At 32.8% G+C, this 144,179-nt stretch overlaps 3 protein-coding genes and 1 long non-coding RNA gene across 8 annotated transcripts; 1 reads left to right on the top strand and 3 right to left on the bottom strand.

Annotated features, from left to right (window-relative positions):
- The first annotated feature begins 44,168 nt into the window (after positions 1–44,168).
- Positions 44,169–45,452, top strand: LOC139858756 (uncharacterized). Of its 2 annotated transcripts, XM_071847593.1 has the most exons (3): positions 44,169–44,307; positions 44,429–45,006; positions 45,286–45,452. In XM_071847593.1, exons 1-3 carry the CDS (start codon positions 44,248–44,250, stop codon positions 45,287–45,289), a joined length of 642 nt encoding a protein of 213 aa, XP_071703694.1. In that variant the 5' UTR covers positions 44,169–44,247; the 3' UTR covers positions 45,290–45,452. The 2 variants fall into 2 exon arrangements, with proteins under 2 accessions (XP_071703694.1, XP_071703693.1); XM_071847592.1 differs by lacking the exon at positions 45,286–45,452 and having other exon boundaries at positions 44,429–45,178.
- Positions 45,453–45,934: 482 nt separating this feature from the next.
- LOC139860554 (zinc finger BED domain-containing protein DAYSLEEPER-like) lies at positions 45,935–95,480 on the bottom strand. The gene is made up of 3 exons (XM_071849304.1): positions 95,029–95,480; positions 46,150–46,325; positions 45,935–46,035 (listed from the first exon to the last, which is right to left on the bottom strand). Exons 1-3 carry the CDS (start codon positions 95,478–95,480, stop codon positions 45,935–45,937), a joined length of 729 nt encoding a protein of 242 aa, XP_071705405.1.
- Positions 95,481–97,587: 2,107 nt separating this feature from the next.
- Positions 97,588–101,355, bottom strand: LOC139858052 (uncharacterized). 2 transcript variants are annotated; one of them, XR_011762799.1, is made up of 5 exons: positions 101,202–101,355; positions 99,973–100,801; positions 99,761–99,820; positions 98,197–98,278; positions 97,588–97,715 (listed from the first exon to the last, which is right to left on the bottom strand). It is a non-coding gene; the product is annotated as an uncharacterized lncRNA (long non-coding RNA). The 2 variants fall into 2 exon arrangements; XR_011762798.1 differs by lacking the exon at positions 101,202–101,355 and having other exon boundaries at positions 99,973–101,136.
- Positions 101,356–110,931: 9,576 nt separating this feature from the next.
- Positions 110,932–116,003, bottom strand: LOC139857899 (uncharacterized). 3 transcript variants are annotated; one of them, XR_011762724.1, is made up of 9 exons: positions 115,632–116,002; positions 112,835–112,894; positions 112,673–112,755; positions 112,520–112,584; positions 112,392–112,425; positions 112,187–112,257; positions 111,949–112,082; positions 111,450–111,652; positions 110,932–111,236 (listed from the first exon to the last, which is right to left on the bottom strand). XR_011762724.1 is itself a non-coding variant. In XM_071846750.1 (8 exons), exons 1-7 carry the CDS (start codon positions 115,921–115,923, stop codon positions 111,992–111,994), a joined length of 696 nt encoding a protein of 231 aa, XP_071702851.1. In that variant the 5' UTR covers positions 115,924–116,002; the 3' UTR covers positions 111,280–111,652; positions 111,949–111,991. The 3 variants fall into 3 exon arrangements, 2 of the variants coding, with proteins under 2 accessions (XP_071702851.1, XP_071702852.1); XM_071846750.1 differs by lacking the exon at positions 110,932–111,236 and having other exon boundaries at positions 111,280–111,652; XM_071846751.1 differs by lacking the exons at positions 110,932–111,236; positions 111,450–111,652 and having other exon boundaries at positions 111,814–112,082; positions 115,632–116,003.
- Between the last annotated feature and the right edge of the window lie 28,176 nt (positions 116,004–144,179).

Genomic DNA, 144,179 nt, shown 5'->3' with positions numbered 1-144,179 from the left:
TTCTTATATTAACTTAATATAACCTCATAATAAATATAAATAAGTATTGTTAGAGTTAAGTTAGAAAGATTAGATTAGTTTTTCAAACAAGCTTGGTGTTCACCAAAACAAGTTCTAGTTTTTATAATTATTATAAGTATAATAAGATAGCAACTATACAAGGAATTGAACAAGGATTTTGAGAAGTATTTTACCTTGATTATGAAGAGGAAAGTTGCTGAGATTAAAGTATGATATGAGAGCATTCAAGTGTGTGTTTTTAGTTTAAGAAAATGTGGAGTAAAAATGAGTTAAAATGGTCCTTATTTATAAGCTTATAATTTTGGCTTTTAGTGAAGATATCTAAGATAAGTTAAATTGTATTAAGTCATGCATGATATATTAAATTGATTAGGTCATGGATGACATATTACACAAATAATTTCAGATTTCTATTGGTATATACCAATAGTAAATACTTCTAGAAGCTGTGTATAATACTGGTAAAAATACCGTATAAATGCGAGTAGAATTCTTTGAGGAAATTGAACGGAAATACGAGTATAGCTATCCTTTATATGTATTGGTATATTATAAAGTGTATTCAATACTGGTAAGGATGTATTTACACTCGTAATACATTATATGTAAATACATTTTAACATAAGATAATTACGTCGTTTAAATAGTAATATATATATTGTTTGAAAACTCTTTAAATTAGTAGTATGAAAATATATATATATATAATACTTTGTTAATATACTTAATGAGATATTTAATTATCATATTTTCAAGTTAAATATATATAAATACATATATATACACAATAATTAAACAATTAAATCAAGTTATGATGTTCGTGAATCGTCGGAATAAAAGGGTGACCAAAAGCTTGTGTAAAACTCTTTTCGGAGGTTCAAGACTTATTAAAATTCATTGCTTATCAAGTCGGAATAATTAAATCATGTAAATAGTATAATCAAGTAGTTGGAAAAATTCGGGTCGTTACCGCATACAAAATATTTTTTAAAATAAGCTCCAAACCACTTGGAAGCTTCAAAACAAAGTCTCCTTGAGCTTTCACTTGCACCCTTGCTCCATTTCCCATGAAGAGACTTGTTGTTCCCGCATCTTGATTACTTCTTTTGAACCCCTGCAAAGAATTGCATATATGAGTTCCACATCCTGTGTCTAATACCCATGTATTAGAAGAAGTAATACTAAGCTCAATATATACCATATATACATTACCTGAGGTTTGCCCTGTATCCCTCTTTTCTTTCAACTCCTTCAGGTAGATCGGGCAGTTGCATTTCCAGTGACCCATTTCACCGCAACCAAAGCACGGATCTTCTTTGGGGTTTGCTTTACCAGCAACCTTTTACTTCTTGTTATTATTGGTTGGGGTAACCATCTTCCCCTTTCCCTTGTCCTGGCCTTAGTAGGCGGGTCCTTTCCTCTTAGCCACCTTTGGCTTAGAAGTGTTATTATTTTTTGACCCGCCTTCATTGATCATAAACACGGGTGAAGCCCTTTTACCCATGCTTGCTTCGGCCGTCTTAAGCATGGCATGTAATTCGCCAATGCTCTTATCCCAACCATTCATATTGTAATTCAATACGAATGTGTCAAACCTTTTTGATAAAGAATTAAGGATAAGGTCCGTGGCTAATTCATTAGACACGTTGCAATTTAGACGGTTCGCTCGATCAATTAGGCTTTTCATCTTAAGGACATAAGATGAAACGGATTGGGAGTCGTCCATCCGACATGCATGAAGCGCTCGAACCATTTCGAAGCATTCGACACGAGCTTATTGAAGGAATATCTCCTTCAATTGTGTGATCATGTCTTATGCACTATGATGCTCGAAGTATTTTTGGAGTTCGGGTATCATAGTCCTAAGCATAAGGCAAGCGACTTGCACCGAATCGGTGCAATACTTATCCCAATAAGCCATGCCTTCCGTATCATCCTCGTCGGGTTGATCGGGAATGGGGTCTTCCAACACATACGCCCTATCCTCAAGTTTTAGGACAATTCTTAGATTGCGAAAACAATCCATGAAATTCGTATGGTTGAGTTTTTCCTTTTCGAGGATTGACCTCAACGATAGGTTGTTAAAGTTGATAGGTGCATTTGGAATGTTGTTGTTGTTATTGGCGGTCATCTACAAAATTTAACAAAGTTGTTTAAGTATCAATTTTAATTTAACAATCAATACCCTTTAAATCCAATTGATATTTATTAAATTTTAGAATCCAACGGTAAATCAAATTTCGGTTAGGTGACCTTTATCCCGTCATTTGATTTAGCTAGGTAGTCATTATATGACAATTACAATCCTTTTGCAACTTCTAAGTTATGGGATTATGCAATCCTTTTGCATGGCATATTTATCCCATCAACGCCCATTTGTTCCTCATGCTTCGGTGACCCTAAGTTCATGATTCCCAAATCAAGTCGTCATACTTGTGTAAACGTGTAAATTTAACATACAAGTGGTTAGGTGACCTTTATCCCACAAGTGTGCGAAATTCACCTTAATCATATTAGCTTGCTCATAACGGTTAGGTGACCTTTATCCCATTATGAGTTCCCTAATATTTTTAAGTGTCACACAAAAGGATGGCGTTTAACTTGTTTGCCTTGTTAATAAGGGATTTTAAGTTTTCATTATTTCTAGTTTAAGAAAACTTTTATGCCATACACCAACATGCATTTAGTGTATGGTACATATGAAAAACTATTTTCATGTCTTGTAATTAAGCTAATTACTTGATATAAACCATTTTATATATATAATCCTATTGATGTTCTTAATAACCGTTTATTAATGTCCTTTTAGCCATTTTTAATTTAACCATTTAAATTGTCGTTTTGCATGTCGTTAATAATGTCTAATTTAACCAATTAAATTGTCATTTTGCTTGTTTTTAACATGTGATTTACTTGTAGCAACCAAACATATAAACACAATAAACAACCATGCATGCAAAACAAATATGTTCATAATCAAGCCATTTTGGTAGACATTTGTTTAGCTGAAAACAAATGCCACCGGTTAAGGGGTTATAACACAAAGTAGGAGATTTTAAAATCTCCCACTTAATCTTGCATCCAAATGCTTCTTCTTGTGTTCTTTCAAGTCTTCATCTTGTATCTTCATTTTTACAAAAAATATATCCTAATACATTTTTCTCTAAAAAATGAAATACAACCTAATCTATTTTACATGTCAAATATAAAATAAATTACATAACCAAATGAATAAATATTACAAACCAATTGAATAAATATTATTACAAACCAAATGAATGAATAATAAATTAACCAAGCATTCAACCAAACACAAGGCCAAGGCTTAGATTGTGAACATTTACATACAACTAAAATATGAAAAAATGGAAGCACCCAAAACCCATTTTGGGTCTCCAAAATTTCGGCCAAACTAAGAACCTACCCAAACCCAAAAATTTTTGCATTCTACTATAATGCATGTTCATAAAATGCAAAAATATAGTGGTTTAATAGATCATCTCGAAGCATATTTCAACAACTTCGACTCTAGATACCATTGTTGGGATTTAACAAGTTCCATAATGTTTAAAACATTTTAAGAATCAAATTAAAGCGGAAGCATGTAATTACCATTTTAGAACATTGTATATTTTTAGCCAATTAAAGTTAAATCCCAATTAGGATCAAGTTATGAAATATACTTACAACCTACAAGCAAGAAAAGAGATTATACCTACTCCAAGCTTGTTGATAAGTGATGAAGATGATGATGATGAATGGAGCTCCAAAAGTATGAAACCTCAAGTAGTTATACCCCAAACTTGTGCACCAACACCCTAGCTTTGGTTAGGATTTAATTACACTTGAATATTAGCTTACAAAATCAATTCAAGAACCCTTTTCTTGCTTCAAAACTCACGGCCAGAATCAGCTATTTTGGAGGTTTTTTTGTGCAGTTTTTGAAATATAATTGCATGTGTGTGTTTCTCAAAGAGTCATGTTACTTGTATATGGAAATGGGAAAACATGGGTCAAGGAATCTAAACCTAGAGCATGTGTATCTCATTCCCTATGCCACTTCCCCATTTGTTTTATAAAATTAGTTTTATATAAGTTAAATTTTATAAAACTCTTTTATAAAACTTCCATATACATTTGTTATGTACATTTATATATATAAAACCAAGTTTTTATAAAATGTAACATAACAAAGTAAATTATTTAACCTATAAATAATTAAACTCTTATTATATAAATTATTCCATAATTTATATATACACATCAATTAATATTTTAGAAAACCATTTTTCTTAAAGTTCAAGTGTCGCGTATTTAATCAACGATTCAATCGCTAAGATCAAATACGAATAAGGTGTCGGTAAGTTTGTTATTGGGTATGACCCAACTTGGATCAAAGCATATTAGCCACGTTAATTTAATATGTCTCTCGGGCATACGAAATACCTTCAATATTGACAAGAGTACAAGTCGCGGAACGCAAAGTACAAGATATCTAAGCGTACGAAAAGACGTTCGAAAATCCGAAACCGAGACATGAACCAACTATCAACGCGTGACTCAACGGAGCTAAAATTATAAGTCAACTATGCATAAGAATATAATATAATATATAATTAATTATATATATATATATATTATAAAATTCAGCAGCCCAAGTTTAACTCAATTTGATGAGCTAGAATCCGAAGCTCTGCACTCGCGGAGCTGTAAGGCACAAAAGTACCGCACTCGCGGAGCTGTACAGTTCAAAGTGGGCCTATAAAAGCTCACGTATTCTGCTCGAATTTTGCATCCTTTTTCACTCAATCTCTTTATCTGTATACGATATATATATTTATATTTATAATATTAAAGTTTAATTTAATATTAATAATAATTTGGGTTATTGTAAGAAATGTTTTACGGGTTTTAAAGTCGGAACTCTGTCCGTGCGATGCTACGAAATTAATAATCACTGTAAGCTATGTTCTTCCTTTTTAAATTAATGTCTCGTAACTAAGTTATTATTATGCTTATTTGAGCCGAAGTAATCGTGATGTTGGGCTAAATATTAAGACGGGGTTATTGGATTTTGTACCATAATTCGGGTTTGGATAAAAGACCGACACTTGTGAACATTGGACTATTGACTATTAATAGGTAGGGGGTATTGTCTAATTGAATGACAACTCATTGGAACCTGAACCTATCTTCAAATTAGTTAATCTAATAATTATTAAATTGATTACGAATGTCCTATTTAGTGACATTTATACGACATCGTTTACAATCATTTAATTAATCAATTGAATTGGGTAATTGATTATTCATTATTGCCAAGTGAATAAATTAATGTATCATGGACTAATTTAAATAGGGGTGGATTACATACAAGGATAATTGGTATAATTGTTAACAAAGTATTAAAACCTTGGATTACATGCAGTCGATAACCTGGTGTAATTATTAACAAAGTATTAAAACCTTGTTACAATCGAATCCCTAATTAGTTGGAATATTTGACTTTGGGAATAAGGTTAATTTAACGAGCATATTATAATTATGACCGATGGACTATTATGGGCAAAACCCAGATAGGTATCAAATAAGCCAGGACAAAGGACAATTAACCTAGAGTAATAAATTAAAATCAAAACGTCAAAAATCATGATTACGGAAGTTTAAATAAGCATAATTATTTTATTGTATTTCTCATCGTACTTTCATTTACAGTCATTTTATTATTCGCAATTTTATATTTCTGTGACGACCCGAAAATTTGCGATCAAATTTAAACTTCAATCTTAATATAAATTCGACATGATAAGCAAAGTTTATTAGATTGAATTTTAGAATTATTGAACTATTTCATGAAAGCATTTAACCCTTGACTATTCCCGATGATTCAAGAACAAGTGTTTGTAAATATATATATATATATATATATATATATATATATATATATATATATAATAAATTGAAATTATAAGATATAAGGTTAATAAACTAAATCTTAATACAAATTAAAATATAATTGTTATATTACTTTCATTAATATCAATATCTATATTACTAATATAAAATATATTATATAAATAAAGAAAATAGAACATATAACTTGTTATTACTAGTATTATTATTAGATATTATCATTATAGATTATGATTATTTAGTCTTTAATAATAATACCATTATTAATATCATTAATATTATTATAGCCACTATTAATAGGAAATAATATAATCTATTATTTTTTTATTTTATTCAGGTATAATATTAGTATTCCTATTATTATTATTATTAGTATATCTAGTATTATTATTACCTTTAACATTAACAATAATCATTTTTATATTCATCATAAAAATAAATACAAAATATTATTATTATATCATTATTATTAATAATAGTATTATTATCATTTTATTGTTATTAATTACTAGTAATAATATAGTTATTATTGGTATTATTATTATTATTATTATTATTAATATTATTAATATTATTATTATTATTATTATTATTATTATAATTATGATTATTATTATTATTTATATTAATATATTTATTATTAATATCTAGTATGTACAATTTAAAAGCAGAAAATTACAAAATTTGTTACAACTCTTTATCTGGTCGATTCAATTTATCTGATGGATTAATTCGCTGATTCCTTTACAGTACAAATCAGAATCAAACACCAGGAATAAGCCAAAATCTGTTTGATTTCACTATCAGATGAATGTAAAAGAGTAATAATTATTCGAAGTTGTTTTGGGTCACTATTTGTTGTTATCTTCCTGTTTGCTGAAGAAATTTGAAAACGAATATTTCCCTACTATAAAACAAATCGATTATTTACATACTGTAATCAAATTCATTTGATTGTTCACCCTCAATTCATCGTTGATCACCAACCTCGCCACCACCTTACTTAAACGCGATCAATCATCGAATGTTAACTGCTCTTGTTCCCTATTATTTATCGTTGAACACCAAACCAAACCAAGCTCCAACACATAATGCTGTCTTTGTTGCTGTTCCAAATGCTATCTTCACACCCACACCATAATAAACCACCATCATCATGTAATTATATTTTTCTTTCGGTTACATGCTTCTATCTGTCCGAGGACAATCCCCACGACACCACCTACTTGAGTGTTGATGTGAACCCTCTTGTTTTGTAGTTCGAAAGACTAAAACCCATAACACCACCTTACTTAACAATTACTGCAAATGCGTTTTTTTTCCTGTTACACTCGTTCTTTTCTGTATCAGATTTCGCATAAAGAACGACACATGGTATTAGATGAGCGTGAAAGTGATGGGTTCCTGCACAATGTTTTCAATCGACAATCCTATTGTTTCAACTTTCTTTATATGAACAAATAAGAGCTACTACATGTTAAAACTTCTCTTCTAAATTCTACAATGAAAGATGAGAGTAGGTTATTTTGGTATTAGATTTTAATATAATTAGCAAAGAGGAAGATAATTTATGATATTCCTTTCTTTTGATTGTTAGTTGGCCGACAACCAAAACACAAGTAAACCTCACACCCACTAATTAGTTGTTAAAGGTATATAATTTGTATTATTACTTTACTACGACTGTGGCAAAAGAACCCGTCCCCTTTTGCACTTCATTTACGAGTATGAGTTTTATTAAAATGGATTGGATTAGATTATTAGTGGACTGAATACTTCCATCTGCTATTGGGCCGTATTAGTTGTTTATTAGATTAGATTCTTGGACTTGTTAAAGGGTTGCTGAATGGGCTGCTATGTTCTGTTGTTTTCTTGGGCCGAGAAATAGATTGAAATTTCTGTTGGGCCAAGTTAAAAACTCAAGTTGCTCAACTAATTACTGTTAGGCTGCTGCCACTTCGTATGTATTATTTTTTTTTAAAACGATACAATATAAGATGGAAGTGATAAAAAAAGAGGATACATGAAGAATCGATGATGATGATGTTGTATGATGGGATGATGATTAGGATCGTGATCTTATGTAGGATAGGAAATGAAGATGATGATGATTTTATGTGAACTATGAAAAAGAAGGGAACAGATTCATTTGAGTTTAAATGATTTAAGGTAGTGGTTAAAACAGAAATGGAAAGCCGATGGAATGGTTAAGGAGTATTTTGGGTTAGCGGGACGTCGCGGGTTCAAACCTGGACTTGGGCATTTTTTGTTAGGATTACTCCATTGAGGTAGTTATTTATTTATTTACTTATCATTATTATTCTTATCATTATCATTATTATCATTATTATTAAAATTAATATTTTTAGGATCATTATTATTATTTTATCATTATTATTATTAGTATTAACATTATTATTAATATCTTTATCATTTTTAGTATTATTACTATCATTATTAATACTTTTATCATTATTATTATTACAACTATATTATTTTTATTATCAATATTACTATTAATATTATTATTATAAAAGTTAGTTATATTTAATAAAACTACATTTTTTTATTATTTATTTAAAGTATATAAAGTAAATATATTTAAGTTAATAATGAAACACATGAATTACTAAAACTAACAGTTATATTAATAATAATATGTAAAGTTATTCGACTTCAATTATATGTGTTAATATATATATAAATGATATAGGTTCGTGAATCTGAGGCCAACCCTACATTTGTTAAATGTCGTCATATGTATTTTTACTACAAAATACAGTATGGTGAGTTTCATTTGCTCCCTTTTTAATTGTTTTTGCAATATATATTTTTGGGCTGAGAATACATGCGCTGCTTTTTTGTTTGACGAAATAGACATAAGTACTTAAAATATATTCTACACTGAGTTGTACCACCTTGCATATCTTCCCTAATAGCTTGGTAACTAATATTTACATGTAAGGACATGTAAGCGCGAATCCTATGGATAGATCTATCGGGTTTGACAACCCCAATCGGGCTAGTCGCCCTAGTATCGTAAACGGTTGCATAGTACTTCGTTTTACTACACTTGCGAGTGTAGGGAGATTTCATAATAAAGGGAATATGCCACATTAATAGTTAAGTATGGTTACCGAAGCGCTCAACAACTTATAGAATACTTTTATACACTTGCGAGTGTATATATATTTATAAACGGAAATCTTGTGGTCTATTAATATACTGAAATGATTGTTATGATAAACCTATGAACTCATCAACCTTTTGGTTGACACTTTTAAGCATGTTTATTCTCAGGTATGAAAGAAATCTTCCGCTGTGCATTTGCTCATATTAGAGATATTACTTGGAGTCGTACATGGAATATTTAGGTCAATACCTCGCAATGGGACCAGATGATGACTTCGTCCAGGTGGATTAGGACGGTTCTTCACAGTTGGTATCAGAGCGGTGGTCTTAGCGAACCAGGTCTTGCATTAATGTGTCTAACTGATAGTTGTTTAGATACATTAGTGAGTCTGGACTTCGACTGTGTCTGCATGTCAAAAGTTTTGCTTATCATTTCGTGTCGAAAATTACCTACTTATCATCCTTAGGAAATTACCTGCTTATCATTCTTAGTCTAGACACATCTTACTGCATTGATTGCATGAATAGTGTATAGACAAAATTCATATCTTAGCGTATCTGCTAATTCATACCTTAGCGTACCTGTTACTGTAAACTTTGCCTGACATATTTCGTAAATTCCTCCGTAATCTACGAAATCTTTTGTTCTATATATACGGATATTCTATGTACTTAGAATACCAGTCGATAGCCGAAAATCATTTCATATCGAAAAATCCTTTATTCAATCGTACGAAATGAAACTCGCCACTATTTCAAGTTCTTCGGATTCCGACAGCTATTCCGATATGGAGTTTCACCTAAGCTCCGAAAGTAGTGTCACCAGAATGAATCAACCAATCATCCATCCCCAATTCATCTGATGAGTTCGTAGTCGACTTAATCAATGGAGACGAGAAGAAGGTGATTCCTTCCACCCATAAATATGCTCACTTGGCGAAGTACCTGAAGCACTCACCGAAGAACCTGTTCGAAACACCATTTTCACCCTCATTTCCCGAATATCTCGTCATGATTATATACTATCTCAAATTCAAAACCTTATTCATTCGCTTGTTCCGAACTGACAATCATCCTGGAGTAATGGAAGAAGTCAACGAGCTTCACGCTCGAGTAATCAATTTGAAGAATATGATGCAAAATTTACCAGCATCAGCAACATCACCGGCATCAACAGTACCACCATCATCAACACCAACAGTACCAGTACCACCAATAAAAACATCAGCATCTTACATCTCAACATTACAATCTGTATCTCGAGCATCAACGTCGTACACACCATAGATACCAAGGATGTACTAATAAGAATCAACGATGAAGTATTGATTCATAAATTCATTGGAGAAACATTCTGTAGCGATTATGTAATATCTAAAGTCTGAGAGATTATTTAATCTAGTTCCAACAGAAAAAGCAAATGAGATTAATATCATATTAACTCATTAAATTCATGATCACATCTGAAGAAAATATATATGTAAGTATATTTTCATAAAGATTGTAATTAAAAATTCTTTTGTACAAACCGTTAATGGTGAAAATATTTTAACGGGTAGGTAATACCCGAGGAAATATTTAGCTTTCATATTAACATGTTATACTGTACAATCTTCCAACCTGATTCAACAGTCAGTTACTATTCTATTTACATCCACAGAGATGCGAATTCATTCACCACGGAATAACTATTTTCATTCAATTTCATATTTGGATTTTAATTTACCAGAATCCAACAAGTGGCATAATGAAGAAAACATTGGACAAAATAAAATTTGTTAGAAACAAACAAATTAACTATGAGAAATTTTGTTAAGAATCCACGCTAACTGTTCCTAGCTAACTGATTACATTTTATTTATCGCAATTTAATTATCGCAATTTATATTCTCGCAATTTCAATTATCGTCATTTAATTTCTGTTATTTATTTTACGCACTTTAAAAATCGGGACACGTATACAAGATTTTGACATATCATATCGACGCATCTATATATATTATTTAGAATAACCATAGACACTCTATATGTAGTAATGCTTGAGTTAGCTATACAGGGTTGAGGTTGATTCTTAAATAATATATATACTATGAGTTGTGATCGAGTCTGAGACATATACACGGGTCACGATACGTATTAATTAATTCGAATATTATATATTAAACTATATATGAATTATTGAATTACTAATTGTGGACTACCAATATTGGACAATTAAAATAAATTAAAATATTGATTATAACATATGAAACTAAATAATTCTTCAAGTTTGCCACTTGATTTCATCTTAAACCTCATTTGTATCTTGGCGATTACAATATGCGTTCAAACCTTTCATGATTCTTGAAAACACCTCAATTGAGAGGATGAATCAACCGCACTTCACCTACGGAAGAAAGGATTGATGCCTATAGTTATGTACCTGTAAAACTCTCGAAAATTGAGTAAACGTTTAACACATAGCTGTGCTATTTCCCATAGCGTTATTATTACCCAAAATAACTTTGCAATTCCTTTCCAATGTAGCCAATTTTGTCACAGCTTCAACAAATCGATTTCAACTTTTCATTCGAATAAACTTTATTATAACCTTGATATATAAGTTTGCCTTTCGTCATCGTTACCGGAGAACCTTTTATATTCCACCATATTAGCAGTAAACGTACCAGCAACATCAGTATTCTCTGGTGTAAGTTCTCCGACAAATCACTATACATATTCATTGAAATCCTATCAAATGCTCATCCGCACCTTGTAACGAGAATTGCCTTACTAATTACTGGGAATCAGCAGATCTGTATTTTAAATCTCGCAATGTTTCTACATCAACAGTTATATGTATACATATAACGTATATCTCTTAGAATTATGATCTTCCATTCTGAAAATTCTGAAAAGCACACAGCCTAAGAATCAATACATTGAATTTTGAGAAAGCTGATAAAGCAGCTAAAACTGATGATGACTTTAACAGTTAAAAGTTTGATGATAAAGGTTAGAGTGTTGAAAAAGCTCAAAGATTTTGATACTGAAAAATGAATTGAGCAAATCATGAAGGAGACTCTGAAAAAATCACAAGGACTAAACTTGTACATAAAGAATCCTGATGATTCTGTTCTGATGAAATCTTTAACGAATACCTTGCTCCTGACTCTACACTTTTACGGACAAATCTTCATCATCCTCTATTGATATTATAAATTCTAAGATATCATCGTATCTTTCTTTATAAACATCCTCCATATTTCTGAAGATATTTTCATAACTATTCTTATCTGAAATCATTTATCTCCTCGCGTTATCTGTATTACATCATAAAGGAAACTGTTTAGTTTCTAAATTCTGAAACCTTTGAGTTTGAAGTATGAATGTTTTGAAGTAGTGTTGGGAACTGAAACATGAGTTAGTATAATATAATGACACTTGATCAACATGATTATATTACAGTAAGTCATGCTGAGTTTCTAGATGGAACGTGATGATTCACAGATTATAACAGCATCATGTACCATGTTACACGACTCTTACATTCTATCTAATCTATAACCATATCAAGAACACATTTTCTTGATAGTTCTATCTTCTCCGTGATGTCTGGTAATTTAACAAACCAGATCGTTCTAATACAATTTCTTTCTTAGAACATCAGCCATGTTCATTCGAAACACCATACCTACGAATTCTGAACCATTATTCGCTTGACTTAAAGCCGGGAGTGAAAGAATAGAAGGTATGAGCTGTGAAAATAAAGGAAATGAAGAGGGTGGATTTATAGTGAAATATTCGACAGAACAATCAAAACAGATCATCGCATTTAACAAAGAGGATTCTAATTTCCTTAATTTCCGAATAATCAAATCTTATCACGAAAATTTTCTCCAAATCCCTTGAACTCCAGAAATCAACCATGACTACTTCAAAAGTTAAGACGAATCTTTACTTTTCCTATTTCAATCTTTTGTGATAGCTTCATTCGTACTCTTCGAGTAATCGAATTGTTTTATCCCTATATTCTCAATGATGATAAAACTCTATTTATCAACTCATATTCGTCATGAAAATATTTTTATTGTTAACCATGACCACCTCACTCAAATTTCAGGACGCAATTTCTTTAACGGGTAGGTACTGTGACGACCCGAAAATTTGTGATCAAATTTAAACTTTAATCTTAATATAAATTCGACATGATAAGCAAAGTTTATTAGATTGAATTTTAGAATTATTGAACTATTTCATGAAAGCATTTAACCCTTGACTATTCCCGATGATTCACGAACAAGTGTTTGTAAATAATATATATATATATATATATATATATATATATATATATATATATATATATATATATATATATATATATATATATATATATATAATAAATTGAAATTATAAGATATAAGGTTAATAAACTAAATCTTAATACAAATTAAAATATAATTGTTATATTACTTTCATTAATATCAATATCTATATTACTAATATAAAATATATTATATAAATAAAGAAAATATAACATATAACTTGTTATTACTAGTATTATTATTAGATATTATCATTATAGATTATGATTATTTAGTCTTTAATAATAATATCATTATTAATGTCATTAATATTATTATAGCCACTACTAATAGGAAATAATATAATCTATTATTTTTTTTATTTTATTCAGTTATAATATTAGTATTCCTATTATTATTATTATTATTATTATTATTATTATTATTATTATTATTATTATTATTAGTATATCTAGTATTATTATTACCTTTAACATTTACAATAATCATTTTTATATTCATCATAAAAATAAATACAAAATATTATTATTATATCATTATTATTAATAATAGTATTATTATCATTTTATTATTATTAATTACTAGTAATAATATAGTTATTATTGGTATTATTATTATTATTATTATTATTATTATTATTATTATTATTATTTATATTAATATATTTATTATTAATATCTATTATGTACAATTTAAAAGCAGAAAATTACAAAATTTGTTACAACTCTTTATCCGGTCGATTCAATTTATCTGATGGATTAATTCGCTGATTCCTTTACAGTACAAATCAGAATCAAACACCAGGAACAAGCCAAAATCTGTTTGATTTCACTATCAGATGAATGTAAAAGAGTAATAATTATTCGAAGTTGTTTTTGGTCACTATCTGTTGTTATCTTCCTGTTTGCTGAAAAAATTTGAAAACGAATCTTTCCCTGCTATAAAACAAATCGATTATTTACATACTGTAATCAAATTCATTTGATTGTCCACCCTCAATTCATCGTTGATCACCAACCTCACCACCACCTTACTTAAACGCGATCAATCATCGAATGTTAACTACTCTTGTTCCCTATTATTTATCGTTGAACACCAAACCAAACCAAGCTCCAACACATAATGCTGTCTTTGTTGCTATTCCGAATGCCACCTTCACACCCACACCACAATAAACCACCATCATCATGTAATTATATTTTTCTTTCAGTTACATGCTTTTATCTGTCCGAGGACAAGCCCCACGACACCACCCACTTGAGTGTTGTTGTGAACCCTCTTGTTTTGTAGTTCGAAAGACTAAAACCCATAACATCACCTTACTTAACAGCTGCTGCAAATGCATTTTTTTCTGTTGCACTCTTTCTTTTCTGTATCAGATTTTGCATAAAGAATGACACATGGTATTAGATGAGGGTGAAAGTGATGGGTTACTGCACAATGTTTTCGGTCGACAATCCTATTGTTTCCACTTTCTTTATATGAACAAACAAGAGCTACTACATGTTAAAACTTCTCTTCTGAATTCTACAATGAAAGATGAGAGTAGGTTGTTTTGGTATTAGATTGTAATATAATTAGCAAAGAGGAAGATAATTTATGATATTCCTTTCTTTTGATTGTTAGTTGGCCGACAACCAAAACACAAGTAAACCCCACACCCACTAATTAGTTGTTAAAGTTATATAATTTGTATTATTACTTTACTACGACTATGGCAAAAGAACCCGTCCCCTTTTGCACTTCATTTACGAGTATGAGTTTTATTAAAATGGATTGGATTAGATTATTAGTGGACTGAATACTTCCATCTGCTATTAGGCCGTATTAGTTGTTTATTGGATTAGATTCTTGGACTTGTTAAAGGGTTGCTGAATGGGCTGCTATGTTCTGTTGTTTTCTTGTGCCGAGATATAGATTGAAATTTCTGTTGGGCCAAGTTAAAAACCCAAGTTGCTCAACTAATTACTGTTAGGCTGCTGCTACTTCGTATGTATTATTTTTTTTAAACGATACAATATAAGATGGAAGTGATAAAAAAAAAAGAGGATACATGAAGAATCGATGATGATGATGTTGTATGATGGGATGATGATTAGGATCGCGATCTTATGTAGGATAGGAAATGAAGATGATGATGATTTTATGTGAACTATGAAAAAGAAGGGAACAGATTCATCTGAGTTTAAACGATTTAAGGTAGTGGTTAAAATAGAAATGGAATGCTGATGGAATGGTTAAGGAGTATTTTAGGTTAGCGGGACGTCGCAGGTTTAAACCTGGACTTGGGCATTTTTTGTTAGGATTACTCCATTGAGGTAGTTATTTATTTATTTACTTATCATTATTATTCTTATCATTATCATTATTATCATTATTATTAAAATTAATATTTTTAGGATCATTATTATTATTTTATCATTATTATTATTAGTATTAACATTATTATTAATATCTTTATCATTTTTAGTATTATTACTATCATTGTTATTACTTTTATCATTATTATTATTACAACTATATTATTTTTATTATCAATATTACTATTAATATTATTATTATAAAAGTTAGTTATATTTAATAAAACTACATTTTTTTATTATTTATTTAAAGTATATAAAGTAAATATATTTAAGTTAATAATGAAACACATGAATTACTAAAACTAACAGTTATATTAATAATCATATGTAAAGTTATTCGACTTCAATTATATGGGTTAATATATATATATATATAAATGATATAGGTTCGTGAATCCGAGGCCAACCCTACATTTGTTAAATGTTGTCATATGTATTTTTACTACAAAATACAGCATGGTGAGTTTCATTTGCTCCCTTTTTAATTGCTTTTGCAATATATATTTTTGGGCTGAGAATACATGCGCTGCTTTTTTGTTTGACGAAATAGACATAAGTACTTAAAATATATTCTACGTTGAGTTGTATCACCTTGCATATCTTCCCTAATAGCTTGGTAACTAATATTTACATGTAAGGACATGTAAGCGCGAATCCTATGGATAGATCTATCGGGTTTGACAACCCCAATCGGGCTAGTCGCCCTAGTATCGTAAACGGTTGCATAGTACTTCGTTTTACTACACTTGCGAGTGTAGGGAGATTTCATAATAAAGGGAATATGCCACATTAATAGTTAAGTATGGTTACCGAAGCGCTCAACAACTTATAGAATACTTTTATACACTTGCGAGTGTATATATATTTATAAACGGAAATCTTGTGGTCTATTAATATACTGAAATGATTGTTATAATAAATCTATGAACTCACCAACTTTTTGGTTGACACTTTTAAGCATGTTTATTCTCAGGTATGAAAGAAATCTTCCGCTGTGCATTTGCTCATATTAGAGATATTACTTGGAGTCGTACATGGCATATTTAGGTCAATACCTCGCAATGGGACCAGATGTTGATGACTTCGTCCAGGTGGATTAGGACGGGTCTTCACAATTTCGTCATTTAATTATTGTTATTTATTTTACGCATTTTAATTATTGTCATTTATCCTTACGTTTAAAATATAAAATCGACAAACCGGTCATTAAACGGTAAAACCCCCTTTTATAATATTACTACCTATATATAATTATATATATTTTGTAAAAATATAGTACGTAATCACTAGCTCCCTGTGGAACGAACCGGACTTACTAAAAACTACACTACTCTATGATTAGGTACACTGTCTATAGTGTTGTAGCAAGGTTTAGGTATATTCCATCCGTAAATAAATAATAAAACTTGTGTAATATTTCGTCGTATTTCGTAGTAAACAATAATAGTATTTCGTATACACCGCTGCACACATCAAGTTTTTGGCGCCGCTGCCGGGGAGCGGTAAAACGCTATATTTTAAAAAAATATATATTAAAAATAATAATAATAATATAAAAAAAAGAAAAAAAAATATTTTTTTAAGAGTTTGTTTAATATATATATATATATAATTAAAAAGTATTTTTAGTTTTATTTCTAATTTTTAAAATATAATTTATTTTATTAAAAAAAATGAACCTGCACGAATTTGGCCTGCACGAAATCTGAATCTGCAAACTCCGCAATCGCGGAGACTTTTGGGCATCAAGCATCTGCACTCGCGGAGTTGTCTGACACCTGCAACCTTGTATGCATTAATTGCTTATTAGGGTTTTAATAATTTAATTAATTATTATTAACCTAATTAGGTTTTGATTTATTTAATTAGTATTTAGTTTTTAGTTTTAATTTATAATTAGTAATATTAAGTTTTAATATTATTATTAATTATATAAATTAATACTTTTATAAAATAATAATATAAAAATAATATTTTTATAAAAATAAGTAATTTTATCATTTTTTTTGTTTCTTTTTATAAATTTTATATTTTTATCGTTTATTCGTAATTTGTATATTTTTCGTTCGTAATTAGTTTAAAGATTAGTTTTTGCCGTAGTTAATTTATATTTCTAGATTCTTAGGATTTGCCGTAAAATCCCTTAAGTGCTTTTTCTTTAGATTAAGATTTAGGCGCTTTAGATTTTTACGACGTTGCTTATCGCTTTAATATTTAATAGATTTTAGTGCCTATTATGCTATTGCCGTTTTGGATATAGAATTCCTTTTAAGCTTTAATTCCTTTAGACGCAACTTTTAAAATTTAGTTTTTAGACTTTTAAGTTTCGACGCTTTACTTTCTTATTATTATTTTTTGATTTTTTATTTTTCGACGTTTTTCAACGCACTCTTTTTCTTCCTCTTATTTCTCGACGCTCTAGTTTTTAGGACATAGATTTTATCTTCAAAATTTCGACGAAAAATTATTTTAAGCGGTTAAATTGATAGACATCCAAAATTTTCTGGTTCGCAGTAATAGTTGGATTTGTTAGTGGCGAGTTGTGGGCTTCCGATTTAAAGGGTCCTGGCTACCTGCTGCATCTATTGGCTATTCGAAACGTTGGCAAAATCAGAAAAGTCTATTAATTTGATAACTTATATAAAAAGAATTTTATTTTTATAACTAATAGGATATTCAGTGAATGCACCGAGCAAAACGTTCACCACCTTTCATACGTTCACCACCTGTAACTCGATCAAGACATCTAGCCAATATTGTCGCCGTTGATTTTTCTTTAGAATCATCATCAAGTCGACCAAGTATTCCAATTCAAATTTTTGATAATTTATTTTTTGAACCCGACCTCACAATTGAGAACCCGGAGGATATTCAAGGACAATTCCAAGATCCTGAACCAATAATCATTCCTCCTGAACCACAAATCGTTAAATCAGAATCTTCTAGTGATTCGTATTCAACAAATTCAAATATGGAAATAACGGAACCTCTAAGTATGGAAGACCGAATGAGAGCCACACGCACGGGTCAAGGTCACGCCATTATTAAGCCAGACATTAATGCGCCAGATTATAAAATCAAAGGACAAATCCTACACATGGTAACTAATCAATGCCAATATAGTGGTACGCCAAAAGAAGATCCAAATGAACATCTTCGAACCTTTAATAGGATCTGTACTCTATTCAAAATCAGAGAAGTTGAGGATGAACAGATCTATCTCATGTTGTTTCCCTGGACTTTAAAGGGAGAAGCCAAAGATTGGTTAGAATCGTTACCTGAAGGGGCAATTGACACATGGGATGTTTTAGTTGACAAATTTCTTAAAAGATTCTTTCCGGCATCTAAAGCCGTGAGACTTCAAGGAGAAATTGTTACGTTCGCGCAAAAGCCAAATGAAACTTTATATGAAGCGTGGACAAGATTTGGAAAGTTGTTGAGAGGATGTCCTCAGCACGGTTTAGACACTTATCAAATAGTACAAATATTCTACCAAGGTGTCGATGTTGCTACACGAAAAGACATCGACACAGCAGCTGGTGGTTCCATTATGAAGAAAACCGCAACCGAAGCTCACAAAATCATTGATAACACAGCCTCCCACTCACATGAGTGGCACCAGGAAAAAGATATTTTTCGTTCGAGCCGATTCTAGCCATGACTTTGATTCCGTTTCCACAAAGATAGATGCTTTCGAGAGACGAATGGAAAAGATGACTAAAGATATTCACGCAATACGAATCAGTTGTGAGCAATGCGGTGGACCACACTTAACGAAAGATTGTCACATTGAGCAAACGATGGAACAACGTGAGAATGTTTCCTACATGAACCAAAGGCCGGGAAATAATTATCAAAATAATTATCAACCGCCAAGGCCAAACTTTAATCGAAATCAAAACATTCTTTACAATCCAAATGGACCCACCAATAACTCGTATAACCAACAAGGTCCGAATAACCAACCAACTCAAAACAACACTTTCAATCAACAAAGACCTGGCTTGTATAAACCACCACAACAAACCAAAGAGAAAAAGCCAAATCTGGAAGACATGATGGCAAAGCTAATGGAATCTCAAACACAATTTATTACATCTCAATCCCAAACAAATGATAGGTTTGATCAGTCATTAAGAACTCAACAAGCTTCCATTTAGAATCTAGAAAAACACGTAGGTACTCTTGCTAGCTTGATGAGTAAGAGGGAACAAGGAAAGCTACCGAGTGATACTGAAGTAAATCCTCGGAATGAGAATGTTAATATGGTATCAACGAATTCTGAAAAACCAGCATCAGAAGATGGGAAGGTTTTCGATGTGAGTAACAATGAAGAAGTTACGCCACCACCACTACCCGAGTATGTAAAGCCAGTAGTGGCACCATACAGACCACCCATCTCGTTTCCAAGAAAAGGAGTTGAGTATGAGCAAGTAATAGGTAATAAAGTTTGTGATGCCTTTGGAAAGAAGAAAAAGAATAAGAAAGTGCAAGAAACAAAAACCATAGAAGTAAACCCGGTGAAGACAGTTCCACTAAAACTTCCACCAAGGTTGGGTGATCCGGGTGAATTTATTGTTCCTTGTCTACTTAGTGATTATGTCATGTATGATGCACTAGCAGATTTAGGTGCGAGTGTGAGTGTTATGCCCCTTTCATTATATAAGAGATTAGGAGTAGGTGAGTTAAGTCCAACAAAAATGAGTGTTCGACTCTTTGATCAAACCATTAGGCACCCAGTTGGAATCGCTGACAACCTACCCGTTCAAGTGGGTAATTTAACCTTTTTAGTCGAATTTATTGTCATTGACATAGAAGAGGACTCAAACATTCCTCTAATTTTAGGTCGACCATTCTTAGCGTCCACCGGGGTGTTATTTGATGTAAGAAAGGGTAGAATGACACTTAGCGATGGTGACAAATCGGTCACCTTTGTGATTCGAAAGTCTAAATCTCCACCAACCAAAACCGTTGAACCAATAAAAATGATCGATGAGAAGCATATTGTTTTACCAACTCCAACGGTAGTGCTTAGCAATAATAAAATGCCTAAGTGTGGGGAAAATGAAGTAACACCTAATGATGACCTGATAACAAAGAACCCCGTTGTTGATACGAAATTAAATGACCTCGTTATTAACAGTTCAATGAAGAAACTTATTAAACAGATTCGCGATGCTAGAACCAAGAGAAACTTTAAGTTATGTAACCGATTAGTATCCAATATATCGCCTAAAGAAAAGGCGAAACTAGTTAAATTTGTGGATATTACACAAGAATCCGACCAATGGCTTAAAGCAAAAGTCACAGATATGCAAGTTGATTATGGTCTAAGAGAAATTGACGATGAAGTTAATCACAATTTCGACACCACAGCTACCTAAGTGTGGGGAGATTCAAATGTTCTAAAAAGAAAATGATGTCTAAAGTTAGTTGTTCCGTTCTCGTGTAGTTCCGAGAATGGAATCCGATTGGTCTTTTCCACTAGCAGACACTAAAGAACTAGTTTTCTCCCTTCATTCTGAATTTTTGTTTTATAGGTTTTGTATGAAATTAATATGCTTTTTAAATTTAAGTTTTGTGTGAATTTAAAAACAAAATTTACTTTATTTCATTAAGTTTAAAAATTGACTTCTAAAATTTGTCGTGAGTTAAACACTAGATCATAGAATCGAAATTGCTTTACCCAAAGAAGAGGCGAAAAATTTTGTTATCATTATTTTTAATATTACTGATCTAAAGTATGCAAAAAAAAAAAATTTAAAAAACCCGAAAATCTTTTTTTTAAAACACTCGCTTTAAAATGACAAATTTTAATTATTCATTTAAATTTTTTTAATAAATAAAGGTTTTATAAAAAAAAATATATGTATATATATGTATGTAGTTTATCTCATGTAAAACAGGGTAAAACAGCGCACTTTCAGAGACTGGCATTAAGTTCAGCAAAGACTACTAATTTTGACGATAAGACGCAAAACATATGTGAAATTACAACAAAAGGAATGAACGATGAGGCGCGCCATCTATCATTCGACGAGCTTAGTAATTACAAACTGAGTATTTTTAATCACTTTTCTACACTAATCACCCTCATGAATTTATAATTATAGTCTGATTTCTTTCAAATGAGGACATTGCAAGATCTCAAATGTGGGAAAGGGTTATAAATTCTCTCGGGTTTACACTTGATTTAATTGCCAAATTTTGTGAAAAATTTGAAAATTTTGAAAAAATTTCAACTAAATGAATTTAAAATTATGTTTATACATATTTATGAACGATGAAACTAGGTGATAATACCGAAATTATTGTTACCTCGGAGAGAACATAAATTGAGAAATAACCCAAAATGCTTGAATTCATTTAAAATGGAATAAACGAGAATAAAAAGGCAAAGAAAAGAATAAATAAAAGCTAAGTGTGGAAAGAATTCACCAAGTTCTTTAAAACATATATCACATATTTTGTACAAGATTATTGCAGGTACTTTTGTTTTGGACGATACTAATCAGTTTTACCCGATTTACTGTAATATATTTGAAAGAAAGATAGATCTACACGATGAATCAATTCCATCATTAAAAGGAAGTAAAGTCTTCCGAAAAACCCACGCACTTCTTGATTTAGGTCAGGAAGTTGTCGTCCAGACCAGCTGTAGGTTGACGAAAAATCTTAAAAAGTCATCTCTAAAATCAGCAGGAAATCCACGGACCTTAGCATCAAACAGGGTCGCCAAGTGGTTAGACTTATCCTAACCATGAGAGGATCTGTCTCGTAAAATAGGGAGGGCGCCGTGCAAATTAGCATGATAAAACTAATGAATCAGACCCCCGGAAAGGATAATCTCCTTAAAGATAAAAAATAAGCTTTTAAGACTGATATTACTCAATCCTTGAGATTGACCTTAAAGATTGAGAATTACAAACTCATGGAATTCGATGATATCTAAACTCGAGCTTGAACGAGAAAATATTTTGATCAAATTAAAAACGATTTGTTTTCTGAAAACCTATTTTCAATGCGTTCATTACCATTGAACGTAAAATCCTAAAAATTCACCAAAATTCATTAGGTCACCTGAACCAAATCGGGTGTCAACCGTAAGAACGGTGGTTGCATAGCATGGTCGAAGACAGGACCTTGTGCCAGACCAAAAAATTATAGGGTGATCTTTACTATTGCTCCTACAAAGGATAGTAATTGCATCCGACACGTTTTTGACCATGATCATCTGCATGTCATTAGATATTGCCTTAACAGTTGCTTGTTCATCGCTTTTCTTTACAACCGGACGGTAGTTTACCGAAAGTTAATATACGGAGCAAGTATACTGGACGTGTTGCTTTCCTAATACAAGGTTAGCAAGTGGGTGACACAAAATTACAAGTTTTGAGCTAAAATTTTTAAATCTGAAACCCACAAAACCCACAAAAATAATTTACGAACACCGGTGAAGAGTTATTCCAGAAAACTTATCTAGGGTAAAAGCTAAAATGAATTTTCAAAAGATCAAATATTTTCATAAAGATCCAATTTCCTTAAAGGATCTAAATTTTTATAGTCATGTGGGACTGTAAACCACATCGTTACTATCATTGTGTATACCGCCGTATCAAAATCACTGATGTATAAAGTGTGAAAATAAAAAAGTGATTCGAGTGAAGTGTGATTTTAATTTCAAGTTCTGTATTGCTTGAGGACAAACAACGTTCAAGTGTGGGGATATTTGATAGTGCTCCAAATGAACATATATTTAGTATCAATATCCTACCAATATGTAAAGCTTTTAGTTGCAATTGTTCTATTTTTATGTAATATTCATTTAAATAAATAAGTGCGAAGACAAAAGATAAAAACGACGATTTGAAGACGCAAATGACCAAAAAGCTCAAATGTACAAGTTACAATCCAAGTGGTTCCAATTATTGATAATTAACGTCTAAATATTGACAAGAGTACAAGTCGCAGAACGCAAAGTACAAGATATCTAAGCGTACGAAAAGACGTTCGAAAATCCAGAACCGAGACATGAACCAACTATCAACGCGCGACTCAACGGAGCTAAAATTACAACTCAACTATGCACAAGAATATAATATAATATATAATTATATATATATATATATATATATATATATATATATATATATATATATATATATATATATATATATATATATATATATTATAAAATTCAGCAGCCCACGTTTAACTCAATTTAATGAGCTGGAATCCGAAGCTCCGCACTCGTGGAGCTGTAAGGCACAAAAGTACCGCACTCGCGGAGCTGTACAGTTCAAAGTGGGCCTATAAAAGCTCACGCATTCTGCTCGAATTCTGCATCCTTTTTCACTCAATCTCTCTATCTATATACAATATATATATTTATATTTATAATATTAAAGTTTAATTTAATATTAATAATAATTTGGGTTATTGTAAGAAATGTTTTACGGGTTTTAAAGTCGGAACTCTGTCCGTGAGACGCTACGAAATTAATAATCACTGTAAGCTATGTTCTTCCTTTTTAAATTAATGTCTCATAACTAAGTTATTATTATTCTTATTTGAGCCGAAGTAATCGTGATGTTGGGCTAAATATTAAGACGGGGTTATTGGATTTTGTACCATAATTCGGGTTTGGACAAAAGACCGACACTTGTAAACATTAGACTATTGACTATTAATAGGTAGGGGGTATTGTCCAATTGAATGACAACTCATTGGAACCTGTCGAACCTATCATCAAATTAGTTAATCTAATAATTATTAAATTGATTACGAATGTCCTATTTAGTGACGTTTATACGACATCGTTTACAATCATTTAATTAATCAACTGGATTGGGTAATTGATTATTCATTATGGCCAAGTGAATAAATTAATGTATCATGGACTAATTAAAACAGGGGTGGATTACATACAATGATAATTGGTGTAATTATTAACAAAGTATTAAAACCTTGGATTACACGCAGTCGATAACCTGGTGTAATTATTAACAAAGTATTAAAACCTTGTTACAGTTCGAATCCCTAATTAGTTGGAATATTTGACTTCGGGAATAAGGTTAATTTGACGAGCATATTATAATTATGACCGATGGACTATTATGGGCAAAACCCAGATAGGTATCAAATAAGCCAGGACAAAGGACAATTAACCCAGAGTAATAAATTAAAATCAAAATGTCAAACATCATGATTACGGAAGTTTAAATAAGCATCATTCTTTTATTGTATTTCTCATCGTACTTTCATTTACTGTCATTTTATTATTCGTAATTTTATATTTCGTCATTTAATTATTGTATTTATTTTACGCATTTTAATTATTGTCATTTATCTTTACGCTTAAAATATAAAATCGACAAACCGGTCATTAAACGGTAAAACCCCCCTTTTATAATATTACTACCTATATATAATTATATATATTTTGTAAAAATATTGTTCTATAAAAATATAGTACGTAATCACTAGCTCCCTGTGGAACGAACCGGACTTACTAAAAACTACACTACTCTACGATTAGGTACACTGCCTATAGTGTTGTAGCAAGGTTTTGGTATATTCCATCCGTAAATAAATAATAAAACTTGTGTAATATTTCGTTGTATTTCGTAGTAAACAATAATAGTATTTCGTATACACCGCTGCACACATCACTAGGTTTAGAAGTAGATGTAGAAGCGGCATAGGGGTGAAAACGGTGACACATCTCAAGTGACTGGTTATCATAGCGAAAACTCTTACAATATGGGTTGTTGCCTCGAGCAGGTCCTTTCGGTATCTTATGGTGGCCTCTCAGTCCGTAGGAGTTAACATATTCAGGATCAACAAAAGGTGACTGAGAACGAGTAGGCGATTCGGGTAAGTTAGGTTCAGATTCGGTTTCGGGTTCCGTGTCCTCCTCGGGGTCTTCCTCCGGTTCTTCCTCTTCGGACTACCTTCTGGGTTCAGATTCGGTATCATCCGCATACTCGAGTATCGTATTCCCTTGTGCTTGCACGGTTTCCTCGGATTCCGTGTTGGAGTCGATAAGAATGACAGGATTGGAAGAAGTCATCTAGCACTCAAAGAAAGTACAAAGTTAGTTCATCTAGTAATCATGTCATCATAGAAATCAAGTAAAATAATAGATAACGTAACTAGGGTTCATGTAACTTAACAAGTCAATGGTTACAGTCTAGACTCAATAGATGTCCTAACGTTGACTCTCTAATGCAGCCTAGTCCTAGGTAACCGATTTGCTCTGATACCAAATGTAATACCCCGTCAGAATTCACTAATGGAATATTAACTCCTGGTCCCACAGTTAGCGGTCACGCCCTCTATATGAGACATTTCTGAAAAGTATTCGCATTAATTATCAAAGTAAAGCCATTTAGTAAAGAAAATGTAACTGGAAAACGTTTGACATAAATGACTAATGTATATGAACCCAAAACATCTTGAAAGAAAACAGTTTAAATGCGAATAGTTGTTCTTAAAATGTAAATGATAAAACATGTTGGACGCCGTCCAGTTGTAGCAGCAAACAGCATAATAACTTCAGTTAAGCGGAAGCACTACCTCTATGAACTTGAGATAAAACATGCAAAACGTCAACAAAAAACGTTGAGTGAATCTACAGGTTTGGTAAATCATTTCGTAAGTTATGCCACAAGATTTTCTTGGAAAACATCATAGAAAAAGTATACATTATCATGAGCACTTGATTATAAAGCTTTAACCAGGGCCGGCCCTGGGCATAGGCGGGATGGGCGACCGCCCAGGGCATCAAGTTTGTAGGGGCATCATCGCGCATCGACTTCTGAAAATTTTATGATGTGAAAAAAATTAGTATTAGACGATCTAATTCGATTTTAAGTTATTTTATGATAGTAAAATATATTAGATCTTGAAGTTATAATGAAAGGATTAATTTTCTTTGCGTAGTAGAAAATTTCATTGAGTTGCAGGTATGAGATTTTGGGGTAGATGAGATTTTGGGGAAGACAAACTGTACACTTTTTTTATTATGTTTACTTTCTTACCTCTAGTTTGTAGAACTAACACTTCAGTCCTCTAACTTTTGTTATTGGTAACCCACTGTTATTGGTGTTTAATCATATTAGTCCTCCATAGCATAGTGCTCCGTATTACTCGTATATCAATTTAATATCCTACGGAGTTTATTTTAAGTACTGCATATTTTTTGACTCTATACAATTGTTTTCTTGCTATTTTATACAACAATCATTTTGATTTTCAAAAATCTAAAGTTGCTAATAAATGCTTCTAATGTAACGGCATATATATTAGAGCTGTTATTTTTATCATCTAGATTTTGACATTTCATTGATTAAAATAAAAATTAGTGTAAGTTTTAAATATTAGTGTCAGTTTTATTGATTAATTTTTAAAAAATTAGTCGGGGGCATCATCCAATCATCTCGCCCAGGGTAGCATAAAAGCTAGGACCGGCCCTGGCTTTAACCTTTACGAAGGCCAAGCCAACGTCTTTAGTTTACCCTATCATAGAGCTACACCGATCAAGTGTACGAGTAACAACAAAATAAGCACCAGTTATGTTGCGGTGAGGTTTGTCAAACCTAACGATATCATCCCTATAAGTAGAGCTTACAAAGTAACTAATATAATCAAGCTAAGGGATTTTTGATCTGAGCTAATATGTATAGTTGTTTAAGTTACTTGTGCCTAATATGTAAAATATTTATAAAAAGCATGCATCTCATCCCTGTAAAAACGTAGTAGGGACTGTAAACTCACCTTAGCAAAAGCACTTGTAATTATCTTAGCAAAACGTACGGTTGTCGAACAATCTCGACTGAACAACGCAACCTAAACATGTAAATCATCTTAAGTATACACTTATAGGTCATACCATATCAACCCATAGTGTACGCAAAGTCCTAGTGCTCAGACTGCTCAGACTGACTCAACGAACAAGTAAAAGTCAACTAATCCAAGCAAGTCAACCAAAGTCAAACCAAAAGTCAACTCGGTCAAAGTGGTCAACTAAAGTCAAACATCTCAGTAGGTCATGCAAACATGGTCAACATGTCAAACCTAGGTCAAATATCATTTTACAACTCATAGTTAAGCAAATTGCACTTTTTCATTTTAAAGCATGCCTTCGAAAAACGTACATTGTAGAAAGATTCATCTATAACTCATAGCACATAACTCATTAAATTATGAACAACTTCAGATCATAATTACACTTAAAATTGATTCCAAAAAGTCCAGCCAAAGCCTCATACAATATATAAAAGTTCAATATCAGAAAGGGTCTATTCATAGTTCGTTACAGCAATTTCTGCCCGCGCGTCAGTTTTATATATTTCTCAAAAAAAATAGAAAATAGATTTTGATGAACAACTAATTGGAGTCATCTCAAAACATCTCAAAGTTTTAGTGATAAAATAATCAGAAACATTACTTTAGTCAATTTGTACAGTTTTGCAAACCTTTACAGACTCATCAGTTTTTAATCATCAACTAGACACATCACTTAGACGAGCATATATCTCATGGCAAATCAGGTTTTTCCAAGTTCGCATACAAATAAAAAATGTCAAGGAATACTTTAACTAACATATTCCAGAAGATCAAAGTCTCAATCAACTCCTAGTTCACTCTAGCAATTTTTATGTAACTTTGAAAACCAATTCAGCTCACTTTAAAAATCAAATCTTCGTTTTGACATAACGGGAGCATTACATAACCTTTTGACGTAAATCTTTAGTCCAAATTGAGTAACTTTTCACAAGGAATACAGTAGTATACTTTATATAAACTAAAACACAAAGTATGCAACTCAGAAAATTTGGATTACGCACAAAACCTAGTCAAATCTTCGATTAAACATATCTTAAGCTACGATAACGAAATCACGCAAAATCGGAGTCTAAAATTAATAAATTTTCGATATATTTCTATTTAAACATAATACAGGTTTAGTCCTCATGTCAATTTTATCAGATCAACAAGAAACAAATTCGTTTTTCATGTAAACAACGTTAATTACGCAATCAAACGATAAATAACAACACAAGACACCATTAATTGAGCACTAGACTCTAATACACTATGTAATTGAATAAAATTCAGATTTATAAAAACTAGGGTTTGTAATCATACCTTAAGAAAACAATTAACTTATACAATCGCGTAGAGAACGATCAAGAGAGCAACTTTGATGCACAAGACTTTGTTAAATTCCAAGCTTTGATGGTGGTTTTGTGGTGGCGAAGGGCGACGACGTAAAGGGGGGAGGGGAGAGAAAATAATCGGTCAAAAAAAATAAAGGGGAGTGAGGGTTTCAAGCCTAATGCTTATTATTTATAGTTAGGGCCTTCATTTGAGAAACCTAATGACCCAACTAACATGTTACAGTCCAAAACAACAAACAAGGAGTCCACTAGAGGGGGGGGGGGGGGGGGGGGGGGGTTGTGGTTTCGGCCGATGGCCCATCTAGGGGGTCATTGGGCTCGTTTTGCTTAATTGCTTGTACGCGCGTGGTCCGTTTCGAATGCCGTTAACCGTACCGGGTCTCCGGAACGTTAACTGGTCGTTGAAACGCAATCATCGAGTTTAATTCATTAAAAAAAAAATAATAATAAGTTTTTCTTAAAGTTAATAATTATTGAAAATAATTATTTCGTCGTTTTTCTGAGTTCCGTAAACTGAAAAGCTTTCTAGGCGATTAACTTAATCGTAACGTTTTCTAGTTATTTCACTTTCCGAAATAAATTCATAAATTAATATAACCTATTAATTCAAGAATCTCTCTAATACGCATATATTTAATTCTATTAAACATACAAGTCTAAGTAACCACCGTGAAACACTTAACGGACAAGTAACGAAAGTAAACGTAAAAAGTCGGGTTGTTACAATTATCAAAATTAATGCTTCGTGGATTGGGGAAAAAACTAGTACTTACTGTGTAAGGTTTCCTTTTCAGCCTATTCGAGGATTACATGTAATTCTAGTCGAATGTAGGCAATTAAGCAGTGCCATCCGGATTAAAGTCGTGTTTTCTGAACTTTAATTCTTTTATTTTGATTTGCCTTCAACGACTATAAGTTTATTCTTGAAATTAACTACTTCATTTTAAAAACCCAAGTATGGTGACCCTTAAACTTTCTAAGTTAGCTCCAAACATATTTTGATAATAAAAAGTGCTCACAGTATGGACGTTGCTTAACATGACTCCGGTACAACATAACTTGTGTTTGTGCTGGTTAGACTAGCATGCACACCCACATTATCTACTATGGGAAGGAAGTTAAATGCATAAAACTGCCATGCGGGCTGACATAGGCCACTCCGCCAAGTTATAACGAACATCATATGCTGTTTGTGTGTATTTGTGAGTCTAGTTTGTGTCTATATGGATATTGAGATATTTATAATAGTGAAGTTCTTTACATATAGCTATTCTTTTCTGATTTTTGACGGAAATAATCGTAATGGTATTGTTTATCGTATTTCGTAAACATCATCGAGGAAGATTGAAAGGAATATCTTCTCGACAGAACACTATTTGTTTTGGTGAATGCGCTCTTCATGCACTTGATGCCACATGACTTGCTTCTTCATTCGTTAACATCAAAAGGGAGTGTATTAAAGAGAATGAAATTGAATGGTAGTTTAGGTATGATATCTGCTTTGACTGATGTATGTGAATGAGAATGAGCCTGTGAAACGGATTCACCGCCGTATGGCTGACCGACGATTACTAGTGATTCCGTCTTCATGCAGGCGAGTTACAGCCTGCAATCCGAACTGAGGACGGGTTTTTGAAATTAGCTCGTCAACCTGTTTCTATTTATCTAGCGCATAAGAAGATTGTTGACTCGTTGTAATATTATGGTTGTCATAAAGTTCACTGCTTTTTACTCTCCCGAATAAAATGTAAATGAAAATAGAGGCAAATTAAGAAAAAAAATGTTAACATCCCCTAAGTTAGGGTGTGTTTGATTACTTTTTTTGGAAAGACAAACTCACACACCCACATAACACTAACACGAATATATACACCTCAAGATTGTAAGGGTGACCTCGATACTGCTAAGTCATTGACTCTTTTTAATTGATGATTTATGTAGCACCGAATGATGAATCATTCAATATTTGGCGCGTTTATTTCTGACTTCTTAGTGACATATGATGGTGAATAGTTCAACATTCAGTGTTGAATCATTGAGAGTTGAAATATTTTCTTAATCATTAAGCACATAAATTTCATGTAATATTTACTTTAAATTAAAAAGAACATTTATTAAACAACTATAATATTTTTTATGTTCACTTAAAAGATTAATAAGATTATCTTACATCATTCACATTATTTAAAATGATTATTAAACGAATTATTGTCATTTTGAATTAAATTCATTCAACACTTTGAATCATTCAAATTATAAATTATTCAATACTTATACATTTAATTTTATCAAAAACACCTATAATTATGATAGACTTTACTACTGACTAAAGGGTTACGCTTATCGTTTTTTTAAATAATATTTAGTAGTTACTTTTTTTAAACCGCTGATTATCCAAAGAAATTCGGCTTTATTTTTTAGTCAACAGCACGCGTCGATATATTGGCGTCTTGACTGCCGTTTAGGGCCTACATTGAATTCCATGTATGATTTTAAAACCCATGAAAATTTTATTTTACTATTTTAAAAAATATATATATATACTTATTGACCGGAGGTCCACTCGGAAGCAATCTCATTATCCGTTGAATAAGAAGAGGGATGCATTTCTCTACTTATGAGAGTGTTTCACTCTGGGTATCTCGCCTCCCCAATACACCACTCATACCACTCACGTGATATTTGATTTTCTTCTTGTTGTTGTTGTATGGCAAAGAAACTTAACAACTTTATTTATTCATTTCGGTGAATATGGATAAATGGATCTACCAAAGAGCGGGTGGTTAGTCGCCTCTGACAATCGAATTCTTTTGATACGTGATTATAGTGTAATTAATTTATAAAGAAAAGATGCTAAATATCATTTTCAACAAAGATAATAAACATGATACCCTGCTTCTTAAGCTATAATGTAAATTTTTATTTTTATTTTCTAACTTTTAACTATATTTTCATGTTCATATAATTCAAATATTATTAGCAACCAGGGCCGGCCCTAGGGTAGGGCCACATGGGCGACCACATCCGGGCATCACATTTTAAAGGGCATCAAATCTGGAGTTCTGAGTTTTTTTAAGTGCAGTTGAGTTTTTTTTTGTAAGTTCATCGGAGAAATTTTATGGAGGAAGGGAGAGGAAGAAAGAAAAGTCAAAATTTGAAAAGAGAAAAAATCGTTTGTTCCTTAATATTGTAAGCTTTTTTTCATTTGTCAGATATGTTAATTTTATTAAAATCCAATATATTTTACAAAAGATATAGCGTATTGTACAATCATGTATGAATTTTGAAATTCTAGTCTAGCAATAGAGGTGCCATAATAATGTGAATTCATAAAATAAGTTTACTGATTTCTTAATATAATACTCCATAGTACTACTTGATTTTTATATTTTTTTTAATTTAATTATTTCTATAAGGAACAAAAGTCCTTTTTTGAAAGTCCCATTTTATCGGTGTGTCACAGACAAATTTTAGTATAGTATAAAATTGAATCTTTTTAAGATGTCAATTTTTGAGAAAATGTTTAAGAATAAAAATGTAAAGTTTATTGTCTTTTTTGAAGATAGACAATTATTTTGAAACAAAAGAAAAAATAGAATTACAGACACATATTTCGGAATAGATCAAGTAATAGTCTAATAATTTAGACACATGTTACATTACTTGATATTTTTCTTTTATAATTTACGCATTAATTAAATCATGTATGAAAAAGAAAAAGATACTTTAAAATTTTAACTAGACTCGAAATCATCACTTTTATCGTAGTTTATCTCTTCAAATGGCCACACTAAATTTGTTTACAAAAAAATTAACGTGAAAATGAGTTATATAAGTCGATTAGCTTTCGAACACTTGTTTATAAATAGAGTAGGGGGCATTATTTGATCGATTCGCCCCGGGCAACAGAACACATAGGACCGGCCAACCTTCATTGATCAAAATCCCAAAGACCTGCCACTGAAACAAGTAGAATTCTTGTAGAGTCAAATAGATCTTCTGGAAACAGAGGATTCCAAGTTGAGAAGAGTCTTGCAATTGCTTTTCCAACCAACAAACAAACACAAATTAACTTTGAATTCCAAATAAACCAACATACGGAGTATTATTCATTTTTACTTTCGCTTTCATAATCCAATATTTCCAGCACCTTCCTTTCCTTTAGCGTATGAATTAGTTAATCGGTTAAGGAAATGCAAAGTAGCCCCACATCGGAAACTGATAGAAAGAAATGTATGTATATAAGCTTATGGGAACCTCACTCTATCACCAATTGTTTTTAGAGTAATGTGAAACTCATGAGTAATGAGCTTATATGTTGTACATGTCGATGGACCTATAATAATCTTGCGCGGTATTAAAGTCTTCAATTTATATTCATTTTTACTTTCAGCTATTTATTTTTTAAATAACTTTATTTATTTATTATTCAATCAATTAAATTATTTATTTTTCAAATAAATTTATCAAACTTATCAAATTTATTTCTCTCGGCCGATAAGTATCGTAATATCGTATTACTCGTTTTTTTTTTTTTTTTTTTTTTTTTTTTTTTTTTTTTTTTTTTTTTTTTGTATTTGACGTCGACATGTGCCCTTACGTAAGACATAGACACTCATCTCTCTATTATCAAATTATCAAATTATCAAAATTTCTAATTATAATAATAATAATAATTAATAATTAATTAATATATTAATATTAATATTAATAATATAATGTAGCAGGTAAAATGGTCCACGAAATGACGTTGACTTACCCCACACGGATTCCATCAAATCTATGGCCAAATATTCCTATCTTCTTCCTGGTTTTCTACAAAAGAAAGTACATTGCGTTTCAAGTTGCTTTTCAAACGTGCCAAAAATATACAAATCGTCAGCTTCAGTCGTTTAGCGTTAAGTATTTTTTTTTGAACAGCGATTGGGATCAACCGAGGGGGACTAAACCACCCGTTGCGATCATCTACCATTTCGGCTATGCGGATGCAGCGATAATAACCACGCCCCCATCGTTGCCCGGGAGGAAACTTTAAAACCGATCCAAGGGCACGGTCAAGAGATCTATATCCCAACTAGAGTTATTAACGACAGTCGAATTAAAGAGTTAAATTTGTTAATCCTCGAACTCCTCTATCGCATTCAAGTCAATATTTATAATTAGGTGAATACTTACTTTGTAACAACCCGCAACTGCTACCGATTTGAAAAATAAATTGCTTTTGTAGGATCGTTTTAGGTCCACCAACATGCCATGCATATAAGCTCATAAGTCCCTCTTTTCTCTACAACCAATTGGTGATAGAGGGAGGTTCCCATAAGCTTATATATGCACATTTGTTTCTTTCATTTTTCGATGTGGGACACAATGAATCGATTAGCTCCAACAATCACCCCCTTAATCGATTCATTCCAAGCTACTTCCACGGACACGTTCAATACCATCTCGACTCTTTCCAGACACCCGACCTCCTCCTTGGTCACGTCCATAGTCATCTCGGTTTGAACTTCCATTACCATTCTGCACCGTCCACAAATCTAGGCTATAACCAGGCTCGGATACCATTTGTAGGATCAAGGTCCATAACAAATCAATAATTAAAGTACGAACAAAAAATAAATGTTTATTTGGTATGAAAATAAGAAAAGAAGCAAAATAAGCATGGGACTACATTGTGAATACTTCTCCATTTCACAAACTTGTTCCAAGAGCCTTTTACAGCGCCCAAAAAAACAAGCCGAACACGCTATCACGTTTTCTTTTACCTCCACATGTTAGTCTCTTATCACGAACAAGTTTTTGACAATTTCTCAACACCCATTACAACTTCAACTATCATGATCAAACTGCTCCAAGAAACTCTTCACACCACCCAAGAAAACAAACCCTGGCCACAGGCTATCACAATTTCTTGTCCCCGGTCTAGTTTCTTCTCACGAGCACACGACCTAGTTGAATACCACCGGTCTAGTTTCTTCACAAGAACCAAAATGATCTAGTTGAAGCCGCTCCCTAGCTCTTGATACCATTTGTAGGATCGTTTTAGGTCCACCAACATGTCATGCATATAAGCTCATGAGTCCCTCTTTTCTCTACAACCAATTGGTGATAGAGGAAGGTTCCCATATAGTTATATATGCACATTTGTTTCTTTCATTTTTCGATGTGGAACACAATGAATCGATTAGCTCCAATAGCTTTAGAGGTGAACGTGAATCTTCCTTTACATAAGCATCAAATGGCTTACACTCGTCTAACACAATCATCAAAAACACTACACATGTATGCCATGCACCATTATACACTAATTTTAGAATTCATAATTATGAATACAAGATATGAAATAAGGTTCGAGTTATCTACAAAACTTCGATCAAATGAAGCAATTGTAGCAGCTCCGATCCTATTAGTTTTGCACTATTTAACATCTTGTGTTGATAATTATCCTCACACTTTTAATTTTCACTTATAATTTGATTACTTAGGACCTACGTCTTGGATCATATATAACTAACTCCTGAAGTTCTCATGATTATATTTCTTTCTCATCAAGTTTAGTTGCACTAAAGTAAATACAACAATTGTAACTTTAAAAAGCACAATTTAATTTGATACATATTATAAATGTTGGAAAATAAGAAATTACTTTTATTGTATACTCAGAAAAGTATAATTAATTTGGTTTGAGATGTTTACCACCCCTAACGGTATCACAGAGACTATCAAATTTAAAGTTGTGAGTTCGAGTTCTGTTGTGGATAAAAATGGTTTATGTTTAGTGTTAATAATTTGTTTTTAAATGTAAGAATATAATTAGAATTATGTTCTACATACTCAAAGATGTATAATTAATATGTTTTGTTATATTTTTTGTTATATCTCCTTCAAACGGACTCGGATTTAGTTGATTTAAAAGCTCAAACGCTCGGACTCAAAGGATTACGAATTTCATTTTGATTGTTACGTGAAATCAAGAGCCACGGGCTCCGAAGAAGCCTTTCCTCTCGGTGATATCACCAACATACTTAAGATTAACATTATTCACTATAATTATTTGGTATCTCTATCGTGTGTGTGTGTGTATATATATATATATATATATATATATATATATATATATATATATATATATATATATATATATATATATATATATATATGTAACGACCCGGTTTTTTTGACTTGCTTTTGTGCTTTGTGCTTTTGCGAAACTGCGTATTTGTGCGTACTGTGCTATTTTATACTCTGGAATCTTACTACAAGTGGATTACTTTCATTTATATGTTAAAACGTGCCTTTAAGTACGTAGGATACTTAACTTGATCACCGGATGCCTTTATGACTGTTAGTGTCACTTGACGTTTCGAACAAACTGCGTACTGCGTACACGTTTAACTTTTGTCGTAATCGGAATATTATGACTACGAAATATTAATTGTTATTTTATAATAACAATTACTTGGGTTTTTGGATGCTTAATTACGCTTAGTAATTTACTTATGCTTACTAGTTAGTCTTGTTGGACTTTCTACCTTGTTGGACTTTAGCCCACCCTACACTAGTTAGTGGACTATTTAATTAGCCCAATTATAAGTAACTAGTGACCCATTAATATGTAAGACAAATGCCCATTTATTAGAGGGAACATGCTAGCATTTATGTCAAGTATTATCCTTAATGTTGCATGGGATCCTAACATAAGCACCAACTTTAGACAATCATTAACCAAAAAGAAAACTTTGTCCCCCTTGTTCCCCCCTCAAATTCATGGCCACAACACCCCCCACCCTCCCCTCATTCACCAATAAATACTAGCCTTATTACATCCATTTTACACTTGCTTTCATTTGTAATTTACACACACTCACTCTCTAATTCTCTCTCTAGTTCTTCTCTCTCTAAAAGTGTAAGTATTTTGAACTTCTCTTCTTCTTCTCCTTCTCATCATCACGAATTCATCATCATCATCATCATGGGTCTAGCTTTTTAGGTTTTGATCTTAATTACATCTTGTAGATTCAAACATGGATTTGAATCCTTCAAGAACATGGAAGATTCAAGCTTTCTAGCTTTGAATCTTCACCTACTTTGTAGATCTATATTTTTTTACTTTAAATCTTGTTATTTTGTTATAAAGATTCAAACTTGTGTTTGTAATCTTCATATAACTTAAAGATCCAAGCTTTATGCTTCAAGATTTTCAAGAACAACCAAGATGCAAGCTTTCTAGCTTGAATCTTCATATCTTTTGTTGGATCTAAGTTTCCTAACTTATGATCTCATTATTTTGTTATAAAGATCAAAACTTGTGTTTATGAAGATCCTAACTTATGATCTCATTATTTTGTTATAAAGATCAAAACTTGTGTTTATGGTCTTTATATAACTTAAAGATATAAGCTTTATGCTTCAAGTTCTTCAAGAACACTAAAGGTTCAAGCTTTCTAGCTTTGTGACCTTATAACTTGTGTGAAAGGGATCCAAGCTCTCTAGCTTAGGGTTCCATCACTTCATTTGACTTATATTATGTTCATACTTGCTTGATTGAAGTAAAGTTTGTAGCTTTAGTTGTAAATGTAACTTGTAATTGTGTTAAGACTAAGGATATGATGTAACCTTGGTTCATCATCCATCTAAGACTCTTAAATGAGTTGTGTTCTTACTTGGTCTTAACATATTGTGTGTTGATGGTAGAATCTTAGTCAAGGTGATGCTAACCCATCAACGAGTTGTACACTTGAAGCTACAAGCATCAAGGATGAGAACCGTGATGAGCATCAAGCACTAAGAACCCCACCGGAGCACCTTCCTTACTATTTTTGGGATCTAATCAGGCTCCTAGGCTACTGGAAAAGTTGATTTTCAGATATCCTGTTTCGAGTAGATAACTTTCCGTTTAAGACTCGTCTCAATCCGAGTTACGGTTTGGGATTTATGGCCTTTTCAAAATCACTACACCCTTGTAACGTTGTGCTGAAAATTCGGACCTACTCGCACTTAAACCGTCGCCATGGTCAAACGAAGACGAGTTAGGTTCTGAAAATTGGTCAGCGGTTAGTGGACTCATATATGGAGCCATATCCACTGACTACGCGTCTTTTCGTTTTGTATAGAGGTCGTAGAAGCTGACCGAAGTCAGCCTATTGTTTCGATCTCTATTCTTGTCAAACTTACTTAGCTTTTATGATGATGAATGATGATGATGATGATGATGACACTTAAACTTAATTTATTCACTTTTACACTTATTGGGACAACATACTGACCTAGTGACCTTTGACTTAGGTTGACAACCTTTCGGACCGACTTACTACTTGCATACTTTCATTATCGACTTTACCGCTCTTATCACTGTGAGTTATAGCATCCCTTTTTACTTTAACTATTTCGGGACTGAGAATACATGCGCTTTTGACGTTTTACTTACTAGTCACGAGTACTTAAACTTTATATATGTGTGGGTTATACAACGGCATAAACTTTCCCCTTAGCTCGGTAATGTTTAGTCATTGGTTTTTGAACCGGTGAACGCGAATCTTAGATATGGATCCATAGGGTTTGACATCCCCACTCGGGCTAGTCGCGCTAGCATTTAACGGGTGTTTAATACTTCGTAAACATACACACTCGCCAAGTGTACTTTTAGGGGGTTATAAACGTTAAGTTAGTTACCAAGTGCCCACGGATGAGCATATACTTTATCATACTGATTTGAATTACTGATTTAAACTGCTGATTGAAGCACTGAAATCTCGTGGCCTACATTACATTACTGATTACAAACAAACTATAGCTCACCAACATTCGTGTTGACTTTTTAAGCATGTATTTCTTAGGTGCTTAGACATTGTTGCTTCCGCTGTTAGACTTGCTGTCTTGGTGTTATAGACTTGCTGTTACGGACCTGCTGTGTTAGATATTCCGCTGCATAATCTTAGAGATGTCTCAATCATGGAACTTTTTCTTTTGCATTCGTAGTTTATGTTATTTTCAAATAGTGACTTTGTAACGACATTTGTGTCACATTATCTTTTGTAAACGCTATATTTTTATGAATGCAACTGGTTTTCAAACAGCATGTAGTATTTAACCGTGTAAAGATCATGTTGTTGACGAATCGTACACGATGGTTTTGTACGGGTGTCACAATATATATATATATATATATATATATATATATATATATATATATATATATATATATATATATATATATATATATATATATATATATATATATACATATATATATATATATATATTTCCTTTCCTCTCGGTGATATCACCAACATACTTAAAATTAACATTATTCACTATAATTATTTGGTATCTCTAACTAATATTTCATATTCGGCCCCTCCAAAACATCTATTCCAGCTACGCCACTGAATTTAGGTAGTTGCTTTCATGTTAGATCGGTCACATTTGACCTTTAAAATACCTTGCGTTGTAGATTATGTGGTAGTGACTTGTCTCTCTTAGCGAGAGGTCAGGAGTTCGACTCTCGTGGGGTGGAGCATTGCACACAATGTTGCCCCTTTAACCTTGAATTCCACCCAAAGATGCCTTTCGCACATTGTGTTGCGGGGCAGTTGGGGGGGGGGGGGGGGGGTTTACCGCCAATGCCCTTTGAATTGAGCCGGATTTTTCTCCTGGAGAGTAGTTGGGGGCGAGTTATGCAACTGTGGAAGATGAACGAGTGAGTGATTAAGTCCTTGTGATTGATATCGTACTACTGTTTAAAAAAACATTGGACCTCTGAAATATCTGAAGTTTTTGTTATTTGTACTTGTTAGCTTAATTAAGATTGATAATTTCCACATTAGGTTCAATTATGATTCTTGAACAATAAGTGAACTATAGTTAATTTTAATTGATTGTTTTTGTTTTATTTTTACTATGAGGCAATGCCCGTGCGTTGCATCACTTTCTCAAATTTTACTATTTTAAAATTCGTGTTCCGAATGATTAGAGTCATGGCGGGAGTTGGTTGAAAATATATTAACCTTGAAGTGAAAGTTGATGTGAGTCTCATTATGCAAGTAGTCAAGTAGAATTTTGTGTATATGTTTAGTTTGTCATTATGGAAATCTGCACATTCGGGTCATATGTACTACCCATGAAACTATATATAAACAAAAGTTTACTAAAGGTGGTTAAATGAGTTAACCAATGATGCCAAAATACATTATAAGACTTACATATTGTAATACGATTCATAATATTAAAACATATATTACCTTTACAATTTACCATTAAATTTTGAAGGTCTCCCTTTAAGACTTCATATGTGACAATAAGTAGATACATAATAATTGGAGTACATAAAAAAACTTCTAAATATACACATGAACCGTTACGTATTACTACACCACACAATATAAAACTCGTGAATATAATTAAATTGGAGGTTCATAACATTGGATAACAATTGATATAAAATTAACAATTATTTATTAACTATTATAATAAAAATATGTAACACCATCAAGAGTAGTAAATCTTATAAACTTTTCAATAATTGTTATATTTTTATTTTCCTTAATTTAACTGTAGTTATAAACATTCATTCATAATTAGTAAAATTTATATGTCATAAATTATATGATTAGTTTGAATTTTTTCATTTTTCTTATCATAATTTTATCATAAATTTAAAATTAAGCTATGACATAAATAATAACAGTAGTTTCAAACTTTTTATTTTTCATATTTACATTGATAGATATTGTTGCATATATATATATATATATATATATATATATATATATATATATATATATATATATATATATATATATATATATATATATATATATATATATATATATATATATATATATATATATATATATAAATGAAAATTAATTAAATAAACATGATCTATACATTTACATTGATAAAGAACATTACACCTATAATAATTATACTTATATAAATTATAACTAAAATGTAATAATAATAATAAAAATAATAATTATTAATATCAATCACAATTGTAATCATATTCCTAATTATAATTATGAATTATAGTCATAATAATTATATATATATATATATATATATATATATATATATATATATATATATATATATATATATATATATATATATATATATATATATATATATTTGGATATATATCATTTCTTCTTCTTTCTATCTTAAAAAAAATCGCGAAAACATCATTAGTAATATGATGTGCTTTTTTGTATGATGCTATGGAAAAATAGAACGAAGATGACATATTTATAGGCTAAAAAAATAACTTACGTTACTTAGAAGATGAAGGGTTTATATATTTATTAATAACTAATTACTTAAATTTTATTTATGACGTTTTTATTTAATATGGTCTTTAATTTTTTTTACTTTTTACCACAATAATTTTTAACCTTTTTTACCGTCTTTTAAATTAAATGGGTAAATTCTATGAGTTAATCGTATTTAATACACCATACTTATGATTTTAGGACTCAATTACTATAGATATAGATATATATAAATATAGATAGATAGATTATTAATATTAATAAATCAAAGATATAACACATGAACATCACTCGCAAGATGCAATATGGGCTCTCTACACAGACACTTCAAACCAGTGTCGTAACTAGGATTTTTTTCACGGGGGCAAATGTTGAAGGTTTTTGAGCAAAATTTGAAGGTTTTAGGGCAAAATTTGAAAGTTTTGGGGCAAAATATGTAGATTTTGAGCAAAAAAAAAAAAAATTTCACTGGAGCAAAGTCGAAAAACTCAAAAATTTTACACTGAAAAAAAAATTCACTGAGAGCTGGCGCCCCCTTTGCCTCCAAGTAGTTTCGCCAATGCTTCAAACCAAAACACTAAACTAAATTAACCATTACATAAGTGCCAAAAAACATCCAGATCACGAAAACCATTAACAGCAGCAGCTAGCTACCTTCAATTAATTGATTGTGTTCTTGATGCATGTATGATTTTGCATTCTAATATTACTTCAAATTCATTTTATAGAAAATTCGTTTAGGATCTTTTATTTTAGAAAATTTGCATTTCTAAATAAATCTAGTTTAGGAAAAAATTTAATGAAAATTGATACGATTTAATAAATGACTTTTGCTATGCAATTTAGCCCTAAATGAATTTTTTATGAACTTTTTTTTTTGGCAAAAAACAAAAACTTTATAACAATTCTTAATCTCGAAAAGAGAAAAAGAAAAACAAGATACAACAAGAAGTTCGAACGAGACTCGAAAGCAGAAAACTACCCCAACAACATAACCCTTATTAAGAATTCAAGACATTTAAATTTGATTTGTACATTTGAAATAACTGCCTATATTCTAGAAATAACTACCTAAAATAAATAAAATGTACCATCATTTTTTGCACAATTTTTTTTTTTTAGAGACAACCCTAAGGTTGTCATCAGGGGCGAAGATGGTATGGGGCAGGGGGCGGGCGCCCCCGGTGGATTTTTTTTTTCAGTGTAAAAATTTTGGGTTTTTCGACTTTGCCCCCGGTGGATTGTTTTTTTTGCCCCCAAACCTACATATTTTGCCCCAAAACCTTCAAATTTTGCCCCAAATTCTCCAACTTTTGCCCCAAAATCTTCAAATTTTGCCCCAAAATCTCCAACTTTTGCCCAAAAATCTTCAAATTTTGTCCAAAAAAATTGCTACGGTTAAAAAAAATTTTTTTGCCCCCGGTGAAAAAAATCCTAGTTTCGCCTCTGGTTGTCATTAGATTTTTTAATATTTTATTTATAATTTAATTTCCTGTAGTATGTTCATTTATGTGAATCACAATGTGATGTGATTGATATACGAGTGCTCTTAAAAGAACTTATTATATACTCCGTATGTTAATGTTATATAATAATAATAAATCTCGACCTTGCAAGAAGGGGGATGATTCTCACACACACTTTTTTGATCCTCACACACAAATTGAGTATTATTAGAAGAGTAAAAGGTTAAAATAGGTGTGTGAGGATCAAAAAAATGTGTGTGAGAATCATCCCCTTGCAAGAAACATATTCAATCTCTGCCATTAGTTTATCATTATCTTTATATATTTACTGGAGTACTAGATAAAAAAGTTGGGTACAGTTGTATTTGACTTTATAATATGAAAGTTAATAAAAGAAATTAGCTGAGTTACGTAATATTGTATTTATTAAGTATTATTCTTATTATTTACAGACAAAAGTTATGAATAGCACTAGCGTCATTTTCGATTTTTCACTCTTTTTTTTATTTCAACTAAATTTCATTTTACCAACAAAAGCCCCCACATTTTTTTGAAAACTTCAAATCGACCCCCAAACAGAAGGGTAAAGTGTCAAATAACCATTTTCATAAAAAATCTTAAATAAACTCCACCCAAATATTCAACGGGTCATATCTTCTCGCTCGCAACGAGTTAAATTTTTCCGACACCATCGTTAAACTCGAAATAATTTTAGGAACACAATGTCACTAGCTATACGCAAAACGGACGCTTTTTAAAAAACACTAAATATTTGGGGTACTTTTCATACACGTTCATTTTGCGTTAAATTTTTAAAAGTCGACAATTTCATAGCGAAACGCGGAGATGCACATATATTGTTAATTTAAAATAACATTTAAATCTCTCACGGGTTATACCTTTTAGTTCGACTCGAGTTGCGCTTCAACGACATCATCGTTAGCCACAAAATATTTTTATCAAACGCAATAAAATACATTAAAAATCGAACCCCCGGCGCGAAGCGAGGGTTCAATAACTAGTTATTACTATTATATTATTTAAAGTAACGAAATGGAATTTGGTTTTAGTGGTAAATGCTACTGTTTCCTACGACCACTTCATGTTTAAATTTAAAAACATTAAAAAATATTTGATGTTTGTCAATGTGTTGAAAGATATTTGTATATTTGATGCATGTATAATATCTTTTTTTAACGCATGTATAATTATATAATAATATACTCCATCTGTCTCAAATCTATTGTCCCAAGACAAAAAAATACGCAGTTTTAGAAAAATCCACTAACTTCATTCTCTACCAATAATATATCTTCTCTCCAGATTAACCTCTTTTGATTGGTTGAAAAGGAATCTGGACAATTAATTTAAAACATCCCAAATAGATTAATGGACAATAGATTTAGGACGGAGGGAGTATGTATATATATATATATATATATATATATATATATATATTGACTTAAATGAAATATAAATAACCGAACAAAGCAACAATTTTTGCATATGAGAAATAGATACCCCACACTCAACCCTGAAATAAATAAATACAAACAATCCCAGAAGATAAAGTTGATCGGAATATTCTGAATATGAAGCTTGTTTGGTCACCGGAAATTGCAGCGAAAGCTTTCATGGACACCGTTAAATCCGTAACTACTTAATTCCTTTTATACTAATAATAGCATATCTAGTATCATTTCATATTATGTATACATTAAATTGTATCAATTCAACCAGGTCTCTAATTTATTTATGTTCTTGCTTACAAAGTGTGAGCTTTATGAAGGATCAAGCGTGGCGGAGTTAATATCGGCGATGGCAGCCGGTTGGAACGCAAAACTGATCGTTGAAACATGGTCACGTGGTGGTGTGACAACAACAAGCATTGGTCTCGCAATAGCAACTTCTCACACGTGCGGAAGACACGTGTGCATAGTTCCCGATCAGGATTCGAAAAAAGAGTACACCGCCGCCATGGAAAAGGCGGGAATGTCGCCGGAAGTTATAGTCGGAGAACCGGAGGATGCGGTGAAGGAAATGGTAGTTGATTTCTTGGTGGTTGATTCTCGGAGAAATAATTTCGGTCGGATTGTTAAAGCGGCAAAATTCGGCAACCGTGGGGCGGTGGTGGTTATCAAGAATGCAAGTTTGAAGGTGGCGGAGTTGGGGAGTTTGTTTGACGGTGGTTCACGGCGGATTGTGAGGTCGGTTTTCTTGCCGGTGGGGAAAGGTTTAGATATTGCTCACGTGGCGGCGGGTGAAGTCGGGTCGGGTTCGGATAAAGTGAAAAATAGTAGGTGGATCAGGCGGGTTGATAGGCAATCTGGTGAAGAATTTGTGATCCGAAAGTAATATGGTTTTTCAATTTTTTTGTGGGTTAAAATTAGACCTGGCAAACGAGTCGAGATGGGTCGGGTTGGGTCAAAGATCAAATGGGTTTGGGTCGAAACGGGTCATGGGTCGAAACGGGTCGAAATTAAAATGGGTCAAACGGGTTGGGTCAGACCCGGGTCGGGTTGGGTCAAGACCCGGGTCGGTTGGGTCGAGCTAGTAATTTTTTTTTTTTTTGCTTTGTATTTTTTGATATTACATCCTTGATATTGTTTTTTTCTTTTCTTTTTGTCTAGATAATTTCTCAACAAGTGGTATAACAAGCGAGTGATCCATCTTGAGTTTAGAAACACAAGTGGGAGTATTAATATTAGGAATCTCACTGACAATTAGTTGTTCCCATTCTTTTGTTATACGTTCTGTTATTTTATCTTGTTTATTTTGTAATGAAAATAAATAAATTGAGCAACATAATCACATTTCAGATAGACATAAGCACATTTCAGATAGACGCAAGGGACGTGCTACTTATTTTGTAATGAAAATAAATTTGAGTTTACAATCAAGGTTAATTTCGCATAAATTTATTACTATGATTTATCACTCGTGTTTTGTAATTCCTTCTAAGTTTTATAACAATGGCTTACGACTATCAACAAGGTTTGAGGAAATACTCTACGACTATATGACTCTTCATCCTAATTCAGAGGATTATCGACCAAAGATATCTTAACACTCCAAAACGCTCCAATATATTGAGAAACTAACTAGGAAATCATGAAAAAAACATTAATAAAAACAATACCACATTGATAGTCCACATTACAATAAGCATATAGGTAATCCAAGTCTAGTAATGAAAACATACTTCTAAGACATGCTTAGATCCATCAAAACTCCAAAACAAACAACTTTTACTTGTAAAAAACAAAGCCGGTTAACAATTTAACATTGATATATGTTACTTTCAAGAGTTGGGATGAGCGCTTCTATATCTTCTATTAGTTGTTCTTCATCCACTCCATCTTCATCCGAGTCATCTTCGTCTACACATTAAAAAAAACATATCAAAGTCTAATAGAAACATAAACCTTAAATAATTTAAATATAAAAAGATATTGAATATTAATGGAATAAAAATATGAAATAGTGTAGACTACCATCTAAATCGAACAACCAATCGCGAGTGCATAACAAAGCCTCGGCATTTTTCGACAATAATGAACTTCTACATTTACTTATTATTTGACCCCCAATGCTAAAAGATGACTCGGAGGCAACTGTAGTAATCGGGATGCTCAATATATCACGAGCCATAAGCGCTAATTGGGGATACCTGTAGCGACCCCGACAAATCGTCAATTGACGGCTCCGTCTACTTAGGTCCCATTACATGGTCATAAGTCTTTAAGACAAAGTTTGACCGAAAATATGTCGCATTCATTTCATAAGTGTGGATGTTTCAAAGTTTACAAAAGTAGTTTCCATAACTAGTACATAACGATGTTTAAAGTACGAATGAAACACGTGCGACACAGTTTAAAGTAGTCAAAAGACGCTCCACATATGCAAGTATACTCGACATCCAAAGCAAGTATCAAAAAGAACGAGCGGAAGCATGTATCACCTAATGTTCAAGGACCTGAGAAAAACATAGAAATCTGTCAACGAAAACGTTGGTGAAATCATAGGTTTAAGTAAGTGAGTGAGTAAAAGTAAGTCGAACCACAAGATTTGCATCATAGATAAATAGTAATACATTCTAAAAGTTAATATTCACAAGCACCCAATTATCAAAGCTTAACGTTTCCATCATTAGTACCCCATCACAATAGTGTTAGAACATACACCGTTTTCCGAAAATATATTTCATCCGAATAACGGTAGCGAACCGTCCGAATGAGGGTTTGTCAAACCCATATGGCCATATAACATAAGTTCTCGCTTACACCGTCAAGTGTAACTAATGATAATCGAATTGAGGATTTTCGTTCTAAACTCGTATGTAGAATGTTTGTTTTCGTGTACTTGTGTTCACTTAGTTAAAAGAAGCGTTTATGTTTTCTCATCCCAAAAGTAAGTTCAAAGGAGTAAAAAGTGGGACTATGATCTCACCTTGAGCGCAAGAGTAAATAAGTACTTCGACAAGTAACGTGTGCAAAGAACAATGCTAGTCTTGACCTAAACAAATAGGTTGTATCAATATTGATAATCATGTTTGATCAAAGAAGTTCAATTAGTCCTATGGCTCGTTAAGACTTGATTATGTAGCATGTGAATCAAATTGTCAAGTTTCATGCAAGATACAAGTATAGAAAACAAGTTAGGAAGGTTGCATAATCATTTGGTTAAGTTTGACAAAAAGTCAAACTGTGGTCGGGTCAAAGTCAACGAAAAAGTCAACATGTTCGGGTCGGGTCCCGAACTATTTTTCTGTGCTAATTATTCATATATAAGCATGTTAGAACAAGTTGCATGTGAATTGGAGGTCCGTAGCATGCCAAACATTTTCCGTATATTGGACATGGAGGTCAGAAACTGGACACGGCTTATGCCGCGCCGCGGCCCCAAATTGTCGCGCCGCGACAATACACGGGAGCTGGTACCTGGCCAGTTTCAGTTTTTCTAAGTCCAAACCAAAATCTTTTCATGCACAAAACACAAACCGTAACCACTTAGAACTCGCACCTTATATCGTTGGAAAGCTCTTTTAACAAGGAATACAACTAAACACGTTTCACCAACCGAAAGCATTATTTGCAAAAACTGACTTTTCAAATCAAAAGATCAATCAATGCACACATTTAATGCTTCAAATTTTATAGGTGCACATTTATGATTTGAGCATTTAATGAATACATACAACACGCCGTTTTGTAGATAATCAAGCATACAATACAACCAAATACTTACCAACAATAATTAATGGCATTCAATTCATCAAATATTCATTTCAAGCTTATCAAACCCTAACTCAAATTCACCAAATTCACTAATCAAGTTTATGGAGCTTTCTCAAGCAACCTACACGTCAAATTGAAGCTAGTGATACTAGGAACACATTTAATACATGCATTTATAACATTTAACAATATTCAAGCAACCAAATCGCCAAATCAAACACACCAAAGTTCATATTCAAGCTAGTTACTTCAAATAACGAAATCGAGCATATAAATCATATAATCATGTTAGACTTGAGCCATAGACACTAATTAACAACTTTATAACTTAAAAATATCAAGAACACAAAATCTAGTGATTTTAGAAAGTTACCCAATTGTAATGAAATCGGTATGGAATCGAAGAGTAAGTTGCAAGGATTCCAAATATGTAATTTGTTTTGCAAGACACCCGCTAGCTTGGATTTAGATGATGATTCTTTGTTTGAAGATTTAAGAGAAAAATGGAAAGTATAGAAAGAAAAGGAAAATGAAATGGAAAAGAAAGAGAAGGTGGGTTGACTAGTCAAATGCTAGTCACCACTTTGGCACTTTGGCGAAACTAGTCCCTCGAGTTCGGTTGCGGGTGCGTGCATTACCTAAACGAGATATTTTTAAAACGCGTTTTAACGAGGGATGTCATAAACAAATAAGGGAATTTAAATAGTTAAACGGAAAAGTAAACGGAAAAAGGCGGGATGTTACATTACCTACTCCTTAAAAGAAATTTCGTCCCGAAATTTAAGTAGGTGTAGTAGTCGTTGTTTCTTCCTCGAATTTTGAGTTTCCGGAATCGGGAATAAGTGAGGGTATTTCTTTTGCATTTGATCTTGCCTTTCCCAAGTAAACTCGGGTCCCCTTTTGGCATTCCAACGGACTTTAACAATCGGAATTCGGCTTTGTTTCAATGTCTTGACGGAGGTGTCCACAATTTCAACCGGTTCCTCCACAAAATGAAGTTTGTCATAAATAGTAAGTTCCTCGAGAGGGATGACGATATCGGGTTCGGCAAGACACTTTTTCAAGTTAGATACATGGAAGGTAGGATGAACGGAGTTCAATTGAGGTGGAAGATCTAAACGATAAGCAACGGTTCCAATACGCTCCAAGATTTCGAAAGGACCAATATACCGCGGATTTAATTTCCCACATTTTCCAAAACGAATGACACATTTCCAAGGTGCGACTTTTAACATTACGCGGTCACCGACTTGAAATTCAAGGTCGTTGCGTCTTTTGTCGGTATAGCACTTTTGACGACTCCGGGCCGTCCGAAGTCTATCTCAGATTTGTACGATCTTCTCGGTGGTTTCGTGAATGAGTTCGGGTCCGGTGATTTGCACGTCGCCTACCTCAGCCCAACAAAGAGGTGAACGACATTTTCGGCCGTATAGCGCTTCAAAAGGTGCGTCCTTAATACTCGCGTGATAACTATTGTTGTAAGAGAACTCGGCGAGAGGTAAGTGCTTGTCCCAAGCTTTTCCAAAATCAACCACGCAAGCTCGTAACATGTCCTCCAAGGTTTGAATTGTGCGTTTGCTTTGTCCATCGGTTTGAGGATGATATGCGGTGCTCATGTCTAAACGCGTTCCCAACGCTTCTTGCAAGGTACGCCAAAATCTAGAAACAAAACGGCCATCTCGGTCGAAGATAATCGATAAAGGTACACCGTGTCGGGATACGATCTCCTTGATGTAAAGTTGTGCAAGTTTCTCCATTTTGTCCGTTTCTTTCATGGCAAGGAAGTGTGCGGATTTGGTGAGACGGTCAACAATAACCCAAATAGTATCATAACAGCCCGACGTTTTTGGTAGCTTGGTGATAAAATCCATCGTTATCCTTTCCCACTTCCATTGCGGGATTTCGGGTTGTTGAAGTAACCCGGACGGTCTTTGGTGTTCGGCTTTGACTTTAGAGCAAGTTAAACACTTGGCAACGTAAGTAGCAACATCCTTTTTAATGTTCGGCCACCAATATTGTTGTTTAAGGTCGTGGTACATCTTATTGGCACCGGGGTGAATCGAATATCGTGACTTATGGGCTTCATCTAAAATAAGGTTCCGTAGGTCCCCATATCTAGGCACCCAAATCCTTCCGGCGAAATATCAGAGTCCGGTCTCCCTAATTTCGAATCGAGAGACGAGAATGTTCAAAAGCTCGTGTGAAACGTTTTCATCCTTGAGAGCCTCATCTTGGGCTACCCGAATTTGGCTATTAAGGTTTGTGTGGATGGTGATGTTTAAGGCTCGGACACGAAGAGGCACCGCTCTTTCTTTTCGACTTAAGGCGTCGGCTACTACATTTGCCTTTCCGGGATGGTAACGAAGCTTGCAATCGTAATAGTTTAAGGTTTCAATCCACCTTCGTTGTCTCATGTTTAGTTGCTTTTGATCGAAGATGTGTTGGAGACTTTTGTGATCGGTAAAGATAGTACTCTTGGTTCCATAAAGATAGTGTTTCCACATTTTAAGTGCAAAGACAACGGCTTCGAGTTCGAGATCATGTGTCGTGTAGCTTCGTTCATGAATTTTGAGTTGTCGAGAAGCATAAGAAATGACTTTCGTTCGTTGCATCAACACACACCCAAAACCATGTTTCGAGGCATCGCAATACAGAACAAAATCATCGTTGCCATCGGGAAGTGACAAGATAGGAGCGGTGGTTAGCTTCGTTTTCAAGATTTGAAATGCGGATTCTTGTTCGGTTGCCCAAACGAATTTTCTTCCCTTATGAGTTAACGCGGTTAGAGGACGAGCGACCAAAGAGAAATCTTTGATGAATCTACGATAGTATCCGGCGAGACCCAAGAATTGACGAATGTGAGTAGGAGTAATAGGAGTCTCCCATTTACTAATGGCTTAGATTTTTGATGGATCGACTTTAATACCTTGGTCACTTACAACATGACCAAGAAATTGAACTTCCTTCAACCAAAATTCACACTTGGAGAATTTGGCATAGAGTCGTTCTTGTCTTAAAAGTTCAAGCACAAATCGGAGGTGTTCCTCGTGTTCTTCTTCGCTTTTAGAATAGACCAAAATATCATCGATGAACACGATAACGAATTTGTCGAGGTACGGTTTGCACACGCGGTTCATAAGATCCATGAACACCGCCGGTGCGTTAGTGAGACCAAATGGCATTACAAGGAATTCATAACTACCATAGTGAGTCCGGAAAGCAGTTTTGGAGACATCTTCCCCCTTAACCCTTAGTTGATGATAACCCGAACGGAGATCGATTTTTGAATATACACAAGAACCTTGTAGTTGATCAAAGAGGTCATCGATGCGAGGAAGAGGATATCGGTTCTTAACCGTCAATTTGTTTAGTTCACGATAATCAATGCACATTCGTAGGGATCCATCTTTCTTCTTAACGAATAAAATCGGAGCGCCCCATGGTGAATGGCTAGGTTGGATAAAACCACGGTCAAGTAGTTCTTGAATTTGACTTTGCAATTCTTGCAATTCGGATGGAGCGAGTCTATATGGTGCACGTGCTACGGGTGCGGCTCCCGGAATAAGATCGATTTGAAATTCTACCGGTCGATGAGGTGGAAGACCCGGTAATTCGTCGGGAAATACATCGGAAAAGTCACTAACAATTGGCACATCATCGATGCATTTTTCATCGGCTTCGACTTTCTTAACGTGAGCAAGGATCGCGAAACAACCCTTACGGAGTAATTTTCTAACTTTAAGGCACGAAACGAGATGGAGTCCGGTGCAATTCTTGTCGCCATAGACAATCAATGGTTCACCATTCTCGATAGGAATTCGGTTTGCGTGAAGATCGCAAAGAATGTGAGATTTATTTTTGACCATCCAATTCATACCTATTATTACATCAAAACTCATTAGTTCCATGGGTATCAAGTCAATTTCAAATTCATTACCCAAAATGTTTAACGTACACCCCCGGTAATATATGTCGGCACTTAACAGTTTTCCTTCGGCCACTTCGATGGAATAAGTAGTATCTAAGGGGTGTGGTGGAGTGCAAAGAGTAGGAGCCAAAGTCTTGGACACGAAACATTTATCGGCACCCGAATCGAATAAGCAAGTAACATAAGAGTTGTTGAGAAGAAACGTACCTGTGACTAGTTCATTGTCATCTCGGGCTTCCTCGGTGTTAATGTTGAAGGCTCGGCCGCGTGTGTTGGGGTTGGCTTTCTTCTTCGGGCATTCGTTCCTATAATGGCCCGTTTGGTCACATTCATAACAAGTGACCGTCTTTGGAGGATTGGGCCCCTTTCGAGCGACGGGAGCGGCGCTTGTGCAATTGTTGGCCTTGTGACCAACTCTTTGGCATCGGTGACAAATTAGCTTGCCACATTCACCCGAGTGGTGCTTGTGACATTTGTTGCAAAAAGGTTGAGTTCCGGCATAACCTTTCTTGCCGTCATTGGTGAAAGGCTTTTTGGTGAAGGTGTTGTTGTTGTAGTTGCTTGATGGAGTGGCTTCCCATTTCCTTTTGTTGCCACCCGATTTGTCCTCGGCCTTAGGATCCGGCACTACGATTTCATCAACCGTTTCGATCAATTGGCGGGCCATGTTCAAAGCGGCTTGATGATTAGCGGGTTTGGAGGACATCACACCTTGTTTGATGCTCTTTGGAAGACTATCCATATAGAGTTCAACCCTTTGAGATTCGGGGTTCACGAGATTAGGACACATCAAGGATAATTCGGCGAAATGTTGATTATAAGCTTTGAGATCTTTCCCGACCGCCTTTAAAGCTCTTAGCTCTTGTTCGAGCTTTCGGGTTTCTTCGCGAGGGAAATATTCAACAATCATCTTTTCCCTTAAATCGGCCCAAGAGAGGGCATGAGCTTCATCGGTACCCACCGATTGAACATAGGTGTTCCACCACGTGAGGGCGACACCGGCGAAAGTGTGAGTGGAGTATTTGACCTTGTCTTGGTCCCGACAATCGCTTATGCTAAAGACGGCCTCCGTTTGTTCGAACCATCGAGTAAGAGTAACCGATCCCCCGATTCCATCATAAGTGTGAGGTTTACACCCCATAAAAGCCTTGTAGGAGCACCCTTCTCTAGAGTTACCGGCTCCTTGGTTGTTGTAGTTGTGGTTGTTGTTATTGTTGTTGTTGGAGGAGTGGCCAGCCATGGCCTCCTCTACGGCGGTGGCCACCATTCGTTGTAGTGCTTGTTCGGGAGTTTCATGGCGTGGCACGCGACGAGGAGGCATTGTTCCTTCAAAAAAAAAGAATACCGTTGGTTAGTATTCTAAATAATACTAACCGTGATATGTGTAACATGCCGCCTTTTTCCGTTTACTTTTCCGTTATACTATTTTAAATTCCGTTATGTATTTATAACATCATCCGTTAATACGCGTTTTAAAATATCTCATTTAGGTAATTCACGCACCCGAATGAAACTAGAGGGACCATTGTTGCCAAGAGAACAAAGAGGTGACTAGGTCAACTAGTCAACCCTTCACTCTCATCCATTCATTAATTCCCTTTTCTTTTTCCATTTTCTTCACTACTTTCTTATTTTCTCTCAAAACACCATTTCAAAGAATCATCATCTAAATCCAAGCTAGCGGGTGTCTTGCAAAACAAATTACATATTTGGAATCCTTGCAACTTCCTCTTCGATTCCATACCAATTTCATCAAGTTTGGGTAACTTTCTAAAATCACTAGATTTTGTGTTCTTGATGTTTTTAACTTATAAGTTGTTAATTAGTGTCTATGGCTCAGGTCTAGCATGAATATATGATTTATATGTTCGATTTCGTTATTTGAAGTAACTAGCTTGAATATGAACTTTGATGTCTTTGATTTGGTGATTTGGTTGTTTGAATGTTGTTAAATGTTATAAATGCATGTATTAAATGTGTTGCTAACATCACTAGCTTCAACTTGATGTGTAGGTTGCTTGACAACACACCATAAACTTGATTAGTGATTTTGGTAAATTTGAGTTAGGGTTTGATAAGCTTGAAATGAATATTTGATGCATTGAATGCCATGAATTATTGTTAGTAAGTAGTTAGTTGTATTGTATGCTCGATTACCTACAAAATGGCGTGTTGTATGTATGCATTAAATGCCTGAATCATAAATGTGCACTTATCAAATTTGAGTATTAAATGTGTGCATTGATTGATCATTTGATTTGAAAAGTCGGTTATTGCAAATAATGTTTTCGGTGGGTGAAATGTGCTTAGTTGTCTTCCTTGTCAAAAGAGCTTTCCAACGATATAAGGTGCGAGTCATAAGTGTTTACGGTTTGTGATTTGTGTTCGTTCGAAGTTCAGAAAAAGACTTGAACAATTGAAACTGACCAGGTACCAGCACTCGTTAAATGCCGCGGCTCGGCAGCCTTGGGTCGCTGCGCGACCTAAGGCGTGTTCAGGTTCTGACCTACATGTCAATTATATGAAAAATGTTTGGCACCCTATGGACCTCCGATTCACATGAGACTTGTTCTAACATGCTTATATATGAATAAAAACCTCAGAAAAATAGTTCGGGACCCGACCCGAACGCGTTGACTTTTCGTTGACTTTGACCGACCAAAGTTTGACTTTTTGTCAAACTTAACCAAATGATTACGCAATCTTTCTAACATGATTCTATAATAGAATCTTGCATGAAACTTGGTAATTTGATTCACATACTACATAATCGAGTCGTATTGAGCCATAGGACTAATTGAACATCTTTAACCAATCGTGACTATCGTTATTGATACAACCTATTTGTTTAGGTCAAGACTAGCATTGTTCTTTGCACACGTTACTTGTCGAAGTATTTAATTACTCTTGCGCTCAAGGTGAGATCATAGTCCCACTTTTTATTCTTTTGAACTTACTTTTGGGATGAGAAAACATAAACGCTTCTTTTAACTAAGAGAACACAAGTACATGAAAACAAACATTCTACATACAAGTTAGAACAAAATCCTCAATTCGATTATCATTAGTTACACTTGTAGGGTGTAAGTGTAGGCGTGAACTTATGTTGTATGGCCATATGGGTTTGACAAACCCTCATTCGGACGGTTCGCTACCGTTATTCGGATGAAATATATTTTTGGGAAACAGTGTATGTTCTAACACTATTGTGATGGGGTACTATGGAAGGAAACGTTAAGCCTTGATAATTGGGTGCTCGTGAATATTAACTTTTAGAATGTATTACTATTTATCAATGATGCAAATCTTGTGGTTCGACTTACTTTTACTCACTTACTTACTTAAACCTATGATTTCACCAACGTTTTCGTTGACAGATTTCTATGTTTTTCTCAAGTCCTTGAACATTAGGTGATACATGCTTCTGCTCATTCTTTTGATACTTGCTTTAGATGTCGAGTATACTTGCATATGTGGAGCGTCTTTTGACTACTTTAAACTGTGTTGCACGTGTTTCATTTGTACTTTAAACATCGTTATGTACTAGTTATGGAAACTACTTTTGTAAACTTTGAAACATCCACACTTATGAAATGAATGCGACATATTTTCAGTCAAACTTTGTCTTAAAGACTTATGACCATGTAATGGGACCTACGTAGACGGCGCCGTCAAACATGATTTGGTCGGGTCGCTACAGATGGTATCAGAGCCTTTGGTTGTAGGGATTTAGAGTTCATTGGTGTCAACCCCGAGTCATAGGGTACATTGGTGAGTCTAGACTACAACCGGCATATAGACTTGAAGTAGGAATTACTTGACTACTTGTGCATTATACTCGAACTCTTCTATCATATCTAATTCTTATTCAATCTTAATCTCACGTTACTCGATTTAATTGACGCGCCACCTTGACTATATGAAATAGTGTCGAATGCACATATGAATTAGGGTAATATAATTTCCGGGATTATATTACGGTGACTCATATGAACATTCCGACATTATGACATAAAGAATTTAAGGCGAGTCAAGGAAAATTTTCTCTCTATCTTTATTCTATATCACGGTTAGTATTATTTAGAATACTAACCAACGGTATTCTTGTGTTTTGAAGGAACAATGCCTCCTCGTCGCGTGCCACGTCATGAGACTCCCGAACAAGCTCTACAACGAATGATAGCCACCGTCGTAGAGGCGGCCATGGCCGATCACTCCACCAACAACAATAACAATAACAATAACAACAACCAAGGGGCCGGTAACTCTAGCAAAGGGTGCTCCTACAAGGCTTTTATGGGGTGCAAACCTCACACTTATGATGGAACCGGTGAAAGGACCCGTTCATATACATTATAAACGATTCACAATAGTTGATTACATTGCGAGGTATTTGACCTCTATATGATACATTTTACAAACATTGCATTCATTTTTAAAAGACAATCTTTCTTTACATCAAAAATTGACAGGTATGCATACCATTTCATAATATCCACTATCCAACTATAAATTGATTTAATAATAATCTTTGATGAACTCAATGACTCGAATGCAACGTTCTTCGAAATATGCTATGAAAGACTCCAAGTAATATCTTTAAAATGAGCAAATGCACAGCGGAAGATTTCTTTAACACCTGAGAATAAACATGATTTAAAGTGTCAACCAAAAGGTTGGTGAGTTCATTAGTTTATCATAATCATTTATTTCCATCATTTTAATAGACCACAAGAATTTCATTTCCAGTTCTCATAAATATACGTCCCATGCATAGAGACAAAAAATAATCATTCATATGGTGAACACCTGGTAACCGACATTAACTAGATACATATAAGAATATCCCCTATCATTCCGGGATCCTCCTTCGGATATGATATAATTTCGAAGTACTAAAGCATCCGGTACTTTGGATGGAGTTTGTTAGGCCCAATAGATCTATCTTTAGGATTCGCGTCAATTAGGGTGTCTGTTCCCTAATTCTTAGATTACCAGACTTAATAAAAAGGGGCATATTCGATTTCGATAATTCAACCATAGAATGTAGTTTCACGTACTTGTGTCTATTTTGTAAATCATTTATAAAACCTGCATGTATTCTCATCCCAAAAATATATATTGCAAAAGCAATTAAAAAGGGAGCAAATGAAATTCACCATACTGTATTTCGTAGTAAAAATACATATAACGTCATTGAACAAGTGCAAGGTTGGCCTCGGATTCACGAACCTAAATTAATTATATATATTTATGTGTTGGTCAATATTTGTCTAACAAATTAGGTCAAGTCATAGTGTACCACAATCCTAATGCTCGAGACTAATATGCAAAAGTCAACAAAAGTAAATTTGACTCAAAATAATTTTCAAAAATCTATACATGATTAATATATAGTTTAAATATCGTCGTTTTATATTTTTAAATATTTTTAAAAGATTTATTATAGTAAATAATATAATTTATTTATTAATAAATAAAATTTTATATTATATTTATATAATAAAATATACTTTTATATATATTAAGTAATAAAATTTATAGGGTTCATTTAATATTATAAAGATAATATGATAGGTATTATTAAAGTAAGTTATTACACGTAGTAAAATATGTTTGTATCAAATATTTATTTGATAAAATAATATCTATAATGATAGTAAGTAAAAGTTGTATAATTTTGTAATAATAATTATTATTATAAAAATATCAATATTTATAATTACTAAGATGACATTATGATAAAACGATAATTCTAATTATGATAACTTTAATATTTACGATAATTTTTAATATTATCTTTAAAATAATAATTCTATTTGAAATAAAAATAATAATGATATTTTATAGTAACAATGACATTTCTATTAAAATGATAATTTTTGTTAAAATGATAGTTTTAATACTAACGATAATTTTAATAATAATAGTAATGATAAAAATAATAAGAACGATAATTTTATCTAAATCAATATCTTATAATATTTTAATTTCATCATGATACTCTTACCCATTATTTCCTAATCGTTTCGTTTAATTGCTTTTAATCGTCTTTTATATCATGTTCGTAATAATGATAATAATAGTAATCAAAATAATTAGGTGTTACAAATATTTGTTTTAGTTACACTAATATTAATAATGATAGTTACTATAACATTATTAACGATAATACTAATAATTATCTTAATGATAATATAGTAATAATAATATTAACAATAACAATAACCATTTTTAAATAATGATATATATATTAATAATGATAATAATAATAATAATACCAATAATAATAATAATAATAATTGGATAATAATAATAATACTAATTATAACTTTAACGATAATAACGATAGTAATAATAAAAAAAATAACAATTTTTTTTTAATGATAAATTCTTTTATTGATAAAGATAATAATAATAATAATAATAATAATAATAATAAGATAAAACTGGAACGACGATAATAACGACGATAATAATAATAATCATTTTTAATGATAATACAAAAATTCGATGGACTATAACTTCAAATCCGTTCATCGAAATCATTCGATATCTAAATGAAAAGTTCTTAATTTTTCGCTAGCTTTCCAACAACATGCATATCTTATACCTTATCTTAGTCGCATATATAACTAATTCAGGATTCAACATAACCTAACTAAAGGCAATATCAAAAGTACAAACATGCATAATCCTATATACTCGAGCACTAGTCAGGGATACACTATTAGTATGTAAAAGTTAAATTATGAGTACTCACGTATCAATATTGAGATTCAATATTGCAGGAAAGGTACGTAGACGCAACGGAGATGATAAATACTATATTGACCTCACGAGCATACCCATGAACCATACCCAATCACCTCTATAGCTATAACCCATAATTTCCTTAATCCAATCCCACTCGAAAAACAATTTCGAAATCACTCGGACAGTACTCTGACGTAATATTTTATGTATACTAATAATATCTTGAAATAATATGGAGTAAATATATATATGTAAATCGATTGAGAGAGTTTAGAGAAAAATATTTTCAAGTTTCTATGAAATAATGAAACCTATTGAATTCTATTTATAATAGATTTTTGAATTATTAAAGTGAATTATTAAAGTATGAATTATTAAAGTGAATTATTAAAGTTTGAATTATTAAAGTGAATTATTAAAGTATGAATTATTAAAGTGAATTATTAAAGTATAAATTATTAAAGTTAAAGTAAAGTAAAAATAAAGTAAAGGTAAAGTTTAAGTATAGTAAAAGTATAAAACTATGTACGTATAATACGTGTATAAATATATATAATATTAATTTAAATCGTTATATATATTTAATAAAATAAAATATAAATATCGTTATCTTTATCATACTGGTTAAGTAATGAGTTGTCAAAAGTGGTTCTAGATATTTATAAAAGTTATATACGTTTTAATAATAAAGTTCTTTTTAAACTGAAAGCGTTTTTGTACGTTTGAAACTAAATTAAATAAATATAATAATTTTGTTTTCCAAAACCAAATATATTTTTAAGAATCATTTTGTTTAAAGGTTAAAATAATGGAATTCGTTATATCATAAAATGTTTTAGAAAAGTAGAATCATATATATTCATAATAGGTTTCAAGTTTTTAAATTACAGTTTGTTGGTGAAGCATGGGATAAAGTTCAAAGGTTAAATAAACGTATGAAATCATCTTAATAAAAAATGTCGAGTTACATAACTTGTCGATATCCAACATCTAAGTTATTTACACTTCACGTTCTTACTTATAAATCACTTTACCATTTTTCGAATGTTGTCAAAAAGAATAGATTTCTTAAATCACAGTGGACCTCATAACATAGACCCGTAATCATATCATAATGTATCTGATAAATCAATCATTTGATATTATCTTCTAATTCCATCGATAAACATATTGAAACAAATACGTTCATGTAAAGTATTATACGTTTAATACTTTATTAATATTCTCAAGTTATAATATATATATATACATATATATACATATTTATTTATATATAACGGTTCGTGAATCGTCGGAATTTGGTTGAGGTTATAATGAATGTATGAACACAATTTAAAATTCTTGAGATTTAACTTAACAAACTTTGCTTATCATGTCGGAATAATATAAAGATAAAGTTTAAATTTGGTTGGAAATTTTCGAGTTGTCACAGTACCTACCCGTTAAAGAAATTTCGTCCCGAAATTTGAGTGGAAAGGCCGTGAATGATAATAAGTATGTTTTCATAATGCATACAGGCTGAAAATTAGAGTTTTATCATCAACGAATAATTTGGATAAACAATCCATTTATATGAAGAGTACGAATGAAGCTAACATAGAAGAGTGAAATGAGTAAGTGTAGATTCATCTTATCATTTGATGTAGATATGATTGATTTCCAGATTTCAAGGGATTTGAAGAAAATCTTTGTAATAAGATTTGATTCTCCGGTAACAAAAGGAATTAAGATCCGCTTTAAATGCGATCGTCCATTTTAATTGTTCTGTCAGAGATTTTCTTATAAATTCTCCTCCTTCGTTTTCTTACAACTCACACCTTCTGTTGATGCATTTTATGCAAGTCCCTAGACATCTACCCAGGTCCATTGCAGGTACAATAGTTTACAGGCCACCATGATCATTCGTTATTATCCTATCCGTGTTTGTATGTGGTTACAGCAACTGCAGGAACGAGATTTGGATGTTTGACTATGTTAGACTTAGTCAGACGTCCGAGTGAAGCCTCACTCGTACGGCTGATAGGCTCATACGCACGGTTGATACTGAGCTAAGTCACAGTTACAACCTAAATGAGAAGACACGAGTGAGTGATCACCCGTACGGCTGATGAAGCCAACTCGTATGTGTGATGGATGAATCGTACGGGTGAGTCAACAGCAGGGGTATATAAAGTCTTATGTTCTTCATTTTAGGTTAAGCCTCTCATTTGTTACACACACTCAGATCTGGTGAGCTCCTCCGATTCTCTCTCAACCCAAATCACCCAGGTGGTGAATAATAGCTCTAGGTGTTGATCTAATCACACTTGATTTAGTTATGGTATGACTAAATTAATCCCAAAAAGCTTAACCTATTTACTAGAGGGTTTGATTCACTTATTCCGTCATTGTGTGAGTTAAATCTGTTGATTTCTAAGTTCCTAGTCATGTTTCATCACCTTCTATTCTTTCCCCCTCAACTCATATTTTAAAGTGTTTATCAATATGCTCCATCCAGTTCTGATTCTCGATATACTTATAACTTTCATATCGATCATTTTTCTTTTTCATCTACCGCCGGAAGAATCTATTTACTTCTACTATACTCTTGGGTTTATAGTGTTTCTAGTTCTTTCGTATCTTTATATTGCTATATGCATCGATATATATGGTTTATAATTTTTGGTTTGTCGTTGGGCTTTATATCTTCCCTTATATTTCAAAGTCTCTGTTTCTATCTTCTATAATCATTGTCATCCACAGTTAATGCTCTCTTTTATTTACTGCAATTTATACCCCAATTTCTATTTCGGAGTTTTGTCCTTTCGTTTCTTCTTCTTGCGATTAAGCACCGCTTGTAATGGTCCAGAATTCACAGATATGAATTTCGGAATGAACATTGTTAATGTTCTAGGAAGAAAATTGTGATGGCACGATCTTGACTTGTCAAATTACTAGAATACCTTGGAAAAGGCCGAATCATCAAGAAATATTTTCTTGATATTTTAGAGGTTAAATAGAATACAAGAGTTGTATAACATGGCACATTATGATGTTATGATCTGTGAATCATCACGTTCCATTTAGAAACTCAGCATGAATTACTGTAATATAATCACGTTGATCAAGTGTCATTATATTATACTAACTCATGCTTCAGTTTCCAACACTACTTCAAAAACATTCATATTTTAAACTCAAAGGTTTACAGAGTATAGGAACTAAACAGTTTCCTTTTTGATGTAATACAGATAGCGCAAAGAGATAAATGATTCCAGATAAGAATAGTTATGGAAATATCTTCAGAAATATGAAGGATATTTATAATGAAAGATACGATGATATCTTAGAATTTCTAATATCAGAGGATGATGAAGAATATTGTCTGTAAGGGTTTAGTGTCAGGAGCAAGGTATTCGTTAATGACTTCAGCAGACACTGAATCATTTGGATTCTTTGAAGGCAGGTTCAGTCTTTGTGATTTGTCCACAGCCTCCTTCATACTTTGCTCAATCCGTTTTCCAGTTCCAAAACTTCTCTATTTCTGAGCTTTGTTAATACACTAATCTTTATCATCAAACTTTTTACTGCTAAGGTCGTTTACAGTTTTTGTTGCTTCATCAGCATTTCGAGAACTAGTTCGCGGTTCAGAGTGTTTTTCAGAAACTTCACATTCGAAGTATGTAAGCCTTGGAAATAGACGTTATGTATAACTGTTGGCGTCAACATGCTGTGAGATTTCAAAATACTGATTGCTAATTCCCAATGATTCGTATGGCAATTCTCGTTACAAGAGGCAGATGAGTAAATGATGAGGTTTCGATAAATATAAAGATTCTTCGGAATGCCCAAGATCAGTGAAGTTGTTGGTAAGTTTATTGCTAATGTGGTGGAATATGAAAGGTTCTCCGGTAACAAAAGGGTAATCACATATATCAAAATTATGATAAGGCTACTCCGAATGAAAAAATCGAAGTTGTCTTGCTGGAGCAGTGATATAATTTGCTACTTTGTAAAGGAATTGCAAGGTTATTTTGGCTAATAAATGCCAAAAGATCTGACACAGATATGTGTTGAATTATGACTTTGGTTTCGAGAGCTTTTTAAGTACATAATTGTGGGTAATATGTGGTTGGATCATCATCTCGATTGCTCATTATTTGAAGTGTCTTCAGAGATTTTCGAAGGGTTTGAACACAGATTGTAATCGTTTGTATACATTTGATGTTCTAACACACTTTTGAAGTCAAAGTATAGCTTTGAAAGATGTAGGAATCTAAAAGTGATGGTACCGGTTATATCTCGAATTGAATTCTGAGATTTTAAAATCAGAATATGTAATTGGGTTTGAATGAGTATGGTTGTTTTGATTTCTATGAAAGAATGTATATTATTGTGAAAGTAGGAAGTATAATTGATAATTTACTTAATCTGATTCGAAGAATGTAACATATTAATTGTGAATTTATATATATCTCTCAGGTATTACCTACCCGTTAAAAAAATTTCACAATTAATATTTTGTACATAAGAATTTTATTACAGTCTTTATGAAAATATATATGTATATATTCTCCTCAGATGTAACATAGATTTTAATGAGTTAATACTAAATTAAACTCATTCGATTTACGGTTGGAACTAGAATTGAATAATTTCTTGAAGGCTTTAGAGGTTACATAAGTATTTCTTCAATAATATTGAAATTATGAATCAATACTTCATTATTTGTTGAGATGTGATGTTGGTTTTCGTTAAATTCTTGTGAACTTCGCAAAGTACGAATGATATTATCTGAAAAGTTTCGGTTACATCAATGATGAAGTGTAAAATCAAATATATACTTGATTTATTAGGAATTGGAACTTGTTGAATTGAGACAGAGATTGTAGTTAACGATGGTTAAGTCGCGGGCGAGGGACGTACATTATTGCATATTTGTAATATGAATTAACCGAGTAGTTAAGATTCACACACAATAGCTTAGCACGGAAAGATTTATTTTTTATTTCAAAATATATATATATAAAATATATATATATATAATTTCTTCAGAGGGAATGAGTTAATTCTTCATAACTTGTTGATACAATTTACACGTTATTGATTCGTAATGATGTCCACAGTGATTCTTGAACTGACGGAGTTTGTGATATTATAGGTATTGTTGATTCTGATGTTGACTGTACTGACGATGCTGGTGACGTTGACGGTACTGTTGATGCTGTTGGTAAAACAAGTTTAACTTGTTAATCACACACCATTTTTGTCAGGATTTCTACTCTTCCTTCTATCATTTTGGTTCGCTTAACTGATTTATGGTTAGGGCTAGATTAGATAATCTCTAAGACTTTAGAGATTATATAATCATCGCGGAATGTTTCTCCAATGAAGTTATGCATTAATACTTCGTCAGTTATTGTTGTTGGTACTCCTTGGTATCTATGGTGCGTATGACGTTGATGCTAGTGGGACAGATTGTGAAGTTGAGGTTTACAACGCGGTTGTGGTTGGAGGTGGTAATGGTACTGTTGGCGTTGATGATGGTGGTACTGGTTATGCTGCTGGTGCTGCTGCTGGTGTTTGTAATCTCTGCACCATATTCTCCAAAGCCACTACCCGAGCGCGAAGTTCGTTGACTTCTTCTATTATTTCAGGATGATTGTTGGTCGGAACGAGCGGATAAATAAAATCTAGAATTTGATGTAGTATATAATCGTGACGAGATACCCTGGAAATGAGAGAGAAAATGGTGTCTCGAACAGGTTCGCCGGTAAGTGCTTCAGGTTCTTCGCCAAGAGGGCAATGTGGTGGATGGAAAGGATCGCCTTCTTCTTGTTTCCAATGATTGAGGAGGCTACGAACCCATCCCCAATTCATCCAGAATAGGTGATGACTGATTGGTTGATCCATTCCGGTCACACTGCTTTCGGAGCTTGAGTGAGATTCCATTTCGGAATCCGAGTGACTTGAACTGATGACAAATTCCATTTCGTACGATTGGATAAAGGATTTTTGATATAAAATGATTTTTCGGCTATCGGGTGGTATTCTATTTACATAGGATATCTATATATAGAGATCAAAAGATTTCATAGATTACGGAGGAATTTGCGGGATATGTCAGGCAAAGTTTAAAGTAACAGATACGATAAGATATGATTTAGCAGATACGCTAAGATATGAATTTTGTCTATACACTACTCATGCAATTAATGTAGCAAGACGTGTCTAGACTAATAATGATAAGTAGGTAATTTCCTATGGATGATAAGCAGATGATTTCCGACTAGAAATGATAAGCAAAACTTTTGACATGCAGACACGGTCGAAGTCCAGACTCACTAATGCATCCTAACGACTTATCAGTTAGACACACTAATGCAGACCTGGTTCGCTAAGACCACCGCTCTGATACCAACTGAAAGGACCCGTTCATATACATTATAAACGATTCACAATAGTTGATTACATTGCGAGGTATTTGACCTCTATATGATACATTTTACAAACATTGCATTCATTTTTAAAAGACAATCTTTCTTTACATCAAAAATTGACAGGTATGCATACCATTTCATAATATCCACTATCCAACTATAAATTGATTTAATAATAATCTTTGATGAACTCAATGACTCGAATGCAACGTTCTTCGAAATATGCTATGAAAGACTCCAAGTAATATCTTTAAAATGAGCAAATGCACAGCGGAAGATTTCTTTAACACCTGAGAATAAACATGATTTAAAGTGTCAACCAAAAGGTTGGTGAGTTCATTAGTTTATCATAATCATTTATTTCCATCATTTTAATAGACCACAAGAATTTCATTTCCAGTTCTCATAAATATACGTCCCATGCATAGAGACAAAAAATAATCATTCATATGGTGAACACCTGGTAACCGACATTAACTAGATACATATAAGAATATCCCCTATCATTCCGGGATCCTCCTTCGGATATGATATAATTTCGAAGTACTAAAGCATCCGGTACTTTGGATGGAGTTTGTTAGGCCCAATAGATCTATCTTTAGGATTCGCGTCAATTAGGGTGTCTGTTCCCTAATTCTTAGATTACCAGACTTAATAAAAAGGGGCATATTCGATTTCGATAATTCAACCATAGAATGTAGTTTCACGTACTTGTGTCTATTTTGTAAATCATTTATAAAACCTGCATGTATTCTCATCCCAAAAATATATATTGCAAAAGCAATTAAAAAGGGAGCAAATGAAATTCACCATACTGTATTTCGTAGTAAAAATACATATAACGTCATTGAACAAGTGCAAGGTTGGCCTCGGATTCACGAACCTAAATTAATTATATATATTTATGTGTTGGTCAATATTTGTCTAACAAATTAGGTCAAGTCATAGTGTACCACAATCCTAATGCTCGAGACTAATATGCAAAAGTCAACAAAAGTAAATTTGACTCAAAATAATTTTCAAAAATCTATACATGATTAATATATAGTTTAAATATCGTCGTTTTATATTTTTAAATATTTTTAAAAGATTTATTATAGTAAATAATATAATTTATTTATTAATAAATAAAATTTTATATTATATTTATATAATAAAATATACTTTTATATATATTAAGTAATAAAATTTATAGGGTTCATTTAATATTATAAAGATAATATGATAGGTATTATTAAAGTAAGTTATTACACGTAGTAAAATATGTTTGTATCAAATATTTATTTGATAAAATAATATCTATAATGATAGTAAGTAAAAGTTGTATAATTTTGTAATAATAATTATTATTATAAAAATATCAATATTTATAATTACTAAGATGACATTATGATAAAACGATAATTCTAATTATGATAACTTTAATATTTACGATAATTTTTAATATTATCTTTAAAATAATAATTCTATTTGAAATAAAAATAATAATGATATTTTATAGTAACAATGACATTTCTATTAAAATGATAATTTTTGTTAAAATGATAGTTTTAATACTAACGATAATTTTAATAATAATAGTAATGATAAAAATAATAAGAACGATAATTTTATCTAAATCAATATCTTATAATATTTTAATTTCATCATGATACTCTTACCCATTATTTCCTAATCGTTTCGTTTAATTGCTTTTAATCGTCTTTTATATCATGTTCGTAATAATGATAATAATAGTAATCAAAATAATTAGGTGTTACAAATATTTGTTTTAATTACACTAATATTAATAATGATAGTTACTATAACATTATTAACGATAATACTAATAATTATCTTAATGATAATATAGTAATAATAATATTAACAATAACAATAACCATTTTTAAATAATGATATATATATTAATAATGATAATAATAATAATAATACCAATAATAATAATAATAATAATTGGATAATAATAATAATACTAATTATAACTTTAACGATAATAACGATAGTAATAATAAAAAAAATAACAATTTTTTTTTTTAATGATAAATTCTTTTATTGATAAAGATAATAATAATAATAATAATAATAATAATAATAATAATAAGATAAAACTGGAACGACGATAATAACGACGATAATAATAATAATCATTTTTAATGATAATACAAAAATTCGATGGACTATAACTTCAAATCCGTTCATCGAAATCATTCGATATCTAAATGAAAAGTTCTTAATTTTTCGCTAGCTTTCCAACAACATGCATATCTTATACCTTATCTTAGTCGCATATATAACTAATTCAGGATTCAACATAACCTAACTAAAGGCAATATCAAAAGTACAAACATGCATAATCCTATATACTCGAGCACTAGTCAGGGATACACTATTAGTATGTAAAAGTTAAATTATGAGTACTCACGTATCAATATTGAGATTCAATATTGCAGGAAAGGTACGTAGACGCAACGGAGATGATAAATACTATATTGACCTCACGAGCATACCCATGAACCATACCCAATCACCTCCATAGCTATAACCCATAATTTCCTTAATCCAATCCCACTCGAAAAACAATTTCGAAATCACTCGGACAGTACTCTGACGTAATATTTTATGTATACTAATAATATCTTGAAATAATATGGAGTAAATATATATATGTAAATCGATTGAGAGAGTTTAGAGAAAAATATTTTCAAGTTTCTATGAAATAATGAAACCTATTGAATTCTATTTATAATAGATTTTTGAATTATTAAAGTGAATTATTAAAGTATGAATTATTAAAGTGAATTATTAAAGTTTGAATTATTAAAGTGAATTATTAAAGTATGAATTATTAAAGTGAATTATTAAAGTATAAATTATTAAAGTTAAAGTAAAGTAAAAATAAAGTAAAGGTAAAGTTTAAGTATAGTAAAAGTATAAAACTATGTACGTATAATACGTGTATAAATATATATAATATTAATTTAAATCGTTATATATATTTAATAAAATAAAATATAAATATCGTTATCTTTATCATACTGGTTAAGTAATGAGTTGTCAAAAGTGGTTCTAGATATTTATAAAAGTTATATACGTTTTAATAATAAAGTTCTTTTTAAACTGAAAGCGTTTTTGTACGTTTGAAACTAAATTAAATAAATATAATAATTTTGTTTTCCAAAACCAAATATATTTTTAAGAATCATTTTGTTTAAAGGTTAAAATAATGGAATTCGTTATATCATAAAATGTTTTAGAAAAGTAGAATCATATATATTCATAATAGGTTTCAAGTTTTTAAATTACAGTTTGTTGGTGAAGCATGGGATAAAGTTCAAAGGTTAAATAAACGTATGAAATCATCTTAATAAAAAATGTCGAGTTACATAACTTGTCGATATCCAACATCTAAGTTATTTACACTTCACGTTCTTACTTATAAATCACTTTACCATTTTTCGAATGTTGTCAAAAAGAATAGATTTCTTAAATCACAGTGGACCTCATAACATAGACCCGTAATCATATCATAATGTATCTGATAAATCAATCATTTGATATTATCTTCTAATTCCATCGATAAACATATTGAAACAAATACGTTCATGTAAAGTATTATACGTTTAATACTTTATTAATATTCTCAAGTTATAATATATATATATACATATATATACATATTTATTTATATATAACGGTTCGTGAATCGTCGGAATTCGGTTGAGGTTATAATGAATGTATGAACACAATTTAAAATTCTTGAGATTTAACTTAACAAACTTTGCTTATCATGTCGGAATAATATAAAGATAAAGTTTAAATTTGGTTGGAAATTTTCGGGTTGTCACAACCGGGGGACCGGTTACTCTCACTCGATGGTTCGAACAAACGGAGGCCGTCTTTAGCATAAGCGGTTGTCGGGACCAAGATAAGGTCAAGTACTCCACCCACACTCTCGCCGGTGTCGCTCTTACATGGTGGAACACCTATGTAAAATCGGTGGGTACCGATGAAGCTCATGCCTTCTCTTGGGCCGATTTAAGGGAAAAGATGATTGTTGAATATTTCCCTCGCGAAAAAACCCGAAAGCTCGAACAAGAGCTAAGAACTTTGAAGGCGGTCGGAAACGATCTCAAGGCCTATAACCAATACTTCACCGAACTATCCTTGATGTGTCCTAATCTCGTGAGCCCCGAATCTCAAAGAGTTAAACTCTATATGGATGGTCTTCCAAAGAGCATCAAACAAGGTGTGATGTCCTCCAAACCCGCTAATCACCAAGCCGCTTTGAACATGGCCCGCCATTTGATTGAAACATTTAATGAAGTCGTAGTGCCGGCTCCTAAGGCCGGGGACAAATCGGGTGGCAACAAAAGGAAATGGGAAGCCACTCCATCAAGCAACTACAACAACAACACCTTCACCAAAAAGCCTTTCACCAACGACGGCAAGAAAGGTTATGCCGGGACTCAACCTTTTTGCAACAAATGTCACAAGCACCACTCGGGTGAATGCGGCAAGCTAATTTATCACCGGTGCCAAGGAGTTGGTCATAGAGCCAACAATTGCACAAGTGCAGCCCCCGTCGCTCGAAAGGGGCCCAATCCTCCAAAAACGGTCACTTGTTATGAATGTGGCCAAACGGGCCATTATAGGAACGAATTCCCGAAGAAGAAGGCCAACCCCAACACACGCGGCCGAGCCTTCAACATTAACACCGAGGAAGCCCGAGATGACAATGAACTAGTCACGGGTACGTTTCTTCTCAACAACACTTATGTTACTTGTTTATTCGATTCGGGTGCCGATAAGAGTTTTGTATCCAAGACTTTGACTCATTCTTTTAGCACTCCACTACTTCCACTAGATACCACTTATACCATTGAAGTGGCCAACGGGAAACTATTGAGTGCCGACACATATTACCGGGGGTGTACGTTAAACATTTTGGGTAATGAGTTTGAAATTGACTTGATACCCATGGAACTTGGAAGCTTCGATGTAATAATCGGTATGAATTGGCTAGCCAAAACGAAATCTCACATCCTTTGTGATCTTAACGCAATCCGAATTCCTATCGAGAATGGTGAACCTTTGATCGTCTATGGCGATAAGAGTTGCACCGGACTCAACCTCGTTTCGTGCATTAAAGTTAGAAAACTACTCCGTAAGGGTTGATTTGCAATCCTTGCCCATGTTAAGAAAGTCGAGTCCAATGAGAAGCACATCGATGATGTGCCAATTGTTAGTGACTATTCCGATGTATTTCCCGACGAATTGCCGGGTCTTCCACCTCATCGACCGGTTGAATTCCAAATCGATCTTATTCCGGGAGCTGCACCCGTAGCACGTGCACCATATAGACTTGCTCCATCCAAAATGCAAGAATTACAAAGTCAAATCCAAGAACTACTTGATCGTGGTTTTATCCAACCTAGCCATTCACCATGGGGCGCTCCGATTTTGTTTGTTAAAAAGAAAGACGGATCCCTACGAATGTGCATTGATTATCATGAACTAAACAAATTGACAGTTAAGAACCGACATCCTCTTCCTCGCATCGATGACCTCTTTGATCAACTACAAGGGTCTTGTGTATATTCAAAAATTGATCTCCGTTCGGGTTATCATCAATTAAGGGTTAACGGGGAAGATGTCTCCAAAACCGCTTTACGGACTCGTTATGGTAGTTATGAATTCCTTGTCATGCCATTTGGTCTCACTAACGCACCGGCGGTGTTCATGGATCTTATGAACCGCGTGTGCAAACCGTATCTTGACAAATTCGTTATCGTGTTCATCGATGATACTTTGGTTTACTCTAAAAGCGAAGAAGAACACGAGGAACATCTCCGACTTGTGCTTGAACTTTTAAGACAAGAACGACTCTATGCCAAATTCTCCAAGTGTGAATTTTGGTTGAAGGAAGTTCAATTTCTTGGTCATTGATAATGCTAAAAACGAACATATATTTCATAGCATTATTCCTCAAGAAAGACAAGCTTTTAGTTGCAATTGTTCTATTTACAAGTGATATTCGTTTAAATAATAAAAGGTGAAGACAAAAGACAGATTCGACGAATTGAAGACGCAAACGACCAAAAAGCTCAAAAGTACAAAAGACAATCAAAGAGGTTCCAATTATTGATAAGAAACGTCTCGAAATTACAAGAGTACAAGATTCAAAATGCAAAGTACAAAATATAAAATTGTACGCAAGGACGTTCGAAAATCCGGAACCGGGGCCAGAGTCAACTCTTAACGCTCGACGCAACGGACTAAAAATTACAAGTTAACTATGTATATAAATATAATATAATATATAATTAATTATATTAATTATATATATATTATATATATAATAAAAACCGTCGGCAGAGAAAGACTCCAAGATGTGAGCTGGAATTTCAAACTCCGCGACTCGCGGAGTTTGAAGGCAAAATTCACCGCGAGTCGCGGAGCCCCAAAAATCAAAAATCCCTATAAAGCAAACCGAATTCTGATCAAAATTTCATCATCTTTTTCTTCTCTTATCATACGTAAAATTTATATATATATATATAATTTATATTTTAATTATAATTATAATTCTAATAATAAGGGTATGTTAGCGAATGTTGTAAGGGTGTAAGTCGAAATTCTGTCCGTGTAACACTACGCTATTTTTTTAATCATTGTAAGTTATGTTCAACCTTTTTATATTAATGTCTCGTAGCTAAGTTATTATTATGCTTATTTAAAACGAAGTAATCATGATGTTGGACTAATTACTTAAATTGGGTAATTGGGCTTTGTACCATAATTGGGGTTTGGATAAAAGAACGACACTTGTGGAAATTAGACTATGGGCTATTAATGGGCTTTATATTTGTTTAACTAAATGATAGTTTGTTAATGTTAATATAAAGATTTACAATTGGGCATCCTTATAAATTACCATATACACTCGATCGGACACGATGGGCGGGGTATTTATATGTACGAATAATCGTTCATTTAACCGGACACGGGAATGGATTAATAGCCACTAGAATAATTAAAACAGGGGTGAAATTACATTCAAGGGTAATTGGTGTAATTGTAAACAAAGTAGTAAAACCTTGGTTTACACGCAGTCGATAACCTGGTGTATTCATTAAACAAAGTATTAAAACCTTGTTACAATTCGAATCCCCAATTAGTTGGAATATTTAACTTCGGGTATAAGGATAATTTGACGAGGACACTCGCACTTTATATTTATGACTGATGGACTGTTATGGACAAAAACCAGACGGACATATTAAATAATCCAGGACAAAGGACAATTAACCCATGGGCATAAAACTAAAATCAACACGTCAAACATCATGATTACGGAAGTTTAATTAAGCATAATTCTTTTATTTCATATTTAATTCCCTTTATTTTATATTTAATTGCACTTCTAATTATCGCACTTTTATTTATTGTTATTTAATTGCACTTTTAATTATCGTACTTTTTTAATTATTGCAATTTTATTTTATCGCACTTTTATTATTCGCAATTTCATTATCGTTATTTACTTTACGCTTTAAATTAAGTCTTTTATTTATTTAATATTTTACATTAGGTTTTAACTGCGACTAAAGTTTTAAAATCGACAAACCGGTCATTAAACGGTAAAAAACCCCCCTTTATAATAATAATATTACTTATATATATGTTTGTATTTTTATAAAAGTAAATTAATATAGCGTTGAGCTTTGTTTAAAGATTTCCCTGTGGAACGAACCGGACTTACTAAAAACTACACTACTGTACGATTAGGTACACTGCCTATAAGTTTTGTAGCAAGGTTTAAGTATATCCATTCTATAAATAAATAAATATCTTGTGTAAAATTGTATCGTATTTAATAGTATTTCCTAGTAAAATATAAGCTATTTTATATACACCTCGCATAACATCAAGTATTTTTGGCTCCGCTGCCGGGGACTATCTTAAAAGCCGGAAGCGCAACGCTAATATAAAAAAAAAAAAAAAGATTTTTGTTTACTTTTATTAAAATTCGTTTTTGTAAAAATACGTTTTAATTATTCAAAAATATAAAAAGAAAAACAAAAATATATGTATTTTTAAGATTTTGTTAAATATATAAGTTTTATAAGTTTCTTTATTTTTATTTTAGTTTATAAAAATATAAGTTTTATTTTAAAATCTTTTATTTATTTAAAAACAGAAAACAGAAAATAAAAAAAAAATAAATAAAGAAAAACGCGTAAAAATTCAAACCTGTCAGCTGAATTCTGGAACCCCGCGACTCGCGGGGTTTGTAGCATAAAATACCGCGACTCGCGGAGACCATCTGACACACGGACAAAAAAAACCCTAATCGAGCATTAATTACGGTTTTTAATTAATTATTATTATTATTTAACCCTAATTATTATTATTATTATTATTAGTTTTATTTTAAGATTTACTTTTTATTTAATTTATGTATTTAGTATTAATTAGTTTTAATTAAATTGTAAAATTAGTAGTTTTATTAAATAAATAATATAAAAATAATATTTTTATAAAAATTGTACTTTTTACAACTTTTTGTATATTTTTATATTTTGTCCCTTTTTAATCGTTGTAGCGTAATATTTGTATTTTTAGCTCATATTTAATTTTAAACTTAGTTTTTGCTATAGTTATTTTTACTTCTAGATTTTTAGGCTTTGCCGTAGAATTCCTTAAGTGTTTTTTTCTTTAGACTAAGATTTAGGTACTTTAGAATTTTGCGACGCCTTTTTAAGTTTTAGTTTCTTTTTAAGTTATTTCCATTTGGTATTTAGTTTTTCCTGTAAGCTTTAATAATTTTAGACACCTTTTACTATGTATCAATTATCATTCCAATTAGTAATTTCAATTTGCGATTATAATTTTAAGTTAGTTGTAGTAATAAGGTTAGGTTAGTCAAGTATTTTTAAGTTTTTATAAGTTTCTTTTATTTTTCCGTCACCTTTTATTTTTTCAACCATTTTTCTTTTTCTACCTTTTTCGACGAACTCTTTTTCTTTCTTATTTCTCGCTATTCTAGTTTTAGGACATAGATTTTTATTCTACTTCTTATCTAAATTTCTTAAAATTACGAAAATTTATTTTAAGTGGTTAAATTAATAGACATCAAAATTTTCTGGTTCGTAGTAATAGTTGGATTTGTACGTGGACCGGGTTATTGGAGCCAAACAGTCCTCAATTATATTGAGACCAAACGAATCCTGCCCCTCTGCTGCATCTTTTGGCTATTCGAAACGTGGGCAAAATCAGAAAAGTCTATTGATTGGATAACTTATTATAATTTACTTTCCTTTTAAAAACTAATAGGATATTCAGTGAATGCACCGAGCAAGACGTTCATCACCTTTTGTACGTTCACCACCTGTAACTAGATCAAGACATTTAGCAAATATAACCGCCGTTAATTTTTCTTTAGAATCGTCATCCAGTCGACCAAGTACTTCAGTTCAAATTTCCGATAATCCATTTTTTGAACCCGACCTCACAATTGAGAATCCGGAGAATATTCAGGAACGGTTCGTAGATCCTGAACCATTAAACTTTCCTCCGGAACCACCAATCATTCAAACAGAGATTGTTGAGGAACGAACCATTAAATCAGAATCATCTAGTGATACCGATTCAACAAATTCAATTATGGAGAATCTGGAACCTTTAAGTATGGAAGACCGAATGAGAGCTAAACGCACTGGCCAAGGTCACGCAATTACTCATCCAGACATTAATGCGCCAGATTATGAAATCAAAGGACAAATTCTACACATGGTGACTAATCAATGCCAATTTAGTGGTGCGCCGAAGGAAGATCCAAATGAACATCTACGTACCTTTAATAGGATCTGCACACTATTTAAAATCCGAGAAGTGGAGGATGAACAGATATATCTCATGTTATTTCCCTGGACTTTAAAGGGAGAAGCCAAAGATTGGTTGGAATCGTTACCTGAAGGGGCGATTGATACATGGGATGTTTTAGTTGACAAATTTCTTAAACAATTCTTTCCTGCATCTAAAGCCGTAAGACTTCAAGCAGAAATTGTTACTTTCACACAGAAACCAAATGAAACTCTATATGAGGCGTGGACAAGATATGGAAAGTTATTAAGAGGATGTCCGCAACATGGTTTAGACACCTGTCAAATAGTACAAATATTCTACCAAGGATGCGACATCACTACAAGAAAAGACATAGATATAGCAGCTGGTGGTTCTATTATGAAGAAAACCGAAACTGATGCTTACAAAATTATTGATAACACTGCTTCTCACTCACATGAGTGGCACCAAGAAAAAGATATCATTAGATCATCTAAAGCAGCTAGAGCCGATTCTAGCCATGACTTAGATTCCATTTCCGCAAAGATAGATGCTGTGGAGAGACGAATGGAAAAGATGACTAAAGATATTCACTCAATACGAATTAGTTGTGAGCAGTGTGGAGGACCACATTTGACAAAAGATTGTCTCAGTATTGAATTAACAATGGAACAAAGAGAGAATATTTCATACATAAACCAAAGGCCTGGAAATAATTATCAGAATAATTATCAACCGCCAAGACCGATTTACAATCAAAACCAGAATTATAACCGAAATATTCCATACAACAACCAACAAGGTCCTAGCAATCAACAAGTATCCAATAATACTTACAACCAGCAAAGACCTAATTTTCAAAACAAACCACCACAACAAACCGATGATAAAAAACCAAATTTAGAAGATATGATGACGAAGCTAGTTGAAACTCAAACACAGTTTTTCACATCTCAGAAACAAACCAATGAACAAAATGCTCAAGCATTTAGAAATCAACAAGCTTCTATTCAAAATCTGGAACAAGAAGTAAGTAACCTAGCAAGGTTAATAGGTGAAAGAAAACCGGGAAGTCTACCTAGTGATACAAACGCTAACCCCCGAAATGAAACAGCTAAAGCCATTACCACAAGAAGTGGTACAACACTTAAACCACCTGAAATACCTGTAACTTCTGATGAAGCTATTCCTACTCCACAAGAACCACAACCTGATCAAGATAAGGAAAAAGAACCGGTAGTTGAAAAGGTTAATGAAAATAACACAGTTAAGGATAAACCTTATGTTAAACCATACCAACCACCACTTCCTTACCCGAGTAAAATGAAGAAAGAGAAACTTGAAGCCGAGCAATCCAAATTCTTGGATATGTTTAAACAGATAAATGTAAATCTTCCTTTCATTGATGTGATTTCAGGAATGCCAAGATATGCTAAATTCTTGAAAGATCTAATCTCAAATAGAAAGAAAATGGAAGAACTCTCGGCTGTTACTATGAATGCTAATTGTTCAGCAGTGCTGTTGAATAAGATACCAGAAAAATTATCTGATCCAGGAAGTTTCACAATTCCATGTTTTCTGGGTAGTCTTAGTTCAATAGAAGCATTGGCAGACTTAGGTGCTAGTATAAATCTAATGCCGTATTCACTATACGCTAAACTAGACCTTGGAGAATTGAAACCAACCAGAATAAGCATACAACTAGCCGATAGATCAATAAAATATCCTAGAGGGATAATGGAGAACATGCTAGTTAAAGTTGGTACTTTAGTATTTCCAGTAGATTTTGTTGTTTTTGACATGGAAGAAGATTCTCAAGTTCCTCTCATATTAGGAAGACCATTCTTAAACACGGCTAAAGCAATGATAGACGTGTTCGGTAAGAAACTGACCCTAAGTATAGAGGATGAGAGTGTTACCTTTTCAGTTGATAGAGCAATGCAACAACCACAATCTGCAGATGATACATGTTATTATATTCAAACTATAGATGCACAAGCAGAATTATTAAAAGAATTTCCAGAATTACAAGGAACAGGAGAATGTTCTTTAGGAGAAGGTAATGAACCAATTGATGAAGCTGAAATGTTAGCTACACTTATAGCTAATGGATATGAACCAACAACAGAAGAAATTCAAATGCTAAAAGAAGAAGACAGATATCGATATAAATCATCGATAGAAGAACCTCCGAAATTAGAGTTAAAGCCACTTTCAAACCATTTGGAATATGCTTATTTACATGGTGAATCTGAATTACCTGTAATAATATCGTCTTCTCTTACTGAAAATGAGAAATCACAACTCATTTCTGTGTTGAAAGCTCATAAACCAGCCATTGCATGGAAGATTCATGATATTAAAGGAATAAGTCCTTCGTATTGCACACATAAAATCCTTATGGAAGAAGGTCATAAAACGTATGTGCAACGCCAACGAAGACTAAATCCGAATATGCAAGATGTAGTTAAGAAAGAGATTATTAAACTGCTAGATGCAGGTTTAATTTATCCAATTTCTGATAGTCCATGGGTAAGCCCAGTTCAATGCGTACCTAAGAAGGGTGGCATGACTGTCATTACAAATGAGAAAAATGAGCTTATTCCTACTAGGACTGTAACAGGATGGCGTGTATGTATTGATTATAGAAAATTAAATGACGCCACCAGAAAAGATCACTTTCCCTTACCTTTTATAGATCAAATGTTGGAAAGATTAGCCGGAAATAGTTACTATTGTTTTCTAGATGGATTTTCCGGATATTTTCAAATTCCAATAGCACCCGAGGACCAAGAGAAAACCACATTCACGTGCCCTTATGGTACTTTTGCTTACAAACGCATGCCATTTGGACTTTGCAACGCCCCTGCAACCTTTCAAAGGTGTATGATGGCGATTTTTCACGACATGATAGAAGAATGCATGGAAGTATTCATGGATGACTTTTCGGTCTTCGGTGATACATTTAAATCATGTCTAGTTAATCTGGAACGAATGCTAATTAGATGCGAAAAATCGAATCTAGTACTTAATTGGGAGAAATGCCATTTCATGGTTAAAGAAGGCATCGTTCTTGGACATAAAATTTCAAAAGAAGGAATTGAAGTGGATAGAGCTAAAGTAGATGTAATTGCTAAACTTCCATATCCCACAAATGTTAGAGGAGTTAGGAGTTTTCTAGGGCATGCCGGTTTTTACCGACGTTTCATAAAAGATTTTTCTAAAATTGCCACTCCTATGAATAAACTCCTAGAAAAGGATGCGCCATTCATCTTTTCAGATGAATGTATCAAATCTTTTAATATTCTTAAAGAGAAACTCACTAATGCGCCGATCATGATAACACCAAATTGGAATCTACCATTTAAACTAATGTGCGATGCAAGTGATTTTGCAATGGGAGCCGTTTTAGGACAAAGGATTGAAAAATGATTTCAACCTATATATTATGCTAGTAAGACGTTACAAGGAGCACAAACAAACTATACAACTACTGAAAAAGAACTCCTTGCTATTGTCTTTGCTTTTGACAAATTTCGATCATATCTCGTTCTAGCAAAAACGGTGGTCTATACCGACCATTCTGCTCTTAGATACCTATTTTCAAAACAAGATGCTAAACCAAGATTAATTCGTTGGATCTTACTCTTACAAGAGTTTGATATTGAAATCCGAGATAAAAGAGGAGCAGAAAATCTCGCCGCTGATCATCTTTCTCGTCTTGAAAATCCTGAGTTAGAAGTTCTAAATGAATCGGCCATACAAGACAACTTTCCTGATGAATATCTATTGAAGATAGATTATAAAGAAATCCCATGGTTTGCAGACTATGCAAACTACTTAGTTTGTGGATTCCTTGAAAAAGGATTATCGTACCAAAGACGAAAGAAATTCTTCAGTGATATAAAACACTATTTCTGGGAAGATCCACATCTGTTTAAAAGTTGTCCCGATGGAATAATACGCCGATGTGTATTTGGAGATGAAGCTAGTAAAATTTTAAACCATTGTCACACAGGACCAACAGGAGGGCATTATGGGCCTCAACTAACAGCAAGAAAAGTTTATGAAGCTGGATTCTATTGGCCTACAATTTACAAAGACGCACACCTTCTTTGCAAATCCTGTGATGCTTGTCAAAGGGCCGGAAAAATAAGTCAACGTGATGAAATACCACAAAATGTCATCCAAGTATGTGAAGTATTTGACATTTAGGGTATTGACTTTATGGGTCCATTTCCAAAATCTCATAATAATCTATATATACTCGTAGCCATTGATTATGTATCTAAATGGGCGGAAGCACAAGCTCTCCCAACTAACGATGCACGAGTTGTAGTCAATTTTTTAAAACGTCTTTTTGCAAGGTTTGGAACACCGAAAGCTTTAATAAGTGATCGGGGTACTCATTTCTGTAATAATCAACTTGAGAAAGTTCTTAAAAGATATGGAGTAACTCATAAAATCTCCACCGCATATCATCCACAAACAAGTGGACAAGTTGAAAATACCAACCGAGCTTTAAAACGTATTCTAGAGAAAACCGTAGGATCAAATCCGAAGGAATGGTCCATTAAATTGGAGGATGCACTCTGGGCTTTTAGAACAGCCTACAAAACCCCAATTGGAACCACACATTTTAGACTTGTTTATGGAAAAGCATGTCATCTTCCAGTAGAAATTGAACACAAAGCATTTTGGGCTTTGAAGACATGTAATCTTGATTTACATGAAGCCGGACGTCTACGATTAAGTCAACTAAATGAATTAGAAGAATTAAGACATGAAGCATACGAAAATTCGTTAATCTATAAAGAAAGAACGAAGAAATGGCATGATAAAAGAATCAGAAGTTCAAAAGAATTTAAAGAAGGAGACAGAGTTCTTCTTTTCAATTCACGATTCAAGCTATTTCCTGGAAAATTGAAATCAAGATGGTCTGGACCATTCATAGTCAAAAGAGTTTTCCCATACGGAACGATAGAATTAATAAATTCAAATGGGATTGAATTTAAAGTTAATGGTCACAGAGTTAAACATTACATACATGGTCCGATGGAAGTCGACAACGAAGTTAATCACAATTTCGACACCACAGCTAACTAAGTGTGGGGAGAATCAAGTCTTTAAAGGATAATATGTATTTCTGTTAGAGTTAGATTGTCTGTTTTCGTGTAGTTCTCGAAAATGGAACCCGAATGGTCTTTCCCTAGCAGACCCTAAAGAACTAGTCTTCTCCCCCCCATTCTGAATTTTTATTTTCTTTTAGGTTTTTACAAAATGAAGACTGCCTGTGAACTAAACCATGGTCTAATGCTACACGCTTTGATCACTAAAAGAAATAATGACATACTACCAAGTGAAATAGTATCAGTAATCAGAGAAAGAATGGACGGAGTTAGAAAAGAATCCAGATGCGAAGATAATAAGTTACAATTTGGTAAAGGAAAATCAAAATCCGCAGCGAAAAGAAGAGCACGACACCTAGAACGATGTCACAAATGCGGAAAATGGTCACATGGAGGTAAATGTTCAAATAATCAAACCTATTCAAATACCGAATTTGTTACTTTATGCAGAGACGGACCGTTCATATGTTTAGAAGAAAAGACACTGAATGCTCGAGGTTACGCCTATGTAGCCATGGAAAACCAATTAAACCGACTATCTTATGAATGGGATAGATCATATAACTAAGAAATCTATTTCACAGGTATGTCTGTACAGTTTTTATTTTTATTTTTATTTTTAACCTTTTGATAATAAACGCTAATTTGTTCGCTAAAAAGTATTAAATTGGTATTGAATAAAATTAGGTTTGGCGACCGAAATTATTGATATCATTCAAAAATTTATTACATCACTGCGAAATTTAACGTTTATTCTTAAGGTATAAATATCTTTAAACAATCAACCCAAAATATTTCAAAAATTCGTCATGAGTTAAATTAGGTCTTGGAACCGAAATTACTTTACCGAAAAGAGGGGCGCATATTTTTGATAATATTTGATTGATTAAAGTGGGATAAAAAGACAAAAAGATTTTTAATTTTATTTTTACCATATTTTTAAAACTAATATATAAATCTTAAATTAATATTGTAAACTTTGTAAAAAAAATATATTTAAAATTGTAAATATTTGAAAAATTAATATAAATTTGATATGAATTTATGAATTTTTAAATTAAGTTTGGTGTGAACTTTTAATTTTTAAAAATATAAATTTTTAATTTTATGCATTTCAAATTTTAAGTTTGGTGTGAATTTTTAATATTAATTTTGAATTTTATATTTAAGTTGTGTGAATTTAAAAACAAAAATTTACTTTATCTCATTAAGTTAAGAATATGATTTTTAAAATTCGTCGTAAGTTGAAGACTAGGTCTTTGAACCGAAATTGCTTTACCCGAGGGAGGGACGAGAACTTTTATCATTATTTTTAATCTTATTGAATTAAAGTATGCCAAAAACATTGAAAAAAAAAAACCCAAAAATCTTAGCTTTTAAAACAATCGCTACAAAAAGACAAATTTTAAAATTTTGTCGAAGGACGGACTAGGACATCGATCCGAAACGACCTCGTCCTAAATAACAAGGGAAACAAAATTTTAAAATTAATTACTTAATTGTTTTAATAAGTTAATGATTAAAAAAAAAAAAAAATACCAAACTCCGCGAGTCGCGGAGTTTGAAGTGTATTTTGCCGCGACTCGCGGAGAGACCGGATTACAGAAAAAAAATAAGAGCTGCAACAGCTCAGTTTCATACTCCTCAACTCAAACAACCTGCGAAAACTGCACCCGAAAAACCCGAGAAAAAACCCCAAAAATCCCAATTTTTAACCGTTAATCACCAAATTTTTTTGCTAAAATCATGTTGAGAAGGATGCTATCTAAGAATTACTCAAGAAAAACGGTCAATTTTTACACCTAAACACCATTTAATCCGAAATTTGATGTTCTTGAGCTATTTTTTTCCCCAATTTGATTTTGATGCTTTTTAGTGTAATTATGCTTAAATTGTTTATGTATTATGCTTGTATAACCTAGATTGATGCTGTTTAACATGATTAGAAGCCTTAAACTTCAAATTTTGAATAATCTAGGGTTTGTGTTCTTGAGCAAATTTGGGGCTTTTTGATATAAACAGGTTATGGCCGATTTTTGTCATGAATTTTTGCTAAATTGAGTAGTGTAACATGTCTAGGTAGTTAAATGATCCAAACTTTGAGCCTAAACATGATTTTGAGAATTAAAGTGGACTTTTTCAAGTCTAAAATTCATGAACTTGATTTTTGAAAGATAATGCCATTTGAGACTTGTTTAATTGCTAGTAATGATTATTTTGACATGTTATTTGAGTTGAATGCTTATGAACTTGGCGAAAATTTTCGTATATACTTATTTGAAAAAGTGTAGATTTGATAAAAATGTGAAAATAAGCTTAAGTTTGATATAAATTAATAATGTCATTGTAATTATTTTGATTGATGATTTTGCTGACACTAATGCATATTTGGATGCACAAAAATTGTGTTTGATGTGTTTTGCAGAATGAAAGGGGTGAATCTTCATCCCAAGCCCGCAATGCTCCTGCTGAGAATTTGGAACAACAGGAGGTGGATAACTACTACAAGCAGGATATACCTCATCCAGTCATGACCTTTTCCGATATGCACTTGGAAGAGTTGCACCCGAACCTGAGATTTGACAGACTTTGGATAGATTATCCAAAATATCAACGGGGTTTGCATACTCTTCATTCCAAGGTTGTTGAGGTACCGAGGGTCATAGAATGGGGACCCTTAGAAGCTGTAGAATTGGCCGGGCCAATTAGGGAATTACTTGTACAGAGGTATGGTAATTCTTCTTTTAATGACTGGATATGTTTATTCACCATACGTAGACCTGTATATAAAGTATGGTGTGAAGAATTGTTATGTAGTATAGAGTTGAATGATCGGGTAGCTAGTTTAACCGATCGTTCTTTTATTAGATTTTTGTTAGGCGGTTCGATGCGCCACATGTATTTACTGGACATGGCTCAGGCTTTACGTATATATACGCCTGAGGAGTTAGCGTCTGCTGATTGTAGAGGATTGATACTAAACGGTAGAAAGATAGATGAGAATTTTGATACACACGGTGTGTGGAGTCAAATGACAAGCCATCACCGTTTCAAAGGGGGAAATTACTCTTATTTGGATATAGATAGAGCCGAATTAAGAGTGATACATAGGTTTTTAGCTAATTCGATTACACAAAGGGGTAAGAACAAGGAAAAAGTAAATGAACAGGATTTGTTTACCATATGTGTATTCGAGACCCACAAAGCGCTGTAAGTATACCATATTGTGTGGGTTATTATTTATCAGCTATGGTTCGGGGGATGCGACCACATAGCATAATAGGAGGTGGTATTTTTATTACTTTGATTGGTGAATATCTCGGTGTGGATATAAGTCGGGGGGGATTATTAGTAGAAGAACCAGAACCCCGCGATACTATAGGTTTAAATGTATACCATGGTGCGAAAGTTTTGAAGAGGCGAAATAACGCCGCAGTACGATACCATGGTAGACATCCACAGGTGGAGAGAAACCAGCAGCAAGGTAATGTAGGAAGGGGGGAATGAGATGCAAGAAATGCATAGGTTTATAGCTTCTCAGGAATACGAAAATGCTAGACAGAGAGCATTTGAAGATTGGCAAGTTCATCAGAACCAAATCATAGCTCATTGCCAACATATAGGTAGAAACTATATTCCTACACCGAAACCCATCTTCCCTCCTTGGTCGATAGAGATGCAGCCACCATATCCTACGTATGACCCTGCCGAAGCATTCTATAGCACTTATGGTTATGCCTGGAACCCCTATTGGTACCAATATCATCCTTAGTTTACTTATTATTTTTTTATTTTTTTTTATTTTGTAATTTGTAATTATTGATACGTTTAATACTTTTGTTAATATTGTAATCATTTTTATAATTATCTAACTTTTATTCTTAGATTTTAATAATTTTTGAATGTGGGGTAATATACCAAACTTCAAAAATATGTATATATGTTTGCAGTTTATCTTATGTACACAACAGGGTAAAACAACGCATTTTCAAAGACTGGCATTAAGTTCAGCAAAAGCAAGTAATTTTGACGACAAGATGCAAAATATATGTGAAATAACAACAAGACGGAATGAACAAATGATGTGCACCATTTATCATTCAGCAAACAAACGCCAATATATTTGGAAACTTTGGTAAAATTTAATCATTTTCACACAAATCACCCTCAATAATTTAAATTGTTACTGATTTCTTGCAAATGAGGGCATTGCAAGATCTTAAGTGTGGGAAGGGGTTAAATTCTTTCGGATTTTAAAAAAAAAAAATTTTATTTTATACACTTGGTTACCATTAAAAATACTAGTAAAGCAGTAGTTGTATTAGAATCTAGTGCTCTCTGATAAAAAAAGAACAGCCCTAGTCTTATATACTGACTACCCAATTCTAGTAAAATTTTTCAAAATTTTCAATTAAATGAATTCAAATTATGTTTATACATATTTATGAACGATAAAACTAGGTTTTAACACCGAAATTATTGTTACCTCGGAAAGGACATAAATTGAGAAACAAACCAAAATGTTAAAATTCATTTAAAATGGAATAGAGGACGATAAAAAATAAATAAATAAAAGCCAAGTGTGGGAAAATTTACCAAGTTATCTTAAACATATGTCACATATATCTGTAACAAATAACTGAAAATACTTTTGCTTTGGACTAAACTAAACTGTTTTACCCGATGAAAGAAAAGAAGAGATGGATCTACACGATGAATCAATTCCATCATTAAAAGGAAGTAAAGTCTTCCGAAAAAGACACGCGCTTCTTGATTTAGGTCATGAAGTTGTCGTCCAGACCAGCTGTAGGTTGACGAAAAATCTAGAAAAGTCATCACTAAAATCGGTTGGAAATCCACGGACCTCAGCATTAAACAGGGTCGCCATGTGGTCAGATTTATCCTAACCATGAGAAGGATTTATCTCGTACAATGGGGGGGCACCGTGCAAATTAGCTTGATAAGACTAATGAATCAGATCCCCAGAAAGGATAATCTCCTTAAAGATTAAAAATCAGCTTTTAAGACTGATATTACTCAATCCTAGAGATTGACCTTAAAGATTGAGAATTACAAACTCATGGAATTCAATGATATCTAAACTCGAGCTTAAACGAGAAAATATTTTGATCAAAATTACAAACCGATTTGTTTTCTGAAAACCCTATTTTCAATGCGTTCATTACCATTGAACGTAAAATCCTAGGAATTCACCTGGAATTCATTAGGTCACCTGAACTAAATCGGGTGTCAACCGTAAGAACGGTGGTTGCATAGTGGTCAAAGACAGGACCTTGTGCCATACCGAAAAATTATAAGGGTGAGCTTTACTATTGCTCCTACCAAGGATAGTAATTGCGTCCGACACATTATAGACCATAATCAAAAGCATGTCACGGGACATTGCCTTAACAGTTGCTTGTTCAACTCTTTCCTTTACAACCAGACGGTAGTTTACCGAAAGGTAATATACGGGACAAGTAAACTGGACGTGTTGCTTTCCAAATACAAGGTTAGCAAGTGGGTGACACAAAACCGCAAGTTTTGAGCTAAAATTTTCAAATCTGAAACCCACCAAACCCACAAAAATATTTTGCAAACACCGGTAAAGGGTTATCCCGGAAAACTTATCTAGGGTAAAAAACTAGATTTAATTTTCAAAAGATCAAATGTTTTCATAAAGATCCAATTTCTTTAATGGATCTAAATTTTTATAGTCATGTGGGACTGTAAACCATATCGTTACTACCATTGTTTATACCGCCGTATAGAAATCACTGATGTACAAAGTGTGAAGAATAAAGAAGTGATTCTAGTATTTCAAGACAATATTGCTTGAGGACAAGCAACGCTCAAGTGTGGGAATATTTGATAATGCTAAAAACGAACATATATTTCATAGCATTATTCCTCAAGAAAGACAAGCTTTTAGTTGCAATTGTTCTATTTACAAGTGATATTCGTTTAAATAATAAAAGGTGAAGACAAAAGACAGATTCGACGAATTGAAGACGCAAACGACCAAAAAGCTCAAAAGTACAAAAGACAATCAAAGAGGTTCCAATTATTGATAAGAAACGTCTCGAAATTACAAGAGTACAAGATTCAAAACGCAAAGTACAAAATATAAAATTGTACGCAAGGACGTTCGAAAATCCGGAACCGGGGCCAGAGTCAACTCTTAACGCTCGACGCAACGGACTAAAAATTACAAGTTAACTATGTATATAAATATAATATAATATATAATTAATTATATTAATTATATATATATTATATATATAATAAAAACCGTCGGCAGAGAAAGACTCCAAGATGTGAGCTGGAATTTCAAACTCCGCGACTCGCGGAGTTTGAAGGCAAAATTCACCGCGAGTCGCGGAGCCCCAAAAATCAAAAATCCCTATAAAGCAAACCGAATTCTGATCAAAATTTCATCATCTTTTTCTTCTCTTATCATACGTAAAATTTATATATATATATATATAATTTATATTTTAATTATAATTATAATTCTAATAATAAGGGTATGTTAGCGAATGTTGTAAGGGTGTAAGTCGAAATTCTGTCCGTGTAACGCTACGCTATTTTTTTAATCATTGTAAGTTATGTTCAACCTTTTTATATTAATGTCTCGTAGCTAAGTTATTATTATGCTTATTTAAAACGAAGTAATCATAATGTTGGACTAATTACTTAAATTGGGTAATTGGGCTTTGTACCATAATTGGGGTTTGGATAAAAGAACGACACTTGTGGAAATTAGACTATGGGCTATTAATGGGCTTTATATTTGTTTAACTAAATGATAGTTTGTTAATGTTAATATAAAGATTTACAATTGGGCGTCCTTATAAATTACCATATACACTCGATCGGACACGATGGGCGGGGTATTTATATGTACGAATAATCGTTCATTTAACCGGACACGGGAATGGATTAATAGCCACTAGAATAATTAAAACAGGGGTGAAATTACATTCAAGGGTAATTGGTGTAATTGTAAACAAAGTAGTAAAACCTTGGTTTACACGCAGTCGATAACCTGGTGTATTCATTAAACAAAGTATTAAAACCTTGTTACAATTCGAATCCCCAATTAGTTGGAATATTTAACTTCGGGTATAAGGATAATTTGACGAGGACACTCGCACTTTATATTTATGACTGATGGACTGTTATGGACAAAAACCAGACGGACATATTAAATAATCCAGGACAAAGGACAATTAACCCATGGGCATAAAACTAAAATCAATACGTCAAACATCATGATTACGGAAGTTTAATTAAGCATAATTCTTTTATTTCATATTTAATTCCCTTTATTTTATATTTAATTGCACTTCTAATTATCGCACTTTTATTTATTGTTATTTAATTGCACTTTTAATTATCGTACTTTTTTAATTATTGCAATTTTATTTTATCGCACTTTTATTATTCGCAATTTCATTATCGTTATTTACTTTACGCTTTAAATTAAGTCTTTTATTTATTTAATATTTTACATTAGGTTTTAACTGCGACTAAAGTTTTAAAATCGACAAACCGGTCATTAAACGGTAAAAAACCCCCCTTTATAATAATAATATTACTTATATATATGTTTGTATTTTTATAAAAGTAAATTAATATAGCGTTGAGCTTTGTTTAAAGATTTCCCTGTGGAACGAACCGGACTTACTAAAAACTACACTACTGTACGATTAGGTACACTGCCTATAAGTGTTGTAGCAAGGTTTAAGTATATCCATTCTATAAATAAATAAATATCTTGTGTAAAATTGTATCGTATTTAATAGTATTTCCTAGTAAAATATAAGCTATTTTATATACACCCCGCTGCACATCAGTCATGTTGTAAGTGATCAAGGTATTAAAGTCGATCCATCAAAAATCGAAGCCATTAGTAAATGGGAGACTCCTACTACTCCTACTCATATTCGTCAATTCTTGGGTCTCGCCGGATACTATCGTAGATTCATCAAAGATTTCTCTTTGGTCGCTCGTCCTCTAACCGCGTTAACTCATAAGGGAAGGAAATTCGTTTGGGCAACCGAACAAGAATTCGCATTTCAAATCTTGAAAACGAAGCTAACCTCCGCCCCTATCTTGTCACTTCTCGAAGGCACCGATGATTTTGTTGTGTATTACGACGCCTCAAAACATGGTTTTGGGTGTGTGTTGATGCAACGAACGAAAGTCATTTCTTATGCTTCTCGACAACTCAAAATTCATGAACGAAACTACACGACACATGATCTCGAACTCGGAGCCGTTGTCTTTGCACTAAAAATGTGGAGACACTATCTTTATGGAACCAAGAGTACTATCTTTACCGATCACAAAAGTCTCCAACACATCTTCGACCAAAAGCAACTAAACATGAGACAACGAAGGTGGATTGAAACCTTAAATGATTACGATTGCGAGCTTCGTTACCATCCCGGAAAGTCAAATGTAGTAGCCGATGCCTTAAGTCAAAAAGAAAGAGCGGTGCCTCTTCGTGTCCGAGCCTTAAACATCACCATCCACACCAACCTTAATAGCCAAATTTGGGTAGCCCAAGATGAGGCTCTCAAGGATGAAAACATTTCACACGAGCTCTTGAACATTCTCGTCTCTCGATTTGAAGTTAGGGAGACCGGACTTCGATATTTCGCCGGAAGGATTTGGGTGCCTAGATACGGGGACCTACGAAGTCTTATTTTAGATGAAGCCCATAAGTCACGATACTCGATCCACCCCGGTGCCAATAAGATGTACCATGACCTAAAACAACAATATTGGTGGCCGAACATCAAAAGGGACGTAGCTACTTATGTTTCCAAGTGTTTGACATGTTCCAAAGTCAAAGCTGAACACCAAAGATCGTCCGGACTACTTCAATAACCCGAGATCCCACAATGGAAGTGGGAAAGGTTAACGATGGATTTTATCACCAAACTACCAAAAACGACGGGCGGATATGATACCATTTGGGTTATTGTTGACCGTCTCACCAAATCCGCACACTTTCTCGCCATGAAAGAAATGGACAAAATGGAGAAACTTGCACAACTTTACATTAAGAAAATCGTAGCCCGACACGGTGTACCTTTATCGATTATCTTCGACCGAGATGGCCGTTTTGTTTCTAGATTTTGGCGTACCTTGCAAGAAGCGTTGGGAACGCGTTTAGACATGAGCACCTCATATCATCCTCAAACTGATGGACAAAGCGAATGCACAATTCAAACCTTGGAGGACATGTTACGAGCTTGCGTGGTTGATTTTGGGAAAGGTTGGGACAAGCACTTACCTCTCGCTGAGTTCTCTTATAACAATAGTTATCACGCGAGTATTAAAGTCGCACCTTTTGAAGCACTATATGGCCGAAAATGTCGTTCACCTCTTTGTTGGGCCGAGGTAGGCGACGTGCAAATCACCGGACCCGAACTCATTCACGAAACCACCGAGAAGATCGTACAAATCTGATATAGGCTTCGGACGGCCCGGAGTCGTCAAAAGTGCTACACCGACAAAAGACGCAACGACCTCGAATTTCAAGTCGGTGACCGAGTAATGTTAAAAGTTGCGCCTTGGAAAGGTGTAATCCGTTTTGGGAAACGCGGGAAGCTAAATCCAAGGTATATTGGTCCTTTCGAAATCTTGGAGTGTATTGGAACCGTTGCTTATCGTTTAGATCTTCCGCCTCAATTGAACTCCGTTCATCCTACCTTCCATGTATCTAACTTGAAAAAGTGTCTTGCCGAACCCGATATCGTCATCCCTCTCGAGGAACTTACTATTGATGACAAACTTCATTTTGTGGAGGAACCGGTTGAAATTGTGGACACCTCCGTCAAGACATTGAAACAAAGCCGAATTCCGATTGTTAAAGTCCGTTGGAACGCCAAAAGAGGACCCGAGTTTACTTGGGAAAGGCAAGATCAAATGCAAAAGAAATACCCTCACTTGTTCCCGGTTCCGGAAACGCGAGATCCCGAGGAAGAAACAATGATTACTACGCCTGCTTAAATTTCGGGATGAAATTTCTTTTAAGGAGTAGGTAATGTAACATCCCACCTTTTTCCGTTTACTTTTTCGTTATACTATTTTAAATTCCGTTATGTATTTATAACATCATCCGTTAATACGCGTTTTAAAATATCTCGTTTAGGTAATTCACGCACCCGAATGAAACTAGTGGGATCATTGTTGCCAAGAGAGCAAAGAGGTGACTAGGTCAACTAGTCAACCCTTCACTCTCATCCATTCATTAATTCCCTTTTCTTTTTCCATTTTCTTCACTACTTTCTTATTTTCTCTCAAAACACCATTTCAAAGAATCATCATCTAAATCCAAGCTAGCGGGTGTCTTGCAAAACAAATTACATATTTGGAATTCTTGCAACTTTTTCTTCGATTCCATACCAATTTCATCAAGTTTGGGTAACTTTTTAAAGTTACTGGATTTTGTGTTCTTGATGTTTTTAACTTATAAAGTTGTTAATTAGTGTCTATGGCTCAAGTCTAGCATGAATATATGATTTATATGTTCGATTTCGTTATTTGAAGTAACTAGCTTGAATATGAACTTTGGTGTGTTTGATTTGGTGATTTGGTTGTTTGAATGTTGTTAAATGTTATAAATGCATGTATTAAATGTGTTCCTAACATCACTAGCTTCAACTTGATGTGTAGGTTGCTTGAGAACACACCATAAACTTGATTAGTGATTTTGGTAAATTTGGGTTAGGGTTTGATAAGCTTGAAATGAATATTTGATGCATTGAATGCCATGAATTATTGTTAGTAAGTAGTTAGTTGTATTGTATGCTCGATTACCTACAAAACGACGTGTTGTATGTATGCATTAAATGCCCGAATCATAAATGTGCACTTATCAAATTTGAGTATTAAATGTGTGCATTGATTGATCATTTGATTTGAAAAGTCGGTTATTGCAAATAATGTTTTCGGTGGGTGAAATGTGCTTAGTTGTCTTCCTTGTCAAAAGAGCTTTCCAACGATATAAGGTGCGAGTCATAAGTGTTTACGGTTTGTGATTTGTGTTCGTTCGAAGTTCGAAAAAAGACTTGAACAATTGAAACTGACCAGGTACCAGCACCCGTTAAATGCCGCGGCGCGGCAGCCTTGGGTCGCGGCGCGACCTAAGGCGTGTTCAGGTTCTGACATACATGTCAATTATATGAAAAATGTTTGGCACCCTATGGACCTCCGATTCACATGAGACTTGTTCTAACATGCTTATATATGAATAAAAACCTCAGAAAAATAGTTCGGGACCCGACCCGAACGCGTTGACTTTTCGTTGACTTTAACCGACCAAAGTTTGACTTTTTGTAAAACTTAACCAAATGATTACGCAATCTTTCTAACATGATTCTATACTAGCATCTTGCATGAAACTTGGCAATTTGATTCACATGCTACATAATCGAGTCGTATTGAGCCATAGGACTAATTGAACATCTTTGACCAATCGTGACTATCGTTATTGATACAACCTATTTGTTTAGGTCAAGACTAGCATTGTTCTTTGCACACGTTACTTGTCGAAGTACTTAATTACTCTTGCGCTCAAGGTGAGATCATATTCCCACTTTTTACTCTTTTGAACTTACTTTTGGGATGAGAAAACATAAACGCTTCTTTTAACTAAGAGAACACAAGTACATGAAAACAAACATTCTACATACGAATTAGAACAAAATCCTCAATTTGATTATCATTAGTTACACTTGCAGGGTGTAAGTGTAGGCGTGAACTTATGTTGTATGGCCATATGGGTTTGACAAACCCTCATTCGGACGGTTCGCTACCGTTATTCAGATGAAATATATTTTCGGGAAACAGTGTATGTTCTAATACTATTGTGATGGGGTACTATGGAAGGAAACGTTAAGCCTTGATAATTGGGTGCTCGTGAATATTAACTTTTAGAATGTATTACTATTTATCAATGATGCAAATCTTGTGGTTCGACTTAGTTTTACTCACTTACTTACTTAAACCTATGATTTCACCAACGTTTTCGTTGACAGATTTCTATGTTTTTCTCAGGTCCTTGAACATTAGGTGATACATGCTTCCGCTCATTCTTTTGATACTTGCTTTGGATGTCGAGTATACTTGCATATGTGGAGCGTCTTTTGACTACTTTAAACTGTGTCACACATGTTTCATTTGTACTTTAAACATCGTTATGTACTAGTTATGGAAACTACTTTTGTAAACTTTGAAACATCCACACTTATGAAATGAATGCGACATATTTTCGGTCAAACTTTGTCTTAAAGACTTATGACCATGTAATGGGACCTACGTAGACGGCGCCGTCAAACATGATTTGGTCGGGTCGCTACAATATGTAATAAAGATAGAGAGAAAATTTTACCTTGACTCGCCTTAAATTCTTTATGTCATAATGTCGGAACGTTCATATGAGTCACCGTAATATAATCCCGGAAATTATACTACCCTAATTCATATGTGCATTCGACACTATTTCGTATAGTCAAGGTGGCGCGTCAATTAAATCAAGTAACGTGAGATTAAGATTGAATAATAATTAGATATGATAGAAGAGTTCGAGTATAATGCACAAGTAGTAAAGTAATTCCTACTTCAAGTCTATATGCCGGTTGTAGTCTAGACTCACCAATGTACCCTATGACTCGGGGTTGACACCAATGAACTCTAAATCCCTACAACCAATGCTCTGATACCATCTGTAGCGACCTGACCAAATCATGTTTGACGGCGCCGTCTACGTAGGTCCCATTACATGGTCATAAGTCTTTAAGACAAAGTTTGACCAAAAATATGTCGCTTTCATTTCATAAGTGTGGATGTTTCAAAGTTTACAAAAGTAGTTTCCATAACTAGTACATAACGATGTTTAAAGTACGAATGAAACACGTGCGACATAGTTTAAAGTAGTCAAAAGACGCTCCACATATGCAAGTATACTCGACATCCAAAGCAAGTATCAAAAAGAATGAGCGGAAGCATGTATCACCTAATATTCAAGGACCTGAGAAAAACATAGAAATCTGTCAACGAAAACGTTGGTGAAATCATAGGTTTAAGTAAGTGAGTGAGTAAAAGTAAGTCGAACCACAAGATTTGCATCATAGATAAATAGTAATACATTCTAAAATTTAATATTCACGAGCACCCAATTATCAAAGCTTAACGTTTCCATCATTAGTACCCCATCACAATAGTGTTAGAACATACACCGTTTCTCGAAAATATATTTCATTCTAATAACGGTAGCGAACCGTCCGAATGAGGGTTTGTCAAACCCATATGGCCATATAACATAAGTTCTTGCTTACACCGTCAAGTGTAACTAATGATAATCGAATTGAGGATTTTTGTTCTAAACTCGTATGTAGAATGTTTGTTTTCGTGTACTTGTGTTCACTTAGTTAAAAGAAGCGTTTATGTTTTCTCATCCCAAAAGTAAGTTCAAAGGAGTAAAAAGTGGGACTATGATCTCACCTTGAGCGCAAGAGTAAATAAGTACTTCGACAAGTAACGTGTGTAAAGAACAATGCTAGTCTTGACCTAAACAAATAGGTTGTATCAATATTGATAATCATGTTTGATCAAAGAAGTTCAATTAGTCCTATGGCTCGTTAAGACTTGATTATGTAGCATGTGAATCAAATTGTCAAGTTTCATGCAAGATACAAGTATAGAAAACAAGTTAGGAAGGTTACATAATCATTTGATTAAGTTTGACAAAAAGTCAAACTGTGGTCGGGTCAAAGTCAACGAAAAAGTCAACATGTTCGGGTTGGGTCCCGAACTATTTTTCTGTGCTAATTATTCATATATAAGCATGTTAGAACAAGTTGCATGTGAATTGGAGGTCCGTAGCATGCCAAACATTTTCCGTATATTGGACATGGAGGTCAGAAACTGGACACGGCTTATGCCGCGCCGCGGCCCCAAATTGTCGCGCCGCGACAATACACGGGAGCTGGTACCTGGCCAGTTTCAGTTTTTCTAAGTCCAAACCAAAATCTTTTCATGCACAAAACACAAACCGTAACCAATTAGAACTCGCACCTTATATGGTTGGAAAGCTCTTTTAACAAGGAATACAACTAAACACGTTTCACCAACCGAAAACATTATTTTCAAAAACTGACTTTTCAAATCAAAAGATCAATCAATGCACACATTTAATGCTTCAAATTTTATAGGTGCACATTTATGATTTGAGCATTTAATGAATACATACAACACGCCGTTTTGTAGATAATCAAGCATACAATATAACTAAATACTTACCAACAATAATTAATGGCATTCAATTCATCAAATATTCATTTCAAGCTTATCAAACCCTAACTCAAATTCACCAAATTCACTAATCAAGTTTATGGAGCTTTCTCAAGCAACCTACACGTCAAATTGAAGCTAGTGATACTAGGAACATATTTAATACATGCATTTATAACATTTAACAACATTCAAGCAACCAAATTGCCAAATCAAACACACCAAAGTTCATATTCAAGCTAGTTACTTCAAATAAAGAAATCGAGCATATAAATTATATAATCATGTTAGACTTGAGCCATAGACACTAATTAACAACTTTATAACTTAAAAACATCAAGAACACAAAATCTAGTGATTTTAGAAAGTTACCCAATTGTAATGAAATCGGTATAGAATCGAAGAGGAAGCTGCAAGGATTCCAAATATGTAATTTGTTTTGCAAGATACCCGCTAGCTTGGATTTAGATGATGATTCTTTGTTTGAAGATTTGATAGAAAAATGGAAAGTATAGAAAAAAAAGGAAAATGAAATGGAAAAGAAAGAGGAGGTGGGTTGACTAGTCAAATGCTAGTCACCACTTTGGCACTTTGGCGAAACTAGTCCCTCGAGTTCGGTTGCGGGTGCGTGAATTACCTAAACGAGATATTTTTAAAACGCGTTTTAACGAGGGATGTCATAAACATATAACGGAATTTAAATAGTTAAACGGAAAAGTAAACGGAAAAAGGCGGGATGTTACAATACCTCCCTTGATTTTCTCTCCAATAGTGTAAAACATCGATATCCATTTTTCTATCAAGTGAAGGTTCAACTAGATACAGATCAAGTTGGGATTTTTCATTTTCGGGGATGATAAATTTACTTTGAAATAAATCAAACTCGTCTAAGTCATCCACTAAATCATTACCAACTTTCGAGCTCCCTCCCCCAACATTTGAACATATCTCATATTCTTTGTATAAGTTCTTCAAACCATTAATAACGCCCTCCACTTTTTCTTTAAGTTGGTTATCCTTCATACCAAGTTTAGTAAAGGCGTATTCCACTATCTTTGCCTTGTATCTAGGATCCAATATAACCGCAAAGGACAAAATCATACTATAATTCTCCCAGTACTTATCAAATTTTGCCTTCATCTCACGTGCCATCTCACGTATGACTGGATCTGAATTCCTTAACTCTTCTTGAATACACATTTGAATTCTCCACACATTATGAAAGTATAAATTCGAATTCGGATATTGGCTCCCGGAGAACAAAGTTGTAATGACATAAAAAGGTTCTAAAAACTACGTCAATGAATAGAGAGCAGATATGGGTTTCCATACAGACCCATGTGGCAATACAGCAAATTACTACTTTTCAATCAATTTTCCTATATATTTTTATTCGTTTAAGCTTTATCAAGTCTCGAGATTAAAAGGGCTACATATAAAAAGATGTTGATGCAACTCTAAGTCTCTAACAAATATTTACACCCTGTCTACCATAGTAAGAATTTTATCAATTGAAACTTATACCTAAATGTCTCTCAATAACTAGAGGTAATATATGAATATATGATGCAGTAATCAGTAGACGTACATAATCACATACACCAATCAATCAAAAGATAGAAAGGACCATCAAAAACAACATCTACTATCACCATTATAACACAAAGAAGAAATTAAAGCAAACAAATAGCTTAAATAGAGAAAAAAAAAAAGTCAACAAATAAAGCAGTAATTTAGCTTTCACTTGTTAAAAAATCAATCTGATTAATAACTTTGCCTTCAACTTGAACACTCCTGGTAGCGAAATCAAACGATCAATTGTTTGTCTCTAAGCTCTTATTTATGTTATTGTTAAACACCAATTGTGGATTAGGGTTTTATGCGCGATTGTGAAACTTCAACTTGAATTCATTACTCGTTCGTGAAACTGGAAAGATCAATTAGGGTTTTATGCGCGATTGTGAATCAAACGATTGTGAGATTGTGAATCAAACGATGTGAATCAAACGATTGTTAGAGATCAAACGATGAGATTACGTGATTTGTGAGATGCGTAAATTGTACAGATCTGATTCAGATTGAGATTGTAGATCGTACACATACAGATGAGTAGATTACATCAGACCCGTTCGGGTCGAGGGCTTTGACCCAGAGATCTTTTAAAATTCATTGGGCTTTGATGGGCTCTAAAGATTGGACCCCCGTCTTTTAATTTCTGTTATATTGTTGGACCCAATTGGGTCTTCCATCATACCCATTGGACCCTTTTTTTTATGAATTGGGTCTTATTTGACAGGCCTAGTTAAAATTTTGAGTTTGTTTTGGAGTCCTAACTAGTTTAATACCCGCGAATGCGCGGGATTTTGAAAGTAAAATTGCAACATCACTCTTTTATAATTGAACAATAATAGAAGTGGTTTCTAAAGTAGGTTAAAAGTAATGTGTTCACATCACACTAAGGGTTGTTTACTTTTTCTCTATATTAAGCTCTGTTTCTATTTGCCTTTTAATGGGAATAGATATATGATTCTATGTCAACATATTAATTTTCAGAAAATTAAGTGAAAAAGTAAAAAAAAATTTAGTAATGAATTAAGAGTTATATAGACCCTATTCTTGTTGAGATACCTTAAACTGTGTCTAACTTTCCACGGACAAATTTCAAAGTATTTAGTTTTGTTGACTTAAAAGGCAAAACACACAATTGACAATACTTTTTTTGTCAAAAAAAAGGCAGATTTATGTCATTTTTGTGTAACATAAATTTGATACTTAAGCCTACAATGACAATGGATTGAAAACTAGTCATGCTAATTTTCAATCATAGAATAAATTTTTGGACAGTCTCGTTTACAAAATTTAAACAATGGATACGAGCGTAAAAAGAAACAAAGAAAATCAAAGACCATTTGTTGCTATGCACTCACTTGTTCTCCATAAGTTACTTTTTTATTCCACTACAAGTAGCGTATGATTTCCATAACTTGAATTTGTCTTCAATTCTACAATGCAGAATATCTAGCAATGCTCTAAATGGTGTTTAGAAAAGTTTCCATTTGCCATTAAAAAAATTGGTACGAGTTTTAGAAATTTGTTTAAAAGTATTTAAGGTAGAAATTAAATTATGAAGTTGAATAACACCCGTTGGGAATGCTATCTTACAAAGATGTCAATATATGTTAAGGCTCATTTAGTGTCTTCGTGATTGCTCTTTTCACATTTGTATCAGCCTTCTATTGGAACAAAAAGCATTTGGTATTTAAGCAATATATATATAATTTGTGTAAAGAATTTATGGATCATTATATCTTACATTCCCCAAGATCAAAGTAATTGTAGCTATAGATTGGTCACAACATCATACTCACACTTCACTTATATCATATAACTCTTCGACTAAAGTAGAACAGTTTTTGATCACTCCTGCAATTGTCCCTGTCCATTCAGACATGTAAGCATAATTGCATATATATGACGCATACAAAATACAATGATACAATTATGGCATTAGTTAATGAAAATCTACAATACACTGGACAGTTTGAATAAAAAATAACCAACTTCAACACTAAGCTTACATGAGGGGTAGCCTTTTAAAAAAAAAAAAAGGCTTACATGAGGGGTAAACATAGAGCGGTAAATGCAGAGCTTTTTTAAACTGAAGGAGTGATGGTAAATTTTGGGGTTTTTCTCACAAACAGAATGGTTGGTTATTACGGTTTAAATGTAAGATAGAACTATAAGAGGATGGATAATTTAGACACTATAAGATATTCATTGGGACTTGTTAACTACGAACTTAAAAACATGAAGTATTTGTTGGTCGGACGAACCAATCCAAAAGCATTATGTGTATCAATAAACCAACCCAACCGATTGATATACATATAGTTCATAGTTAAAGTATTGAGATAACCTGTCAGGGGCATTTCTTAAGCTTGAAGAATGGCAACGATTAGTAGAAGCCTCAACACTACTGCCTCTATTGTCTTATAGTTCTGCATATAAACAGTGAACTTACAACACAAATATACACCACAACAACAACAAAAACAAAACTCAATCCCGCACTTGCGAGGTATGGGGGAGGTGAGATGTAGACAATCTTTCCTCTACCCTAGCGTAGAAAAGATGTCGTTTCTCTAACCATGAGTCGAGAAAAAAATTTCCACCCATAGGAAAAGAAAGTCATTCCTCTCTCTACTCCAGGGTAGAGAGATTGCTTCCGTGAGGACCTGGACCTACGGCCTAAAAAAGGTATTAAAAATTAAGTTAAAAAAATAAAAAATAATAAATAATAATAATAATAATAATAATAAATAAAAATAAAATAATAAAAAATAAAGAATAAAAAAGTGACGCCATGGGAATGGTAGAATCAAATTTCCATGGGTTTTAAAGTCTGCCTGGATTTCAATTTATGCTCTAAACGGCAGTCAAGTCGCCACTGAGTCAACGCTTGATGTTGCCTCAATAAATAGAGCCAAAAGACCTTGTAAACAGAACTCGAACGGCATGCCGGGTGGAAGTCGTTGCGCAAGCAAAGAGCCAACCACCCGTAACAAACCAAACACCACTCATGCACCTTTACGGTAGACATCCCCGAAGACATGCAGCTAAAAGAAAACCAACCAAGCTCCAGAGCAAAGGAGGTCATCCTTAGCCATAACTACCCCAAGATGTACCGAACGATGCGAGACACAAATATACCTGAGTACATTATCATGCACGACCCTAAATATGACCACATACACACATATAGATTAGTTCATAATAAAAATTTGATATGTTCATCCAGCAGCGTCCTAAAGATGTACTCATTTAATGACGATATGGCTTGGAGGATTAAGTCTGACAAGCCCACTTAACAATTGCAAAATACAGCTCCAAATTGTATGCCGAAAATAATAAGTCGAGTGTTGATATTCATTAGAGATTCGTGTAATAGACAATTTGCTCACAAATTCATGCAAATGAATTAATGAAAATCAACTCGGGTAACTCTTGATAGTTGATGGACAGCCAAACTGTTCAACTCCAACATATAAAGGATCGAACAACATTAACTATATTTGGATAAATTGGTATCTGTTGAACCACTTTATCAAATACACCTCATATATAAAGGTAATTCTACACCAAGAAAAACAAATCGCTCAACCCGATCGCATAAGATGTTACAAAACGACTTCATTTTTATAGTCACATTTCAACATCAGATAATTAAGGTTATACTGGTTTGAAAAAAAAAATCAGTAATTGCATATTTTAATCATAAACACGTCTCAACTTTATGAAACTTACATTTCATATTTCTTAAGTCACATTTTCATATGATCAGTCAAACACTTCATACGAACTAAAAAACTTGAAGTGTTTGTTGGTCGGCCGAACCTAACGAAAAGATCTATAATGTAGCAGCAGCAAACCAAACCAATCAAGTGATAACTTTTAGTTCATAGTAAAGGTATTAAGATAACCTGTCAAGGGCCGTTTATTTTGCTTGAAGAATAGCAACCTGCCTCTATTTTCCTGTAGTTCTGCATAAAGAAACTACTATTAAGCTTTAAAATGAAAGAGACATATCTTATCTTAGTATAGATAAATCTCAACCATTGGATCTAAATCAAAATTACTTTTTAATGGTGGGGATTACCCCTTAAATGATTTTTTATTAAAATTAAAATCTTACCTAATATAGGCTTTGCTTTAATAGGTAGTAGATGTAGATTGTAAAGAAATAACTGCCACAGACTTCACATATACTTTGTGCATTCTCTTACCATGTAAAGTAAACCATGGCAAAACTTCAGTAGTTGACATAAAAACATGCCCCTTCTTCTCTATTATCTTTTGATTGACTTTAGGGTCATAAGTGTCATGTATCTATTAAAGTAACACCAACCCTATTTGAACCGTTTTCTTATTGAGGTTCGGATAGCCACATCTAAATAGAAGAAATAAACATACCTGTAACTTAGTAAGATCATAATGAGCACATGAAACCAACATAAAGACAAACCTGAAACCAAGTAGATTTTATTATATTCTAAGCACATTTAGCATGTCTTCCTTTATATAAATAAGAAACTTACTTTGCAGAAAGATTAAATGCCCTGAACATTGCCATAGATAAATCAACAACCTCACTAAAATTTAATCAGTAGTTCATACCTGACGATATTTAGAGACAAAATCAACATATTTTCTATACTAAGAACCTAAATACATGTAAACACCTCCAAACTTACCTCATTTGGAGTCCCTTCATAGAATTCAAGAGCCGTTGCAAATGCTAAACAAAACAATCTTTCATTGATGAAACTTCTAATGCAGAAGTGACGATTAAAAAGCCATCAGAAAAAGATATAATGGTTACTAATATATAGAGGTGTCAACGAAAAAAGGTGATAGTAAAACAAGTGTACCCATAGAAGTAAAGGAGTCAAAACATCTAATGTAAGATTTGCGACTGTTAAAAACTTCACCAAATTTGCAAGCGAACGTGACAGGAAGGAAGGCTGTACCACAGAAAAAAAAGAGCATAATTGCACGTGTAAGTAACAATAGGCATGTTCGCTTCATTTATAAATTTCTACATAACCTCAACTTCAAATTTCTAAACATTCTAAAAGAGTTCTATAATTAGTAGTTTGAACAAACTTTTGTACTAATAAAAAAAATCTAGAACATATCTTATAAGTATATGCACGTGTACACTTACACCTTAAAGTAAACAAAAAGTTCATATCAAGAGCAATATAATAGGGATTCAACATAACCGGACAACAAATTCACAAACAATCATCGATTTATAATCAAATAAGACATATTAGAAACGTTAAACAGAAAAATCAAACGTTATACCTTGATGTGTGTGCAATCAGTTAAAACAAACCAAAAAATAATCAAACTTCTTACCTGGAATGCGAACTGAAACCCTAATGAAAGAATAATGATATATAATGGTTTCGGTTGTCAGATTTTTACCCATAGACCAAGGTTTGAAAAATTTTCATTCAAATGGCGTTAAATTCAAGTAGATTTGATTTTATAAGAATTGAAGATTAGAAGAAAAGAATTTGATATGAGATTGGTTGAATGGATACGACGTTTTTTTTTTTTTTTGATTTTGAATACGCAGAAAATACGGAGCAACTGGCAAGCGACGGATACGGGAACTTTGATATTAAGTCGTGTGAGAGAAGAATTGTAACCGTATACAGGGGGCATATTGGTAAATTTATTCTAATCTTACTAAGAAAGAGACAATTCTTAATGTGGATAAACGTGGACCATCAGATTTCTTTGAAATATTTCTATTGTATGGTTAGGATTGGATCTGGTAAGAAATATTTTTTTAATCTTATATAATATGGTCCGAGCTTTAATATATAGAGAGGATTTTGTAAATACAACTAAATCAATAACTTATTTGTTTGTGAATTCTAAAATTATACTATTAAATACAACTAAATTAATAACGTATCTGTTGGTGGATTCTCAAATTTTGTCGAGTTAAAGTAAACATTTTAACTATGACAATATGACAAAACATAGAGATTAATAATTTTTTTTAATGACATCACTAAAAGTCGTTAATAATAATTCAAACAATTTTAATTAATTCATACTACCACCGCGCTTCTAGTCGAGTGATATCCTCATTTGCTGAACTATGGAGCTCTAGATTGACCATGATGGGATTTTCTTCCGGACCCATTCAAGATTCGAACCCGGTCTACATACTCTCGGGATGGTTTAAGGATCGGGTTCATACAATGTGATTCGTGTTTGCTCTCAAAAAACGTGTGATCGTATTAAATGATCGTGAAGTTGGTTAAGTTCCTTTTAACTGATGCTGACAACCTCCATTTTTTAAAAAAAAAAAAGTTTAATTAATTCATACATTCAAAATAATTTGTACACTGAAAAGGGTGTTAATAAACATACTCCCAACCCCACCTATATTATCCCCTTCTGCATATATATCCCATCTCTCCACCATCTCAAATCACTTATTTTTTTCTTTTTGTATTTTAAATTTTATTATTGTTTTATTATTATTATTATATATATATATATATATATATATATATATATATATATATATATATATATATATATATATATATATAATATTAGTTTTACTTATAAATAAATATATTAACTCAATTAAATTTAAAAATCATAATTATAACAAATAATTCAAGTATTATTTGTGACTATAAAATATAAATTTACTTCTCGACTAAAAAAGATTTAATGGTTAGTAAATGTTTAAAAGATAACACATTTGAGACGATATACAGATAAGATACATATCCATTTTTATATTTTAACTCTTATTGTATCATACTCCCTTCATCTCATATTAGTTGTCTCCAAACAAAAACACAATTTAAGATAATGTAATAAAAGTAGTGTACTTTATGTTTACTTTTCCAGTTTTACGCATACTTATTCTTTATCCTTTAATTCTACCCATATACATTAAGGACATAACAGAATTTAATCTTCTTATTTTTTTCTATTTATGGAAGTGGACAATTAATTTAAGACATCCCAAAATGAAATACTGGACAATAAATTTGAGACGGAGAAAGTAATTATTTGACGTAACTAAATCAAAAGGTGAAATTATTAGACGCGATTTCAACAATATTAGTTGTCAAATGCTTACAACACTTTCATATTCTTACACATTGGAACTTAATCTTTCTTAATCCCCTTTTTAACTTTCCATAATACATGAACATTCATAAAGTATCATTTTCCCTCAATACACAAGTTCTCTAATTTAATCCATACAATTAAGAACTTATCATTCTTAACAACAATTACTTATGACAATTTCAACAATTCAAAACATAAACTCTCTTTTCACAATTTAGCTAAATCTCATAATCATCTTCATTGGGGCATTTCATCAAACACCTAGTGTGCATGACTTGATTCTAGACTACTAGCAACACCAAATTCACCCTTTTCATTTCACACATTCAAATAGCAAGTTCATACATGAACTTACATCCAAACATCAATTAAAATTCGTTTTTAATCATACAAATGTGCACACTCACAATTATGACAACTTATAAACTTGAGATTCACATAAAAACACCCAATTTAGTGATACATAATACTTAGAAGTTCATACCTTGTCTTTGAGATTTATGAACCCAAATTGTGCACAAATGAAGAAGAGATTGAAACATTGCAACTTGCTATGATGATCAAGGCACACTAGATTACATGAATTTCTACTTGCATGTGCTTAATTCTTCCAATTGAGGATTTCTCCTCTCCTCTTGATGCTAGTCGACACACACACACACTAGCTCTCTGGATTTATTTTTTTGCAACTGATAGAAATTTCCAGCATTTTACAAGTTTTATTTAATTATTGTTGCCTTATTTGCATTTTCTACCCTCCCCACCAAAACTATAATATGGGAGGTCCTTAAACTAACTTTGCATCTCTAGTCCCTTTTTAAATTAACTAACAAATCTTAAATATTATCCATTTTTATTATACAAAATAACACTTACATAAAATGTAACAATAATAATTATAAAATATTACCTTAATTAGTTAGGATGTTACATATGACGCCGAATGGAAAGTCCTTATAAAAATAACAAGATGTGTATCTTCAACTTAGACGTTCCAATTAAGAATCTTATTCTGTATATCTTTCTGATTAAAAAATAAATGTAATATTATTTGTTATTATTAATTGTTCGTTTTATATTTAAGCAGAATCGTCTATTTATTACAGTTTAAGAAAAAGTGTCTGACACATATACCTTTTTGTTAACTTTCCAGTCTTACCCTTTATTTTTTTACCTATTTTTTGTCCTACATGAATAAAGTAGGGGCACCAAAGACTTTTATCAAATTATTCTTATCTATTTATGAAAGTGAACAATTAATTTGAGACGTCCCAAAATAGAATACCGGACTATAGATTTGGGACGAAGGGAGTATACTATTATTCGTATATATACATCACTATCACTATCATTATCTTATCTTATATTATAATAATTAAATTTTTTTTTTGATAGATATGGGTGAAAGTGACGGTTGCAGGGTATTCCATTTGATGGATGAAAGGGATTGGCCCATGGGTAGGGAGTATACCCATACTGAGCCATCAGTTATAGTAGTATTAAAGGACGTCATTAAAAAAAAAATTCATAGTGTAATAGGGTTCAAGAATTTGACTTGTATATTTCTTCAAATTCAACTAGTTATATTAGCATTTATTATACAGGATGTGACCGGATGATGGTGATTTTAGATTTAAGAAGTATAAAAATATATTATGATATAAATATTCAAAAACTAATTTACTTTATTATTTATTAATATACTATTATATTATATTATATTATACTAGTGAAATGACCCGTGAAATCACGGGTCTGTTTAAACGAAACCGTTTAATGATATGTTTTGGGTATTAAGTGAACGTAAATGCTAAAGTTATTTAGTTTAATGACCTGTGGAACCACATAGTCCGACTAAGAAACTCGTCAGCTGAACATTTCATCAAACACCTAAAATGCATATTAAACAATCCACATTCAATCATAAGAGATAATATTAGTTGTGATTTTATTTTAAAAGTGTAAATTAAAATATAAATGTAGAATTGGTTTTCTTCTGCTTAACTCTTATACCTCCTCGTACTCAATTCAAAATAATTAATTAAAATAATTTTAAATTATTTAATTTTAATAATTAAAATAACTATTAATAAGATTTAATAATAATTAATTAATTAATAAGATTTAATTTTAATTCAAAATTAATTATATTAATGACATCATCCACCATGCTTAGATTTTTTTTCTTTTTCTTTTTGATTTTTTCTTAACAAAGGAATTAGCCTAATAATGACATCATCATTTTAGCAATATAATAGAAACTATAGATTATATTATATTATATTATACCTATATACTAAAACACACCCGGATTTTCGTTGTATCATTTGTTTTGGATTGTCGTTTTGAGTTTGCGTTCAAATTGTAATCGGTCCCTCAACTTTGACTCAATTTACACAACGGTCCCTCACGTTTTCATTTTTTCAGGGATAGAAAGTGTAAATATATAATTTTATTAACATAAAAGAAACTAATTCCATCCGATTTTTTAACGGGCCCTATCTTCTCACTCGGTGCGAGTTATATTTTTCCGAGACCCCCGTTCAACTCGAAATAATCTTACGAACCCAACGGGACTAACTATACGCGAAGCGGACAACGTTAAAAAAACATAAATATTTCAGATTATATTTCATACATATACATACACGTACACCAAACAACCCAACCTACTAGATATATTAGATATATTCGACCACTCGTTGAATACAACCGCAGCAACGCGCGGTCGAATTTTTTCTATACATACTAAAAACAGTGGAGTTTTTGGTCGTTTTCTCAATGCCAAAACGACAACAGTTGGAGCCTCTTTTCACACTCGGAATTTTCATTTTTCACCCTCAACTATAACCAACTTACAATAATTACACCAAACTTCAGGGGGTTAAAATGTAAATTCTCTCAATTAAAATAAAACCTCCACCCAAACACTTCGACAGCCCGTATCTTCCTTCTCGCTCCGAGTTAAATTTCAACGAGCACACCGTTAAACCCGAAATATTTATATGAACAAAATGAAACAAACTACGTTCGAAACGGACATTTTAAAAAAAAAAAGCTAAACACAACGACAACCCGTATTTTCCCGCTCGCCGCGAGTTAAATTTTTTAAACATCAGCGTCATACTTGAAATAATTTTATGAACAAAACGAAAAAAAACCCGTTCGAAACGAACACTTTTTAAAGAACGCTAAACAGAACGACATCTCGTATCTTCCTCCTCTCTCTGAGTTAAATTTCACCAAGAACTCCGTTAAACTCAAAATATTTTTACGAACAAAATGAAACTAACTACGTTCGAAACGGACACTTTTTAAAAAACGCTAAACACAACGACATCCCGTATCTTTCCGCTCGCCGCGAGTTAAATTTTTTCGACAGGACCGTCAGACTCGAAATAATTTTATGAACAAAACGATACTAACTACGTTTGAAACGGACACTTTTTAAAAACGCTAAACACAACGACAACCCGTATCTTCCTGCTCGCCGCGAGTTAAATTTTTTCGCCAACACCGTCAGGCTCGAAATAATTTTATCAACAAAACGAAACTAACTACGTTTGAACCGGACAGATTTTAAAAACACTAAAGACGGCGACACCAACAACGACGCATAACACCTGGGCCATTTTTCCTTATGTAAATAAAACTTCGTTAAATATGAATACGTCGGCCGAAAGCCCCCACCGCATCGTGCGGGCCGGACCGAACTAGTTATCTTAATAATGAAAGGGAGAGAAATAGATGTAAAGGATAAGGTGACATAATCATGATGAAGACAATTGCCATCCCCCCTACTTACTATTTAGATTAATAACTAGTGAAATGACCCGTGGAACCACGGGGTTGTTTAAATGTAACAGTTTAATAATACGTTTTAAGTATTTAATGAACGTAAATGCTAAAGTTATTTAGTTTAATGACTCATGAAACTACAGAGTCCGACTAAGTAACTCGTCAGCTGAACATTTCATCAAACACCTAAAATGCATATTAAACAATCTATATCTAATCATAAAAGATAATATTGGTTGTTATTTTATTTTAAAAGTGTAAATTAAAATATAAATTTAGAATTGGTTTCTTTTTCCCTAGCTTTTATACCTTCTCTTACTTAATTCAAAATAATTAATTAAAATAATTCAAAATTATTTAATTTTAATAATTAAAATAATTATTAATAAGATTTAATAATAATAATTAATTAATAAGATTTAATTTTAATTCAAAATTATTTAGATTAATGACATCACACACCATGCTTAGATTTTTTTCTTTTTCTTTTTGATTTTTTCTTAACAAAGGAATTAGCCTAATAATGACATCATCATTATAGGATTTTAATATTAACTATAGATGAATTTGATGAGGCGTTTACATGATTTTATAAGAGTTTAAGGTTATTTTGAAAATTTAAGTTGGAAATTTTGGTCGATAATCAAATCCACACAAACTAATTAGAAGTTAGGAAGTACTTTATTTAGTTTGATAAAAATTTAAGTAATTTATGGGAATGTTGATAGATGTTATTGAATCCTAATTGATTTTTGAATCTTGAAATACTTTTCTAATTAAGTATATTTTTACAAGCTTTGGGCTACATGAAATCTTAATTGAAATAAAGGAAGAACACAGTTTGATTTTAGGCAAGAACAATTCAAACAAATAATAAATCATTTATTAATAATTATTTTCATAATCTTTTTTATCTAGCTTTGGAAAATAAGCATAAGTAGAGCAAATAAAAAGAAAATTATGATTAATCCAATATCTACAGTTTCTATTAAAATCCTATAATAGTGATTCCATTATTAGGCTAATTTTTGTGTTAACAAAAATTAAAAAAAAAAAAAAAAATCTATGTCACTTAGATGATGTCATTAATCCTAAATATTTTATAATTAAAAAAAATGTACTTATAGTAACTAACTTAAATAAATTATTACTCCGTAATTTTGAATAGTCAGTATATTAGCTATAATTACGAAATAATTATTGTAAATAATGTGATGATTTGATCATTTGAAAAACGCGTGACTATTTGCCCACATACACAACTACTGAATGGTTCACAAATTAGCAAGAAACTCAATTTTATCCCATAGTTTTAGCACTATCTAAATCAGTCTTAATCTTCATCCTATTTAAATTTCAATTTGATTAATAGATTCTGACGTGTAATCTGTAATTTGATTTCTTATCATTTATATCACAATATCACACGGTTTATATATATGTTATCATAATTTTAGCACAACCTTCATATAATAATTGTATTTTTTTAAAAAAAAAATAATGAGGCATTTGTTATTACTAATAATTATTATTAAAAATATAAATACTCAATTTTAGAGCAAACTTTATTATTATTATTATTCAAATATGAGTTCTCTTTAAGACATTAATTACGTTACATATGTATATGAAATACATGTCTCAATCAAATGTTATAATGTAGGCTTTTATGACAAAGAAAATAGTAATTGAGATAAAAATTGAAAGAAGGTTAATGAGAGAATAAATGTAGTTCATTTATTCTGACCAACTTAAGTATACCAATATGTTTGTAAAAATAACGATAAGTTTGTAAGTCAAAATCCGTGATTCCTAGGGTCATTAAACTATATGAATTTAGTATTTAAGTTCACTAACTATCTAAAACTTAGGCCACTTGCTATGGTTTAATTGTTTCACAACCATTTTTCCTGCCACATCAGCACAAACACTTTGACATTTCTTTCACATTCCTTTCACTAAACACTCACTATCGTACACTCACTTTCAAACTTTAACCAATTTAAAATTATTATTTAAATACAATAAATAAATACCAATAATTAAAAAATAATTTATTTAATAAAATTAAAAACATTACATTAATAAAAATTTAAAACATTACATAATTAAAAAATAAAAGACAATACATAAAAAAACGTTACATAATAAATAAATAAAAAATACGAACTTATTAATAAAAAAAACGAGCTACTCGAGTGGTGTCGTGTCGTCGTCTTCGTCTTCGTTTTTTTTTTGTTCTTCGGTGTTTGCGTTTTCTTCGTCTTCGTCGGTTAACAAGACCGTCTTCATTTTTTGTCGATACTTTTGAAGTATTTGTTGGTCTTCCCTTGGCAAGTCCGGGTTTATGCTTGTGTTGAAAATTCGAAAGACGCGATTCATTACTTTCATCAAAGCCGATTGACGTTTTTGTTTTTGAGTTAAAGCAATTTCTTGTTGGGCGACCAACATTTGAGAACGAACTTCTTCGGATGAACAAGACGAGGCGGCGTCGGACGAAGCCGAACTCTTTCGGCTTTTTCTACCGGCTAGTCGACCCGGTGGACGTCGGATTGCGTCTTCCCCGAATAAAGTAGAGTGATCGGGGTTTGGATCAACAATTAATGGTTGTCGTCCCCCAAAGTGATCGGTGACTCCGGTATTGGACGCCGACGAGATGTCATAACACCTTCCGGGGCACAAAATTTCGGACAAGTTTTAAGTACTTGCCATGCTTTGTAATGCGTAAATGAAACATTTTGACGCTTCCGATATTCTTCACTCGCCGCTTCAATGACATCCGTGTCATTATGTCCACTTTGCCATTTTTTTTAATTGGTTGTAAATACCAATAAAAACTTTGATATCTCTTGACATTTTCGTCCATTTCCCGGTTATTTGATCGTTGTTCCTATGTCGATCGACGACTCGATTATAGTTGTTCACAACCGTATTCCAAAACGAATCGGCCGATTGTGAAGTTTCAATTTTCGGATTTTCCGTGGCATCGAGCCAACGTTCAGCCAAAATTTCTTCTTCTTCCGGAGTCCAATGCATAAGTTGACGTTTCGGCTTTTCGCTTCCTTCGACTAATTTACTTTTTCCCTTTCTTTTAACTTTTTGTTTTATTGATTAATTCATAACTTTCATATATATATATATGTATGTATGTATGTATGTATGTATGTATGTATGTATGTATGTATGTATGTATGTCTCGGGTTGTGTTTCGGGGACGCTTTCAAGCGTCGGTTGTGTTAAATGTTGTTGTACGTATGGAAGTAGTTGTTGTGATTGTGAAAAGAATTGGTGTTGGTTACTAGGAAATTGTTGAGGTGAATAATATGTATTCATGTTTTGAAATTGTAATTGTTGTTGAAATGGTGATAGTTGTTGTGATGGAACAAAATTTTGTTGTTGAGAAAAACTAGTTTGGCTTGGAGACGAATTGTTAGCTTGGTTCGAAGATGATTGATTTGGTGACAGGATTGGATCGTTTAACATATGGTTGAAGAAATCGTTATTTGGGTTAGACATTTTTGTTTGAATTGAAAGATTGAGAGTGTATGAGTGTGATTATGTTTGTGTTTGAATAAAGATTGAGATTGAAAGTGTAGTGATTGAGTTTGTGGAGTATGTGTATGTATATATAGTGAAATAAAGTAAATAAGTAATAAGGAATAAAAAAGCTGCATTCTAGCCGTTGGGGAAAAAAACAAAAAACAAAAACTGCATTATTGCCTTTGGGAAAAAAAAGGGGGGACCCACATGTCAGTCCGTTAGACCTGTTGCAGGCTTGGCTAACAAGGCCTTTAACGATTTGCTGGTTTTGGTTGTTATCCACTAACGGCCGTTAACGGATGGGTTTAACGGACCGTTGCAATTGTACTTATCTTTAAACTGTTTTGTTAAAAACAACTCTTGATTCCACGGATCATTTCACTAATTACATTTTATATTTGTACCATGTTCAATATATTTACACTATAAGCAATTAAGCATTCAATTACTTTACCAAACATTATAAAAAGGAGTTATAGCGCTCAACTTAGAAAGTAAACTTCAACTTAAATTTTCAATTCTAGCTGGTTCGCTAAATACGATCTTAGTCGATAAATAAAAATAGTCAATGTCACCTGGCTTTGACTAGCCAAGCCTTCTATATGCAAGACTATATGTTTGCACCGCGTACGTACGTATGCAGGCATCACTTTTGCGACCGGTTCTCCATCGGATTGTACATGTTTTACTTGTACTTCCTATCAAATATCAATACCAATATATTCTAAAATATCGTTGACGAAGCTCAAAATCATTGTCATGGCAATTTTTTTTTTCTTTTATTTTTCTCGATCATCACTTTCAATATGTATTATACGTTACCAACTTAGGATATCATATACTATTGTTACTTTTAACTCTATTTATTTATTGTAAAATAAAAGCAACTGGACAAATCGGAAATAATGAACATAGAGCCTTAGTAAGCCACCATGATCGAACCTGTAAAAAATGTACTTGTATTAGACTGAAAATTTTCTATTGTTTGTTTATTTTTAAATGTTATGATATTATATTATATACTCCACTAGTTATTTGTATTTTTTTATCTTTTACATTATCTGAGTAATTACTGTTTAATAAGAAGAAAAGTAAGTATGAAATAAAGATAAGAAAATGAAGAGTACAGCGATGATTAAACATATAAGATAATACCGGATAGAAAAGATAATACGCCAACATGTAACATCTTCTGGCTTTCACCATCCCAATATGCTCATGGCTTCTAAACAATATTCTTCTTAAAAGTCAACAACAATATGTTTTGTACCTCTTTCGTTTACCGTACTGCATGCTTAAACACATCATCTCCCAACTCGCCAAGTTGTATAATTTTACTAATATTAATATTAATTCGCCTACAAAACATATGAAAGTTGCCATTTAAATAAACCATAAATAACAACCACTGTAAATTTTATTCCAAATATATACATCATTATTTAGTTTCTACAACTTAACTTAGAAAGCGACGTGTATTAATTATAATGACATGGTCAACCAAGTGACATTTATTTATTAGTACCTTTGCATCAGTCACCCACGTATGTTTGATTATAATGCATGAAATCACCTAGTTTTATGCTATAATTCTCATCTGAAATAAGGCGTGTTAGGAGTTATAAGCAAAAGTAGCACGATAATTGAATCTTACATCGACTATGGTTGATCTTTAAGCACCTATCGTTGTTGAATGTTTAGTCATAACTGTCTCGGCTTCTTCTTAATGCTTTCTTCTGTGATAGAACCTTCTTATTCTGCAGCCTTTTGTGCTCTGCAGCAGCAGCTCTGTATAAGAAAAATAATAATAAAATAAATAAATAAATAATAGAATTTCAAATCCGTTTGCATTATAAAGAAAATTGAGGGATTAGCTAAAAAACAAGAGTTACATTTTGGTAATTTTCTTCACTTGTTCTTCTGATGGAGGTGGTGGTACATACGAAGCAGTATCAATGATTGCCTAGCATATTTATTTAATTACAGTCATTATATGAGACGGCATGTATTAATTAATAGTGAAATTCTATAACTATACTAAATCTGTTAACATGATTCCTATATTTTTATTTTTTACAGCATTCATGTTATTGGTACCTGTAGCTTCTCCAAGGCATCATCGACGTTACCCCTGGAGATTAAACATTTTAAAAATATTAATGTTCGATTTTGAAAACACACTAACGAAAATAGAAAACTGATATGAGAAATGGATGGAATTCTACTTTTGTGTTCTGGTCTTTGTGGAAGAGATCACTAGCTCGCCATCTTTGTTGATTCGATTCTTTTCCTGAGTTATGAACATAAGGTTGAAACCGAGCTTTAAAAAATATAATTTTTGGTATAAAAAGAAGATAATTTTGATGTACAGAACCAACCATCTGTAGTATTTTCTCTCTCACTCTGTCACTTAACCAATGTGCTGCCTGGACATTAAATCTCATATCAACCTTGGTGTTTACTGCAAAAATTGAAAAAATGAAAACTTTGGTATAAAACGAAGATAATTTAGAAGTGCGAAAGATTTAAAGATATCAAACCTTTGTTGACATTTTGACCACCAGGTCCACCACTCCTAGCATAGCTCACTGTAACATGATCTAAAACACAAAAAAGGGTCTCCGTCATATGAATAGCTGTATCTACAACCAGAATACATAAACAGCACTATACCAAATTGTAGCACCATGTATGAGCAGACATACATAATGAGAACATTTACTTCCAGTATAAACATTATTTTGCAGAATACATGTTATTAACCCAGTAAAGGTGTTAGCTTTAAGGTAAAAAGGTATAATTTATTTAATTGCAAGAAACAGATAATCAAGTAGACAATAAGAACGCAGAATAGCCCCATAAATCTTCACAGTTAAAATTGCATCAAAATGAGTTCCATCACTGACCTGCCATTTCACAATTCAATTTCAAACATTCACTCAAGGAAACAGATACACGTATAAGATTGAAGCCTTTGTGTATAGTTTACATCATTTTGCATACAAGACGTACTCTTTTATATTATAGCTCCTCCTACTCTTTTAGATTATAAATCTTTTAGCAATTTCTATAATAACTAAGAGAGCATATAATTCATCCTATGTGTCACGCATACTTCTTTTATCAAACGAACTTTTTTCCTTCGTCTAGAGGGTTTCCCAAAAAATTGTAATGCCATGACATAGATGTAAAAAAAATACAAAATATTTATTTAATTTATTAATAACATTTACTATTTGTCATACACGTCACTTCTAAAATATGGACACGATGCATACTACTTTTCATTTTTTTTTTTTTTGGAACGGCACTACTTCTCTTCATTTATATCATCTATTTCTATTGGTTACTCATATTTTTTGTGTATCACCGTATCACTCATCTATACCTCTTTAATCCCCACCAGGTATAAATTGTTCTTGTTTCCAATCCCACTAATATTGATCAATTTTAGATCTGTCATATAGCTTAAATTTTGGTTCTACAGAATTCATAACTTTTTTTTTTTTTGTAAATGGCAGATTGTCAACAAATCTAAGAAGTAGGTTGTGAAGCCTTCAAGAAGATTTAGCAGTAACCAGAAGCAAGAAACATAACTTAGAGATTGATGGAGTGACGTAGAAGTCCAAATGATGCTGGTAAAACCTAGCGGGGCAAGGCAGTTAGCAATAGTTCGTTACCAGGGTTCATTGGTTGAGGTTCGGTAAGAGTTTTAAAGATCATTAATGCAGTCCAAATGGTAGACTCTTAATCTGCATTTAGTTGTTTAGTAAGTTAGGATCGTCAACTGTAAGCTTGAAGTTCTGATCACTAGATCCTTTAGTTGCCAAGTATGTTACTAACAGATTTTGGGGTTGATATTGTAATGTTGGGAGTTTTAGATGTTATTTACATAGTATAAATACAAATATAATATATAATACTTGTAATAAAGAGGCATTATATAACCCGAATTGCCTCTTGATCTATGAATATATCTAAAATTCCAAATAACCACTTTCCTTTATAGTTTAACAAAAAAGGTATCTCCTCTAACAATATCTATTTGGGCTCCTATTAATTTGAAACTGTTGCTACATATTTCAACTACCAGGCAACAACTAAGTTTTGTTACCTTCTATTAAGAAATTCCATGTTGCTCGAAGCTATGTAAATCATTTCATGAATTTAGTTTTCACATCTCAATCAAATCTAATTATATATTATGCTTAAACTTTTCAAGTTTATATGTTATAGTGTCTTCATTCTATTAATAAGCAAGTATCTATCAATTAATGTGATGTATTTATGTGTATACCTAAATATCTAAATATCTAAAACTCGTATTATTGAATATTCTGCAATTGATGGAACACATAATTTTATAATTAGACTAAAATTACCAGTATTATTTGCTCCTGGTTCATTCTTTAGTGTTAAGACTTACTTCATTATGAAGAGGTACTTTTACTAATGTATATATCTTATACATTTTTAGTCAATTCTATAGGTGCTATCAATCAACATATATGTGAACCTGAATTCATTAGGATGTCTTTTAAATCTATCGTTTTATGAATATGAACTTTCGAAAATATTTTTGATACTATCTCAACTAGTAGTCTATAAAGTGCTATCGGTTTAATAGTCGTTAGTAGCCGCACAATTGATACTAACCAACTCTAACAGACTAACTGGTGTTTGTGAATATACCTGCTTTTGATTTTTTATCATACACGTAAGTTGTGCATAAAATAATAAAGAGTGTGAGAACGAATGGTAGAATGCGCAAGATAAAGCAAAGTAGTACATCACAATTGTGCAGGTTCATAATCATTATTAAGCTTATGATTGCAGCTATTAAGATCAAGTTAATTCATTAATAACTCCTATAATACAAGTAGAGGACAAGTTCCTTCATTTAGGGGGTTGGATATGAAGATCAAGGTTTTGTTATATTTCACAAGTACTCTTGAAAAAGGTAAACAAGTATGGAATACGAAGGATGTCATTGTGTCTGATTAGGGATCATTTGAATGTTCAACAATCGGACATGGCGATTAACTACCTTTTTCGGGATTTTAACCCCGGAACATGGTCCTTTATGGTTAAAAGACCGGAAAGTTGTTATCGTATGGTCCATTAAACATCATAGCAACCATAACCTCATTGCACTCGAGCTAAAATTCATATTACCGATGAATTTTGGCGTGATCAATTTCTAGCTTCTACATAGCCTATATAAAATGTTTACCCTTCCTGGCTAACATCTCAAGTAATCAACGTTTATATATTCATGTATCGCCCTAACATAACTAGGGCACATTAGATTATTAAACTCAAAATTTTGAAACATACCTAAAGTAATCTTAGGGATAGGTTGATTGCCGCCAGCAGACCTCTCAATGGCTTCATGTAATTGCTGTTGAACCTGAGACAGCCGCGATGACGTTTTCTTATTGCCGCCGGAATCGGGGGCCGCCGCACATCGGACAGGACTGTAGCTAATTGGACGATGGATAACGAGGCGAAGTGGAGAGGGAACGGTCCGAATGACTGTACGAACATAAGGTGGTGATGGTGATGGTGATGGCGATAACCGGAAGATGTCTTTGACGATAGTTACGGCGGTGGTTCTAATTGCCGCCATTGAATTTAACAAATTGAGTACGGAACGCGTTGCAGAGATGGACGTGGAAGCTACTGAAGTTACAAAGTTTGCTTTGGATCGGGTTATTGGTCGGGTTTTACTCCTGTTACAAAATTTGCTTCGGATCGGGTTATTGCATCGGATCAAGTTATCATCGAGAATATAATTTCCACTTGACCCTCAAACAGATGAAGATCCGGGCAATGGACTAGAAAAACCAGTGATCCGCGAGTACTAAAAGCTAGTGATTGGGGTTTAATAACATCAACTAACATAAACTTGGTATGGAGACAAGAAAAAGGCGATCCCTTCCATCCACCATATTTCTCACTTGGCAATGAACCTTGATAGGCGGGTAAAATCATTAAATCCTACCCGCGGATGGGTCATGGGCGGATCACGGGTACAACCTACTCGTCGCCTCGCGAGTTTATATATAAAATTATTAAATTTAAAAGTTATTTTAATTGTAATGCAATAATGATTAAAAATATAATATTACATATAAGTAGAAAACTTGATTTTCACGTCATTTGACACATGTAGCTTATAAATATAGTTTATAATTAATAAAATTATCCAACTTTTCTTAAAGAAATTTAACGAAGTTGTATATTATTATTAACCGGTCATGGGTATTCGGGAGTCACGGGCATGGGCGAAGTTTTTAACTCGCGGGCGGGTACCGGGTCTCAAGGAGCAAAAAAACAACCCGACGAGCAGGTCGCGAGTATATAGAACCCGTGTCCGTTACCCGCGGGCGCCATCCCTAGATCCAGTTGGTGTTATTTCTCAAAATATTGCTTCTGACCTTCATGTTGATGTGGGCCACGTGACTCATGTGCCCATTAAATTGGGTCGGCCTATCAAGAACAAAGGAAAAAAAAAAAGAAAAAGTTGCGGGACTTTACGTTCTACGGAATGAAAATGTACTTCGGGCGATGTCAATAATGGTTTCTTTTAAGGCTTAGCGAACCAAGGTTTCCAACATCCATGCTCATTCGGCTCTTTAATCGGTAGCAAATCATCTAATGTCATCTCTTACAGCTTCAAGTCTAGAAAAGGTAAAGACGTTTACATTGACAAAGTTGACGGAATTACAAAATCGTCCGGACAAGCGAAATTAATTGATGTATTTGTTTTGGATGTTATGACTTCGTATACTTTATTATTTAGTGTTTGCTACTGGTTATGCTTGCTTTGATTAAGTGCTTTTGGTATTGTTTAGGCTCGCTCGGTTGAAGTTAGCGTCGACTTGTGACGTTTACTTGTTTTGAACCTTCTCGGGTTGTCTTATCTATATCAATTGGGTCTTCATTATTTGATGAAAGTATCTTTTATAACAATATTCGTAATTTTAGTAAAAAAATAAAAAAAAAAAAAAAAAAAAATTAACTCTAAACAGGTTGTAACAACATGCAAGTTCTTTAGGATGTAGTAACAAGTCCTATATATATACGAAAATGTGCACACAATTCTTAGTAGTGCCACTTAAGCTTCATATGTCAATCTTAAATAGGTGAAGCCTAATTATTATGATTGTTGAGACAATAACACGTCAACATTGTCAGATCCATTAAGCACAAAACATAGTACTTTCATACGAATAGTTTATAGTTTATTCTACTCATCATTAATACTCTTGGTTCGAGTTCAACGGACGTTAAGCCGCTATTGTAGCCTTGTACCAAAAGTCTACGAGATGTTGTTCGAGTCAGTTGAGAGTTACAATTTTACGGCGGCAAATAATTGTTAGCCTAGTTTATGTCTAGTCCATCTATTGTATTCATTGGGCTCAGCCCACTTATTATGTTTAGGGTTAGCATCTATATATTGATATGTAGTGTTCTAGTGTCGGGCAATGAGACACACATCTTATTAATCAACATGGTATCAGGCCGTCACCGATACCCACATCTCTAAACCCTTTTTTTTTTTTTTTTCTTTCGTTCAAAAATACACAACCCTTCCGCCTCTTTTTTCTTTTCTTACGCAACAAACACCCTCTTTTAAATCTGCAACTCTATCACCATGGTAGCCAACTATGACAAGATCTATACGGTTACATCTATACATCATATTATTCCTGTAAAACTCGACTTAGCAAAACTTAATTATGCACACTGACAGAAACTGTTTACGAAACATCGCGCTGGTTTCGATGTCTTGAAGTTTCTCACCGGTACGTTTACACCCGAAGAAAAAGCTACCGCGGAATGGATCAAAGCCGATGCCGTTGTCTCTACCTGGATCTATAATACTATCTCAGAAGCTCTCCTCAAACGGGTACTTAACTCTGAACTCGCAACAGCCCATGATACGTGGAATTTTTTGGAACAAAATTTTCAGGATAACAAGTTATCCAAAACAATGGAGCTAACTGCAGAATTACGTGGGCTTGTCATGGGTGATCAATCGGTTGAAGATTACTTCCGTAAAATCGATCGCATTGCTAATCATCTTCGAAATCTTGGATCCTCGGTTGAAGACAAAGATTTGGTCATGTATGCTGTAAATGGTTTAAACGGTAAATACCCGCACGCCGCTCACATAATCATCCACCGCCATCCATTCCCTGATTTCAACACGGTCCGATCAATGCTTCTGATGGAAGAGATGACCGCGAATAGGCTGGATCGTCTCACCAATAATGCTCATGACAACTCGTCTAACCCTGATGATCTCATCGTGCAACCCACCGGGTCCTCACCTCAAGGAAATAATCCCACCAATCAACAACAGGTTTGCCGTAATTTTAGTAAAGTGTACTGTCATTTTGAAAACAAATATCGATATCTACATCAGGGGGTTTCCAGGCGTACAAATTCAAGCAACAGCTCACAGAATAACACAAGGCCCAACAGCATTAACCAGGCCCAATTACTTCAGATAATAGCAGCCCAGCAGAATCAGTTAGCTCAATCCAGTACTTCTAGTAATTAGCGGGCTCCCTTCAATCCTTTGCTGGCCCAAACCAACACTTACGGGACTTATAACCCTCGTGCCTTGGCCCAACCAGGCCTACTGTGTAGTGACCCGAACTTTTCCATATATATATATATATATATATATATATATATATATATATATATATATATATATATATATATATATATATATATATATTAAATGAAATTGATATTTACATGATTAAATGTTTGCAACATGTTAAGCAATCAAACTTGTTAAGACTTGATTAATTAAAATGAGATTCATGTAGACAATTGACCACCCGAGTTGACCGGCGATTCACGAACGTTAAAACTTGTAAAAACTATATGATGATACATATATGGATATATATATATATATATATATATATATATATATATATATATATATATATATATATATATATATATATAGTTAACATGATATTATGATAAGTAAGTATCTCACTAGGTATATTAATAATGAGTTATATACATAAAAAATGAGATTGCTAAGTTAAGAAACTCGAAACGATATATATAACGATTATCGTTATAACAACGCCTTACTAAATACATATGTATCATATTAAGGTATTGTTACACTATATTTAACATGATAAAATGATAATTATATATATATCATTATGTATGTTAACAATGAACTACATATGTAAAACAAGACTACTAACTTATGGATTTCGAAACGAGGCATATATGTAACGATTATCGTTGTAACGACATTTTAATGTATATATATCATATTAAGATATATTCATACATCATAATATCATGATAATGTAATAATTTAACATCTTATTTAAGTGTAATAAAAAATGGGTTAACTACATTAAATGAGATCATTAACTTAAAGGTTTCAAAACAACACTTACATGTAACGACTAACGATGACTTAACGACTCAGTTAAAATGTATATACATGTAGTATTTTAAGATGTATTCATACACTTTTGAAAGACTTCAAGACACATATCAAAGTACTTCTACTTATAAAAAATGCTTACAATTACATTCTCATTCTTTTTCATCAACAATTCTACTCGTATGAACCCGTATTCGTACTCGTACAATACACAGCTTCTAGATGTATTTACTATTGGTATATTCACACTTAATCATTCACTCTTAGCAGCCATCTTAGAGTTAACAACATGTGGGGATTGATCATTTAACTTCTACCTTGATATTTATGCTAGAAACAAAGCAATACATATCATATCTACATCTATATATCACGTTTTTATGTATATGCATATATATCAAACTCATTTCCATTTTAACCTTCATTCTAACTCTCTCTAAACACATACTACTCAAGAACACTCTCAATTCAGTAAAATAATATTCAACCTCTTCATAAACTACTTCAAGAATCAACTTAATAATCATCATAAGAAGATCATTTAAAAACACATCAAGAACACTTTCAAGTTTGCTAGTTCACTTTCAATCTTGCAAATCCATTTTTTTGTGATCATCCAACCTCAAGAAATCCTTGTCATTTACAGCAGAATATCATTCTAATCCAAGGTAATACTCATATTCAAACTTTGACTCAATTTCTATAACTATAACAATCTTATTTCGAGTGGAAATCTTACTTGAACTTGTTTTCGTGTCATGATTCTACTTCAAGAACTTTCAAGCCATCCAAGAATCCTTTGAAGCTAGATCAATTTTTTTCACTTCCAGTAGGTTTACCTACTAAACTTGAGGTAGTAATGATGTTCATAACATCATTCGATTCATATATATATAACTATCTTATTCGAAGATTTAAACTTGTAATCACTAGAACATAGTTTAGTTAATTCTATACTTATTCGCAAACAAAGTTAATCCTTCTAACTTAACTTTTAAAATCAACTAAACACATATTCTATATCTATATGATATGCTAACTTAATGATTTAGAACTTGAAAACTCGAAAAACACCGTAAAACCGGACATACGCCGTTGTAGTAACACCGCGGGCTGTTTTGAGTATGATAATTAAAAACTATGATAAACTTTGATTTAAAAGTTGTTCTTCTGGGAAAATGATTTTTCTTATGAACATGAAACTATATTCAAAAATCATGGTTAAACTCAAAGTGGAAGTATGTTTTTCAAAATGGTCATCAAGATGTCGTTCTTTCGACGGAAATGACTACCTCTTTAAAAAATGACTTGTAACCTGTATTTCCGACTATAAACTTATACTTTTTCTGTTTAGTTTTATAAATTTTAGTTCATTATGAAACCATAGCAACTTGAATCACTCAAAACAGATTTGAAACGAAGAAATAACGGGTAAAACAAAATTGGATAAACTTGCTAGTTTTAGCTACGAAAATTTTGTAACAAAATCTAGACTAAACATATCCTAATTAATTTATATTGTATTGTACATATTATGTAATCTTGGGATACCATAGACACGTATACAATGTTTTGACATATCATATCGACCCATATATATATATTATTTGGAACAACCATAGACACTCTATATGCAGTAATGCTGGAGTTAGCTATACTGGGTTGAGGTTGATTCTAAAATAATATATATACTTTGAGTTGTGATCTAGCCTGAGACTTGTATACACTGGGTCTTGGATTGATTCGAGATAATATTGATTTATTTCTGTACATCTAACTATGGACAACTAGTTGTAGATTACTAACGTTGGACTGCTAACTTAACAAACTTAAATCATTAAAACATAATAAAAATGTTGTGAATATATTTCGATCATAATTTGATATATGTGTACATATTTGTTATAGGTTCATGAATCGACCAGTGGCCAAGTCTTACTTACCGACGAAGTAAAAATCTGTGAAAGTGAGTTATAGTCCCACTTTTAAAATCTAATATTTTTGGGATGAGAATACATGCAGTTTTATAAATGTTTGACGAAATAGACACAAGTAATTGAACTACATTCTATGGTTGAATAATCGAAGCCGAATATGCCCATTTTTGCTTGGTAGCCTAAGAATTAATAAACTGATCTACTAATTGACGCGAATCCTAAAGATAGATCTATTGGGCCTAACAAACACCATCCATGGTTGCGGATGCTTTAGTACTTCGATGTTGTTTTATCATGTCCGATGGATGTCCCGGAATGATAGGGGATATTCTTATATGCGTCTTGTTAATGTCGGTTACCAGGTGTTCAATCCATATGAATGATTTTTATGCATGCATGTTGTTTACAAGAAATGGAAATATAAAATCTTGTGGTCTATTATTACGAATTGATAAATATATAGGTTAAACTTATAACTCACCAACATTTTTGTTGACGTTTAAAGCATGTTTATTCTCAGGTGATAATTAAGAGCTTCCGCTGTTGCATGCTAATTTATGGACAAGAGTTGGAGTCAGCATGCTTGTATAATATTGTTTAAAAACTGCATTCGAAGATTTAAATTGATGTGTAATATTATTGTAAACCATTATGTAATAATCTTGTGAAAACGTTATATTTTAGATTATCATTATTTGATAATCGTCGTAGTATTTTTAAACCTTTATCGATAAAATAAAGGTTATGGTTTGTTTTAAAATCGAATGCAGTCTTTGAAAAACGTCTCATATAGAGGTCAAAACCTCGCAACGAAATCAATTAATATGGAACGTTTATAATCGATATGAATGGGACATTTCAGTTGGTATCCGAGCGTTGGTCTTAGAGAACCAGAAATTTGCATTATTGTGTCTTACCGAGTTTGTTAGGATGCATTAGTGAGTCTGGACTTCGACCGTGTTTTCTTAAAAAAAAAAAAAAACGATTGCTTAACACTTTTTGTTGGAAACTATATATTATTAACACGTAAATATTATGTGATATATTAATCTCTTAACGCGTTTGATATTGTGTGATAGATGTCTACCTCTAGTACAAATCCCATCGACTCACCTAATAATAATGAAGAGTCGAATATATTTTGGGAAGATTCACAAATTCCCGAGGAAGAACCAGAAGAGGAGGAACCGGAAGAGGAGGAACCGGAAGAAGAGGAACCGGAAGAAGAAGATGTTCCAGAGGAAGAAATATTAATAACTACAGAAAACAGTTAAATAAAAGAAAATCCTCAACCAATGAACCAAAGTTAAAAATGGTCAATGGTGTTTTCGCCAAGGAAGCAAAATATTGGGAAAATTACCAGTTTTCTGATGAATCGGATCCCGATGATTCCGATGATGTTATAGAACTCGACCCAATTTAAAAAAGCAAAAGAAAATAATAAGGAAAAAGGCATTAAAATAGAAAAACCCGAGCCCAAAACCGATGAACTTTATGTTAACATAAAGTACCCTGATGGGGTGTACCGTAAACACCCGTATTTCTTAAAATTTCACTATAACCCGGGAACATCTAAGCCACCAGGTTTTTCTAGACTATTTGAGAAAAGAACGGCTCGTATTAGGGGAGCACCATATATCCCTAGGAAATTAGCGAAACGAACCAAGTCCGAAGAGGAAGAAACGAGTGAGTCGGAATAAAGAGTTGTAATCATGTTGTGTAATATATGTATTGTAGTGTGCTTGTATTTTCATGTTATGTAAAAAAATTGCTTGTATTGTTTGTTAATTATCTTTTACGAATTTTTTACGAATCTAATCCTCGTCTATTTTTACAGTATAAAAAAATACACAATGGACGTTAAGGATAGACAACCGAATATTTTAGAAGACCTACCCGGGGACATGATTGATGAAATCTTGTCTAGAGTCGGTCAGAGTTCATCGGCACAATTATTTATGACGAAATTAGTTTGTTAAACATTTGAAAGACGTTCCAGGCATGCCTTAGTTTATAAAAGGCTTTCCTTTAATAGATGGGGTATATCACATTGGGGAGACCATAAGTTACGCCGTGTTTTCTTTAAAGCATTGAATGCGGGGAACCCAGATGCAATTTTACGCTACGGGTTGAGAGCCTATTTTGACTCTACCTATCCCAACATAGGACTTCATTCTTTAGAAAGAGCTTCAAACATGCAACATAAAGAAGCATGTTATGTCTACAGGTTAGTAATGTTCGCTTCTCACCAAATCGAGAAAAAGAACATAGGATTGCAACTACTAAATAAAACATTCCCACAAGTGACGGATTCAGTAGTTGGGGTGAGAAATAAGATTTTTAGATTATTGCAAGGCTGTTGGGCATTACGTAACCCCCGTCCTTTTGAAAACGTTACAACATGCTGCCTAGCCAATGGTCACAACGGTTATTTTCCACAAGATCAAGGATGGGAAATAGTACTAGTAAAACCCAAATGCATGACTTGTTTCTGGACTTATGAATTACGTGTTATTATTGCCTTTGCTGAACGACTTGCGTATTAACTAGAATTATCTTCGCAACTGCCTTGTATTAAAGTTATTGTGTGCTATATTTCATACTATATGTAGAATAGTGGTATTGTAAGTTTGTAAAATATTGTATAAAAGTTTGAACGTGAAATATTATTGTAATCAGTTTTTCATATAGAATTGTAGTAGTTGAATTGTATATTAGCTACTAAGTATGAACTTAACGGGTAGGTACTACCCGAATGAAAAATTATAAAACGCTAATATGAAGAAAAAGCTTTTATAAATAAGTTCATATTATGCTACGAAATACTATTGACTACTCTTAATATTCTATATGATTAACTTAATTCTTTTGGCTATTTTTGAAGGGAATAGCACCGACTACTCTTCAGAACTTGAACATGATCTAGGAAGACTTCCGTGTTTTTCTTGCAGCAAACATAGCCGCAGTACATGCTGCGATGCAAAATAACATTAACTATGGATCTAGCAGTGGAACTTATTCCACAAGAAATCGTGTAGGATGCTCCTACAAAGAATTCACTGCCTGCAAACCTCTGGAATTCGATGGAACCGAGGGTCCAATTGGATTAAAACGGTGGACCGAGAAGGTCAAATCGGTGTTTGCCATAAATAAGTGCACTGAAGAAGATAAAGTAAAGTACGCTACGTATACCTTCACAGGCACTGCGTTAACATGGTGGAATACCTATCTCGGGCAGGAGGGACAAGATACTGCCTACGCGCTACCGTGGTCGGCATTCAAACACCTGATGAATGAACAATATCACCCCGGAAACAAGGTCAATAAGCTCAAAGTAGAGCTTAGAGGATTACGAACGCAAGGATTCGACATTACCACGTATGAACGACGATTCACAGAGTTGTGCCTATTATGTCCAAGGGTTTTTGAAGATGAAGAAGAGAATATCGACGCATTTGTTAAAGGGTTACCAGAAAGGATTCAAGAAGATGTGAGTTCACACGAGCCCGCCTCCATACAAAAGGCAAGTCATATGGCTCACAAACTAGTAAACCAGATTGAGGGAAGGATTAAGGAGCAGACGGCCGAAGAGGCCAACATGAAACAAGTCAAGAGAAAGTGGAAAGAAACCCGTGACAATGGTCACCAATACAACAACAATAACAATCACAACCACAATCACAATAACAATCATAACAACCGCAACAACAATCGTAACAATATCCGCAATCCTAACAATAACTACAACAAACGTCCCAACAACAACAACAGCTACAACAATCGTTTCAACAACAATAAAAATCCCAACAACAATCTCAACAACAACAATGGCAACATAAACCAAAAACAGTCATGCCAAAGGTGTGAAGAGCATCACTCGGGGTTCTGCACGATATTTTAAAATAGGTGTAAAATAAATGGTCATAGCGAGACGAAGTGTGAGGTCTACGGACCAATGTATAACAGAATTAAAAGAACAAATAATGTCGGAACAAATAATGCCGCCATAGTTTGTTTTGGATGTGAAAAACCAGGCCACATTAATAGAGATTGCCCTAATAAGGGGAATACTAATGGGCAAGGCCGTGGAAGAGTTTTCAATATTAATACGGCAGAAGCGCAGGAAGACTCGGAGCTTGTTACGGGTACATTTTTTATTGACAATAAATCTGCTTATGTTTTATTTGATTCGGGTGCGGATAGAAGCTATATGAGTAGATATTTTTGTGCTAAACTAAGTTGTCCACCAACGCCCTTGGATAATAAATTTTTACTCGAATTAGCAAAATATAAATTAATTACAGCAGATAATATATGTCGGAATCGAGAAATTAAACTGGTTAGCGAAACGTTTAAGATTGATTTGATACCAGTAAAGTTAGGGAGTTTTGATGTGATAATCGGCATGGACTGGTTGAAAAAGGAGAGAGCAGAAATCGTATGTTACAAAAATACAATTCACATTGTACGAGAAAAAGCAAAACCCTTAATGGTGTACGGAGAAAAGAGCAACGCGAAGTTAAATCTTATTAGTAACCTGAAGGCGCGAAAACTAATAAGAAAAGGTTGCTATGCCGTTCTAGCACACGTCGAGAAAGTCAATACCGAAGAAAAGAACATCAATGATGTTCCCGTCGCAAAAGAATTTCCCGATGTATTTCCGAAAGAATTACCGGGACTACCTCCACACCGATCTATTGAATTTCAAATAGATCTCGTACCAGGGGCTGCACCAATAGCTCGTGCTCCATACAGACTCGCGCTCAGCGAAATGAAGGAACTCCAAAGCCAATTACAAGAACTTTTACAGCGTGGTTTTATACGACCAAGTACATCACCATGGGGAGCTCCTGTTTTGTTTGTCAAAAAGAAGGATGGTACATTCAGGTTGTGTATCGACTACCGAGAGTTGAACAAACTTACCATCAAGAACCGTTACCCACTACCGAGAATCGGCGACTTATTTGATCAACTACAAGGCTCGTCGGTTTATTCGAAGATCAATTTACGTTCCGGGTATCATCAAATGCGGGTGAAGGAGGATGATATTCCGAAGACTGCTTTCAGGATGCGTTACGGTCATTACGAGTTTATGGTTATGCCGTTTGGTTTAACTAACGCACCAGCTATGTTCATGGACCTTATGAACCGAGTGTGTGGACCATACCTTGATAAGTTTGTCATTGTTTTTATCGATGACATACTTATTTACTCAAAGAATGATCAAGAGCATGAAGAACATTTGAGAAAAGTGCTAGATTTGTTGAGGAAAGAAAAACTGTACGCTAAGTTTTCAAAGTGTGCATTTTGGTTGGAAGAAGTTCAATTCCTCGGACACATAGTGAACAAAGAAGGTATTCAGGTGGTTCCAGCAAAGATTGAAACCATTGAAAAGTGGGAAACCCCGAAAACTCCGAAGCATATACGCCAATTTTTAGGACTGGCTGGTTACTACAGAAGGTTCATCCAAGATTTTTCCAAAATAGCAAAACCCTTGACTACATTAACGCATAAAGGGAAGAAATTTGAATGGAAGGACGAGCAGGAGAAAGCATTTCAATTGTTCAAGAAAAAGTTAACTACGGCACATATATTGTCATTGCCTGAAGGGAATGATGATTTTGTGATATATTGTGACGCCTCAAAGCAAGGCCTCGGCTGTGTATTAATGCAACGAACGAAGGTAATTGCCTATGCGTCCAGACAATTAAAGATTCACGAGCAAAATTATACGACTCACGATTTGGAATTGGGCGCTGTTGTTTTTGCATTAAAGACTTGGTGGCACTACTTATATGGGGTCAAAAGTATCATATATACCGACCACAAAAGTCTCCAACATATATTTGATCAGAAACAACTGAACATGAGACAGCGTAGGTGGATTGAATTGTTGAATGATTATGACTTTGAGATTCGTTACCACCCGGGGAAGGCGAATGTGGTAGCCGACGCCTTGAGTAGAAAGGACAAAGAACCTATACGGGTAAAAGCTATGAATATAATTATTCGTACTAACCTTACTACTCAAATAAAGGAGGCGCAACAAGGAGTTTTAAGAGAAGGACAGTTAAAGAATGAAATACCTATAACGACCCATCCAAATTCATCTGGACTTATACATTACATTTGGTTACATCGCGAGGTACTTGACCTCTATATGATACATTTTACAAACATTGCATTCGTTTTTAAAAGACAAACTTTCATTACATCGAAAGTTGACGGCATGCATACCATTTCATAATATATCCAACTATAATTGACTTAGTAATAATCTTGATGAACTCGACGACTCGAATGCAACGTCTTTTGAAATATGTCATGAATGACTCCAAGTAATATCTCTAATATGAGCAAATGCACGGCGGAAGATTTCTTTCATACCTGAGAATAAACATGCTTTCAAGTGTCAACCAAAAGGTTGGTGAGTTCATTAGTTTATCATAATCATTCATTTTTTTCATTTTAATAGACCACAAGATTTTCATTTCCATTTCTCATAAATATACGTCCCATGCATAGAGACAAAAATCATTCATATGGATTGAACACCTGGTAACCGACATTAACAAGATGCATATAAGAATATCCCCTATCATTTCGGGATATCCATCGGACATGATAAAAACAACATCGAAGTACTAAAGCATCCGGTACTTTGAATGAGGTTTGTTAGGCCCAATAGATATATCTTTAGGATTCGTGTCAATTAGTAGATCGGTTTACTAATTCTTAGGCTACCAAGTAAAAAGGGGCATATTCGGCTTCGATCATTCAACCATATAATGTAGTTTCGATTACTTGTGTCTATTTCGTAAAACATTTATAAAAGCGCATGTATTCTCAGTCCCAAAAAAATATATATTGCAAAAGCATTTAAAAAGGGAGCAAATGAAACTCACGATACGATATTTTGTAGTAAAAATATGCATACAACGGAACTGAACAATGCAGGGTTGGCCTCGGATTCACGAACCTATATCAATTATATATATTAACACATTGTAATCGAATAAATTTATTTATTATATCTTAAATTATGTATTATTTATATTTAATTCGTGTATATATTTAAAATAATTATTATTTATATAGTTATATATATATATATATATATATATATATATATATATATATATATATATATATATATATATATATATATATATTAAAAATACCTAATTTGTTAAAAATGTTAATATGATTAGTACATACTAATATGTAATATTACTATAAGTATATTTTTAAATCAATAATAGTAACAAAGGTTGTATTTGATTATAATGATAATATTAATAATATTGATAATAATATTAATTATGGTAATAATAATAATAATAATAGTGATAAAAATAATAATAATGTCTCTAAAAATAATACTAATACTAATAATGATAATAATAATAATCCTAATAGTAATAAAAATGATAATTTTTACTAAAAATGTTATTTTTAATAATATTGATAATAATAATTTTTAATAATAATAATACTTTTACTAAAATGATACTTTTCATAATAATACTAATATTGATAGTTTCAGAAATAATGATGTTTATAATAAAAATAATAATAATAATAACCATATTAGTTTTAATCATAATGATACTACTAATAATAATAATAATACTAAAACTTATGATAATAATAATAAAAATTATATTTATGTTAATAATAATCAAAATGTTAATGTTAATAATAACAATACTTAGCATAACAATAATAATAATAACAATAATAATAATAATAATAATAATAATAATAATAATAATAATAATAATAATAATAATAATAATAATAATAATAATAATAATAATAATAATAATAAAAGTAATAATAATAATAATAATAATAATAATAAACATAAAAATGGAGTACAACCTTTGAAGAACAAGCTTCCTAAAAAAAATGCCATAGACTGGGCTCGAACCCGCGACCTCTCGCTTAACAAACACCCAACCAACCATTGGACCATCCATTTTCATCTGATTTAACTCGTCCTATTAATTATTTATCATATATGAAGCTGTTTACCAAAACCAACTTCTATCATTATCTTTATTAACTCTTTTGTTCTTGTTTCAGCCCAACCGAGGAAAATAAATAGATCACGGCCCAAAAACCAACACCCTAGAAATACGGCCCAATTTGCTATATTAATCAAGTCCAAATCGTTTTAGATTTATGATATGCATCGGGATTATTAAAGTTTTTGTGGGGTTCGGTTTTAAAGGAATAACAGCATCGTTCACCATTCATAATCATCATCATTATTCATATCCATCACTCTTATAATCCATTAATCATCGTCTTTAATATTAATGTATCATCACCAACTCGTTATCAATATTGTAGCATCATTATCGCCTTTCATCAAAACAGTTGCAGAAACAGAAAAACATAAGTAAGAGAAACAGCTAGTAGTAGCTGTATCGAGTAGCAGTAGCAGCTGGAATTATAAAATAGCAGTAGCAGTTCGAGAAATAAATGGGTTTTCAAAACAGAAACAAAGGAGCGAGAGAGGAGAGATAAAGAGAGAGGGTAGCAGTTTTAGTGGTGGTTGTCGATTTAAACATAAAATAAAGATAGAAACTGCAGCTGCAGTAGCGTAATAATGTGATAACAACAATTGTAGTCAAGTAATGGGTGTTTGTTTAGGTATTAAAGTGAAGTAGAAACAGGAAACCAAATAGGGTTTACACAGTAGCAACAAACAGATAATAGCAGCAGTTCGATAGTTGTCTAAACAGAAGATAACGAGCAGGTGGTGATTGTGAGTTTATGGTGGTTAAAGCAGGAAAAGTAATGGTTGTTTATGATGGATTTGTGTTATGACCCGAAAATTTCTGACCAAATTTAAACTTAATCCTTATATGGGTTCAAGACGATAAGCAAAGTCTGTAATGTTGAGTCTCAGAAATTTTGAACTATTTTCATACATTCATGTAACTTCGACTGCTCTCGATGATTGACGAACAATTAATTGTAAATAGATATGTGTGTATGTATATATAAATAATAATTCAAAATATAATTTGAAGTATTATATGTTGTTGTTATTAAAAATTAATAAAATAAAAAAATAGGATATTATAATAATTATTATTTAAAATATATCTATAAATAAAGTATATTAAAAATAAATATTAAATGATTGTAATACTCGTTCGATGATCCGATTGATATTAAGCAAGTTAAATTCAAATTTATGTAATTTTAAAATAAACGGTGATACGAAAATGGGTTCTATAAACTTTAGGCTTATTTAAAATATATTTAGAAACTATTTGTTGAATTTCAAAACTTTTTATATTTTACTTGGGGTTGGGAGTGAATAATTAATGTAATTTTTATTTAATAGTTAATGATTGAATTTTATATCATAATGACTAGAATAATTAAATATAATTAATTTAAAAACATGAGATTTTTCTGAAGATTTTATTTTTGATTCACAACGGAGTACGAAATCCAGTCTGTGAAATGAATTAACTCAATAATATCTCCGGCTACACTATGCATGATAAAGGATTATTGTGTTTTCTGTTTTCAATTCCTTTCACCCATGTTACAGCCGGTGTCTATTATATCACTTATCCATCTATGATTACAAATATCACTATCCTTTGACAGCTCATTGACAACTATAATTGGTGTAATAAAACATATTAAAGTCTTGTTTTTGCTTTATCGATTTTCAATCACACGATACATACACTAACATTCATTTTCATTTTTCCATTTCCATCTATATATTTATCTCCTTTGTTATGAGCTTCCACAATAATTTAACGAACCCAACAAACCAATTTATTCATCTTCCTCCTTCATGCTCATCGATAATCATCAACCACCATAACTGTTTTCTAGTTTCGTTTGTGAACCACTAATCACCGGAGTTACCACCACCTTGTAACCATCACCAACTTTGAACAACCCTCAACTAAACTGTTACTGTTGTGCTCCGATAACCTCAGCCCCAAATCGAACCACTCTTGAGGATTGAAGCCGTAAACAGTTGAAAACCACCATCATAAACCACGACTCCACCTTGGAAGATACCAACCGCCACAACCACAAATTCACCTCCACAACCGTGAGCATCATCTCCACCACCCATAACACCATCAGACACCGTCGGCCACCACCATCACAACCTCTCTATCTCTCATCTCTCTTACATCTAGCAACCCATTTCCACCATAGTAAACCGCCACCTCACATCAACACCTTCATCAACACCACGCACCGGTTAGTTGACGTTTGTTGAACCGAAAACGAACCACCCAGTCACAACCACCACTCGTGACTGTTTCTTGTTACTGTTTCAAACCAACGAAATCACCACCACTTGAACTGTATGTTTCTTTTCTGTTCCAATCGACAAAATAACTATACCTACAAGTGTCACTTTAAACTTTTCGTTTCGTTAACCTGTTGCTATCTCGTTATTTTTTTTTATCAACATTACACCTCATCTTGTCTGCCATTTGAAGTGTGTTATTGGACTACTATGTTTGGTTTCCAAATGGGCCACTAATTTCCTTTTGGGCCAGAACAAGTCTAGTTCCATTTGAATGTGTTATTATTACATAGTATTATTATTATTAAGATGATGATGAACGAGTACGGTGATGAAGATGACAATCATAATATGATGACGATTAGGTTAAGTTAATGATGACGGGATAATAATAATAATAAACATGGTAACGATCATGATTATGTTAGGATGGAGATTTACGTGATGTTTGATTATGAAAATAATAATAAGGATGATTAATGATGTAGGATTGATGATGAAGGACGAAGGAAATGATGATGATTCGAATATGGTTATGTATGATGTTACGGGTATGATGGCAGGATTGATAATGATGATACGAAATTATGATCATAAGAATATGTTACTATGATTGATAATAAGTCAAAACTGAAAAATTTATTTAAGATATTAAAATATTAATAATGATAATAGAAAAATTGATACGGAGTAACGGATAAGGATGTTATCGGGTTAGCGGGACGTTGCGGGTTTAAACCCGGGCTTGGGCATTTTTAAGGGCTACTCCCTTGAGGTAGTTATTTATCTATTATTATTATTATTATTATTATTATTATTATTATTATTATTATTATTATTATTATTATTATTATTATTATTATTATTATTATTATTATTATTATTAGCATTATTAAAAATTTTATTAATAACATCATCAATATTATTATTCGTATCATTTTTATTAAAAACTATCATTTATATTAAAAGTATCATTATTATTATTATTATTATTATTATCATTATTAGAAAGATTATCATTTTTATCAAAATTATTATTATTACTATCATTAATTATTATTTTGACATAAATATTATTATTCTCATATTATCAATATTATTATCATAATAACTATTATTATTATTATTGTAAAATAAAACAACTTTTAGTTATTATTATTATCAATATTATCTTATCAAATAAATATTAGTTATGTAAAACTATATTTACTACACATAACATAATTATATCAATACCTTTATAGCAAATATTAATAAATATAATTAATAAGGTTATTAATGAAAAATCCAATTAAAATAACAATTAAATCACTAATAAAATATAAATTTGTTCGATTACCATTTTATGTGTTAATATATATATATAAATGATATAGGTTCGTGAATCCGAGGTCAACCCTATACTTGTTAAATGACGTCATATGTATTTTTACTACAAAATACAGTATGGTGAATTTCATTTGCTCCCTTTTTAATTGCTTTTGCAATATATATTTTTGGGCTGAGAATACATGCGCTGCTTTTATAAATGTTTACGAGATAGACACAAGTACTTAAAATATATTCTACGTTGAGTTGTACCACTGGCATACTTCCCTGTAGCTTGGTAACTACTATTTACATGGGTATTGTAAACGCGAATCCTGTTGATAGATCTATCGGGCCTGACAACCCCAACCGTGCTGGACGACCAGTATTCAACGGTTGCACAGTACTTCGTTTTGGTGACTACACTTGGTACGGTGTAGTGAGATTTCATAATAAAGGGAATATGCGACGTTGATTAAATGTTAAGTATGGTTACCAAGTGCTCAACCACTTAGAATATGATTATTAAAACGTTTATGAATATGAAATCTTGTGGTCTATTAATATATTTAAATGATTGTTATGATAAACCTATGAACTCACCAACCTTTTGGTTGACACTTTTAAGCATGTTTATTCTCAGGTATGAATTAAGTCTTCCGCTGTGCATTTGCTCATTTTAAAGACATTACTTGGAGTCCTTCATGGCATACTTAGGACAGTACCTCGCAATGGGACCAGATGTTGATGACTTTGTCCAGGAGGATTAGGATGGGTCATCACAGTTTGTTAGTGCACATAAAACATAAATGGGTTTTATTGATTGGTTAATTGGTGGTGATTAAGTGAGTTTGTGATGGTGGTTATCATAGGTGACGGGATCCTATCAAAAGAATGAGATATAAAACGATGCACGTGGGTTTGGTAGTTTAAGTGTTAGCCGAAGGTGGTGTAGGTTGGGTGATGTCGAGCATGTCATGAAGAAGAAAAAGATCATAAGTGTTGTACGGTTCATGGTGATTCTAATGGTAGTGGTGGTAGTTCAAATGGGTTTTGTTCTTGAATTTATGAAGAGAGAGCAAGGATGAAGAAGAATAGAGAAGTAGAGATGTGATGAGTTAAGTTAAGCGAGGGTTTGAGGTGTAGATGGTGGATGATGGTCTCGGTGGTGTTTGGTGGTTGTACTAGTATTAAGAAGGTGATGGATAAAGATAATAAAGTTTTATTATTCAATGATCTGTATCATCAATCTATATATAATATATTTTAAACATCAAGTTGATAATCATTGGAAACAGTAATCGAGTGTAATTCAAATTAAGCACAGTGAATTATAATAGTATAGCAGCCGGGTGATTGTATTTTTGTGTCGACAGTTTACACGGACTGTGCTATATCGCGAAATCAGTGGCGGATAAAAGTGTTCAGAAAAATCCCATATTTTTAAATTAACTATATTTATTTATTTTGGTCATTATGGCATAAAATTTGGTCATTAATTATTAGATAAAAATTACATTAATTATTCACTCCCAACCCTCAAGTAAAATATAAAAAGTTTTAAAATTTGATAAGCAACTTCTACATATATTATTATTAAGCCTAAAATTTATAAAACTCATTTTCGAATCACCGTTTATTTTAAAATTACATAAGTTTGAATTTAACTTGCTTAATATCAATCGAACATCAAACGAGTATTAAAATCATTTAATATTTATTTTTAATATACTTTATTTATATATAGAGATATATTTTAAATAATAATTATTATAATATCCTATTTTTATTTATTAATATTTAATAACACAACATATAATACTTTAAATTATATTTTGAATTATTATTTATATATACATACACACATATCTATTTACAATTAATTGTTCGTGAATCGTCGAAACTGGTCGAAGGTAATTGAATACATGAACATAGTTCCAAAATTTTCGAGACTCAACATCATAGATTTTTCTTATCGTGTTGAAATCATATAAAGATTAAGTTTAAATTTGGTCGAAAATTCCCGGGTCATCACAGTACCTACCCGTTAAAGAAATTTCGTCCCGAAATTTGAGTGAGGTGATCATGGCTAACAATAAAAATGTTTTCATGACGAATATGAGTTGATAAGTAGAGTTTTATCATCATTGAGTAGTGTGGATAAATTCGATTATTCGAAGAGCACGAATGAAGCTATCATAAAAGAATGGAATAAGAAATAAAGATTTGTTTCAACTTTTGGCATGGTCAGGTTTGAATTTAGAAAATAAGGTGCGTCTTAACTTTTGACGTTGTCTTGGTTGAATTTCCGGAATTCAAGGGATTTAAAGAAATCTTCGAAATCTAAAAGATTTTATTCTTCGGTAAGTCAGGAAATTAGGATCTCTCTAAATAAATGCAGAAATCTGCCTTGATTTCTTTATCGATTATTTCACTATAAATTAACTTCTTCCGTTCCATTATTTTTACCACTCCCATACTCAATTCCCAAACTCAAAAGATTGTGAAAATGCTTAATCCAGTTCTGATTCTTGTCCTTATCCTTACTATCTCAACAATCATTCTCCTTTTTCAATTACCACTGGAGGAATCTGTTTTCTTCTACTTCGCTCTTGGGGTTATAATATTTTTAATTCTCCCGTGTCTTTATGTTGCAATAAACATTGATATACACGGTTTGTAATTTATGTGTTGTTATCGGGCTTTATATTCTCCTTTATATTTTGAAGTTTCATACTTTTGTTTTCTCTTCCCGACTTCAAGTCAAGCGAATAATGATCCAGAATTTGTAGATATGAATTTCGAAATGAACAGAGTTAATATTCTAAGAAAGGAACTTGTAATGGCACGATCTTGATTTGTCAAATTACCAGAATATCCTGGAAAATAGATTTATTAAGAAAATATGATCTTAATATGATTGGAGATTAGGTAGAATGTAAGAGTCGTGTGACATGGCACATGATGACGTTATAGTCTGTGAATCATCACAATAAAACGTACCCTAACTAAAATCAAGATCCATGCGAGTTTCCATAGCTGAGATAATGATTGCTCTACCGCAAGTAAGTCCAAATTTTTTCCTATTTGAGAACTCTTTCCTTTAAGTATCCAGCGTGTCTATATCTATAACAAATTTTTGGGTTATCAATTCTGCAATAAAGGCCCTCCTTGTATAGTATCCGGGCTAAGTGGTTATTCTTTCCCTACCTCTAGCAGACTGTAATGCGTATACTCAAGTGGTTCCTACCAAAATTTTCTTTGAATCACTTCATGTTCCTTATATAGTAGCATTGGGACTTCTGCATGATTTACTTCAATATAATCACGCTGACCTGGCGTCATTATACTGTACTAAATCGTACGTTCATTCCAATATCACTCCATATGGTCAATGTAACGTGATCACTTCAAGTTCTACTCAATATCATATAACAGTGCTTTATCTATGCTATCTCAAAACCAAATCTACATAATTAACCTCACGGTCTTTCGGTGTGGGTGCGTAGGTTCTGTAGGTCATGTATCAATGCCTAAATGTCCCGAAATTTCTTCAAAATGTTCGGGTTCAAGTAACGTCGTTAGGTTCCTTTCTAGAAATTCAATCTGGGTCTCGCGTCAAGTTGTACATGTAGCAAGTAGTAATACGATATGTCTTGAGGCGACTCCCAAGTCTTTGGGTATGGCTGAGCCTTAGTAGAAGAAGATCTGACCTTGTGGAAGGAGATGTCCTCTCGACTTCTCCAATTCCTAAGAGTGTTAGGGACCTAAGTCCAGAAGTATCGTTAGATCGTCGAGTAGTGGTGAAGAATGAAAGAGATAAGTGACGGTCATGAAAGCTTACGGGATACGGGTCAACTCGCGGAAACTGAACATCCTTATAATGTTCATACGTTGTACATGGCTAATTAGAGTGAGCTCGGGGTGCGGTTACTCCGACAAATCCTCCAATATCTCCTCCTTCGAGGATCAACTTTAGTGGGCGTGTAATCCGAGGGGTACTTGATGTGCGTAGAGGTGTATACGAAATAGTTATATTTTTACTACAAAATACTATTAAATACGATACAATTATACACAAGTTATTTATTTATTTATAGAGTGAAAATATCTAAACCTTGCTACAACACTTGTAGGCAGTGTACCTAATCGTACAATAGTGTAGTTTTTAGTAAGTCCGGTTCGTCCACAGGGAACTCGCCAAGTTTAACGCTATATTTTTAAAACTATATTTGTAAATAAATATATATATAAATATAAGTAGTATTATTATTATAAAAGGGGGGTTTTACCGTTTAATGACCGGTTTGTCGATTTTAAAACTTTAGTCGCAGTTAAAACCTAATGTAAAATATTAAAAAATATAAAAGACTTAATTTAAAGCGTAAAGTAAATGACAATAATGAAATTGCGATAAATAAAATGACGATAAATAAAATTGCGATAATTAAAAAGTATGATAATTAAAATGACAATAAATTAAAGTGGGATAATTAAAAGTGCAATTAAATATGAAATAAAGGAATTATGTTTATTTAAACTTCCGTAATCATGATGTTTGACGTGTTGATTTTAGTTTATTACCATGGGTTAATTGTCCTTTGTCCTGGATTATTCAATATGTCCGTCTGGTTTTTGTCCATAACAGTCCATCAGTCATAAATATAAAGTGCGAGTGTCCTCGTCAAATTATCCTTATATCCGAAGTCAAATATTCCAACTAATTGGGGACTTAAACTATAATTACACCAATTTTCCTTGTATATAATTCACCCCTGTTTTAATAAGTCCGTTGACTATTAATCCATTCCCGTGTTCGGTTAAATGAACGATTATTAGTACTTATAAATATCCCGCCCATCGTGTCTGATCGAGTGTATGTGGTTATTTATAATTACGTCCAATTGTAAATCTTTATATTAAATTAACAAACTATCATTTAATTAAACAAATATAAAGCCCATTAATAGCCTATAGTCTAATTTCCACAAGTGTCGTTCTTTTGTCCAAACCCCAATTATAGTACAAAGCCCAATTACCCCATCTTTAATATTTAGCCCAACATCATGATTACTTTGATTTAAATAAGCATAATAATAACTTAACTACGAAACATTAATTTAAAAAGGTTGAACATAACTTACAATGATTAATAATAGCGTAGCGTTACACGGACAGAATTTTGACTTACACCCTTACAACATTCGTTAACATACCCTTATTATTATTAAATTAAATTAAAATCAAAATTACAATTATAATATATATATAATACGTGAGAGTGAGAAGAGAAAAAGATGTGTTTATTCGACAAAAAACTGCGAAATTTATAGATGTGGCCAGCAATTTGGCTCCATGCGATCGCATGAAAAACCTTCTTCCTGGTCATGCGATCGTATGGCCACTTTTTACAGCTCACATGTGGTTTTTTGCTTCTTGCCGAAGGTTTTATAAATATATTTAATATATATATAATTTTTAAGAATTATTTATATATTATATTATATTTATGTGCATAGTTAACTTGTAATTTTAGCTCCGTTGCGTCGAGCGTTGAGAGTTGACTCTGGTCCCAGTTCCGGATTTTCGAACGTCCTTTCGTACTATTTAATATCTTGTACTTTGCATTTTGCGGCTCGTACTCTTGTAACTTTGAGACGTTTCTCATCAATAATTTGAACCTCTTGGATTGTACTTTGTACTTTTGAGCTTTTTGGTCGTTTGCGTCTTCAATTCGTCGAATCTGTCTTTTGTCTTCACCTTTTATTATTTAAACGAATATCATTTGTAAATAGAACAATTGCAACTAAAAGCTTGTCTTTCTTGAGGGATAATGCTATGAAATATATGTTCATTTTTAGCATTATTAAATATTCCCACACTTGAGCGTTGCTTGTCCTCAATCAATATATCTTGAAATAAAAATACTAGAATCACTTTTTTATTCTTCACACTTTGTACATCAGTGATTTCTATACAGCGGTATGAACAATGGCAGTAACGATGTGGTTTACAGTCCCACATGACTATGAAAATTTAGATCCTTAAGGAAATTGGATCTTTATGAAAATATTTGATCTTTTGAAAATTAAATCTAGCTTTTACCCTAGATAAGTTTTCCGGAATAACCCTTCACAGGTGTTTGCAAATTGTTTTGTGAGTTTGTTGGGTTTCAGATTTGAAAATTTTAGCTCAAAACTTGCGGTTTTGTGTCACCCACTTGCTAACCTTGTATTGGGAAAGCAACACGTCCAGTATACTTGCTCCGTATATTACCTTTCGGTAAACTACCATCCGGTTGTAAAGGAAAACGTTGAACAAGCAACTGTTAAGGCAATGTCCAGTGACATGCTTTTGATTATGGTCTATAACGTGTCGGATGCAATTACTATCCTTTGTAGGAGCAATAGTAAAGATTACCCTATAGTTTTTCGGTCTGGCACAAGGTCCTGTCTTTGACCATGCTATGCAACCACCGTTCTTACAGTTGACACCCGATTTAGTTCAGGTGACCTAATGAATTCTAGGTGAATTCCTAGGATTTTACGTTCAATGGTAATGAACGCATTAAAAATGGTTTTCAGAAAATAAATCGGTTTGTAATTTGATCAAAATATTTTCTCGTTCAAGCTCGAGTTTAGATATCATCGAATTCTATGAGTTTGAATTCTCAATCTTTAAGGTCAATCTCAAGGATTGAGTAATATCAGTCTTAAAAGATGATTTTTGATCTTTAAGGAGATTATTCTTTCTGGAGATCTGACTCATTAGTCTTATCAAGCTAATTTGCTCGGTGCCCTCCCCATTTTACGAGACAGATCCTCTCATGGTTAGGATAAGTCTGACCACTTGGCGACCCTGTTTGATGCTGAGGTCCGTGGATTTCCTGCTAATTTTAGAGAAAACTTTTCAAGGTTTTTCGTAGACTCTACAACTGGTCTGGACGACAACTTCCTGACCTAAATCAAGAAGCACGTGTCTTTTTCAGAAGACTTTACTTCCTTTTAATGATGGAATTGATTCATCGTGTAGATCCATCTTTCTTTCATCTTTATTACAATAAACCGGGTAAAACGGTTAATTTTCTCCAAAACAAAAATATCTTCAATTATTTGTACAAAAATATGTGATATATGTTTTAAATAACTTGGTAAATTTTTCCCACACTTGGCTTTTATTTTCTTTTCTTTGCATTTTTATTGTCCTCTATTCCATTTTAAATGAATTCTAACATTTTGGTTTGTTTCTCAATTTATATCCTTTCCGAGGTAACAATAATTTCGGTGTTTAACACCTAGTTTTATCGTTCATAAATATGTATAAACATGATTTTGAATTCATTTATTTGAAAATTTTAAAAAAATTTACTAGAATTGGGTAGTCAGTATATAAGACTAGGGCTGTTCTTTATTATCAGAGAGCACTAGATTCTAATACAAATACTGCATTACTAGTATTTTTAATGGTAACCAAGTATATAAGTCAAAAATTTTTAAAAATCCGAAAGAATTTAACCCCTTCCCACACTTAAGATCTTGCAATGCCCTCATTTGCAAGAAATCAGTAACAATTTAAATTATTGAGGGTGATTAGCGTAGAAAAATGATTAAATTTTACCAAAGTTTCTAAACATATTGGCGTTTGTTTGCTAAATGATAAATGGTGCACATCATTTGTTCATTCCGTCTTGTTGTTACATCACATTCATTTTTCATTTTATCGTCAAAATTAGTAGCTTTTGCTGAACTTAATGCCAGTCTTTGAAAATGCGCTGTTTTACCTTGTTGTGTATATGAAATAAAATACATACAATACTAATATAAACATGCATGGTAATTTGAAATGGACTTAAAATCACACTTTCAAATCAAATATGAAATATTAGTACAACATAATAAAAATATTAAACTTACATAAAAGTATCAATATTTGTATGTTTAAACATAAATAAATAAAATTAATAAAAAGATAAAAATCATAAAAATACCAACGGAACTATATCAATCTGGATAGGGGTTTCAGTTCATGTCGTCGGTGGGTTCCATGGTTGGTTATAGGTGTACTGATAGGCCTGGTTAGGGTCGTAGAGAGTAAATGGTGGTCGCATATCAGGCTGGTGTGGAGGATAGTAAGTAGGTCGAGTCGGTACATAGTGATCCTGAGGTGATAGCTGGCTCATGATCTGATGCTGATGATAGTGCCATCTATCATGCTGTCGTTGCCTGGAATGCTCGTACTCATTCCTGGCTTGCCACTGCTCATATCGACTATGTCTATCCTGGTTTGTCATTTCTACCTCATCTATACGCTGGTAGACGTCAGTCATAGCCTCCCTAATGACATCCCTAATGTCATCTGCTTCCTCCATTTCCTCATATGAACCTCTCTCTACCTGTGGATGACGACCAACATATGGTACTGCCTGATTGCATCTGCTTTTCAATACCTTAGCACCCTGATAGACCTTCAATCCTAAAGTATCATCCTGTTCCCTACATACCATAAGTGGACCCCCTTGATCCCTATCTACACCCAAATACTCTCCAATGAGAGTAACAAAAATACCTCCTCCTATTATTCCCCCTTCCTGTATTCCAGCTACCACTTTGGACAGATAAAAACCAACACAGTAGGGAATATTAACAAAGCTTCTATTGTTTCGAATACACTTAAGGTAAAATAAGTCATGTAAGGTCATCTTCTCCTTGTTTTTACCTCTTTGTGTAATCGAATTAGCTAAAAATCTATGTATAATACGTACCTCCGCTTTGTTAATATCTAAGTAGGAGTGTCTTCCTCTCAGCGAAAAAAACATTATAATTTGACATACGCCTCCAGACGACGTTCGCGTCAAAATTCCTATCTACCCTTTCACCATGATAAATCAAATTCATACAATCAGGTAGTAGTAATTCACTAGGAGTGTAAATCTGCAAAGCCCTGGCCATGTCCAGCATGGACATCCTATACATCCTACGGCCAAGTATAAATCTAAGAAAACTTCTATCATCTAATCTATCTACATCTGCATTTAACGCTATAGTACTCATAAGTTCAACACACCATTCCTTATATACAGGCCTACGAATGGTGAATAAACGTTCCCAATCGGGAAAAGAAGAGCTGCCATACCTTTGGATCAGATGCAGTCTAACTGAGTTAGCTAGTTGGACCCTTTCCAAAGGCTCCCAATCGATTACCCTCGGCACTTCTACATTTTTCGTTACTAGTTTGAATTTGTTACTTTGATACGTCGGGTAATCTCTCCAACTTCGATCAAATCTCAAATTAGGATGCAACTGTTCTTCATGAATCGTCAGGTGTGCTACTGATAATGCTAAAAACGAACATATATTTCATAGCATTATCCCTCAAGAAAGACAAGCTTTTAGTTGCAATTGTTCTATTTACAAGTGATATTCGTTTAAATAATAAAAGGTGAAGACAAAAGAAAGATTCAACGAATTGAAGACGCAAACAACCAAAAAGCTAAAAAGTACAAAGTACAATCAAAGTGGTTCAAATTATTGATGAGAAACGTCTCGAAATTACAAGAGTACAAGACGCAAAACGCAAAGTACAAGATATTAAATTGTACGCAAGGACGTTCGAAAATCCGAAACCGGGACCAGAGTCAACTCTCAACGCTCGACGCAACGGACTAAAAATTACGAGTCAACTATGCACATAAATATAATATAATATTTAAATAATTCTTAAAATTATTTATATATTATATATATATTTATAAACCGTCGGCAAGATGTAAACAAAGACATGTGAGCTCTCCCAGCTGGCCATGCAATCGCATGGCCTGGAAGAGTAAAATCCATGCGATCGCATGGCCCCATTTTGAGGGTCAGGTCCTATAAATTCGCAGTTTTGGTTGATCAAAAACACATCTTTTTCTCTTCCTATCTATCAACGTATATATATATATATATATATATATATATATATATATATTAATTATAATTATAATTTTAATTTTAATTTTAATAATAATAAGGGTATGTTAGCGAATGTTGTAAGTGTGTAAGTCGAAATTCTGTCCGTGTAACGCTACGCTATTATTAATCATTGTAAGTTATGTTCAACCTTTTTAAATTAATGTCTCGTAGCTAAGTTATTATTATGCTTATTTAAGCCGAAGTAATCGTGATGTTGGGTTAAATATTAAAATTGGGTAATTGAGCTTTGGACCATAATTGGGGTTTGGATAAAAGAACGACACTTGTAGAAATTAGACTGTGGGCTATTAATGAGTTTTATATTAACTTAACGATACCTCGTTAATTTAATATAAAGGTTATAATTTGACGTATCTATAAATAACCACATACGCTTAATCGGGTACGGTGAGCGGGATATCTATAAATACCAATAATTGTTCATTTTACCGGACATGAAACTGGATTAATAGTTAATGGACTAGTTGAAACAGGGGTGGATTACATTCAAGGGTAATTGGTGTAATTGTTAACAAAGTAGTAAAACCTTGGACTACACGCTGTCGATAACCTGGTGTATTCATTAAACAAAGTATTAAGACCTTGTTACAATTCGAATCCCCAATTAGTTGGAATATTTGACTTTGAGAATAAGAATAATTTGACGAAGACTCTCGCACTTTATATTTATAACTGATGAACTATTATGGACAAAACCGTATGGACATATCAAATAATCCAGGACAAAGGACAATTAACCCATGGTAATAAACTAAAATCAACACGTCGAACATCATGATTACAGAAGTTTAAATAAGCATAATTCCTTTATTTCATATTTAATTTCCTTTATTTCATATTTAATTGCACTTTTAATTATCGCACTTCAATTTATTGTCATTTTAATTATCGTACTTTTTAATTATCGCAATTTTATTTACC

This window comes from Rutidosis leptorrhynchoides, chromosome 7 (genome assembly GCF_046630445.1).
Source record: "Rutidosis leptorrhynchoides isolate AG116_Rl617_1_P2 chromosome 7, CSIRO_AGI_Rlap_v1, whole genome shotgun sequence".
Taxonomy (NCBI): Eukaryota; Viridiplantae; Streptophyta; class Magnoliopsida; order Asterales; family Asteraceae; genus Rutidosis; species Rutidosis leptorrhynchoides.
This window is presented reverse-complemented; position numbering and strand designations above follow the sequence as displayed.

Bases quoted from the DNA above. Each gene is read 5' to 3' on its own strand.
- LOC139860554 (XM_071849304.1), bottom strand. From the start codon at position 95,480: ATGTGTATTCAAGAAGAGTTAAGGAATTCAGATCCAGTCATACGTGAG. The intron at 46,326-95,028 runs GTATTGTAACAT...GGGTCGCTACAG, and splicing joins TGGAGAGAAAATCAAGGGAG to GTATCCCCAATTAGCGCTTA. The intron at 46,036-46,149 runs GTAGTCTACACT...TTTAATGTGTAG, and splicing joins TTGGTTGTTCGATTTAGATG to ACGAAGATGACTCGGATGAA.
- LOC139857899 (XM_071846751.1), bottom strand. From the start codon at position 115,923: ATGGCGGCAATTAGAACCACCGCCGTAACTATCGTCAAAGACATCTTC. The intron at 112,756-112,834 runs GTTTGATATCTT...CAATTTTTGCAG, and splicing joins TGGTCAAAATGTCAACAAAG to TAAACACCAAGGTTGATATG. The intron at 112,258-112,391 runs GTACCAATAACA...TAAATATGCTAG, and splicing joins ATGCCTTGGAGAAGCTACAG to GCAATCATTGATACTGCTTC.
- LOC139858756 (XM_071847593.1), top strand. From the start codon at position 44,248: ATGAAGCTTGTTTGGTCACCGGAAATTGCAGCGAAAGCTTTCATGGAC. The intron at 44,308-44,428 runs GTAACTACTTAA...TTGCTTACAAAG, and splicing joins TCATGGACACCGTTAAATCC to TGTGAGCTTTATGAAGGATC.